The 120,667-nt window shown below is 43.0% G+C and overlaps 6 protein-coding genes across 6 annotated transcripts; 3 read left to right on the top strand and 3 right to left on the bottom strand.

Moving 5' to 3' along the window:
• The first annotated feature begins 4,261 nt into the window (after positions 1-4,261).
• Positions 4,262-11,704, top strand: GCM2 (glial cells missing transcription factor 2). The gene is made up of 5 exons (XM_038770584.1): positions 4,262-4,357; positions 6,704-6,956; positions 8,213-8,325; positions 9,576-9,698; positions 10,811-11,704. Exons 1-5 carry the CDS (start codon positions 4,316-4,318, stop codon positions 11,702-11,704), a joined length of 1,425 nt encoding a protein of 474 aa, XP_038626512.1. The 5' UTR covers positions 4,262-4,315.
• A 13,148-nt stretch (positions 11,705-24,852) lies between these two features.
• Positions 24,853-57,673, top strand: MAK (male germ cell associated kinase). Its single transcript, XM_038770776.1, has 15 exons — positions 24,853-24,902; positions 31,713-31,978; positions 34,007-34,061; positions 36,796-36,917; positions 38,141-38,220; positions 43,184-43,316; positions 44,326-44,497; positions 46,869-47,036; positions 47,627-47,938; positions 48,399-48,571; positions 49,718-49,866; positions 52,072-52,203; positions 53,695-53,817; positions 55,976-56,008; positions 57,289-57,673. The coding sequence occupies exons 2-15, from the start codon at positions 31,878-31,880 to the stop codon at positions 57,441-57,443; spliced, it is 1,908 nt and encodes a 635-aa protein (XP_038626704.1). The 5' UTR covers positions 24,853-24,902; positions 31,713-31,877; the 3' UTR covers positions 57,444-57,673.
• Positions 57,674-60,693: 3,020 nt separating this feature from the next.
• On the bottom strand, positions 60,694-70,311 carry LOC119949214 (transmembrane protein 14C-like). The gene is made up of 5 exons (XM_038770775.1): positions 70,213-70,311; positions 66,329-66,405; positions 64,697-64,798; positions 63,610-63,697; positions 60,694-61,240 (listed from the first exon to the last, which is right to left on the bottom strand). The coding sequence occupies exons 2-5, from the start codon at positions 66,402-66,404 to the stop codon at positions 61,183-61,185; spliced, it is 324 nt and encodes a 107-aa protein (XP_038626703.1). The 5' UTR covers position 66,405; positions 70,213-70,311; the 3' UTR covers positions 60,694-61,182.
• Positions 70,312-75,164: 4,853 nt separating this feature from the next.
• Positions 75,165-85,939, bottom strand: PAK1IP1 (PAK1 interacting protein 1). The gene is made up of 10 exons (XM_038770940.1): positions 85,862-85,939; positions 81,981-82,143; positions 80,441-80,561; positions 80,283-80,357; positions 79,161-79,213; positions 78,801-78,946; positions 78,603-78,700; positions 77,231-77,330; positions 76,429-76,552; positions 75,165-75,931 (listed from the first exon to the last, which is right to left on the bottom strand). The coding sequence occupies exons 1-10, from the start codon at positions 85,937-85,939 to the stop codon at positions 75,753-75,755; spliced, it is 1,137 nt and encodes a 378-aa protein (XP_038626868.1). The 3' UTR covers positions 75,165-75,752.
• A 134-nt stretch (positions 85,940-86,073) lies between these two features.
• On the top strand, positions 86,074-96,000 carry CX2H6orf52 (chromosome X2 C6orf52 homolog). The gene is made up of 4 exons (XM_038771540.1): positions 86,074-86,125; positions 92,269-92,458; positions 92,977-93,016; positions 95,686-96,000. Exons 2-4 carry the CDS (start codon positions 92,342-92,344, stop codon positions 95,829-95,831), a joined length of 303 nt encoding a protein of 100 aa, XP_038627468.1. The 5' UTR covers positions 86,074-86,125; positions 92,269-92,341; the 3' UTR covers positions 95,832-96,000.
• Positions 96,001-104,546: 8,546 nt separating this feature from the next.
• On the bottom strand, positions 104,547-120,144 carry LOC119949262 (N-acetyllactosaminide beta-1,6-N-acetylglucosaminyl-transferase-like). The gene is made up of 3 exons (XM_038770877.1): positions 119,175-120,144; positions 111,116-111,208; positions 104,547-107,424 (listed from the first exon to the last, which is right to left on the bottom strand). The coding sequence occupies exons 1-3, from the start codon at positions 120,091-120,093 to the stop codon at positions 107,234-107,236; spliced, it is 1,203 nt and encodes a 400-aa protein (XP_038626805.1). The 5' UTR covers positions 120,094-120,144; the 3' UTR covers positions 104,547-107,233.
• Between the last annotated feature and the right edge of the window lie 523 nt (positions 120,145-120,667).

Below are 120,667 nucleotides of genomic sequence, written 5' to 3'. Positions count from 1 at the left end.
GAAGCGAATCGTCGACCCAGCACCCGCGCCCCCCCCGGATCGTCCAGCCCCCCACATCCCGCACCCCTCAGCCGAAGGGAGAAGCAGTGTGGCTTAGTGGAAAGAGCAAGGTCTTGGGAGCCAGAGGTTATGGGTTCTAATCCCGCCTCTGCCATTTGTCAGATGTGTGACTTTGGGCAAGTCACTTAACTTCTCTATGCCTCAGTTACCTCATCTGTAAAATGGGGATGAAGACTGTGAGCCCCACGTTGGACAACCTGATTACCTTATATCTACCCCAGCGCTTAGAGCAGTGGTTGACACATAGTAAGCCGCCAAGCTAGCTCTCTTCCTCCCTTCAAGGCCCCGCTGAGAGCTCACCTCCTCCAGGAGGCCTTCCCAGACTGAGCCCCTTCCTTCCTCTCCCCCTCGTCCCCCTCTCCATCCCCCCCATCTTACCTCCTTCCCTTCCCCACAGCACCTGTATATACGTATATATGTTTGTACATATTTATTACTCTATTTATTTTACTTGTACATATCTATTCTATTTATTTTATTTTGTTAGTATGTTTGGTTTTGTTCTCTGTCTCCCCCTTTTAGCCTGTGAGCCCACTGTTGGGTAGGGACTGTCTCTATATGTTGCCAATTTGTACTTCCCAAGCGCTTAGTACAGTGCTCTGCACATAGTAAGCGCTCAATAAATACGATTGATGATGATGATGATGAGTAAGCGCTTAACAAATGCCATCATTATTGTATTATTACGGGACAGCCAGGAGCCTCTGAGCCCCGGTCCTAGTCCTTATCCCCCTCCCCCGACCCCGACCCCGTCTCTCCCAACTTCAAAAGAAAATTTTTGAAAAGATAAAAGAAAGCTTTTTGGAAAGTACCCGACCCAGCATATGACTGCCGAAGGCAGACGGTCTTGTCATTTTGTTCAAATCTGTCCGAAAGCCATGGTCACAGTAAGATTTCGGATTTGTGGATAGATCTCTGCATTAAAAAAAAATAAAACCAAAAAACTTTATGTCTTTTTCGGCTACAAAGTGCCTATTCGAATTATATCCCTGTGTTTAGTTGCTTTTCTCTACCCCAGCGCTTAGTACAGTGTCTGGCACATAGTAAGCGCTTAACAAATACTACAATACTACATTTATTATTATTATTAGTTCAAATTAACGTAATTGAAAGAAACAGACTCTAACATAATACAGTATATCTAGTAGAGTAAAACTTCAAATAGCTGATGCTAACTTATTCAAAACACTGTATAAATCGAAGTACCTGCTATTTCTTTACTAACAGCTAACTGCTCATTAACAATCAGAACTCCTTAAATTCAAAGCGAGTTCTTTTCCCACACCTTTACTTTTAAATACTGTAATGTGGTTTGTTATTGGATAGAGAGCAAGCAAAAGCAGGAATAACTCCTGGACTTATAAACTGCGATGATATTGGCAAGACGAAATTTTGTTCCCTGCCCACAGAGAGTTTACATCTAGAGGGAGAACACGTATTGCATCCCCATTTTACAGATGAACTAAGTGAGGCACAGAGAAGTTAAGTGACTTTCCCAAGGTCACACAGCAGATTGGGTCTAAACTGTTACACAGAGAGTGCAAAACTCGAAATGGAAACACTATTATTATCTTCTATTGGTCCCAAAGGTGTTTTAGAGGGGAGAGAAATGGCAAGAAAGAACAGGGACGGGGAGCGTTCCTCCTCTCCCTGGCCAAATAGCTTACCTTTGGGTCAGGTAAATTCGCCGCTCTTATTCAAGTGCTGACAGATCCGAAGCTTTTTCCGTCATTGGGAGGACACGATTGCAAAGAAGTAGCATCGCTTAGTGCAGTGCCCAGCGCTTAGTACAGTGTCTGGCACACAGTAAGCGCTTACCAAATACCATTATTATTATTCTTCCTTCCTCGGCTTTCCGTGGGGATCTGCTTTCCGTGCCACCTGCCGCATCCTTTAGTGGAATTCTGCGCACAGTAAGCGCTCAATAAATACGATTGAATGAATGAATGCATGGTGGGTTTTTCCCCCCTCGGGAATCTGCCGCCAGAGCCAAAGCCCGGGAAGAAAGCCTGATTTGGGCTCCCAGTGCCCCCTCTTTCCTTCATTACTCCTTTCGTCAAATATTTGTACGTCTGTCTTCCCAATTAGAGAGGAAGGCGTGAGGGGGGAGCGCGGATTTCACTTTTCAGTTTGGTGCTTTCCATGGAAACAGAGAATTTTGAACAGTGAATTGCAAAAATTCATTGAATTCATTCATTCAGTGAAAATTCATTTTGAACAGTGAATTGCACCAAGTAGGCGCTCAATAAATATTACCACTGCTACTACTACAATACTCGCCCCCCCCTCCACCTCCTCCTCCTTCCCCTCCTTTTCCTTCTCTTCTCGTCTCCCAAGTCTCTCCTTGTTCTCTTCCTCCCCGTCGACCCCTTTCCCAACGATTCCCCCCTCCCTGTCGACTCATTCCCTGTCGGCCCATCCCTTCCCTGTCGTCTGATTCCTTACCCACTCCCTCCATGTCGACTCATTCCCTATCGACTCCCTCCCTGTGGATTCGTTCCCCGTCGGCTCCCTCCCTGTCGACTCATCTTGGACTAGTGGCAAGAGTCAGAGGTTGTGGGTTCTAATCCTGACTCTGCCACTTGTCTGCTGTGTGACCGTGGGCAAGTCACTTAACTTCTCTGTGCCTCAGTTGCTTCATCTGTAAAATGGGGACTGAGACTGCGAGTCCCACATGAGACAACCCGATTACCTTGTATTTACCCCAGCACTTCCAACAGTGCTTGGAACATAGTAAGTACTTAAGTACCATCATCATTATTATTCATCATCAATCGTATTTATTGAGCGCTTACTATGTGCAGAGCACTGTACTAAGCGCTTGGGAAGTACAAATTGGCAACACATAGAGACAGTCCCTACCCAACAGTGGGCTCACAGTCTTATTATTCCCTGTCAGCTCTCTCTCTCTCTGCCGACCCATTCCCTGTCGATTCCCTCCCTGTAGACTCATTCCCTGCCGACTCCCTCCCCGTCGATTGATTCCCTATCGACTCCCTCCCTGTCGATTCATTCCCTGTGGACTCCCTCCGCACCCCCCTTCCCCTCCCCAAGTCAGTTTGGCGCCTTCTATATGTATCATTCGACAATAATTTATGGGCCAACTGAGCAGCGATTCCGTAGGAAATGTCCCCCTCCTTCTACCACCACGACCGCTATTAATAACGATGGCATTTGTTAAGCGTTTACTATGTGCCAAGCCTTGCTCTAAGCGCTGGGGTAGATACAGGGTAATCAGGTTGTGCCACGTGGGACTCACAGTCTTCATCCCCGTTTTACAGATGAGGTAACTGAGGCGCAGAGAATAATCATAATAATGCTGTCATTTGTTAATCAATCAATCAATCAATCAATCATATTTATTGAGCGCTATGTGCAGAGCACTGTACTAAGCGCTTGGGAAGTACAAATTGGCAACATATAGAGACAGTCCCTACCCAACATTGGGCTCACAGGCTAAAAAGCGCTCACTATGTGCCAAGCACTGTTCTCAGCGCTGGGGTAGATACACTTGGGGCTCACAGTCTCCATCCCCATTTTACAGATGAGGTCACTGAGGCCCAGAGAAGTGAACTGACTTGCCCCAAGTCACACAGCCGACAAGTGGCGGAGCAGGGATTGGAACCCACGACCTGTGACTCCCAAGGCCGGGTTCTTTCTACTGGGCCGCGCTAATTCCCCCTTCTCCCCCTCTTATACAGGGGCAATTGGCTGAAGAGCACCATGGGGCGGGGGCTGTTGGTTCCTCTGCCCTCCCCGTGCCCACCCCTAGGTGCCAAGCCTCCTCTCCGGGGGATGGGGCCGGAGGCGGGGATGGGGAGGGGCACAGAAGCACCCCCTTTTCTTCTCCCCCCTCCCGCACCCCCCGTCCCTCGGGTGCCTATATAAACCGGGAGGACCCCCGACCACCGGTACCGCAGCAGCGGACAGAGGCGCAGCCCCACTGGTCCCCGGAGTCCCCAGATCCCAGCTTCTCCCCAGTGCCCGGGGACCCCGCCAATTTGGGATTTGAAAGTCGATTTCCCGGGGCCTACGGTCCCTCATTCGTTCATTTGTTGAGTGCTTACTGCGTGCAGAGCACTGGATTAAGCGCTTGGGAAGAGCATTTAACCCCCAACCCACTGAGCCCTCGGCCTGCCCACTCCCCAGGACCCCCGAGGGGGTCCCGGGAGGGAGGAAGGGGGGAGCAGGGACAATTTCCAAGAGCCCCGCCGGAGCCTACGAGGAGCCGGACTGCTGCCCCTGTCCCCGAGGGATGAAGCTCACCTGGGACATCAACGATCCCAAACTGCCGCAAGTACGGGGAAAGGAAGTGCGGGCGAGTGTGTGTCTATTTGTCAGTGTTTGTGTGTTCATCCTCAAGTGTGTGAGCCCACTGGATGAAGCCGTGCATGTTCCAAAGTCAAAACAATAATCATCATCATTCTTAAGCGCTTACTATGTGCCATGCAATATATTAAGCGCTGGGTTAGATACAATTCTTGTCCCACCAGGAGCTTGCTTTCAAAAAGAGGTTTGATTTCTTCCTAGGGATCCCAAATGCTAACCCAAAAAGAAACTTTTCTTTTCAGGCCCTTCCTTCCCTCGATCTCATTTTCCATCTTCCCCATCCCACTACCCTACGCCCTAATGCAGTCAAACGTTTCTGAGTGAAATTAAAGTGTCACCCCATCTTCACAGCTGTCTGAGATCGCTGACCTCACAACCCTCAAAAAAAGGTTGGCTCTCACAGATTTCTGTTATATTCTCTGCCTGTCTTACACACACTCACTCTCTTTAGATATATGTAGATATCTAGATAGATAGATGGAGATACACACATTTTGATTTCCCAGCTGGACCTGGAACCTCTAAGTTTATTACCTTTATCATGGAAAACACTCCCTACTTAAAAGTGGAGAGCAGGTGCTGCTTTCCCTACCTCCTTTAAACTTGCAGGAAATTCATTCTATTGAAAATTAAAAGCATATACTGATATGGTGCAAGCAAGCACTTTCTACCCTGGATCAATAAAAACCATTTTAATAGAAGATCCTAATAGCTTTGACTCAGTCTAATCCGCCCTGATTTCTGATCACTTTTTTATGGCATTTATTAAGCACTTATGCATCAAGCACCGTTCTAAGCTTCATCAAAACAACCTAAAGTTACAGTTGGCAATCCAAGGAGTATGGAGGGAGTTGTGTTGCTTATTGTCTACTCAGTCCATAAATAAATAAATACGATTATTGAGCCTTTTGTCCAATTGAATAAAGCTGGTTTTGATTTGACCATTTCCTTGAGTCTCCTTGGAGAATTGGTCAGTAGGCTCCCAATAAAAACTCCTCCATATATTCAAGAAAGTTTAATTATCCTTTAGTCTTCTCTCCCTAGTCCTCTCTCCTCCAGCTTGATACCCCAATTGCTTTCACCTTTCCTCATAAATGCTATTTCCAGCCTTTAGTAACTTTTGTTACTCTTCTCCCTAATTGCTCTTCGTCTTTTTCAGGAGGTTGGGCCAATGGTCTATGGTTGGGCAAGCATGGGTGACATCCAAAGCATTTAAAAATTCTGAGCTCTGGGGAAGGTAATTACTGAACTACTACCACTGGGAACCATGGGAATCCATGCAGCTTTCTCAAATGAGGTGTTGGGCTTTTAAATTATAAACTTTTGAGTCTGCAAAGAAGTAAGGCAACTAGGTCATCATTGACTTTAAGCTCATCATGGGCAGGGAACATGTCTACCAATTCCATTATATTGTACTCTCCCAAGTGCTTAGTACAGTGCTCCGCACAAAGGAAGCACTCAATAAATATGACTGATTGATTCATCTCCTCCATTGATGAGAAAACCAGAGAGTAAAGTGATTTCATGTCACAAGAGGGACAGAAATGAAACCTAGACTTCCTGACCCTAGATTTGGGGCTCTGACTGTGGCATGGGATCCTGCCCTTCATACAATGGGTGATGTATGGACTGATGGATAAACAGGAGGGTTGGGAAGGTTGTTGCAATCTGGTGTCTATGGACCTGTTTCTGTGGTTTATGCTGAAAGGAGCCTCCGAGGTAAAAACAATTGTTATAAAGGTGTTCAAGTTCAACTGAGGAGAGACCCCCTAGAAATGCGAAGGTAAATTCATTTTCAGTAAAGGAATTGTTGTTATACAATGTTTTTGGCAAGAGAATTTCCTTTCGGGAATGGGGCGGAGAGATTTTAGAGCATCATTTCTATTGGCAGCATACTTAATAATTACGGTACTTGTTATGGGGCCTATTATGTACCAAGCATTGTACTAAATGCTGGGGCCGACACCAGATAATCAGGGTGGACAAAGCCCCTGTCCCATGTGGTGCTCAGAGTCTAGCAGGGAGAAGGATTTAATCCCCATTTTACAGATGAGGAATCTGAGCCACAGAGAAGTTAAGTGATTTACCCAAGGTCACAGAACAGACAAGAGGCAGAGCTGAGATTAGAATCAAAATCCTCTGACACCCAGGCCCTTGCTCATTCCACTAGGCTATACTGCTTCTATTGGAGAAGATTTTTTTTTTTAAAAAAAGAGTGAAGTCACTGTTCATTATGCCTGTTCGTTCAGTTATCGAATCATTCTATCTTCAGTCTTCCTCTCCTGCTTCCCATTTTCCTCTGTCTGTGCCGTAGGAGCCCAAACACTTCGACAGCTTCAAGGAGTGGGCCGACGGCTATGTGCGCTTCATCTACCGCGGCGAGGAGAAGAACGCTCAACGCCATCTCAGCGGCTGGGCCATGCGTAACACCAACAACCACAACTGCCAGATCCTTAAGAAGTCCTGTCTCGGGGTGGTGGTATGTGCCAGCAACTGCGTCCTTCCCGATGGCACCAAGATGCAGCTCCGGCCAGCCATTTGCGACAAGGCTCGACAGAAGCAGCAGAGTGAGACAGGGCGGGGAAGAGAAGGATCGCTAGTGGTCTGAAAATATTCCTCCTAAAGTGCTTAAGTTACTACCAGAAAACTAGGTCCTGCTTTAGTGTCTGCATCTTTCCCAAGAGCCTCTCACTCTGAGGCAAAGACAAATCCACTTTTGAATTGCCTTGAAAGGATTCAAAAAGGTCAAAGGATTCTAATTCTGGTTATTTAGGAGTCATAATAAGGAAAGACTTTGATTCAGTGGGGAAAAAATAAGGAGCCTGGGCTTCCTGGTATTTTTTTTCCTTTGATATCATTTTAGGACTTTAAAAAAAAATTGTAAAACTATCCCTGAATAATCAATCTTCAAAACTTCCATAAAAAAAAGAGATCTCTGGGACTTTTATTTTTTTAAAAGCCCATTCTAAAATGACAAAACTGCCCTTTTGGGAAAAATAAACTCTAATGATAATTAAGCAGAAACCTGAAAAATGTGTATGTGAAAAAAAACAATGTTCAGTTAAATTTAGCATCATATATTCTGTTTTGAAAAAGCATAACATAAATTATAAATTTGTCACATGGCAATACCTTTTGGAGAACTTTTAGATTATACAATACTAAGATTATATTTTGAAAATATATAAATTGCTTCATTAGAAAATGTATATATGTTGAATGTGGACTATTAGTAAGAGTAGACTGTATTTATTGACCCTTTTCCAGAAAACTCTAGCCAATGAAATACATGATGATGACTGTTATAGGAATCTGTTCTAAACCCTGATTTACTCCTTTATCACTTTCTTAGTTATTTTCCTAGTGAGCTAAAACTCCTCATGCTTCCTTAGAAGTTCTGATGAAAATCCACTCAGTTATTTTAAAGTTGAATGAGATGGGAAAAGTGTATTTCATTAAGAGCCTTCTGGGAAGCAAATATCTCAAAAGTAACCAGGCACTAGCCAGTCAAATTTAACTCAGATATTGTTTTACTACACTTGAACGAGTTCATCATTTCATTCTTTAATGAAAATAAGAAATTCCTGCACATAGATTTAGGATTAAAAAGAATAGAATTATCAAAATAATTACCCACTTCTTGCTCATGTGGAACGTAAACTGCATTATCTTTTTCCCTGATTATATCTGACTCTGGTGTCATCTAGATTGTGGTGGGGCCTCTAAAGTCATTCATTCATTCATTCAATTGTATTTATTGAGCGCTTACTGTGTGTAGAGCACTACACAGAACGCTAAATGTGTTCACCTGTGAATTTTGCAGAGAAAGTGTGCCCCAACTGCCACTCAGCTTTAGAGTTGATCCCCTGCAGAGGTCACAGTGGTTACCCAGTCACCAACTTCTGGCGGCTTGATGGCACGGCAATATTTTTTCAGGTATGACATATCCACTTTTGGAAATGGAGGTACAGTCCACGCTTCTTAAGCAAAATCAACAAGAGAGTTGAACAGTTATTTGCTGACCTAGCTGAATTCCAGGAAACAGATTTTTGTGTTTTCAGGTGTCTCTGGTTTCTTCCCTCTTTTTCTCTTCCTCTCTCCTAACATTTGGGCCCCCCTGTTTTTCCTCATCCCCGGCCCCCACCATTCTCCCTTGGGATTTTCATGTTTGGACTCCCTTCCCAGTCTTTTCCCACCGTCCTTCAGGGCTCTGCCCCACCCTTTTCCCTGTGGGCCTCCAGCCCCAATTTCCAACCAGCCTCACTCTCTTCCTGTGCCCGGGTTCCCTTCTTCTCTTGACTCTGGACTCCTCGGCAGCTCCACATACCCACTTGCCTTCCCAGCCTCAGGCTTCTGGGTCCACACTACTTCAAAGTGCACTCTTCTGAGAAATTCCAACACCACTCCACTCCTCCTGCCTCTTCCGTCCCGCTCCACTGAGTACTGCTCCTCCTCCCAGGAGCTGTGATGTTACTGGGTCCTCTGTCTGCTGCTCCTCAGCCTCCCAGTGCAGCTCTGGTTACATTGGCTACTTCTCCTTATTCTGAACTCCGGCTTCAGACACTCACATCCAGTCAACCTCCTTCACCTTTACCTAACCGAAGTAGCATGTTCTAGTGGATAGAGCAAGGACCTGGGAGTTACAAGGACCTGGGTTCTAATCCTACCACCACTTTGCTGCATGACCTTGAGCAAGTCACTTGACTTTTCTGAGCCTCATTTACCTCATTTATAAAATGGGGATTAAGACTGTGTGCCCCATATGGGACAGGGACTGTGTCCAACCTGATTAGTTTGTATCTACCCCAGTGCACAGAACAGCACTTGACACAGAGTAAGCGCTTAACAAATACCATTATTATTATTATTTATCCTGCCCCCTGCCCCCCCCCCCCAATGCCTGTGCAGTTGTGGGTGTATTAGGATCTCCCTTCTACTACTATATCTGATTCTGGGGAGAGCAAATAGACACTCTGAATAATCCAGACCCCTTAAAATTAACTTTATAAATATCATCTTAATGCGCTTCCAAAAGTGTCTAACTCACTCTTTAATCTTACAGACCGGGAGAATCTGGCTCGACAAGGTTTAGAGGACAGTGAACCAACATATAGAGTTAATGGAAAGAAAAAGAAATAATCTGATTCTTGGGATTGGGAAATGACCAATGTTTTACAATCATATAGGCCAAAGGAGTTCATGATCATCCGAGACCAGAAAGTAAATCAGAGACAGAAGCAAGAAGAAGTGCCATTAAGAGACAAACATCTTCTTACCATCCCCAGAAAAAGAGGTTCCTAGAATCAGAGGTATCTGAAGCTATGTTTTCACCCAGTTGTCTAGTTTACTCTTGATGAAGAAAACCCAAGAAGAACAGACCCTTCAAAATAGAATCATCCAATTTCCCCTTTACATAAGGCAGATGGTAATAACTAGTTCATCTATCTATAGTTGTCCTTCATACTCGAAGAAGGCACCACAGACAATTAAATTTACCTGTGAGTGCATTTGTGACTGAAAGGACAACACAGGACGCACAGTTCGCAACCATGTTGCATTCCCAAAAAGGATATCCCTTGTGTGTTGTCATGTTTGATATTTGCAATGCCTGCACTGTTTTCACTTTTGCCTCCTTGTCTCTCTTTTTCAGGGAACTCTGTTATATTGTACTCTCCCAAGCACTTAGTACAGTATTCTGCACACAGTAAGCGCTCAGTAAATACAATTGATAGATTGATGGAACTTTGTTTCAAAAAGACCTGCTCCTTTCTTGCTAGCAATATGCTAGGCTGGCCTCGACTTGGCAAGAAATTCCAAATTTCAGATGGAGTGCAGCATAATCTGAGGAAACTAACTAGTGATAAATTTTAGTATTAATACTGCCGCAATGTAGACAGTGAAAGTCTCAGGTATCCTCTGCAGCTCTTGAGAAATCATTCTAACTTTCTCACCTAAATACAAGCATATTTTTTAGTTATCAAAATTGCTACATTCTTCAGTAGAATGCTATATTGAAGTCTAATGTAAAAGGGAGCACTTGGCAGAATAGTTATTTTTACCTAAAATGGAAAAATTGGTTAGAGTTGATTTAATGTCTTTTCCTGAGAGATACCAACTTTTCTAAAGTTTGTCTTCTTTCTAAGGTATAGCTTAGTCAAATAATAGACTGAAGCAATTGGACATAATTGCAAGCTCCCAAAGTCTGTATGTGAAGTTTTTCAGGGTCTCCCTGAATGTGTTAAACCTAGAGAGAACAGTGAGCTTAATGTTTCGGGTTTTTAGAGTTTAAAAGTCTAGTTTAGACTCACCATTGACCATTCAGTGTGATTACTTCCAAACCTCCTTCCCATCAGTTACAACAGGCTGTGAGAGTGAACAGCATTTCTTGGTCACACAAACCTCTTTTCATGTTCTTTTACAGGGAGGAAGACATCAAGAGAGTAGTGGTCCCTACAGCAACATCCACCACTTTCCCTGCTTGGAAAGCCCAGAACGATTCAGTATAACAACAGAGCCTAGTTTCCCTATTCCAACTCAGCCTTATCCCGCCTTTCAAAATGCTGATTCTTACAAAATTCCCTGTGACTCAACCAGCTTTCAGGGGGACTCCATGTCACCCTTTCCAAAATGTCCAAATCCGAGAATCTATACGCCCAGGCCACCTTGTAGCTATGAATTTTCAGTTCCCAGTTACCTAGGATCCGGCCCTTACCCCACATTTTATAGAGACTCCAACAGTTGCTTTCCGGATGCCGACCGGATTAATTGGACCGGGCCGCAATATAACAGCAATTCATTGACTGCCCGTGATAGGAATTTCGAAGCCAACAGTAAACATCACGGGTGGAAACAGGTCCTTGGGAAAGCAGGGTGTGGAGAGAAGAATGACTGTGGACAGTTCCAGAGTAATCCCACTCACTCATACTACAGTGGGGAATTCCCCTGCAGGTATGGGAGTTCTTCTCCCTCCACCAGCCCCCCGGGCCTACAGACGGTGATCACAACTACTACCAAAGTCTCCTACCAGGCCTACAAGCCCCCCGTCGTGAGGTACAGTGACAACATGCATGACGTTAAGAACCTTCAGAGCTGTAACTATTTAGCAGATGGAAGTCCGGGGGCCTTCTATTCCGAGGTAAAGACCCAAGAAGATTGCGGGACAGCCAAATCCTCCTTGGTTTACCCCCCAGAGCCAAACCCCTTTAAGACAGAACGAGGAGAGACCTGGGACGTGTATCGATGTGGACCGTTCCCAGGAAATAATTATTCTGATCGAGTGGGTCAGCTCTTTAGGTATGAGGATGAGGAATTCTGAATTATAATAAGTACAGAACATCTGTTTCTGAAATTTTAAGATGCTGTGCCTCTAGACAAATACAGACAAATATATTTTGGTCCCACAAAATCCAATGGACAAGCCAAATCTTAATGTTTGGGTAAATTAACAATATAATCCAGTAATTTGTGGAAATGCCACATAAAGAGATGATTACTTGCAACATTTTGTCCAAGAGTCTCTGGCTTCTTGAATAACATATGTGGGAAAGCACCTCATGAAAGATAATACTACTTCAATGGCATTCAATGATGAAAGAATTTCGTGTATGTGAATGTGTTCTCTAAATTTCCTTATAGAGCACTTCAGGGTGTAAACTGATTAATGTGGTCATTTCATCACTTCAACAGTTGTCAAGTTACCTTCCTAAAAATAATCATATTTGGACAGTTGCAGGTGGTTATTTTAGTTATGAGGTTGGCTGATTAATGAGCTTCCTAAAACCTTTTTTTAAAAAAACTTTTCTATTTTTAATCTTTTATTTTAACTTTACTATCATAATGTTGGTAGACTGTTATACTAGAGATTTACCTTGCATGAATATTTAAAAACATATCTCAATATTTGTTTTGTTTTCCAGCTATTAAAACAGTTCCACCCCTCTCACTCTTCTAATGAACAAAATCAAATAAGAATGTATTAAATGTAATCGATGTATAAGGGATCTTCATCACAACATGACTAAATTAGAAATAAATGCTAATCACCCTAGGAATTAGGCAATGGTTTAGATTTCATTCTTAATAGGTTTGAAAAGGAACCCCGGCAATATACTCTCCACCAAGAAAACCTTCTAAAATTCCCATATCTTCCAAAGCAATTACTTTGACTGAGACCAACTCAACTTGACTCAACTCAACACTCAAATTATACAGAAAACCTTAGAGAAAAAAAAGTAGAAATTATATCATCAGAGTCTACAAATATTTACTTAATGCCATTAATTACATAGCACTCCAGTAAGCATTGTGTGGGCTTTTTAGAGAATGAAGTGGGCATGGTCCTTTCTCTCAAGGAGCTTACATTTAAAGTGGAAGCAGGACACACATACTGCCAAAATGAAGTGGCTGGGTGCATGATCAGCTCTAAAATATAAATCTATTTAAAAAGGACACAGAGGCATGCATCACAAAATACAATGATGCAAATAATCACTCCTAGAGGAGTGCATTAGGTGAAGGTTAAATGGGAAGCTCTTTATTATATTTGTTAAATATTTATTTTGCGCAAAGCATTGTGCTGTACTGAGTAAAGGTGTTTTATAAGGATGTTCAGACCTTGTCCCTAGCCCAAAGTGGGGCTTGCAATTTAATAAGAAGGGCTGACAAGGAAGAAAATAATGTAATAAATGCAGCAGAAATAATAAGTCAACAACAGTAGCTATATAGCCAGGACTGTCTTCAGAGCATTTGGAGACCAGAGGTAGGGAAAAGGTTGCTGATCCTTCCATCCTGTGTAGTGTCATCTTGGTTTGCTATGCACATATGTTGCTTTCTCTTATAATGTCACCACATGCACCCAATGCATTCCATATGATGCTGTTATGTCATACTGGGTGCATACACACAGTTTAACTGAATTTCGCCCTGCAGAAGCCCAATAAAATTTCTGGACCTAGAGGGTTTCTCCGGAGGGACCCCTGACACACCTTTATTACCCTAAAGCCATTAAGTTAAGTTATCACCGTGTTTTCTGTTAAGTGCTAGGTGCCAAGTACTGTACTAAGCACTAGAGTAGAAACAGTATAAGCAGATCAGACACAGTCTGTCCCACAAGGAACTCATAGTCTAAGGGGGAAAGAGGACAGGTATCTTATCTTCATTTTTACAGGTGGACACATATCTTATTTCCATTGTACTTTTTCTAGAGCTTAGCACAATGCTTCACACTCATAAGATGCTCAATGAAGGTCGCTGATTGATTTATTGATCCTGAAAAACCTGCAGTGGCTATTTTCCTCCATGCTCTCCAACAACCCTCTCCTCACTTATCTGCTCTCTTCCTCCTATTCCCCCAGCTTGGGATCTGTAACCTTCTTATGGTGTCTCACTCTCAACTGTCCTGCTCCAACACTTGCTTACACCCTCCCCATGACTGGAACTCTATACCCACTTCAAATCCACCAGACCAAAGTTCTCCCAATCTTCAAAACCCTCATAAAATCCCACCTCTTCCAGGGAGCTTCCCATGATTACTTTCCTCTACTCCAAGTCATATGAACCCAACAATTAGCCTTTGCATTTTTGTATAAAAGTACGTTAATCTACGTATGCGACGTGATTTTTTCATGTTTCCTAAGTCTTGCTATTACCAGTTGTATGCCTGTTTTACCTCCTATTCCCATTAAATAAAGTCTACCTGCCTCTCTCCGCCATTCGTCTATAAACTTCTTGAGAGAAATGACTGCGTCTTTTACTTTCACTGGACTTCTCAAACAGGGCCATCTTCAGATGGGGAGAGTTAAGCAACCACCTCAGGCAGCAGGGGTGGTAAGGTAACCCCCATAAAGATAGCAACTGCTCCACCCTTCTCAAAGAGGGCAGCCACACAGATCCTGTCAAGAGTAGTGGCACTACTGCCTTTCTCAAGGATGACAGTGGGATGGAAGTGATCCATCAGTGGGGTGTTATTCAGGGCCTTAGAATCAAGATACCTAAGGTGTTTGGTTGAGGAGAGGCCGGTAGTGAAAATAGTTTATGCGAAATTTTGTGTACAACATCATTATGCTATGTTGTATACTTATACAGGGTGACAAAATGATGTCATATTGAACCAGAAAGGGATGGGGCAAAGGCATTTTCGAAGCTGGTCCTGCTCCCAAGTGGCTAATATAGTACTCTGTATTCTGTAGGTGCTCAATAAATGCTATTGACTGATTGACTTTCAGACCGCGAGCCCACTGTTGGGTAGGGACTGTCTCTATATGTTGCCAACTTGTACTTCCCAAGCACTTAGTACAGTGCTCTGCACACAGTAAGTGCTCAATAAATACGATTGATTGATTGATTGATTGAATGAATAGATTTTGGCTGATGGTCAGGGTAGAAGACCATAATTCTGATTCCTCAGTGTACTTCACCTTTATGACTCTCTTTTATCTCCTCAGTTATTCTTTTCATTGTTTGAATGAGGAGAAGCTAGTTTAAATCGTTTGCCTAGTATGGCTTTCTTTTAGTAGGCTGGGGCATAGTTCTTTATTAGTGTAAAGGCGGAAACCTTTCCCTCAGGTTTTGAAATTTTTGATGTCTGAATAGAAGTGTTCAAATAAAAAATGGTATTCTGAGCTTTAGTTCTTCAGAGAATACACCATTCTCTGTGCTTGTTCTGCCTCATGATCCTTTAGACCTAAATTCTTCCAGAAAATGTGGTCTGAGAAGTTATATAGTTACCATTCCCCAGAGTTGTCTACATGCACTACATATTGGTGAAAAAAAATTCCAATTGTTCGGTTGTAATAGGACACCCCCACCACCACTACCACACACACACACACACACACACACACACACACACACTCACAGAGAAACATACAGTCATGGAGAGACTTTTCATCCTTCTATAAGTGAATATCGGTAAAATAATGTTTTCATCAAAGAATAGATGAATCCCTGCTAAGTGAACATTGCTTTCTAAAATGGTCTCTGCAAAGCCCATGAAAGCCCAAACTCTCCCTTTCTGCACCACTTGTTTTAAAAGCATTTAGCTAGGAAAGTCACCATCCCCAGAAGAAGCTTCTGTTCTTCTTCCATTCTTGTATCAATGGTCACTTTCCCAATAATGATCGCAGCAGGGCTTGGTTTCTGGATTTCCTCAAAGAATTGAGCGGGCTGCTCACATGCATTTTGTTAGCGTTTGGCTTTCTTCCACCAACCTCGATGATTGGAATAGGTTCCTTGGAGAGCAGGACTCTCAAACCCCAGCCACCTGTGACACTAATTTCACTTTGCCCAGAAGGGCACTACTAAGTGAAAATGTCACCTGTCTATCTCCCTGACAAGGCCACCCTCTGTATCTAAGAGGGAATACCGTAGTGCCTTTCAATGGCAAAGTTTTAAAAGCTCCATTTAAAACGGATTCCGATCGGAGGTAGCCCGGTCATTTATATTACAATTCTTTGTGAGTTGTCATAAGCCACCTGGGTTCTTTTGCTAGCTAAGTTGTTTATCCTACCTCAAAAGGACCACTTTTCTAAAGCTTTGTAAAAATTCTTCCTGGTGGTTGACAAGCCAGAGCAATAAAATAGAAATAAAGACTTAGCTGCAATTCAACTTGAATCAAGGGGCACAAAGGGAAAAACAACCACTTAGTCCAACCCTATGCCTCAATCACTCAATCAATCAATCAGTTGTATTTATTGAGCACTTACTATGTGCAGAGCACTGTACTAAGTGCTTGGGAGAGTGCAAAATAACAATATAACAGAGTTGGTACACACGTTCCCTGCCTCCAGGTGGGCTTTCCCCTTTCACATCCCAGATGTGTGAGTATCTTTACTATTCTGGAAAAAAACGTTTTTCATGTCCGTGAAAACAGAGCAGTGTAGCTCTTCTGACGCCTTCACACTGTGCTGCACTTAGATACCCCATTGGTTAGGAAGGGTAAAGAGTAACAAAACAGGACGTGCCTTTGATTTGTTTGTGCAGTAGTCGTGATGGTTTGCACTGAACCATTCACTCACACTTATCCTATCCCTCCACGCCTAGCATTACACATTGTGTAAGATGAATGGGTGCAGATCATGATCACAGAATGTCATATCTCCGAGACCCCATAGCAGCAGACACACTGTGCCTTCAGCCCCTTCGTAAACCACCTTTGCAAATGATACGTCGAGTGGCTTTGTAAGTGTCAGAGTAGTCTTTTCCACTTCCTTGCAAGAGCCAGAAAATTAAGAAAAACAAAAAGAAAGGTTAACAGCTGCGACCACCAAAAAAGTAAGAGTAGAAAAGTCTAAAGTGCAGAAATCTGTACTAAGCACAGGGGAGAAGCACAGGGATCTGATCCAACGTCAACCACAGCAGGGAGAGAGAGAGCGTGACAGACACACTGGGAAAGAAAAACAGATCCAGTCTCCTGAAGGCAGGGTCACACAAACATTATTTATTAAGCGCTTACTGTGTGCAGTGCACTAAGGACTCTTCACTACTCTGCTGGTCCCCCAAACTACCTCAAGCCCCATGCTGTCTGCATCATCTCAATTTCTCCAAGAACTAATAATAATATTTGTGGTGTTTGTTAAGCACTTACTATGTGCCAAGCACTGTTTAAGTGCTAGGGTAGATACAAGTTAATCAGGTCAGACACTGTCCTTGTCCTACATAGGGCTCACCGTCTTAATCCCCATTTTACAGATGAGGTAACTGAAGCCCAGAGAAGTGAAGTGACTTGCCCAAGGTCACACAGCAGACAAGTGGTGGAACCAGCATCAGAACCCAGGTCCTTCCGACTCCTAAACCCATGCTCCATCCACTAGGCCAATTTGCCTCTCAACTAGACTCTGTCCCATAGACATCAGTCAGACAATCACAAGGACACACTAAAACTTAGGAATATTAAATACGCTCATGTATTTTTCATCCTCTCTTTCTCCGATTCAGCTGCCTCAAACAATCTCATCTTAGCGCTCTTGGCTACAGTACCTAATATTTGGCAGTTGTGGTTATTATTCTTTCCTTTCCCCATTAGGGGGGAGGGGGGGAAATAAATGCCTAGTTAACTGACATGGGAAATAAGTCCAATGACCAGAAAAATGGGCCAGGGCCTGTGTAATGTTACACTCAGCATTTGCTGAATGAGGAGTGAGTATGTGGCAGTGGCTGAACAACAAAAGCTATCAGTTACCTGCATCTGCAGGGCACATTTCAAGGTCACAAAAATCATTTCAAGGTCACTGCCCAAGTATTTAAGTTAAGAAATGGATCATCAATCAAAAATTGCAGCTGTACATCGACTGCCCACAATGCCGTATTGCATTTCGAGAGGGTACCTGAATGGTGCTACATAACCACGTTAATTTAAATGACAAAACTGCATTTTATTTGGAAATTATTAAATTCTGCAACCTGGTTGGAGAGCTTTCAATTTCCCTTATGGGCCTACAACCTACTCATGAGTGTTTCTGAAGTGGAGTGGGAAGTCAACTCTCCACTGGCACAGATAATCCACTTTATCACATGCCTGAATTTATCACAGGCCTGGATTTACAACAGCCTCTAAATAATAACCAATCCATCAGTGGCATTTACTGAGCACTTAGGATGTACAGAGCACTGGACTAAGCACCTGGAAAAGTATGATGTAACAGTAGATACAATAACAGTAGATACAATCCCTGCCCTTGTGGCATTTACAATCTGAAATACAACTGATCATAAACTAAGAACTTAGTCTTAATGATTTCCATAATGCCTGTTCCATGTGCTAGAGAAGAGTCATGCCAAACTATCTTAACTGGCACTTTATCATTTAACTTTGAGGCCTTCCCAAACTAAGCTGTCATCGCCCTCACCCTATTTTCTCTTCTTACTGCCTCTCCCATGCACTCAGTCCCATCCTCTTAATATTTAGCTTCTCCTCTCCCACTCCCCCGCACTTACGTACATACACTGTTGCTTCCCTTACCTATAATTTATTTTAATGTCTATCCCCCCCACAATTTTACTGTCAGCTCCTTGGGAGGAGGGTTCATGTATCCCAGCTGTATTGTACCCTGTTAAGTGCTGAGTACAGTGCTCTGCTCAGTGTGAGCAAACAAAAACCTACCACTGACTGTACTGTACTTTCCCAAGTGCTTAGTACAGTGCTCTGCACACAGTAAGTGCTTAATAAATACAATTGAATGAATGAGTAAATGATAGCTGGTACTTTTTCTGTGGCTTAAGTTTTAGGTTCAGCTTTTCTGCACTTTGTTGCTCAGACCTAGACCTAGCCCTTGTCCTCTACCTGGCCCAGAGGAAATTAGAACCTGGCATATTGTGCAGATAAGTGTAGAGTTAGGGAGAGACCTGGGTTCTAATCCCGACTCTGCCAGGTTCACTGGGTGACCTTGGGCCAGTCACTTCACTTCTTTGGGTCTCATTTGTAAAATGGAAATTGAGACTGGGAGCCCCTTTGGGACAGGGACTGTGTCCAATCTGATTTTCTTGTATCTACCCCAGAGCTTAATACAGTACTTGGCACATAGAAAATACTTAACAAATACCATAATCATTATTACTATTATATTACAGATTACTTATTTATTCATGTTAAAATCTGTGTCCCCCTCTAGCCTGTAAGCTTATTATGGGCAGGGAACATGTCTGCTAATTCTGTTGTACTGTACTTTCCCAAGTGCTTAGTCAGTCAGCCAGTCAATCATATTTATTGAGCACTTACTGTGTGCAGAGCACTATACTAAGTGCCTGGGAGAGTACACTATAACAACATATTCCCTGCTCACAATGAGCTTATAGTCTACAGATGAGCTTACAGTTTACTAAGCTCATCTCTTACAGCTTAGTACAGTGCTTTGCACATAGTAAGCACTCAATAAATACCACCGATTGATTATCATAGATTTGAAGGGTAGATTGTTTTTCAGCCGAACCCAGATGTTAATATCATTAAGTCCCCCAAATTTCATTTTTTTCACACATTTCAATTTTCTCTGTTTTTCCTGGACACGCCGCAATTCTGAAGCTCTGAACCAAATCCTGTGGACAGACACTCTGGACCCTCAACCCCTTACCGGTAGAGGATGTGGAATGATATCTTTCTATGAGAACTGTTATCTGTCTTGGGAATCCAAGGTTGAAAAGTCCAGTCTTCTTCAAGAAGCATGAAGCTGCTGGGTCAGCTATCATCTCTGATAATAATCATGCAGTCAGGAGTACAGTGCACGCTGCTGATAAGCAATCTGCTAGTTAGGTTGTTTTTTATTGTTATTATTATTATACACTTCACACATTCACACCATTTTCTTGATCTTAAAAATAAATTTCTGCTAAGGCATAATCACCAAAATAGCCTTTATTTGGGATTAAAACAATATGGGCAAAACTCAATGACAGAAAAAAGTTAAGAAAGGCCTCATGTCTTAAAGGTCCTGCATTCCCTCTTCCACTTTGCCAATTTACAATGCTTTCTAATCCTTCTCCTGAGGTCCATTAAAAAAACCCTATCAAATTGGAGATCCAATTTAAACCCTGAAACACACTCAGGGTGTCCACTGGGTTGTCGCCTCAGTTCTTAAAGTTGAAATCAAATCCTTTTTCTCCATTAATTGGACCCTCCTAGAGGATAAGGATTATGTTGCTTTAACTTGATTTGTACCAACTCACGACAGCACCATGCAAAAAATACAACTCGATGAATGGGATCGGCTTTGACAATGATGAAAACATGCAGGCTGAAGGCAGAAATGAAATCAAACAAATCAATCAATTTAGTCCTATCTGAAAACATCAGTTGTTTTAACTGTGGGAAACCAGCAAGCAATCTAGTTCGGTCAGGTAAGAGCCAGTTATTTATTTATAATGTACGATGAATTCTTCAGAATTATCTACTGTACTGCAGAAATACTTACATTATTTCAAAGCCTAAAAATCACAAATATGATCCCAAGTACTTAGTAGAGTGCTCTGCACACAGTAAGTGCTCAATAAATATGACTGATTTTGTGGCAAATAACATTTCAAAATGCTCATTCTTCACACACACTATTTACTGGACATACTTATTTTGCAATTTAGACATCCTCGAAGCCAACAGAAGCAACTTAGAATTGGTTCTCTGAATCCAAAAAAAAAATGCTTCAAAGTCTAAAATGTTTTAACTCTAGGCACACCAAAAACGCTTGAAAAAAAAATGTGTTTCTGAAAGCAACAGAGCTCTCACTTCCCTCATAATCTTTAAAGAAAGGTGAGTATGACACCTCCAAGCTGCCCTTTTAGGAATAGAATTAAATTATCTCCCAAATAAGCAATGTATTCCTCTTGACATACTTTTGTCAATCCTTTTGTGTTTATTAAAAGTATGTGCAAACTGTTTACAGAGCTGGTCTGATGTTTCATCAAAATATAGAAACGTACTGGCCATATACAATTTGTAATTAATGACTTCTATCTTAAAGGAGACCCAATCTAGAGTGAAGATTAAGTTTTTAAATATAAACAAACTGAAATTGTCTTTTTTAAAATTTGAATATGAAAACATTTAGAACTTCTCTAGCTGGAGAATAAACAATTAAACAATTAATGGTATTTATCAAGTGCTTACTGTATGTAGAGCACTGATTTACCATCACTCACTATTTTTAGTAGCTCTATAAATTTTGTGGACTCTGCAGAAATTACCACCTTTGTTTTGAAATCAATCATGTCTCATTCCTAATTAAAGAAAAGCATTTTTACAAAACTTGAAAGGCTGAAATTAAGAATGGCTACTATACTTGCTAGGTAGGTGAAAAATCAGAGGGAGTGTTAAAATTATTCCAGTTTGGAGCAAACATTTCTTGAATTCTGATGTCAGGTATGGACATGATGAAATATCACATTACTGTAGTTTTTTTTCCCAAGTCAGTGAATGAAACCTATAAACAAAGTTGTTGGACTTGGAGAAATGCTGATAAAGATCAAATCCACACTTTGGTGTTGACAGACACAAGCAGAATTCAGGTAGCTTAATGCATTACTTCCTTCCAAGCAGGACATATTTATGACAGGACTAGAGTAAACTGGTGTTTTCCAACTTCATCCAGAATGAGTTCAAAGTCACCTAGTAGCCTAAGGTCACATATATTTCACATGGAATTTTTTAATGGTGTTTGTTAAAGCGCTTACTATGTTTCAATTAATCGATTTATTGAGTGCTTACTAAGTGTGGAGTACTGTACTAAGTGCTTGGGAGAGTACAATATAACAGAGTTGGTAGTCATGTTCCCTGGCACTGTACTAAGTGCTGGAGTAGATAATCAGGTTGGACAAGTCCATGTCCCCCATGAGGCTCACAGTCTTAATCCCCACTTTACAGATGAGGTAATTGAGGCACAGAGAAGGTAAGTGACTTACCCGCAGTCACAGAGCAGTCAAGTGCCAGAGCTGAGATTAGATCCCAGGTCCTTTGTCTCCCAACCCTGTTCTCTTTCCACTTGGTCATGCTGCTTCTTGCTGGTTCTGGCTGATTTTCTTAGGGGATGAACAGTTTTCTACTAGCCTAAACTGGAAGTTGGAGTAATTGCTGAAATATCAATATTGGAGTATTGAAATATTGGAGTAATTACTGATATTTCAGCTCAATTCCTGTGTTACAATAACCTCAGTTCAGGTTCAGTTTAAGGTCGCTTTCAATTTGGTAGGCTGGCCCAAACTCATGTCCTCCATAATCACGTAAGCCCACTCAAACCTCATCCTCTCCATTCATTCAATCGTATTTATTGAGCGCTTACTGTGTGCAGAGCACTGCACTAAGCTCCATCCCCAAAGCTCTTAAAACTTCCCCTTTCTTCCGCTTTTAAAATTGTTTTGCCATTCCCCCAGAGTTCCAGTGTACACTCCAGCTCCCTCCATCCCCTCAGGCCTCTTTCAACTCCCTGCATGTAATTGTTTTTTCCAAGCCAGTTTTCACAGCTGCAGTTGTGCCTCTCCTGGCTACAGCCATGATAATTGGGCCTGGCTAGCACCACTCTGGTCTCTCCAGATGTGATGTTCCCAAAGGTGGCAACTGGGGTAGGATGACACAAAGACTTTATTTCCGGTGAAGCAGACATCAATTTCATTGTCAAGGAACCAAACATCCATCAGCAATACTATCTACAGAAATATATACGTAACATACACATAAATGCGTATGCACGTGAGAGGCTACAGCTATACTTACCTAATGCTTATATACTGCTATTTTAGACCATGAGCCCATATAGAACAGGGCCTGAATCTGATCTATTACATTGTATATACTCCAACGCTTAGCTCTGTGCTTGGCAGTACTATGAACTTAACAAATAAAATTATTAGTAGCATTTTATTAAAACTAGACTAATTTGAAAAATTAAAATACATTATCGGTATATCGCTAACGTGTCACAGCTCTCTGAAAAGGAAATTTGTGTAGCTTTTATTTATGTTTTCGGTCAAAATATCTAAATCTGTGGAAGTTTTCCTCAAATTTAAAAGTGACAGGGCAGAGAGGCAGTGCTGTTTTTCTTAGTCTCTTCTGATTATTAAATTTTTTACTAGTATTTTTTGTCGTCGCACCAGAAATAAGAGTCACTGGATCGATCAATTAATGGTATTTACTGAGTGCTTACTGTGGGCAGAGCACTGTACCAAGAGTTTGGGAGAGTACAATGCAATAAAGTGGGTAAACACAATCCTCACTTGCAATGATCTTACAGTCTAGATGGGGGGGACAGACATTAAAATAAGTTACAGATAGGGAAAATGGCAAAGAATAAGAAGGTTACATAAGTGCTGCGGGGCTGGGATGAGTACCAAAGTGGATCATTAGTAAATGTTCTTTGATTGACTGATTAAAAAACTGCAAGAGCATCAAGCATTAGTACCAGAGACTTGATGTCTTGATGCCTGTTGTATTTAAGTCTGTCTCCTGCTGCTCTAGTCTGTGAGCTCCTTGTGGGCAGGGATCGTCTCTATTGCTGTACTGCCCTTTCCCGAGCGCTTAGCATAGCAGCGTGGCTCAGTGGAAAGAGCACGTGCTTGGGAGTCAGAAGTCGTGGGTTCTAATCCCGGCTCCGCCACTTGTCAGCTGTGCGACTTTGGGTAAGTCACTTCACTTCTCTGGGCCTCCGTTCCCTCATCTGTAAAATGGGGATGAAGACTGTGAGCCCCATGTGGGCCAACCTGATCACCTCGTATTCCCCCAGCGCTTAGAACAGTGCTTTGCACAGAGTAATCGCTTAACAAATTCCATCTTCATTATTATTATTATTACAGTGCTCTGCACACAGAGAGCGCTCAATAAATACGATTGAATGAAAGGAGCACTAGGAAATTTAGGGTGCCCCTATCCCAAATTCATAGTCACACGCACTCATACTCACACGTTGCACGAAGCACTGGGCTCCAGGGGAGGGGATCCGGAGAAGCAGCGTGGCTCAGTGGAAAGAGCCTGGGCTTTGGAGTCAGAGGTCATGGGTTCGAATCCCGGCTCTGCCAACTGTCAGCTGGGTGAATTTGGGCAAGTCACTTAACTTCTCTACGCCTCAGTTCCCTCATCTGTAAAATGGGGATTAAGACTGTGAGCCCCCCGTGGGACAACCCAATCACCTTGTAACCGCCCCAGTGCTTAGAACAGTGCTTTGCACATAGTAAGCGCTTAATAAATGCCATTATTATTATTATTATTATCTCTGCCCTCTCTGCATTGAGAGAAATTGGGGGGGGCGGGTGTGGTGTGCAGCGAAGATGATGGAAAAAAGATGAGAAGCATTGTGGCTCAGTGGGAAAAGCCCGGGCTTGGGAGTCAGAGGTCATGGGTTCTAATCCCAGCTCTACCACTTGTCAGCTGTGTGACTTTGGGCAAGTCACTTCACTTCTCTGGGCCTCAGTTCCCTCATCTGTAAAGTGGGGGTGAAGACTTTGAGCCCCACGTGGGATAACCTGATCACCTCGTATCCTCCCCAGAGCTGAGAACAGTGCTTGGCACACAGTAAGCACTTAACTTTTAGACTGTGAGCCCACAGTTGGGTAGGGGCTGTCTCTATATGTTGCCAATTTGTACTTCCCAAGCGCTTAGTACAGTGCTCTGCACACAGTAAGCGCTCAGTAAATACGATTGATGATGATGATGAACAAATACTAGTAGTAGTAGTAGTAGTGTAGTAGTAGTAGTAGTAGTAGTAGTAGTAGTAGTAGTAGTAGTAGTAGTATTAAAAACGGAACGGTGGTGTCAGGTCGGGTACCAAGAGAGCCGCCCCTCTCTGCAAGAGCGCATGCGCCGCAGCTCCCCGTCCTCGCCTTGAGCCCTCCGAGAGATGCCGCGGTTTCGTCCGGGTTTTGAAATCCTTCCTGCGATTGGCTGGTGGCTAACGCTCCTAAAGAGACGCGCTCTGCCATTGGTGGGTCCTGGGAGGGAGGGGGGAGCGCTCAGGTCCTGTGTGTTCGGCCTGCGGTTGCCGTAGCAACCAAATGCCTCCTCTTGGTCTTCTCCCTCTCCGGACTCGCCTGGAGGGGGGCAGGTAGGAAAAGGTCCCAGAGGCTGGGGGACCCAATCTGGGGTGCGGGGAGGAGGAGGAGGAGGAAGAGGAGGAGGAGGAGGAGGAGGAGGAGGAGGAGGAGGAGGAGAAGAAGGGACCCTCCCCGCCTTTGAGCCAAGGGAGGCACCTTAATCTCATCGGCTCCGGTCCAAGCGAGGTACGTTGATGGACCTCGCTGAATCCTGAGAGCTCAAGGTGGCGAGGAACTTCCTCATTAGAAATGACAGGAGCCTGAGATGTGATGTGATTCAGCAGAGATTGACGCTGGGGATGTGACTGTTACTACTTTATACTTTCATCTTACCTTTATGCTTCCTGGCAGTCAACGCAGATCAGGCAATGTTCCAATTGCACGGAAAAAAAAAACCGGTTACTTTCCATTTCAAGTGTCATCTTGCTTTCCTAAAAAAATCAGTAATTATTTTTCTGAAAATATTTTCAAGCATGCCCCACTTATTCTTATCGTTTGCTTTCGGTACCCTTTCTTTTTTAACTTGTTACTTTTTTTAATTGCAAAACAGTAAGCCCTCTTTAAATGAAAACAAGATGAAATATACAATGAAGTGTCTGGTTGAAACCTGAATGATTAGACCTTTCAAAGCCTTTTACCTTCTATTTGCCCTCCGGTGTAATCTCTCCCTAATCCTGTGTATAGACAGTATTAACAGTAAAGTGCTCAGAGTACAAATCTCTGATTACCATATGATTTTCCTCTGGGCAATCCCAAAGACACCGCTGAAATAAATTAGAAAAGGAAGGAAGACGGAAAGGAATGGACTATCAGAAGGTCCCGTATAAACAAAGGAATCAGTAAATCTGAACTTTGTTTGACTACCGGTAAGGGAAATATCAGAGGTGTTAACATATTCATTCTGCGTACATTTGTGACTGAGAAGTGCTCCGATTGAGTTCAATGCGGCGCATAGTCAAACAATAGGCATATGAGATGTGAAATATGGGTAATTTACATGACCTTATACTACTTAGAAAAATATTTCCCTAGTAAAAGATGAGACTTCAAGCATCGCATTATGGATCATTGAAATATGCCTCATTTTCTTTTTGTTGTGGTAAAGTCTAAAATTTTACATCTCTGCAGCAGCGATAGGGATAGCTTATTTTTTTATTTAAGCAAATTTTCTGGGCAAACTGCGTGTCCTAATTAAGGTTTAAATTGGGTAATTATCATGTTCACTCATTTTTTCTTTGTTTGCATTGCTTTTTCTGGTAAGTGCAGAGGGAAGTGGGGGGAAAATGCCTTGTTAACTATGTGGGGGGAAAGGAATGTGGAGTTCTTTAAAGCAAACATGAAACCCTACTAAATCTGTGAATCTAGAGAAGACCCTGGACTAAAATTAGTCATAACTTTTCTGTGGTTTAATTTCGCCATTTGTCAAATGGGAATGAAATGATCCAGCTTATGCTAATACCCAGATAAAAGGATTAAATAGTCATCTTTTACATAGCCTCTTCTCTGTGCTCACCAGAAAAAGCAACATATACGAAGAATAACGTTAAACCTGAGAGTAACCCATGTAAGCTTTAATTAGGTTAATATCCTACATGTAAAGATTAAATAGTCATCTGTGGTTTTTGAGATTCATGGGAAAAACCATTATAGAAATGCATAAGGTATTATAGGGGTGGGGGGAGGGGGTGGCAAATACAAAGGTCAGAGTAAATTTTAATTTCCACATACAGTGAAATCTAAAATGAGTTAATGCTTGTCAGATATGATTTAAACATAAATCAAGCCAGTGAGACCTTTGGTTAGATCAAGTATTACATGCACATCAGTTGCAAAACTTTTTTTATGTTGTGCAATTATTAGCAGCTGTACATTATAGGATATTAGCCTTGGGATTTCAAGACATTATTAAGAAGACATAGGATAAGGTTCCCTTTAGTCATTAAAAATACAGAACTAGTATCTTTGGCTATAAATATATTTACAGCATTTGTGTCTTTGGGCTTCAACTTCATGAGGCTGTTAGAGGTGAAAGATTGTGTGGAAGAATATGCAATTTGGTCCCCACTAATAATGAGTGTCACCCACTGAATGCCCCAAACAGCTTAAATGCAGTGATTGATTGAGTGTTTGCTTTTAATTTTGGGACTGGGGAATTTATGACTCCCTGGGATCTGCGTATATCCTCCATTCCTTGGGGTGTTGTTTTTTTTTGGGGGGGGGGGGGGTTAAACCAAAATTTGCTTAATATTTTGTTGTTTTTTAAATCACCAGGTGATTGTCGGCTATAAAACGACACATGTCTGTGCACCTTGGCTCAAAATGAATAGTTGTCATTTATCTGTATGCTCTTTCTAGAGTGCTGTCACTGAAGCCCCCAAGTAATTTGAAAAGCAGGCTACTATCCCTTAAGCTAAGAGTCTCCTTTGACCTAAATTTCATTCTCCTCATTTACTTAGCCAGATCACTCATTCAATAATGCATTTAATGGAGTAGCAACCTTGAGATCTTATAATACAAAAAAAAAAAAAAGAAATAGGTCAGAGACAGCGAGATAAAACCTGAAGCAGCAAACCCTGAAAACCTCTTATGGGAAAGTTTGGCAGGCATTAATCTTGACAATAACTTGTTTTATAGTTTGGGGAAAGTTGTTAAAATCTGTCTAGCAATTCTTTCAACAGGAAAATAATGGTAGTGTTTAGAGATGGAGAAGAAAATCTTGAAATTTCTAAAATTTCTTGAAGATACTGCATGCCCCATGAATTCCAGAACTTCATAAGGAATTGCTGAACTGTCCTTCATTATGGTATAGTTATGATAAAATCAGTTGTCAATCATCCAGAAGCAGAACTAGGGAAATCAGAGTGTCCAGACCTTTCATTAGGAAAAATTAGGAGAGGAGATTAGGAGAAAATTAGAAATTTACTTATTACTAGTACAATTGGTAAATTACTAGTGAGCTTAGTAAATTTCTAGGAATAGATTAATTACTAGTAAATTAGTAAATTGGGAATAAATTGGGAGTTTATCATAAACTTCATTGCTTTAGAGGATTTAATGAGACCGTGTTCAACAATTAAGGACAGTGCTTGGCACATAGCGCTTAACAAATACCATAATAATAATAATAATTAAGGTACTAATTGGACATAATATCTTTGTTTCACTTCCTTCACATTCTTAAATTTTTTGAAAAATCCTTATCCCTATAGCTATTCTAATGAAATAGTCAACCATGGTTACTGTGCATATAGAACTGATATTAGGTGGTGCTCTGTTGCTTTAAACTTGTACTAATCACTTATACAGTTCTATATTCCCACAGCTCACTGACTGACATCAATGCTGACGCTAATTCACAATCAAGAACGTAAGCAAAATAGAAAGTCAGGTTAATTTTAGGTCCACTGGAGGCAAGTTAAATGAGAAATCAGTGTTTGTTAAATAAGCAATCCAAAACTGACTGGAGAAAAAATATTGCCACCAAACGGGAGAGAGGTGCAGGGTACAAAGGAAGGAATTTGACATTCATATTGATGAAAATATAAATATATACAGTTATACTTTTTATTTGAAGAAGACACCACTGATGGTGAAATTCACTTATGGGTGTATGTTTGACTGAAAAGGCCAATGTGGGACCTCAATTCTGGTCACATTGTACACACAAAAAGGCCCACCCTTCTTGTGTTTTTATGTTTGATATTTGCAACACCAAGCACAGGCATAAAGAACTATTGAATCCAAGAGGAATTCAGTTATGAGTGAATGAAGTTTTGGGGAAAATGTTCAATTTTGATAGGTTCCTGATTAGTATTGGTTAAAGAGCAATATAGAAAACAGTTAAACTATTTTTTAAATGATTAAGGAGTCTTTGGAACTTCCCAAGCGCTTAGTACAGTGCTCTGCACACAGTAAGCACTCAATAAATATGAATGAATGAATGGTTAGGGATTTCGCATGTCTGTTGAATGTAGTTCTTTTCTAGAGATGTCATCTGAAATTTTATACCCGCTATTTCTAGGTTCTTTCTGGAATGCCTTTGACAGCCAGAAAATTGTTAAGTTTGGAAAAGATTATCCTTTGCATGCATTAGAAGCACTTTAATTTTTTTTTCATTTTGGGGGGAGTTCAGTTTATATAATAATACTCAATTCTTCTATAGCACAGAGATTGAAAGTCTTGACAAGCTCCTTGTTAATAAAATCCTCACAATAGTGCTTGGCGCATAGTCAGCGCTTAACAAATGCCATAATTAGTATTACTACTATTATTATCCCTGGGATTTAGGGAGAAATAAGCATTATTATTATTCCCATTTTACAGACGAGGTAACTGAGACCCAGAGGGGTTCCGTAATTTCCTCAGAGCTGAAACTAGAATCCAGGACTCTTGACTCTCACTAGACAATCCTTCCAAGTATCAATCAAACAACCAGTAGCATTGATTGAATGCCTGCTGTATACAGAGCACTGTATTTAAGTGCTTGGGAGGGTATGGGACAGGGACTGTGTCCAACCTGATTAACTTGTATCTACTCCAGTGCTTAGAACAGTGCTTGGCACATAGTAAGTGCTTAACAAGTACTATTATTTTTTTTACAATAGATGCACTAGACATGATCCCTGACAAAGAGGAAGTTTGCATTCTGGTGGGGAAGATACACATTAAATAAATTACAGATAGCCATACAAAGGAACATATATATAAGTTAGAGCTTTAATAGGGTATGCAGTATATGCACATAAGTGCTATGGGAGGTTGTGAATACTCTTGGGTGGTGCAGAAGTCCTGAAGTGGTAGTTGGCAGGAGGATGTAATCTGGAAGATTAGAATTTAATCGCAGGAGACCTCCTGGGGTAGATGTGATTTCAGAAGGGCTTTTAAGATGGGGAAAACTGTGGCCTTATGAACGTAAAGCAGGAGGGAGTTCCAGGGCTGGAAGGGATTGTGGGAGAAGATGATGGTGGGTGAGGAAGCAGTGAGGCAAAGTGAGTACGTTATCTAGAGAGGAACAAAGATTGTGCTCTGAAATATAGAGGGAAGCAAAGTGGCTAGGTAGGGAGGAGAAATCTGATTGAGCACATTTAATCCCATGTTCAAAGATTTCTACTAATGTTGAGAGGAATGGGTCATCATCAGAGGCTTTTTTGAGGAAAGGGGAGAGGTGCGCAAAATGACATTTTAGAAAGATGAGCCAAGCAGAAACGTGAAGTCTGGACTGGAGAGAGAAGGGGTGAAGGGAGGGAGACCAGTGAGGAGTCTGGTAGTAGTCAAGCTGGGATATGCCAAGGGCCTGGAGCAATGTGATGCCACTCTAACAGAGAGGAAAGGGTGGATCCTGAAAATGTTGTGGAGAAGAAATTGGTAGGATTTAGTGACAGCCTGAATATGGGGATGAAAGAGTGGAGGAGTCATGGAAAAGTCCTTACCATCTACGGAGATTTGATGGTAAACCATAAGGCTGAAAAATATCCAGCTATGTTGGGCAAATAGTGATTGGTTTTCTGGCTTCAAAAATTCACTGGCCCTCTTTTTCTTCTCATCACTTTGTCTTCCAAGCTTCCTCTGAAAAAGAGCCCCTCCTTTCTTGATTGCCCTGCTGATCCATCTGCTACAGGTGTTTGCCAGTTTTCCCTTGAGATGTTGGAGGCTGTTTTACCTTACCCTTAAAATGTTTCCTCTGCCCCTTATATTTTTTATTATCCTTTTCTATCTCACTATTTAGCAGCTAACCTGTATTAAGGAAAGCAGAATTTCCATGCTAAGGGTTGGACTTGGTCCTGGGACTTTTTTGTTTGTGATCCTGGGAGTCCGGGGACCTGGGTTTTAATCCCAGCTCTGCCCCTTGCCCACTGTCTGACACTGAGCAAGTCTCTTAGCTTCTCTGTACCTCAGTCGCCTCACCTGTAAAATGGGAATTAAATCTTCACTTCTCCTTCTTCGACTGTGAGCCCCATTTGGGACAGGGACTGTGCCCAACCTGATTGTCTTGAATCTACCCCAGTGCTTAGTACAATGCTTGGCACCTAGGAAGCATTTAATACCATATTATTATTACTATCCTGCCTTGCCACTCTATGCTGCCTGTGGTCTGAAAGTGATGCAGTTGGAACTGTTCGAGGACATGAGTGCAGCATCTATAGGGGAATCCAGGTCTTAAAATTTTAGAGAAGGTTTGTTGCTCTGGAGACCTTCCACTTGTCCGAAAACTAATTTGACATTCTCTCGTTGTAAAAATCAAACAAATGGCCACACTAGTTATGTCAACAAGACTATTTCTTAGTGATGGTTACATAATAATTATTTAGGCAACTGGTACTTAGGAAATGTTAGGAAACTCTAGCTGAAATCTCAAGTAATTTTTGCCACCCAAGATATAGTGTCTTTTTTCAAGGTCTTATGGGGTATGTTACAAAAGGGAGAGAAAGTACTGATCGAAATGTAGTTTCAACCTCTTAGGTTGTTTATTATTTTTATGATTCTTGATGAAACTATCTATCTTAGATTTGACTTAATTTCACCTCACACAAGTGGGGATTTTAACAGTGGGTTTCAATTTATTCTTTATCTTTTACAAGTAAAATTGGTAGACCCTAACAATTACCCTAATAAAGAAAATTAGGAATAGAAATTCTAGAACAAAGAAAAATTCTACGGAAATATATGTAGCTCTTTGTTCATATAAATAGCTTCCACTTCATTTATTATTCAGATGTACTCCAGACTAGCAGTAGATTTTATGAAAGGTCATAGAGATTTATTTTTACGTAGAAATCTGTAATGAAAACTCATCTTGTTGCTGCTTTGCATTGTTTTTGAAGGATGAACATGAGAACAGCAGCATTGTTTCCTTGCTGGGGTCTTTATTCCTGGATCTCAAGGCTATAATTTTGGGGAAGAAGACTGTCCCTTGAATGATGACAAACCAGTCATTAATCTAACCACTTTTTGAGAATAAAAGAAAAAGAAACAAAGAAATTTCCAAAATGAACCGCTATACAACTATGATGCAATTGGGAGATGGCACCTATGGGAGTGTACTTATGGGGAAGAGCAATGAATCTGGAGAGTTGGTGGCTATCAAAAGGTACTGTACATGTTTCATTGTTTCATTTTGAAACACGGGTTTGTTATGCTTTGTTTGAAAAATGAAGATAATACCAGTACTCTTCTGGAAATCATTTTTAAAATGTCAGGTTTCATTTTCCATTTTTAAATTATTATAATGATGGCATTTGTTAAGCGCTTACTATATGTGAAGCACTGTTCTAAGCGCTGGTGGGGGATACAAGGTGATCAGGTTGCCCCACTTGGGGCTCACAGTCGTAATCCCCATTTTACAGATGAGGTAACTGAGGCACAGAGAAGTTAAGTGACTTACCAAAGTCACACAGAAGGTCCGGAAAGGGAGGCCGTGCTTCATAATTCCAAGCATGGCTCCAGAACAGATGATTCACAATTTCAAGTAGGATTAGTCACAGCATTTTTTGAGCATACACTTAGTGTGGTACACTGTACTAGATGCTTAAGAAGTACAGCATAATGAATTGACACATTCCTTGCCCACGGGGAGTTTAAACTCAAACGGGGAAGGCATGTAAAAAGATTAAGACTGTGAGCCCCATGTGGAACAGAGACCATGTCCAACCTGATTACCTTGATTATCTGATTACCCTGTTGCTTAGAATGGTGCTTGGCACAAGGTAAGTGCATAACAAATAGCACAGTTATTATTATTATTATTTTTATTTGCAACTCTGTTAGAAAAAAATAAATTGAGGCTCTAAACTCTCAGTCCCACAGCACTTAAGTACATAACTGTAATTTATTTTATTGTCTGTCTCCCCTTCTAAACTCTTAAGTTCCTTGTGGGCAGGAAACATGTCTGTCAACTCTGTTGTGTTGTATTCACCTAAGCGCTTAGATCAGTGCTCTGAGATGGATAAATGCCATTGATTGATTTATAAATGCCATTGATATATGGGTGCTAGAGGAGGAATAAATAAATGTATACAGTTAGAATAAGTTCAAGGTGGGAGTACAACTGTGCCAAGCATAGGGGTGTCAGACATGTTTTATTTCTTTCCCTGGACAAGGAGGAGATCATGCAGGAGCCCTCCATCCGCAGCCTCTTCCACCCATATCCCACCCCAAATTAGCCACTACCCAGCTAGGTAGCAGGGATAAAATGAAGCCCAGCTAGATGGGGGGGGGGAGTTGGGCAATACCTTGTTCATGCCAGCCCCTCTCCCATCTCCCCAGGGCAGAGTGGGCATTTGCCCAGTTGAGCAACACAGCATTGAAAACCCTACTGCCTTATGTGCCTATGTGATACGTCAGTGTGTATGGGTCTGGGTGTGTGGATGCAGTGAGGGGGAGATCAATTCTTAGTGAAGGAGCATGCTGCCAGGCATGCATTAGAAGGCAGCTCCTGCATGGGGGTGTAGGAGAAGGAGGTTGCTGGGCCCATCCCTATGGAAATAATCCTGGCGGGTGAATTATTGTCCTCTAGACTGTAAGCTCATCATGGGCAGGGAATGTGTCTGTTTATTGTTATATTGTACTCTCCCAAGTGCTTAGTACAGTGCTCTGCACACAATAAGTGCTCAATAAATACGATTGAATTGAATTAGTAATAATAAGAATGGTATTTGTTAAGCGCTTACTGTGTGCTAAGCACTGTTCTAAGTGCTAGAGGGGCATACAAGGTAATCAGGTTGTTCCACGTGGGGCTCACAGTCTTAATCCCCATTTTACAGATGAGGTAACTCAGGCACAGAGAAGTTGAGTGACTTGCCCAAAGTCACACAACTGACGAGTGGCGGAGCTGGGATTAGAACCCACGACTTCTGACTCCAAGCCCGGGCTCTTTTTACTGAGCCACGCTGCTTCTCATCGAATTGAAATTAAATTGAAATTGTCCATGAATGTTCAGCAACAGGGAATGCTGGGTCCCTCATAGCATCAGGGGCCCAAGAATTTTGGAAATAACGGGACCCAAGCATGTGGTAGAATTGACCGAACAGAGAGCTTACTTGTGAAGCGGAATAATGGGGAAGTCAGAGTTCTTCCGACTAATTCTAGTGGGAACTAAACTTTCCCTTTGTCATTTCAGGATGAAAAGGAAATTCTATTCTTGGGACGAGTGCATGAACTTGAGAGAAGTTAAGGTAAGATTGATCAGAGAACCCAGAATTCTCTAGGTGAAAGGTCCACCTCTTGTGTCCTTAGGCAGAATTAATTCACATAAAAAAAATAATATTTGTTTAGCGCTTACTATGTGCCAAGCACTATACTAAGAAAACTCCGAGTTAAGATACAAAATAACAGATGAGATTCAGCCCCTGTCCCATATGGGTCTCACAGTCTATGTGGGGAAGAAGAAGAGGTATCTTTAACCTTATTTTACAGAGACTGTAAGTTCCTTGTATCTTCAAACTCCCAAGTGTTTAGTACAGTGCTCTGCATACAGTAAGTGCTCAATAAATACCACTGATTGACTGAAGAGGAAACCAAGGCCCAGAGAAGTTTAGGCACTTGCCCAAGATCACAGAGCAAGCAAGTGGTAGAGCTGAAATTAGAACCCAGGTCCTCCCGTACTGAGTGAAGTTCTTTGGGCGAGTCATTCAGGAACCCCCCCACCCCCAGCCTTTATTGTATTGCAATAGTTTGCTAAACCAAAGCTTTGCCAACCATCTAGTGGGGGTATTTTATGAAGTGTTTACTATGTCCCAATCACATTTACTGCATTGAAGTAGTGTGCTAAAGGAAAGCATTGCAAATTATCTAATGAGGGTATTTACGAAGTGCTTACTCTTTGTCAAGCACTGCTTTAAGCACTGGGATGGATACAAAACAATCAGATCTACTTCAAGGCAGAGGGAAAACCCTCCCTCCTTTATGGTCTACCCATTGTCCCCCTTAATGATACCTCCATAATCATTGTCTTGTTCTGCAGCTGCTTCTCAGCTGACTTGCTGCCGCTCATATCCATCCTACTGGTTGATCAGTGATGGGTGGTAGAGAGTAGCTCACTGGCAGCTGTAGAACAAGATGAAACTCTCAAATCCAGTCCCCCTCCTCTGCGATTGCCCCCCTCCCCAACCAACCAATCTTATTTATTGAACGCTTGCTGTACTAAGCTCTTGGGAGAGTACAATCTTCCAGGAAAATTAATGGTGAGATAGGTGTCGGAGGGTGGGTCTGACAAGGGAGAGAATTTAGATAATCCCAGGAAAAAAGAGGCATGAAGGGCAGAGAAGAGACAGAAGGAAAAGGGAAGTGAGCACTATCATTTTCCCATGCTCCCATAGCATCCCCCCATCCCTGTATCTAAACCCAACCAAGTCTCCCAGGGCTCATGTCTCCCCACTCCTCAAACACTTCCAAGTGTTTCCTATTCCTCTGTGCATCGAGCAGAAACTCATGACCATTGACTTCCTGCTTATCCACTGTCTTCTTCCACCACCACCTTCTTGCTCACATCTCCCCTGCTCCCTGGAACTCGCTCCCTCTTCAAATCCAACAGACCAAGGCTCTCTCCACCTTCAAAACTCTTCTGAAATCACATCAGGCCCAAGAGGCCCTCCCTGATTACACCCCTCTCCCCACTGACACTTCAGAAGTTCCCCCTACCCTAACCATTTAAGTACTCACGATAGCTTGGCATTTATGTACCTATCTTTCCACTTCACTACTTCTTCTTGTCTGTAATGTACTTTAGTCTGTCTTCCCATTATGTTGTAAACTCCCTGAGGCCAGAGCTTATGTCTTCTAATTATATGGTACTCTCCCAAGCACTTAGTACAGTGCTTTGAATACACTGAGTGTTCAGTAAATGCTACTGATTGATCGATTGACTGATTGGGACATATGACCTGGAACAAGTATTTTATCCTCATTTTTACAGATGAGAAAAATGAGGCACAGGGAAATGGTGACTTACTCAAGGTCACCCAGTAGGCGAGTGGTGGAGACAGGATTAGAACTCAGGTCTCCTGACTCCCAGGCTTGTGATCTTTCCATTAGATCACGCTGGAGGAGGAAAGGAGATCAAATATCAGCGAGCAGCCAGAGAAATTTGAACTGAAGTTCCATTTCTCTTTCCCAAAAGGTAGCGGGTCGGCCTTACTGGTAGGTGGAGGCTTACAGTGGCACTTGGTGATCCCAATGGGTGTTGCCACAGTCAGGGAAATCTTTCATTATAAAGTTGGGTAGTTCATTGGAAAAATGTTAAAGTTAACGGAGGATGACTGTGGCTAAAGAAGATAGTAGTTACACTCAATCACATTCCGAACTAAGCACATGGGATAGAGTAATAAAAGCAAAATGCATGATCTTGTCCATCAATCAATCGTATTTATTTGAGCACTTACTATGTGCATAGTACTGAACTAAGCACTTGGGAAAGTCCTGTCCTCATTTTTTTCCACAGTATTTGTTAAGTGCTTACTATGTGCCAGGCACTATACTAAGTTTTGTGGGTAGATACGAGTTAATCAGGTTGTAAACAGTCCCTGTCCCACATGGGGCTCACGGTCTTAATCCCCATTTTACAGATGAGGGAACTGAGGCACAGAGAAGGTAAGTGACTTGGCCACAGTCACAAAGCGGACAAGTAGCGGAGCCAGGATTAGATCCCAGGTCCATCCGACTTCCAGGACCGATGCTCCACCCACTAGGCCATACTGCTCCTCAAGGAGTTTACAATCTACAGGTACAAGTCAATGATTTGAGATAACATTCTGTCCTAATGAGATTGTACCTAAAAACTCTTGTCCTGTGGTTATTATCAATTATGACCCAGATGGAAAGTCTGTAAAGTTCTGTGGCACTTTTCTTATTTAAACTCTCTGAGAGTAATCACTTTGTCGAGTGTGGTAATGCATATTTGCTGTATTGCAGTCTCTGAAGAAACTTAATCATGCCAATGTGATTAAACTGAAAGAAGTTATCAGAGAAAATGACCATCTTTATTTTGTGTTTGAATATATGAAGGAGAATCTCTATCAGTTAATGAAGGACAGGTAGGTCCATTTTAAGGTGTAATATTTGAAAAGGAATTTACTTCCCTCCCACAAAATCCACTAAGCCACCATCATGCAACAGTTTTCCAGGACATAATTTTCTAGATGCTCATATTTTCAACATTTTAAAAATGGGACATGGAAAAACTTTTAAAAATAGTACCTTAAGGTAATTTTACATTTTACACAGGGAATGTGTCTGTTGTACTGTTGTGTTGAACTCTTCTAAGCACTTAGTACCATTCTCCTCACACAGTAAGTGCTCAGTAAATACCATCGATCAATTGATTTTTACCCCTTACATTTTATATTCAGTGAACTTTGTCATGTTAATTGAGCACTTTATTACACTGGGTGAGTATTCGTTCTACTTATGGGCAAATTAAAAATGGTCTATGGGGAGATTTATTAAAAGCAAAATTCAAGTTTGCCCACTTACACGCTTTCTCTCTCTGTTTTGATCTGTTTCTTTCTGACTCTCTCTCTCTGACACACGTACGTGCATGCATGCACACACATGCATACTTACCCCTGTTGTCAGAGACCGCTACTGGTGGACTTATCATTGAGTCCGTCATTCGTATGTATTGAGCGCTTACTCTGTACCAGTGCTTTCTCATATTAATGTGTACAACACCCTGTACTAAGTGCTTGGGAGAGTGCAATATAACAATATAAGACACATAGAAATAAGCAGTTGGAGGACAGAAGGGTCTGGGGTCTCCACCTTGTGGGGTTTACCCCCGTGTCCTGCTGTAGAAGGAGGAGTCTCCATTTTAAATCCTGCCCTGCTCAGCGGAGGGACTGTGGTGGTTGGGTCTCAGAAGAAGAGGCAGCAGCAATTACCTCACTTCCCTCTTCTTAATTCTGTCAGCCTCCTGCACTTAACAAATGTGGCAGAAGTTCTCAGCCACAGCGCAAACATCTGCAGATGTCCCTAGGATAATCAGAGAGTAGACGTTCGGGATAGACTTGGGTTCTCATCGTTAACGGCAATGATGTCAGTAATAAAATAAAGACAAATTTTTCCCATTTCTCAATTGAGATTAGGAAGACATTTTTTGGTGACCTGAGACTTTACCACCATAAATCTAAATAACACTTCTCACTAAAGTGGAACCAGTGCTTTCTCATATTGCAAAAAAAATGGGGGAAAATGTCCGCTGTTACAGTTGAGTTTTTTAAAAAAATGATTTGAAATTGTTCACTTCTTTTCTTCACAGAAACAAGTTGTTCCCTGAGTCAGTCATCAGAAACATCATGTATCAAATATTGCAGGGGTTAGCTTTCATCCATAAACACGGTAGGTTTCTTCTGAATGTCACTGCAGTGTCCCCTCTGAATATTATACGCTGGAGTCAGACCCAATTATTTATTTATTTAATAGTAATTGTGGCATTTGTTAAGTACTTACTATATGTCAGGCACTACTGAGCACTGGGATAGATACAAGATAATCTGGTTGGACACAGTCCCTGTCCCACAGAGGGCTCCAAGTCTCAATCCCCATTTTACGGATATGGTAACTGAGGCACAGAGAAGTTAAGTGACTTGCCCAAGGTCACACAGCAGACAAATGGCAGAGCATGGATTAGAATCCAGGTCTTTCTGACTCCCAGGCCCACAGTCTATCCACTAGGCCACACTATTTCTCTGGCTTCTCTTTGGCACATAGTTAGCACTTAACAAATACCATTTAAAAAAGATAGTACCAGCATGAACCAATCTACAGGCACAAATAAATATACAAACGAACACTCAAGTGCATGCAGAGTAACATTCACTTGTTTCTATGCTGCTTCTGATCTCTGGGCAACTTTCTGATAGGGCTTTGGTACCCACAGCCAACTCCAGCCCCATCAGTGATCTGACTCTGCTTGTTGTTACCAACTTGTACTTCCCAAGCACTTAGTACAGTGCTCTGCACACAGTAAGCACTCAATAAATACGATTGATGATGATGATGTTGACTGGGAAACAGATTGAGCCCAGTCAGATGCCAGAGTGCAGTCCCAACCCTGGATTGGTTTTCGATCAGACAGGGCCCAAGCCCAGAATTTCAGCCTGTTCAAGGGTCCAGTACAGAGCAAGCTCACCACTGGCTCAGGTGGATGGATCGGGAAATAGGACTCTGACCTGCAGCCAACTGGGAAAGGAAGGAAGTGGGGAAACTCTGAGCTTGGCTTTGCCAGCAGCTCTTAACTATATTCAATCAGTCAGTCATATTTACTGAGCATTTACTGTGTGCAGAGGACTGTACTAAGTGCTTGGGAGAGTACAATATAACAGAGTTGGTAGACACGTTCCCTGCCTACAATGTGGAGGGGGAGCTTCAGGCCACAAGATATCAAACTTACATAATTGGGACAGATAATTCTGAGAGTCCTATCGAAGATAGGAGGCCCCAAATTCTTCAAATTCCTGCTCCTGCTTTTTTTTTGGGGGGGGGGGGGTATTTATTAAGCACCAGGGAAAGCTGGGAAAGATAATAATAATAATGATGATGGCATTTATTAAGCGCTTACTATCTGCAAAAGCGCTGGGGAGGTTACAAGGTGATCAGGTTGTCCCACTTGGGGCTCACAGTCTTAATCCCTATTTTACAGATGAGGTAACTGAGGCACAAAGAAATTAAGTGACTTTTAGACTGTGAGCCCACTGTTGGGTAGGGACTGTCTCTTTATGTTGCCAATTTGTACTTCCCAAGCGCTTAGTACAGTGCTCTGCACATAGTAAGCGCTCAATAAATACGATTTATGAAGTGATTTGCCCAAAGTCACACAGCTGACAAGTGGCGGAGCTGGGATTTGAACCCATGACCTCTGACTCCAAAGCCCCGTGCTCTTTCCACTGAGCCACGCTAATCAGGCTGGACACAGTCTTTGTCCCACACTAGGTTCGCAGTCTTAATCCCTATTTTACAGATGAGGTAACTAAGGCCTAGAGAAGTTAAGTGACTTGCCCAGGGTCATGCAGCCAACTAGGGGCAGGGTCGGTATTAGACCCCAGATCCTTCTGATTCCAGGCTCGTGTTACCTCCACTAGGCCACAGTGCTTCTCAAATGTAGGTGTCAAAACTAGGCGTTTAGCTGAGGAGGGAAGTTCCAGCGGAACTGAGGAACAGTGATGGTTTTCCCAGACGTGCTGGATTCCAGTACTCTAACCTTGTTTTTCCTAAACTAGCCACAAGAGGGGGCAGCGAGTACTGCTATACTCCAGTTAATACTGTTGTTTTTCCTAAACTAGCCACAAGAGGGGGCAACGAGTACTGCTATACTCCAGTTAATACTGTTGTCTTTCCTAAACCAACCAGTCAATCAATCGTATTTATTGATCTTACCCCCCATCTTACCTCCTTCCCTTCCCCACAGCACCTGTATATATGTATATATGTTTGTACATATTTATTACTCTATTTATTTATTTTACTTGTACATATCTATTCTATTTATTTTATTTTGTTAGTATGTTTGGTTTTTTTTTTTTTCTCTGTCTCCCCCTTTTAGACTGTGAGCCCAATGTTGGGTAGGGACTGTCTCTATATGTTGCCAATTTGTACTTCCCAAGTGCTTAGTACAGTGCTGTGCACATAGTAAGCGCTCAATAAATATGATTGATTGATTGATTGAGTGCTTACTGTGTGCAGAGCACTGTACTAAGCGCTTGGGAAGTACAAGTTGGCAACATATAGAGACAGTCCCTACCCAGCAGTGGGCTCACAGTCTAAAAGGGGGGGACAGAGAACAAAACCAAACATACTAACAAAATAAAATAAATAGAATAGATATGTACAAGTAAAATAAATAAATAAATAAATAGAGTAATAAATATGTACAAGCATATATACATATGTACAGGTGCTGTGGGGAAGGGAAGGAGGTAAGATGGGGGGATGGGGAGGGGGACGAGGGGGAGAGGAAGGAAGGGGCTCAGTCTGGGAAGGCCTCCTGGAGGAGGTGAGCTCTCAGCAGGGCCTTGAAGGGAGGAAGAGAGCTAGCTTGGCGGATGGGCAGAGGGAGAGAATTCCAGGCCCGGGGGATGACGTGGGCCAGGGGTCGATGGCGGGACAGGCGAGAACGAGGTACGGTGAGGAGATTAGTGGCGGAGGAGCGGAGGGTGCAGGTTGGGCTGTAGAAGGAGAGAAGGGAGGTGAGGTAGGAGGGGGCGAGGTTATGGACAGCCTTGAAGCCCAGGGTGAGGAGTTTCTGCCTCAAGAGTGGGCAACGAGTACTGCTATACTCCAGTTAATAGTCTTCAATAAGTCTATGAAAACCAAAAGTCAGTGAAAGAGAGCAAAATGAAATACAGTTTCCATTAGGAAATAACACTCTGACCCCCTGTTCCCCTAGCACTTTGATCTGTACCCCTGAAGCACTTGATAGTCCCCCCACGCCCAGCTACCCAGCCCTTTGCTACACATCCATTTCCCTTACCTGTAATTTACTAACGTCAGTCTCCCCTTCTAGACTGTAAGCTCCTTGTGGGAAGGGATCGTGTCCACCACTTATACTGCACTGTACTCTCCCAAGTGCCCAGTACAGTGATCAGCCCACAATAAGAGCTCAATAAAGCACTCAATCACCTTGCCCCCGCCTAATAATAATAATGGTGATGGTATTTGTTCAGCGCTTCCTATGTGCAAAGCACTGTTCTAAGCGCTAGGGGGGATACAAAGTGATCAGGATGTTCCACGTGGGGCTCCCAGTCTTAATCCCCATTTTACAGATGAGGGAACTGAGGCCCAGAGAAGTGAAGTGACTTGCCCAAAGTCACACAGCTGACAAGTGGTGGGGTCCGGGGATTAGAACCCCTGACCTCTGACTCCCAGCCCGGGCTCTTTCCACTGAGCCCCGCTGCTTCTCACCTCACCTCGCTCTTCTCCTATTACAACACCGCCTGCACACTTCACTCCTCTAATGCCAGCCTACTTACTGAACGTTGCTCTTGTCTGTCTCATCGCCAGCCTCTCACCCACATCCTGCCTCTGGCCTGGAACACTGGCCCTCTTCATATCCGATAGACAATCATTCTCCCCACCTTCAAAGTCTTAATCTGCTCCAAGAGGCTTTCCATGACTAAGCCTCATTTCCTCTTCTTCCACTCCCTTCTGCGTTGTCCTGATTCGCACCTCAGCCCCACAGCACTTATGTACATATCCATAATTTATTTATTTATAGTAATGTCTGTCTCCCCCTCTAGACTGTAAGCTCGTTTTGGGCCGGGAATGTGTCTACCAACTCTGTTATATTGTTGTATTGTACTTTCCCAAGTGCTTAGTACAGTGCACTTTACACGTTAAGCACTCAATAAATACCATTGATTGAATAATTGACTGATTACATTAATGTGCTCCCCAGATTTAGGACATTGGCCAAAACAATTAAAAAGTGGTGATAAATTCACTCATTTGAATGAATAAACGTATTGACAAGTGCTGAAAAAAAATCACTCAGTCATATTTATTGAGCCCTTACTGTGTACAGAGCACAGTATTAAGTGCTTGGGAGAGTACAGCACACAATATAGCAGACACATTCCCTGCCCACAATGAAATTACAGTTTAAAAACCCCACAAACGTAATAACCTGATTAAATTGCAGTGTAAATGTGAATCGACAGTCAAAGATTTTTAAATGGATGTTTGCGTATATAGGTAAATACTTAATTTTTAAATGTTATCTTTCACATCCTATTCAGCAAAAAGTACCTTGTGCTATTAATGCTATAGAGATCACAATTATCCAAGGTTAAAGTGAAATGGAATTAAATCAGCCGATTCAAGTTAATCAGAATATTTCAAAGGCTGAAGAGGAGGGGAAAGGAAGTGTCCACACCAAGAGAAACATTGCACTTGAAATGAGAATATTGCAAAAATACCATCAAAGAAATTTAAAAGCTGTTACAAAGAAAGCCTAAAGTATATTATAATGGGAGAAATGCATCACATAGTAAGAAAAGAGAGCAATTAAATGTAAGGAAGAAAGGAAAAAAAGAACTGAATGCACTGAATCTTACTTTGTGTTTTTCTGGGCATAGAAGTCAAAGCATCTCACCTTCTTTATAAAAGAGAATTATAAAAGTCCGTCTTGTTTTTTAACCAACTATAGCCTTTAGATTCTCCTAATATATCAGTAACTCTGAAATGTGCTTCTTAAACCCAATTTCACATTTCTTATCAATGCAAGTTTTATTCCCTTAAGGAATTTATGATCAAGACAATTAAAATTATACCGATTCACTGGATTTTCCTTTCTGAACTCCTAAAGGTTTCTTCCATCGTGACATGAAGCCTGAAAATCTGCTTTGTATGGGTCCAGAACTTGTAAAAATTGCTGATTTTGGGCTAGCGAGAGAATTACGGTCCCAGCCACCATATACGGATTACGTATCTACCAGATGGTGAGTGATCCGCAATGGCAAGAGAACTGGATGTGCGGTATAATTAAAATTCTCTTAATATTTTCGTCAAAACCTTCTGAAGGTTTAATTGAGGATAATGTGAAACCCAGAAAACTGCCTCTATGATAGGCTAGGGAAGGGATGTTTAAAAGAATGACTCATTTGGCCTCTATACCCAACCAACCTTCTCTTCATGAACCTTCTCTTCATATCCAAAGACAATCACTCACCCCACCTTCAAAACCTTATTAAAAGCTCATCTCCTCCAGGAAGCCTTCCCTGATTAAGCCTTCATTTCCTCTTCTCCCACTCCTTCTGCATTGCAAAGTAAAGGTTTGGAAGCAATCCTGGATTTCTGAGGCTTGGGCGGGTTGGGAAAGAGGGGGGAATGAATAAGGAAATTAGAGAGGCAAGTCCAGATAAAGAAACCTCAGGTGAAATTCCCCACCTCACCTTCGTTAGCCTTTGCAAACCTCAGGAAGCTCATCGGTGTCCTTGTCCAGACTTCTTGTACTGCCATGGATGATGTTCCAAAAGTGGAGTCCTAGTTCACAAGCAACTAGCTGGCATCCTCCTGCCTCGGCTTATCCTTCTGCTTGAGCCACTATTTGGAAATAATAATAATTGTGGTATTTATTAAGGATTTACTACTATGCAAAGCACTATACTAAGCACTGTGGGAGAAGCAGGATAAGCAGGTTGGACACAAATCCCTATCTCACCTGAGGCCTCACAGCCCAAGGGGAAGGAAGAACAGGTATCCTAGCCCCATTTTTACAAATGAGGAAACTGAGGCACCAAGAAGTTAAATGACTTACCCAAGGTCACAGAGCAGGCAAGTGGAGGACTTAGGATTGGAACCCAGTTCTCCTGATCCAGGCCTGTGCTCTTTCCCCTAGGCCACACCGCAACTCACAATTCAAATGTGTGGGGGGAGTCCTAATAGTAAAAATCTTTGAAAACGCGTGGAATGCTCCAAAAACCACGGACCTTCTTTTCACTTTCACAGGTACCGCGCCCCTGAAGTTTTGTTGAGATCGTCGGTTTATAGCTCTCCCATTGATGTGTGGGCTGTAGGAAGCATTATGGCTGAGCTATACACGTTAAGACCACTTTTCCCAGGGACAAGTGAGGTAGATGAAATCTTCAAAATTTGCCAAGTGTTAGGGACTCCCAAGAAGGTAAGCAACTTGGCCCCTTGGGCATAGAAATGGAGCCAGCCTCTCATTTCTCTCCACCCTGAATTGGTCTTCTAAACCCATGAGCAGCCTCAATTTCGGAAGGACCCACTGAGTGTGCAAGCCATAGGAAGCTGACTCATTACAAAGGATCAAATGATCACTTAAAGGAACTTTAAGAATATTTTAATAGACTTTATGGTTAAAGAAAACTTTGTCTTTGTGGGGCAACTTGACAGAGAGTTGAAAAAAGTTAATAACCCACCTGGATCATAATAACAGTAATGGCATTTATTAAGCGCTTACTATGTGCAAAGCACTGTTCTAAGCGCTGGGGAGGTTACAAGGTGATCAGTTTGTCCCACGGGGGGCTCACGGTCTTCATCCCCATTTTACAGATGAGGGAACTGAGGCCCAGGGAATCAATCAATCAATCGTATTTATTGAGCGCTTACTGTGTGCAGACCACTGTACTAAGCACTTAGGAAGTACAAGTTGGCAACATATAGAGACAGTCCCTACCCAACAGTGGGCTCACAGTCTAAAAGGGGGAGACAGAGAACAAAACCAAACATACTAACAAAATAAAATAAATAGAATAGATATGTACAAGTAAAATAAAACTTGTACATTGTAAAACTTGTACAGGGAAGTTAAGTGACTTGCCCACAGTCACACAGCTGACAAGCGGTGGAGCAGGGATTTGAACCCATGACCTCTGACTCCAAAGCCCGTGCTCTTTCCACTGAGCCACACTGCTTCTCGAGTCTTAATGAAATAACAATGAATCTTAATGAAATAACAATTCACCTAGTTCTACAATGCAAAACTTGGGAATGGCAGAATCGCTGTGTTGCATATGCACAACCATTTCATTCTTCAATCTAACCTCACACTGTTTCCACATAGATATGTGTTTTCGGGAAAAAAATCAAGCAAGCAAGCAATGGTATTTATTGAATGCTTATAATGTGCAGAGCACTGTACTAAGCACTTGAGAGAGTACAATAAAGCAGAATTAGCAGGCACATTCCCTGCCCATAACGATCCCATTATTAGTAGTACCTTCATTTACAAGTGGATTTTCTTCTCTTTAGGATGTGATTTTCTCTAATTTGTTTTATAATCTTTTATTGATTGCTTAAGGGTTCATTAGCATGAAAGTGTGGGCAGGGAATATGTCTGTTTATTGTAAGTGTTCTCTCCCAAGAGCTTAGTACAGTCCTCTGCACACAGTAAGTGCTCAATAAATGCCATTGAATGAATGAGTGATTGTAGTTATCTCACAGATACAAGATTGGAGCCCACTGAATGGATCTTGCAGGAGAAAAGATAAAAAAGAAGCAAATTCTATTTACCTACAAGCCATTTCTATAGTTGGCAGGGAAAGAGGACATCATTTGTTTTTTTAAATGTATTTTTAGAAAAAAATTATCGTAGCAATACAGTAAATATTTTTGGTATTTTGATCTACAAGATATGTATATGTTATTGTCAAGAAAAATGATTTTGGTATTTTGCGGATTTCCTAAAATTTCCCTTCCTTTCCTTTTGAAAGGAGGGAGGTGGCTGCTTTTGTCAGCTCAGCTCTATACTGTTGGTGTTTAACTGATGGTCTGTATTTTTTCCAGCAGATTTGGAATCACACTATTATGATACGAAATTCAAAAGATTAGGCTCTAGGATTTTTTCAAATAGAAGCGGAGACCTGACACATTCCAAACTCTATAATCAGTCAGAGGCATTTTTGAGCCCTTACTGTGTGCCAAGCACTGGACTAAGTATTTGGGAGACTACAACATAACAGAGTTGGTAGACACTTTCCATGCCCTCAAGGAGCTTACAATCTAGAGGGCGAGGTAATATTGGCAACATTTAAAAAAGAAGATAGAAACTGAAGTCCCTAAGTGTTAGGATGTCTGGGCAGAATTGGGATCAGGTCATAGCAAGCTAATAAATAATATTACCGCCCCTGTAATGCTTTTCTCTAGCACTATTGTTTTAAGAATCTTCGCTGCATTTGCAAACTGTATCTGATGGCAAATTCTATTCTTGCTGTTCAGCTGGGGATTTTAAATTGAATTCTGAGGTTAAATGGCCTGCCAAATATCACAGAGTTTCAGTGCTAATATTAAGGCTAGAATCCAAATCTTTAAGTTCCCAAGTCCTAAACTATGACCTCTTAAGTGGAACTCAGTCCTTTTGAGGTGTGAATATTGTGTGGGAATGCATTAAAGCAAAATTTGGAGATCCTCTTTGCATTAACAAGTAGGTTTCAAATAAATTTGCCATTTCTAAATGGATTATTAATGCCTTGAGGGACAAAATGAACCGTTTCCTCCTCCTTTCTTTTCAAAACAAAACAAATCAACAGAGTGATTGGCCAGAGGGATACCAACTTGCTTCCTCCATGAATTTCCGCTTTCCACAATGTGTTCCCATAAACTTGAAAACTCTTATTCCCAATGCCAGTAGTGACGGATTACATCTTATGAGCGACATGCTGCATTGGAATCCAAAGAAACGACCGACTGCAAGCCAGGTACACTGAAAATTCTTGTTATGAAAAGCATAAATTTCCTCTATCTTTCCTTACTCTGTGTCAAGCATTATTCTAGGCTCTGGGGTAGATACAGGATTTATCAGGGTGGACACAGACCCTGTCCCTCGTTGGTCTCACAGTCTTAATCCCCATTTTACTACTACTAATAATTATAATGGTATTTGTTAAATGCTTACTACGTGCCAGACACTCTGCTGAGCGCTGGGGTGGATACAAGCTAATGGGGCTCACAGTCTCAATCCCCATTTTCCAAATGAGGTCACTGAGGCCCAGAGAAGTGAAGTGATTTGCCCAGGGTCACAGAGCAGACAAGTGGAGGAGCTGGGTTTAGAGCCCATGACCTTCTGACTCCCAAGCTTATGCTCTGTCCACTATGCCATGCTGCTTTGGGGCCAACGAGAAGTGAAGTGACTTGCGCCAAGTCAAACAGCAGCAAGTGGCAGAGCGGGTCTGGAACCCAGGTCCTCTGATTCCCAGGCCCCTGCTTTTTCCACTAGGCTATGCTGCTTCCCCTTTCTGTGTTTTAGCTGTGAATGGCCTACTCTAATATTTCTCCTTTGCTTTTTCAGGCTTTGAAGTACCCCTTTTTTCAAGTTGGTCAAATACTAGGATCTCCTCCGCAATATACAGAAAAGAAGCAGTCTCTTCATAAACAATTTCAGCTAACAGAGCCTAAACCTTCATTGTCTGAGTTTGAAATTCAGCACCCCCTAAATGCACTGGACAAGAATCAACTACAAGTCCAATCAAGACTTAACCATCAACAACTACAGCCAATTCAGCTGCTAAAGAACATGATCGTCCCCCAGATTCCAAAACAACAGCCTCAGCAAAAGCAATCACAGACATTATTTCCAAGTATCAGCAAAAACCCATCTCCCGTAAGTTTTTGTCAGTTAAAAGCGAATTCATGGAACGAATGAGGTGTTGGGACATATCTAAGAAAATCTCTGAAGACCCACGCAACTTGCATTTTGAGGCCTTTGCTCAAGGGTCTGAGCTCTAACTCTGTAATATATGTATCTTTGGACAAGAAAAACATTTAGTTTCGAAGAAATGCAATTCACTTAAAAATGCATTTTGAAATATAAAGTAGTAGAATTGTAAAGTTAGCTTTGCGAATGCTTCAGAATTTCAAAAAAAAACCCAAAACAAAACAGTAACTTAGAACTAAAATGAAGATTTTAAACCAAGGCAGAATGTCAAATAAACTGCTTCTCTAGGCCGCCCCTAAAATTTTGAAAATGTTAATATTTAACTGGGAGCCAGAGATAAACAGTGGATTAAAAGAGGGATGCTGTACTAGGTGATAATATAAAAATGTGATTTTTTCCACTACAGAAGCAAAATGGTGCTGTTGGCTATAAAAATGGTAGGAGGCGTTGGGGTCAAAATGTGTTTAAAACTGATGATAGCTGGGAAGATTTTGACAACTCTGATCTTGGAGCTGTACATTCCAAGAAGCCCAGCATGTCTGTTCTAAAAGAAAAGAAAACAAAAGATTCTTCATTTAGGTAAGGCCTGCAGTTTGATAAGAAAACAAGATTTTATCTTCTGTCAACTCTGTAAAGATTTTGGTATATTTTAAAAACAAAGCAGTTACATACTGTTTGTTTTTCAAAGCTTACATTGACGTAAGGGGAACTGAAATCATGACTTCTATACTGTGTAAAGAATCCAGTACATTATGGATCCTCAGCAAGTACCACTGATGTTTATAATGATAACATAATTTGGCACGTCACATTCTGCCTTGGTTTAAAATCTTCATTTTAGTTCTAAGTTACTGTTTTGTTTTGTTTTTTTTTAATTCTGAAGCATTCGCAAAGCTAACTTTACAATTCTACTACTTTATATTTCAAAGTGCATTTCTAAGTGAATGTGCTTTTTGCTTGAAAGGAGGTTTTTAAGGTTCTTGGATAGATAATTTAGCTAGATCTCTAACTACGGACTCAGTTGGAATTTGCTTTGGAGCAAAGGGAAAAGTCCTCTGAAGCAACTGTCGTGAAGTCGGCTCTTTGACTCCCTTTTCTCCCCGGTTTCACTGCTGTCCAACTTGGAGACAATGGGGCCTTGGAGGACGGAAAGGCAATGTAGGCACTCACACTGTGAACAGTGTGAACAGGCACCCAAACGCTTTGTAGGAATGGCAATGATTCTTCACCTAGTCATGCCTCTTTCTATCTTCAGGCCAAGTATTAACTCATAATCCCCTTAATTTTGAAAACTTGGTTCTCCGGAAAGATGAAAAAAACACCAGAGGTAATTTTCTAGCTTACAGTGGTTACCCTGTTTCCCCCGTCTTGTAGTTGGAAAGCTTCAGTCGAAGATAGAAGTCAGGCAGTCATTAGTTGATGAAGTCCACAATCTACCCTAAGCTATTCAGAGCTGATGGAACTGGTTCATTTGTATCACATTTATGGTTTTTGAAAAGATTTATGGAGATTTGATGAGTACAAAGGAGCTTAATATTATTTTATTTGGGTATACATTTCACAGATTGTAAGCAGTGAAATTGTAAATTCCCTGAGGACAGGCATTGTGTCTTCTACTTTTTTTTTTGTTCTCCAAGGTACAAGTATAATGCCCTACATGCAGAAGATGCTTAATAACTATGAATGATACTGATAATGAACACTATTTTACATATTGATTTTCAGTGATCTAGAACCAGGGCCCGCAAGCTGCAACCAGGTCAGAGGGGAAAACAAGAGTTTGCCGGCTGGGGCTTTGTTAAAAAATGACAGTGGGTTATCAACTGCTTCGGCTGCCAAACAATATTACCTGAGACAATCAAGATACCTTCCAGGTGAGGGACAACAATAATAATAATCAGAATTGTGGTATTTGTTATGCGCTTACTACGTGCCAGACACTGTACAAAGCTCTGGGTGAGGTCACTGAGGCACCGAGAAGAGAAGTGACTTGCCCAAGGTCACACAACAGACAAGTGGCAGATCAGGGATTAGAACTCAAGTCCTTCTGACTCCCAGGACTATACTCTATCCACTAGGCCACACTACTTCTGCTATCCCTGCTTCCCTCTACTCTCTTTTCGAACAAAGCTCTTCTGTGTTTTTGTCTCTACCTCCGTTTTCTTCTGGTAGCTTGAATGAATGAATGAATGAATAGTAGTAACAGTAGTAATAGTAGTAACAGTAGGAGAAGCAGCGTGGCTCAGTGGAAAGAGCTCGGGCTTTGGAGTCAGAGGTCATGGGTTCAAATCCCGGCTCCGCCACTTGTCAGCTGTGTGACTTTGGGCAAGTCACTTAACTTCTCTGCACCTCAGTTGCCTCATCTGTAAAATGGGGATTAAGACTGTAAGCCCCCCCGAGGGACAACCTGATCACCTTGTAACCTCCCCAGGGCTTAGAACAGTGCTTTGCATATAGTAAGCACTTCATAAATGCTATCATTATTAGTAATAAAGATATTTATTGAGCATCCATTGGGTGCAATATATAAATGGAATCTTAGACATGTTCCTAGCCCAAAAGGAGCTTACACTCTAAAGCTCCCATTCCACCAACTCACCTCTCAAGTCATTTTTTAAAATAGTACTTTTAAAGCACTTACTATATGCCAAATACTGTACTAAGCACAAGGGTAGAAACAAGGTAATCAGGCTTGCCCAGTGCTTAGAACAGTGCTTTGCACATAGTAAGCGCTTAACAAATACCATAAATAAAAAAGTTGGACACAGTCCCTGTCTTACGTGGGGCTTTGACTAAATAGGATTAATAATTTACAAATGAGGAAACTGTGACACAGAGAAGTTAAGTGGCTTGCCCAAGGTGACATACCAGACAAATGGCAGAGTTGGGATTAGAACACAGGTCATCTAACTCCCAGGCCCCTGCTTTTTCCATTCAGCCACGCTACTGTAGTTTGATTAGAGTGACTGCTTCTTTTTACACTTTATTACAATTCAGCTGCACTGAAATCTAGTCTTGGGGACGCATTTTGGGTCCAAGGTGAAGCTTTTCTTAAAAAAAAAAAGATCAGCGTTCTTATTCCATTCAAAAGTCAACTGCCTATTTAATACTGCTTTTCTCTTCTAAGAAAGGGTCCCAGAAGTGCCCATTCCCAGTTTAGGCCTTGGCTGTAAGCCAGGGGTGAGATGGGAGAATCAATACCTTGCAAAGCCAGTCCAGAAAAGTTGGGGCTGGGAGTCTCTACACAACATTTTGATGGAGTTAAGGAAAGTGTAAGCTCCTTGTGGGCAGGGAGTGTGTTGTGTGCTTTAGCTATATCTCCTAACCAGTTAATTTTTATGATTCTTGTTGTTAACAATAATAAAATGGTCAAATTGTTGGAGTAAATACAAGATAATCAGGTTGGACACCATCCTTGTCCTTCATGAGCGTTTAGCACCTGCAATTTAGTGGTGCTCAATAAATACCATTCTGATTTGTACTACTACTATTACTCTTACTTTTTCTAGCTCAGATGTTTGCACTCGATGTCTGTTGATATTTATCAACACCTCTACCGTGTTTCTACTAGAAAAAAAAGCCAACAACAACAAAAAACAACTCTCTGCTTTTTTGAGCTATGACTCCACCTAGGTGTATACTATCAGAGTGACACTGAGGTTCCTGGTCATTCTAGGACATGTTTTTATTAAACTATAAAATAGAACCCTTGGATCTCTTCATCCTTTTGTATGGGTTAGAATGAGCTGGGGTTTTTATTATTAATTTTAGTTTACTAGAGTAGCAGTGACAAGCAAAAACTTTCTAAAATGCATTCATCAGGGTCTGTGGGTGGGTTTTTACCATTTGTAGCTATTACCTCTCTTTATATGTCCATCCTTTTTTATTTAACTTAAGGAACCGAAGCAGTGTGCAGTAGTTTTCACAATAAATTGAATAGTGCATATAAATCTTTTGTTCACTATAAAGCGAGAAAGGGTACCCTATTTCTCTCAGCTAAAACGTTCTCACAGTGTTTTTCTTGCTTGCCTCGATACTTCTGTTCACTCTCTAACCTTTTAAATGGTTGTTTTTACAAGGTGTAAATCCCAAGAACGTGTCTTTACTAGCCCCTGGTAAAGAAGGAAACCCATATGTTTGGAATAATCAAATGTTTCCCAAGCCTTTAGGATCAATTGGTGCAGGACTGTCCTTCAACAAAACTAATAAAGGTAATGACTTTGAAAAACCACTACCTGGGAATAATTAATGTAGACATTTTTTCTATAAGAGTTTCAAGGGTTAGAAATTCTTCCATTGACCACTTTGCTTCTCTTTTGGTCTAGTGTTCATTCATTTACCCAAAGAGAGCCTACACCTGTAGAATTCCTAATAATAGTGTTCAAAAAGTCAAAGCAAGCAGAACTCACTAACAAGGCATCACATGCTCAGACAGAAAAATCTTTGTAATGGTTCACATAAGTTTCTGCTTGCATGCTAGTGGAGACACTGTGAAGTTACCGAAGACAAGCTCCAGTTTCCAAATGCCTACCCCGGCTGTGGAGATGACCCCACCACCAGACTTTTTTGTTAAGTGGTTACTATGTGGCAAGCACTGTTTTAAATTCTAGGGTAGAAGTAAGTTAACAAGGGGAGTTTACGTCCAAGCAGCAGGGCTTCTTCACTAGAGTACTAATGAGCTATCTGAATAAATAATTTGCTAGCTGGTGGCTACTCTACCAGTTTATGGCAATTTTTAGTCTGAGTTTTTAAATAATATTCAGACAAACTTTTTGCTTTATATGTTCTAGCACAGATTTTCTAGATTTTTGACTTACTGGCAGGAGAGGCTGCTCTTTATCAACTTCTTTCTGGAAGTCAGTCATCTCTTTGCTTTTTCTAAAGCAGTTTCCATTCTTTGTATCCTTTCCTTTCATCTGCCTTCTGAGTAGAAGAAAGTATAATTAAACCAATTGAAAAGCTCTCATGCAAAGCAAAATTAGAGGAACCCGAAAGTACTGTATCTCCTGGTCATTGTAGATTAGTACATTCTTTTGGTTCAGTTTTCTTGTCTGATGTTTATGTTGCCAACTTGTACTTCCCAAGCGCTTAGTACAGTGCTCTGCACACAGTAAGCGCTCAATAAATACAATTGAATGAATTAATGATGATGGTGTTTATTAACCACCTACTAGGGGTCAAGCGCTGGGGTAGATACAAGTTTATAAGATCCAACACAGTCATTAAGTCACACGGACTCACCATCTAGCGTATCTCCATCAGACAGAAGAACTACTGAGGCCCAGAGAGGTTAAGTGACTTGCCCAAGCTCACACAGCAGGCCAGTGGCAGAGCTGGGACTAGAACCCAGGTTTCTGGACTCTCCACCCTGTGGGTTTTCCACTAGGCCATGCTGCCCTCCATTAGATATTTAAAGGTTCCCTGTCCTCTATCCACTGGACTGCTTGGGTAGACTGAGTCTCAGATAAGGCATTCTAGTGCTGTTCCTGCACTCCTTGGCAGCTGTTTCAGTTCCAGTCAGGAACTCCTGCCAATGTGTGATAAACAATATGCAAATTAAAGACTCCGGATTAGTGGGAAAAAACTCCAGAAGCCTCAGTGAAATGTTATGTGCAGAATGTATCGAAAAGATATGGCCTAATGGACAGAGCAAAGGTCTTTAATTTGATGAACATTTGTACAACATCATCATCTGTCCACAGGAACCCATGAAGGCTATGCAAGTTATAACCACCATGGAGGATATGTCCCTTCATTTCACAAAAAGGAAGTTGGCTCAGCTGGACAAAGGCTACATTTAGCACCTATTGGTGCCACCAATTCAGGTAAGAAGTTTCTGCTGCTCCCTTAGTGAAGCACATTTACTGGCCTTGAAGATTGAATATTCAGTCCTATACTAGGGAGAGCTAAGTCGATTGGTTTGTGTTTAAACATTCACACACACTTGCTTCTCCCATAATGTATGATTTTTCTGGGTGTTTCGGGGAGAACGCTGTTGGGGAACTAGGGAACACTCTCCCAACAATGCAGGTCTGACTAAACAGTGACAGAGTTGGAAGATTTGTGTATTATGATGTGTTTCTTAATGCAGGATTCTTTAGAGCTTGGATTCTTTAGAGCTCCATCTCCATGTTGTGGGAGAACTGAGTAATTGTTTTCTCTCAAGTAGCTACTTTTCAGATAGTCTCTTCCTACCTGGCACAGTTCTATAGAGTTAATCAATAACACTTATTGAGTGCTGACTGTGTGCAGAGCGCTGTACTAAGCGCTTGGGGAAGTAACAATACAAAAAACTACTCAATCAGGCAAAAACTCCTCACCCGGCTTCAAGGCTCTCTCCATCATCACCTCGCCCCCTTCTACCTCACCTCCCTTCTCTCCTTCTCCAGCCCAGCCCGCACCCTCCGCTCCTCGGCCGCTAATCTCCTCACTGTGCCTCGTTCTCGCCTATCCCACTGTCGACCCCCGGCCCACGTCATCCCCCTGGCCTGGAATGCCTTCCCGCCACACATCCGCCAAGCTAGCTCTCTTCCTCCCTTCAAAGCCCTACTGCGAGCTCACCTCTTCCAGGAGGCCTTCCCAGACTGAGCCTCCTCCTTCCTCTCCCCATCCTTACCTCCTTCCCTTCCCCACAGCACCTGTATATATGTATATATATTTGTACGCATTTATTACTCTATTTTACTTGTACATATTTATTCTATTTTATTTTAACATGTTTTGTTTTGTTGTCTGTCTCCCCCTTCTAGACAGTGAGCCCGCTGTTGGGTAGGGACCATCTCTATATGTTGCCAACTTGTACTTCCCAAGCGCTTAGTACAGTGCTCTGCACACAGTAAGCACTCAATAAATACGATTGAATGAATAGAATCGGTAGACACCTTTCCTCTCCACAAGTAATGAATTGCTCATTTCCTGGGTAACCAAACTTGCCTTGGGCTCTTGTGTGAACTCCTAAATAGATTTCTCCATGGCTTGCTCCCTCTGGGTTCACATATTTAAAATATGCCAAAATCTAATATTATGGGTTTAAAAAAATATATAAAGATAGCTAGTGGCTTTGTCATCTATAAAAACGGAGATTCAGTACCCATCTGTTCTCCTTCCTAGACTGTGAGACTCCCGTGGGACAGATTTATCTTGCATTTACTCCAGTGCTTAGTATAGTGTTTGGCACATAGTAAGCACTTAAATACCACAACTATTATTATTATTTTCTGTAGAAATAATACCTTATAGTACAATGTTTAGCTTCCTCATCTAAGACACTCCATTGAAATCTCTTGGCAAAATTAAATTAGGAGAAAAATAAATCCTTTCTGTGCAGTCAGCAATGGGTCTTTGGCAATCGATTAGTTATTTGCCTAGGCGGAGTAGCAGCATTTGGTATGTGGTAGAAAGTCATTTGTACTTCCCAAGCGCTTAGTACAGTGCTCTGCACACAGTAAGCACTCAATAAATACGATTGAATGAATGAATTTGTTTTCATATATGCTTCTGTGCCCCAAGGAGAGTGGCTGATAAACCACTTTTGAACACTTTTGCAAAACTGTAATTTAATATCAATCAGATTTATCGAGCACTTACTCTAGGCAGAGCCCTGGGCTAAGTGTTTGAGAGAGGACAGCAGATTTAGTGGACTCGATCCCTGTCCTCAAGGAACTTACAGTCCAGTGAGGGAGGCTGCTACTAAAATAAATTTGTCTAGATTGCAAGCTCTTTGTGGGCAGGGAACATGTCTCCCAACTTTGTTGTACTGTACTCTCCCAAGCATTTAGTACAGTACCCTGCACACAGTAAACGCTCAATAAATACCATTGGTGAATAAATTACAGGCAGCGGGAAGCAACAGAATTTAAGGATATGTATTTGTGTTACATCATCACAAGCACCATATACATTGTATCAAGCTACGTTCTTGTTTCTGTTCATTTCTCCAACATTGTCATCTCACATTTTTTTTTCATTTATTCTGCTCATCAGATCATTGCTCTACAGACAGTGATAGGAAGAAAGGTAAAAACAGAAGTAAAAATAACTTACTTTCCAGTGATAAATGAAAATATTTAGAAAAATGTTATCCATTTGTGGTGTCTTCCATTGCCTCGACTTGGATGAGTCTCCCATGAGAAAAGTAAAACCAGGTCATTCTAACTGTTGTTATGCAAAAACCCTCCCTTTGCCTTGCTAAATCTGTTGGGATTTAATCTCGAGATGACAGGCACTACACAAGGTGAAAACAATCACTCATTTGATAAGGTGTCTTCACCATTAAATGAGAAGCACAGAACTACCTACCTCTTATGGGTACACAAAATCCACTTTAGTTTTTCCAACTATCATTCAATTTGTGGTGGGGCTTTGGGTTGTAGGAAACCCATTATAAGTAATGTTCCTATTTATGTTTGGTCTCTAATGAGAAGTTTAAACAGTCCGGGGAGAGTGAGCTCGTTGTGGGCAGGGAATGTGTCTGCTAATTTCGTTGAATTGTACTCTCCCAAGTGCTTAGTACAGTGCTCTGCAAATACTAGAAGCTCAATATGACTGACTGATAAGAAACTGACAGTTCAGATGGGAATTAGTAAAGACACCCAAATTATGCAAAGTCATCAGTCAATCAGTTGTATTTGAGAGCTGTGTGCAAAGCACTGTACTAAGCGCTTTGGAGAATACAACAGTTGGTAGAAACCGTTCTCTGCTTACAGTCTAGAAGTCTACTAGAAATACAAATATTAGGCTTGTAAAACATTTCCCAAAAATGTGTGTATCCCTCATTTAATTACACACAGTGCCAAAGAAAATTATTTTCATCATCCTAATTTTAGAAGACACTCAATTGAAAACAGTTTTAGTTGCCGAACTTCGTGATTCCACAAATACGCCCAACGAACATAAAACATTAACAAATACTTAACAATATTCTGGAAACTAAATCATTTTATAGACTCAATTGAAGCCACACTTGGATACAGTTACCTCTTATAGACAGTGGAACATAGTGGAATTGTAAACCAATCATACAGGCAATCTGGCCTGGAGAATTGATTTCTTATGTAATTTGATACCTGAAGGCAGCTAATCTGGATAAATCTTTTTTAGCCTTAGTTAACTGCCTCAACTCTTATTTTCACTTGGTCTCTTTTGACCCAGTTTTAGTCCCCGTGTCTATTTCCATAAAATGAAGATCTTGGGATGCCGCCATTTGATATCATTGACATTTACAAAATAATTTCCCTGAAATTAACAAGATTAATGCCTTTCTTTGAATCCTAATTTCTAATTTTGGTTTCTTTCAGATTATGCCTGGAAAACACAAACAGGTCGGGCCCAATTTCCAGGTCCCGCTTACAATTCAACAGCAAAAGACATAAATATTTTAAACCGCCCCCATCCAATTCATTCAGTGCATGGAAGAACAGACTGGGTGGCCAAATATGGAGGCCATCGATAGATTTTCATAATGCACTAAGTACTCATAATACAGTGACAATGCATCCAGGCTCCTTTCTCTGAGAAGTATCTACAGATGTTTATTTCCACTGATTTCTGTGAGAAATATGGAGTAAAAAATAATCTAACCTTTTATTAGAAATGTATCATCCAACACGTTGGTTTAAGAGTAGGATTGTTCAAAGTATTGAATAAAAGTTTGCCAAAATATCAAGTATTTTATCATATTGAGACAAGTGGTAAACTGACAAATTTTTTTTGTAAAACCTTTCAGGTTTTTGTTTTGTTTTTTTAATATATACTTTGCATAATAGAGTCAGGCTTCTCAGGATAACTCAGTATATGCCTCAGAGATTTCTTATTTGGGAGAAACTTTGGAGGCGGGTAGTCAGGGTTGCTCGAGGCTTTAAGCAAATCTTTTCCTACCAGTTAATGGGTGAATACAGAAAATAAATGTATTTAGCTTTTAGCTCTAGGAAATTTCCGGAGGGTAAATACAGAAACCTTCTGCAGGTTCTGTTAATGACAAGAATTGTAGAACCTGGCTAGCAGTCAGAGAATATTACAGTTCTGTTACTTGAACAGATTGGAGTACGATTGGGTACGCTTTGCAACTTCTGCTGTTTTTCAAACATTGCTTTTACTCAATCCCTGGTGACTGGAGGATAATATCCAAACCATTCAGAAGGACTTCCAGACTGAGTATTAAGCTTCCTTCCATGAGAAATATCCAATTTTGACTACTGTGTCCTGACTGAAACTCATACAAGACCAATGATCTTTCCACTGAAAGCACATTATCATCCCAGTTAAATGGCTCCCCTCTGACCTCTTCATTTACAATAAATGCATTAAGTTGCAAAGCAGTGATGGGATTATTACATATTTTTCCATTTATGCACTTTGAACACTGCATTTAAGGGAGATATTTTAAACAGGCAACCTGCCATTTTATTGACTGAAAACAAGTACGTGTTCTTTTGAAAGATACTATTGATGACTGATATTTTTATGAATTTTATAACTCTGGAGAAAATAGAACTCAATTACCATTATCTTATATTTTTGTAGCAGTTTGAGAACTTTATCCAGTGACCCATAGGCAAAAAGGTAAAACTGCTCTTTATAATACTGAAAAATGTTTAATTCAGAGAGCAAGGAAGAATCTGGTAATTTATCTTATTAGCAATGTGCCACAAGGTTAAGTTAACTTTATTGCTGCACGTTTCTTTGTACTGTTTAATCTTTCAAATCTAATAAAACTTTATTACAAAGAATGGTCTGTAGAGATACTTATGGAAAAATGATGCTGGTATTAACATTTTCCCACACATTGCCACAATCTGTCTTGGAGAAGGTAGAGACAACCTGTAAAAAGTTACAAACCACCAGCTAGTGATAATTGATTCCAGGACATTAGAAAATAACATTGACTTTGATCTATTATTTGCAATCTGCCTGGTAAAATGTATATATATGTATATGTGTGTTTGTGTATATATTATTTATGTATATATGTGTATATATATAGATATATAATATATAATAGGACAGCTTGGCAAATAAATACAGAAACCATTTCCAGACCATATGTGTGTGTGTTTGTGTGTTTATTATATAACACATATAATAAGCACATACATATAATACACACATACATATATTATATATAATAAACACACACACACACAAACATACGGCCTAGAAATGGTTTCTGTATTTACCAAGCTGTCCTATTTCCTATTTAGTTGGAAAGTTACGGTAAATAATACAGCTATAACGAAAAAAAACAGTCTTCAGTGTCATGAGGGAAATTCACTTGTGTGAGCTATTAGGAAACCTTCTGTCACCCCCCCATCATATGGCCTTGTAGACTGATCAGATAACACTCAGAAAGCTTATTTATCAATGCACATGCTTATTTATCAGTGCACATCACAGCAGAAAGTCTAGTCACCATGAATCATAACTTGTTTTGCTATCATTCTCTGGAGTTAATTTGTTCAAATTATTTTTCAAACAAAGGCTGTTATGCAATAATTAAGACTGCTGTTTAAAATGTGTATGTATGTGTACGTATATACACACAGACACACACGTACCTCTAAGACCACTGAGGTTGTTGCTACATTTGATCCAAGAGTTTGCAAAAAGTCCAGCTCTAACCTTGCCCTCCTATGAATTTCTGTTTCTCCACTGAAGGCTGGAAGCCCTGCGTCCTCCTGGAGCTGAGGCAGGGATCTACAGATCCCTGTTCGTAAAAGTGGAACTTCACAAATGCTACCCAAGACCAAAGGCTTTTGAGGAAAGAACTGAGGGCGAGCAGGTATCTTTTATCCTTATTTTACAAGTGAGAAAACCCAAGTACAGAGAAGTAAAGTGACTTGCTCAAGGCTGGTGAAGGAGCTGAGATTAGAACCTGGGTCTACTGACTCCCAGACATTTGGTAAAAGCCAATACTCTCCCAAGCACGTAGTAGCATTCTGCCCACAGTAAGTGCTCAATAAATAGCATTAACTGATTGATTAGCAGAGTTCCATGCCCCAGTTCCTATCTTTGTGCCCAACCCAGGACCCCTGTGACCGACAGAGAACATTTTAAGGCTTCTGCCCCTCATCACCGTTGCTAGCCTGGGTGGTTTCAGGGAATACTCCGACTGGGCTGAACATGTCTACCAACTCTGTTGTACTTTCCTCTCTCGAGTGCCTAATACAGTGCTCTGCACCCAATAAGCCTTCAATAAATACCACTGATTGATTGGATAGCAATATGGAAAAGAGGAGAGGGAGCAAAGGAATGGGTGAAACAGAGGGCAGAGCCACACACAAGGGTGTGATCCTACAAAATAGCTGCATCATCTCCACAAGCCGGTGCAAGTGTTTGTCTCAGTTGACAGGCGGGATGCCTGGGGAAAAAAACTGTTTACTTCGGCTAAAACGGTGTGGCAACAATAGCTCCACTGTGGAAAGGACAATTTCTGTTAACTTTCTCTTTCCCAACTTACCTTTTGGCTTAGGTCATGCAAGTCTGCCTTTTTTGACACTCGCTTTAAAACCATAACGATATATTACCGTACAGATGAGCCTCCCCACAGCCCTAGCCTTTAAAACCAAAACATTCAGGCTAACACTGCAGAAATGCCTTTAAGGAAAAGATGAATTTAGGAAAACCTCACAGGAGATTTTAAAAGGAAAACAGCTACAACCACTCCACACAAAGACTTCAGAAGAATACTAAACATCAGTGTACTGTGGTCAATAATGATTTAACATAAAATGTTTATTTCATCTGCATTAAAATTTTTTCTCCTCACTTAAAGGACATTTTACTAACCTAATTTCACAAAGATGTTTTAGAGAGTTCAGAGGCAGGTATTTGCTTTTCTGGCAATAGGGGAGCAGGCAACCTAAATCACTTTGAGATCTGCAATGTTTGATATTTTGCTTTCATACCAGGCCTTCAGCTGACACACAACACCATTCTATCCCCAAAGTGTTGACTGCTCTCCTTTCATATAAGATTTCTCTTGCAAGCATCCAAAGAGGGGACTGATCTGAGACAAAGTCATGAGCAGTCACTACTCACTGAGGGAATAATTCTATTTTGAATATTAAAACCAAAACATTCAGGCTAACAATGCAGAAGTGCTCAGGTCTTTTTCTCATTTCACTTTACATCCAAGTGTCGAGTTTCTGGGCACACGGCAGTCATTGTAGAGCCCTGTAGTTGTAGATCTGTGACTATGACTGGTTGGGTTTATCCAACAGCCTTAGTCCGAGTCTTCCGACCATTAGGAAACTGTTCAGAGAAATAGAAAAGAAAATCCAATTAGCCAAAATGTTGAGCCAGCCCATTTGTAATAATCGTAATAATGACTGTGGTATTTGTTAAGTGCTTGCTGAGTGCTAAGCACTGGAGTACATTCAACATAATGAGGTTGGACACAGTCCCTGACCCACATGGGACTCACAGTCTGAGAAGGAGTAAGAACAGGTATTAAATCCTCATTTTACAGATGAGGAAACTGAGGCACAGAGAGTATAAGTGCTTGCTCAAGGTGACACAGCAGACAAGAAACGGAGCCAGGATTAGAACCCAGGTCCGCTCACTCCCAAGCCCATGTTCTTTCCACTAGGTCACACTGCTTCCTTTCTTTCAAACATATTTTGCAGCTCTAGACTGTGAGCTTGTTATGGGCAGGAATGTGTCTGTTGTTATAGTGAACTCTCCCAAGCATTTAGTACAGTGCTTTGCACACAGTAAGTGCTCAATAAATGATTGAATGAGTGAATGAATGAATGCAGCTACTTACGTTTTAGTGATGGATTAAGTTTGGAGCAAAGAATTAAAATACTTTATGAGGTACTGCACCTCCACAGTAGGAGGAAAAGCTGTGGAAATGCTACCTCCCTCAATGGTGGCCAACTCATTTTTCAGCCACTCGAGGCTTCTGATATAAGGAATGCAGCCAGGTTTTTAGGTTTAGTCTGTTGTGGTCACACAACACGACTTCATCATCATCATCAGTCATCATCAATCGTATTTATTGAGCGCTTACTGTGTGCAGAGCACTGTACTAAGCGCTTGGGAAGTACAAGTTGGCAACATGTAGAGACAGTCCCTACCCAACAGTGGGCTCACAGTCTAAAAGGGGGAGACAGAGAACAAAACCAAACATACTAACAAAATAAAATAGAATAGCTATGTACAAGTAAAATAAATAGAGTAACAAATATGTACAAACATATATACATATATACAGGTGCAGTGGGGAAGGGAAGGAGGTAAGATGGGGGGGATGGAGAGGGGGACGTGGGGGAGAGGAAGGAAGGGGCTCAGTCTTCTGCTGTGCACCCAAATGCTTAGCACATGAAGCCCCGCAATAATGTGAAAGAAGCTTGCAGGGTGAGGGGGGCGGGAGAGGGAGGCAGACTGTGAAGCAGTGGGGAAACCTGTGGACCCCCACAACTCCAAGATCTAGTCTTTATCTGTCTTGACATTGTCCTCTTGGTTTGTTGTGCGTTGCTATCCATTATCTATATTGTAAACCTCCACCTAGAATGACAGCCCCATGTGGGAGGACTGTCTCACCTGGGAAATCTGTAGCTAGCCCAGTGCTTACCTCTAGACTGTAAGCTCGCCGTGGGCGGGGAATGTATCTGTTTATTGTTGCATTGTACTTTCCCAAGCACTTAGTACAGTACTCTGCACACAGTAAGGGCTCAATAAATATGGTTGAATGAATGAATGCTTAGGACAGTGCTTGGCACACAGTGAGCATTCTTTGGCTAAGTAATCTGGTGGTAGGGAAAGGGCTACCTTTCCCAGTACACCTCCACTCACCCTGTTGGAAGGTGAGGAACAACGATTCGGGATTGGCCATTTCCATACTCTTCACGCTTTTCCCTGTTGTCGGCCCAGCCTGAAGATATTTTCTTATCCTAGAAAAGCTCCTTCATTCCCCTGATCATCTTGCTGACCTGTTCTCCTCTTCCTCCAGAAGCATTTCTGTCTCTCCTAAGACTTGGCAGCCACATCGGCACCCAGAACCCAGCTGTGGATATACAATAACTCTGTCTTGGGGTTAAAAACAAAAATCTTGTCTGCCACATTCTATTGCATATAGGTTCAGAAATCAGTAACAAATATTTTCAGCTGTCCCCAAAAAAGCCCCTAATAGCAGATTGGAGATTCTTGGCATTTGTGGCTTAGAGGCTGGTTTGGTACCAATAACTGTGGTACTTGTTAAGTATTTATTATGGGCCAAGCACTGTTTTTAACAGAGGGATGGATCCAGTCGCTGTCCTCCATGGGGCTTGGGGTCTGATGAATAAATAATTCTCCTAAGTGCATTCCCACTTGCTAAAATAACAGTAGTAAGAAGATTGGGAACGGCGTTTGCAGTTTGAGCTCGGTGGAAAAGAGCCCGGGCTTTGGAGTCAGAGGTCATGGGTTCAAATCCCAGCTCCGCCAATTGTCAGCTGTGTGACTTTGGGCAAGTCATTAACTTCTCTGTACCTCAGTTCCCTCACCTGTAAAATGGGGATTAAGACTGTGAGCCCCCCATGGGACAACCTGATTACCTCATAACCTCCCCAGCGCTTAGAACAGTGCTTTGCACATAGTAAGCACTTAATAAATGCCATTATTATTATTATTATTATTACCTGGCGCCAGCAATTAACCCAGCGGGCATGAATTTTCCAGAGTTGTAGAACCTCATCCCCATGATTCCAGCCAAGGTCCCAGATGCAGCTGGGGGAAAAGACCAAACGATCGATCAATCAATGGTATTTACTGAGCACTTACTGAGGGCAGAGTACTGTATTAAGCACTTGGGAAGGTACACCACACCAAACCCGGTAGACACAATCCCTTGCCCACAAGGAGTTTAGAGTCTCCAGACTGGGCAAACAATCAGAATTATAGCATGGAAATTGCTTGGGAAGTCATACATCAAGCTAGGTAGGAAAGAAGGATAGTGACCACTGTGAATTATAACAACCACTGTGAATTATAACAACGACAATAACAATAATAGGATTTAAGCACTTAGTAGGTGCCAAGCACTACACTAAACACTGGGGTAGCTACAGTATTCACAGATTGAACACAGCCCCTGTCCCATATGGGGCTCACAGAGAAAAGAGAATGGGGATCTAATCTTCATTTTACAGATGAGTAAATGGAGGCAGAGATAAGATAAGGGACTTGCCCAGGGTCACAGAGCCCGCAGTAGCAGAGTCAGGATTAGAAGCCAGGTTCTTAAGGCCCAGGTTCATGCTGCTTCTCCTATAAGAATGTGGGCAATTAATCCCCACTGCATTAAGCTCCAGCAATTTAGATGCTTTCCAAGATAAATTCTGGCCTGAAGAAGCTTAATATACACAAAGGAAACTCAGATTGTTCTAAGTAACAACAATACTGACCATTTCCACAATTGACAAACAAGTCAATGATTAGTTTTGCTTACAGTAAGTGCTCAATAAATATGATTGAATTGATAGTTTTTCAACACAGAAAGGCTTTAATCATTAGGACTCTGTGCAACCTTTGCCTCACATTGACCTTTTTTTAAAAAAAAAAATTCAGGAACTCCCCTACTTTTAACTATTTTCCAGGATGGCAAAATCAGCAGTTATCTGTTCAAAACAGTTCTATTCAGGGTTGGCTGGGTTATATAACTTGCATAGGTGGAGTTATCCATTCTACAGCACTGTTTATCAATTTGGAAGAAGCTGAAAGCAAACTTACCCAGAGAAACCCACACATTCTTCGGGTCCTGCGATAAATGATATGCGCCAAGTCCTGCTAAACCTCCAAAAAAGAGTCCAGCAGCAAGAGACGGGACGCTACCTAGAGGGAATCAAATACACGCTCCTTTCATTCCCTGGCCATGAGCTCGGTCAATTCAAGCCACCATTTGGTGAAACCATAATGACAGTTAACTATTTCCGATCCACCAAAATCTATATATCTTCATGATGGCTTGGTTCTTCTAACAGTAGCTGTAGCAAAGGTATATATCCAGTGCCACTGAGTGCAATGCACTGTACTAAGCAATTGAGAAGGTACAAAAAAACCCAAGACACTCTCTTTACCCACAAGAGCCTTATGTTCTAAGTAACAGTAGTGATGTTTATTTGGGCTTACTTATATTAATGTCTATCTCCCCTTCTAGACTTTAAGATCTTTGTGAACATGGAACATGTCTACCAACTCTGTTACACTGTACTCTGTCAAGCGCTTAGTACAATGCTCTGCATACAGTAAGCGCTCAGTAAATACAATTGATTGAGGATGGTGGTATTGAGATGTACCAAGGGTTGGGGCAGACACAAGACCATCAGATTAGACACAAATCCTGTCCCACATGGGACTCACAGCCTAAGACGGAAGGAAGAGAGGGGTGTTATTTTCACCGGACTGTGTGCAACCTGATTAGCTTGTAGCTCAACTGGCACATAGTAAGTGCTTAACAAATACCACAAAAAAACCCAATGGTATTTATTGAGCGCTTACTGTGTGTACAGTGTACTAAGTGCTTGGGAAAGTACAATACAGTTGATAGACACAAAGCATGGGGCTAGGAGTCAGGAAATCCAGGGTTCTATGCTGGGTTCTGCCCTTGGCCTGTTGTGTGACCTTGGACAAATCACAAACTCTCTGAGCCTCAATTTCCTCATCTGTAAAATACAGATAATATCCCTGTCCCTCTCTTACCTTGCACAGAAGTTTGGAGGATAAAATAAGGTAAATAGAGTGAAAGCACTTTGGGAAAATATGAGCACTTAACAAAAAAGTTATTATCATTACTATTTCTATTATTATCCCTCTTCAATCAAGCCTGGAACTCCAGGTGGCATAACACTCCAAAGCCCCAAAGTTGAAATGGCTTGAAAAGTGCAATATTTTCAAATCCCTGTGGTAACAAAGAGCCTAAATACATCTCAAAACGCATAGCAGGTATTCAAGGATGAAAGAGGAAGGGTGGAGAGAGGACATGCACGCTCGGAACTTAATAAAGTTTGCAGGAATTTTTTGAGAAATTCCCTTCCCTGGGGTTAAGGGAAAAGAAACACACTCATCAGTCGGGGAAGTGTTAGATACCCTGCTTGTTGGGCGGATCCTTCCCCCCGGAGGATAATAAAATTACACTACAATTTGGGGCCGCCTCAGAGCATGGCTTTCTATTAGCCAGGGGCTGGGACGGACAACTGCAAAGTCACCCAAAGAGAAGCAAGCTTTCATTGGTTCCCCAGAGGGCCTGAGAAGGAGAGAGAAGCTGGAGCTTATAATTGAGCCCAAATGTAGTCTGATCAAAAGGAGAAAACAAGCCCCACTCCTACCCCGGGTCCCCAAAAGAGAGGTGGCTCGGTACTCTACCTGCTTTTGCGTAGCCAATTATTCCGCCGGAAGCCACCAATGCTGCATAGCCAAAGCCGACCCAGTCCAGAGCCATCCTGAAAATAACGAAACAGGATGGAGTCGGACGATGATTCTTTGAAAACTATGGTGAAAATAGTTTACTTCGAAACTCCCTTTACTGCCAGAGAAATGGCAGGCACACAGCAGACGTGGTGGGGGCGGGATTAGAACCCATGACCTTCTGACTCCCAAGCCATGCTGCTTCTCTACTAGTGAGAGTGAACCCCACACATGCACTTCTCCATGTGCTTCATCCTTGCCTGCCTTCTTGCCCGCTGCACTCTGCCCTGGGAGGAACATGAAGGACAGGGACAAGAGAGTGTGAGTGACGCCGCGCCAGCCACTAGCAGGGGAATCAATTCCTCCATGCAGGTTCTTCGTCTGGAAGTCTCATCTATCTTTCCTGACAGGAATGACATTCCATCCATATTCCATTATTATTCCATTATTCCATCCATAATGTCCTGGGTCACACATCTTTTGACTCCTGCTTTTCCCTACTTGTAATTTAGTAGAACAGTGCTTTGCACATAGTAAGTGCTTAACAAATGCCATTATTATTATTAATTTACCACCTTCCTTCACTAGATTATAAAATTCTTGAGGGCAGGAATTGTGTCTACTATCTCTACTGTACTCTCTGCAGAGTAAGTGCTCAATAAAGCCTATTCATTCATTAAGATGGTACTTTCCCTAAAGTTCAGTACAGGGTCAGTGCTCAATAAATACTATGAATTGGATGATGTCGTCAGCAGTGTCCTCAGCAGCGTTAGGAAACCCCAAAAGCAAACAGATCAGCCGGGGAAGGGTGACAACTCTAAGGAGTGTTGTTCTCCATCAAAGGCTTCAGGAATATAAACCAAGGAACAATTCTGAGAACAGTACCATACACTGCAAATAACTTGAACTATCACTAAGGTAAAGGAACTTTCCATGGACTGCGTTCCCATTGTTGGGTAGGGATCTGTGGCCGATTTGTACTTTCCAAGTGCTTAATACAGTGCTCTGCACACAGTAAGCGCTCAATAAATACGACTACATGAATGTAGTGTGAACCGAATGAAGAGTCATTCTAGAATATGGTGGCAGCTATGCCCTATAATTATTGAGCACTTTCTGTGTGCTGAGAACCATACTTAGAGGACAATAAAATAGAATCGGTAGAAACAATTCCTACCCGCAAGGATTTTGGACTACACTTTATGCACACATTTACACATTTTATCTTAAGATTTCTTACTCTTCATAAATTCTTCTGACAAGTAGGTATTAATCCAATGTTTCTGGGTAAAGAACTCAAATACTAGGATTACTCTGACAGCCATAAGCTTAACCACTTGCTACTTCTCTTGCAGCTTTTATTCACCCCACCCTCAGCCCCAGGGCATTTATGTACATACCCATAATTTATTTAATGCCCGTCTCCCCAGACTGTAAGCTCCTGCGGCAAGGGAACATACCAACCAACTCAGACTGTACTGTCCCAAGTACTGGGTATATAGCAGACACTCAATAAATCAGATTATTATTGGGCACAATAACGGCAGAGCAAACCGTTAAGAGATAAGAGATGGCTGCATGAAGTGCTTATTCTAAAGATAATAATAATGGCATTTATTAAGCGCTTACTATGTGCAAAGTACTGTTTTAAGCGCTGGAGAGGTTACAGGGTGATCAGGTTGTCCCACGGGAGGCTCACAGTCTTAATCCCCATTTTACAGATGAGGTAACTGAGGCACAGAGAAGTTATGTGACTTTCCAAGTCACAGAGCTAAGTGGCGGAGCCGGGATTTGAACCCATGACCTCTGACTCCAAAGCCCATGCTCCTTCCACTGAGCCACGCTGCTTCTCATGCCTGACACTCCCTTAAACACTCTATCCATTGCTGCACTTGCCCTTCCCAGGCATTTTCTCAGACGGTCCAAACCTAGATGATGATGATGATGGTATTTGCTAAGCACTTACTATGTGCCAAGTACTGTTCTAAATGAGCACAGGAATTAAAAAGGAAGCAAAAACAGGTGAGAAAAGGGCTGAGATCATTACAGTCCGGTATGTCCAGTGTTCTTTTCTCTTGCATTATTCTCTGCTGTTGCACCTGGGGGTGGATTGCAAACGTTTGTCACCACCCATCATAACCCTTCCACGGGGAAGTGACTGAGCACTTGCTGTGTGAAAAGCACTGTTCTAAGCGCTAGGGGCAAGGCAAACAACACTCAGGCCTGGGCTCCGCACCCTGCCACCTCAGGCTCGGTCCAAAGGCAGAGATGGAGAAGGGGATTAGGAACATGGGACAGAGACCCACTCGTCACCCTGCGGGCAGCGGCTCACCTGTACCTCCTAGACCTAGGCTAGGGGAAAGAGCACGGGCATGGGAGTCAGAGAACCTGGGATCTAATCCCGCCTCTGCAAATTGCCGGCTGTGTGACCTTGGACAAGTCATTTCACTTTTTTGTGCCTCAGTTCTCCCTCCTATTTGAAAGGCAGCGTGGTCTGGTGGATAGAGCCCAGGCCTAGGAGTCGGAAGGACCTAGGTTCTAATCCCGACTCCACCACTTGTCTGCTACGTGACCCTGGGCAAGTCACTTCACTTCTCTGGGCCTCATCTATAAAATGGGGATGGAGCCTCTGAGCCCCATGCAGGACAGGGGCTGTGTCCAAACCGATTTGCTTGCATCCACCCCAGCGCTCAGTACAGTACCTGGTACATAGTAAGCGCTTAACAAATACCACAACTATTACTTAGACTGGGAGCCCCAGGAGGGCCAGGATTTGGGTCCAACCTAATTTGCCTGCATCTACCCTCTAGACTATGAGCTCGTTGTGGGCCCACAAAATAAATAATGATGGTTTTTTTTAGAGAAGCAGCATGGCTCAATGGAAAGAGCACGGGCTTGGGAGTCAGAGGTCATGGGTTCAAATCCCTGCTCCACCAATTGTCAGCTGGGTGACTTTGAGTAAGTCACTTCACTTCTCTGCGCCTGTTACCTCATCTGTACAATGGGGATTAAGACTGTGAGTCCCATGTGGGACAACCTGATCACCTTGTATTCCCCCTCCAGCGCTTAGAACAGTGTTTTGCAGAGAAGCAGCGTGGCTCAGTGGAAAGAGCACGGGCTTTGGAGTTAGAGGTCATGGGTTCAAATCCCACTCCACCAAATAATAATAACAATAATAATAATGGCATTTATTAAGCGCTTACTATGTGCAAAGCACTGTTCTAAGCACCAGGGAGGTTACAAGGTGATCAGGTTGTCCCACGGGGGGCTCACAGTCTTAATCCCCATTTTACAGATGAGGGAACTGAGGCCCAGTGAAGTTAAGTGACTAGCCCAGAGTCACACAGCTGACACTTGGTGGAGCCGGGATTTGAACCCACAACCTCTGACTCCAAAGCCCGTGCTCTTTCCACTGAGCCACGCTGCTTCGCTAATGTCAGCTGTGTGATTTTGGGCAAGTCACTTCACTTCTCTGGGCCTCAGTTCCCTCATCTGTCAAATGGGGATGAAGACTGGGAGCCCCCCGTGGGACAACCTGATCACCTCGTAACCTCCCCAGCGCTTAGGACAGTGCTTTGCACATAGTAAGCGCTTAACAAATACCATTATCATTATTATTTGCATATAGTAAGCGCTTAATAAACGCCACTATTATTATTATTACCTACCCCAGGGCTTAGAGCAGTGTTTAATAACGATGGCATTTGTTAAGCGCTTACTATGTGCCCAGCCACGTTTGACACGCTTAGCATGGGGCCTGGCCCACAGTAAGCGCTTAACAAATGCCATTTTTTAAAAGCCATAGTAAATGTTTAAGAAATATCTTTAAAAAAAGCACCGACCTGAGGGCAGGGGCGAGCAAGGAGAGGCGAGCCGAGCCGAGCCGAGCGCGGACAGTTGGGACGCGCAGGCCAGGCCGCGGTCACGTGGCCCCGCGGCCGCCCGCTCCCGTAATACCTCAATCCGCCGCACCCGCTTTCCGGCCGCCAACCGCAAGGGCCGCGGGCGCCCGCTGCTCGTGCTTTAGGGAGAATGCGGTAGCTGGGCTTGGCAGGCCTTTTTGTTCCCACCCAAATAATAACGGCATTTATTAAGCGCTTACTCTGTGCAAAGCACTGTTCTAAGCGCTGGGGAGGTTGTAAAGTGAACAGGTTGGCCCACGGGGGGGGCTCACAGTCTTAATCCCCGTTTTACAGACGAGGAACCTGAGGCACAGAGAAGTCAAGTGACTTACTCAAGGTCACCCAGCTGCCAATTGGTGGAGCAGGGATTGGAACCCATGACCAAGCCATGCTGCTTCTCTACAAAACCATCATCCTCTCTAACAGTGGTGGAGTGGGATCAGAACTCAGATCCTCTGACTCCCGGGCTTGGGCTCCTACCGTTAAGCTAAGCTAGAGAAGCAGCGTGGCTCAGTGGAAAGAGCACGGGCTTGGGAGCCAGAGGTCGTGGGTTCTAATCCCGGCTCCCCCACTTGTCAGCTGTGTGACTTTGGGCAAGTCACTTCACTTCTCTTCACTTCTTTTAGGCTGTGAGCCCACTGTTGGGTAGGGACTGTCTCTATGTGTTGCCAATTTGTACTTCCCAAGCACTTAGTACAGTGCTTTGCACATAGTAAGCGCTCAATAAATACGATTGATTGATTGATTCTCTGGGCCTCAGTTACCTCATCTGTAAAATGGGGATAAGACTGTGAGCCCCCCGTGGGACAACCTGATCACCTTGGAACCTCCCCAGTGCTTAGAACAGTACTTTGCACATAGTAAGCGCTTAACAAATACCATCATTATTTTTTCAGCGCTTTGCACATAGTAAGTGCTTAATAAATGCTATCATTAACTATTATTTTCCTTTATTAAAATACAGATAGTAAGCCATTTAGTGATGTCACAGTTAAGGTTTTCAATTGTACTGAAACTAAGGGTGAAAGTGGCCTAGCAAATAAAGCAACGGCCATTGGTCAGAATCTACCCATTTGAAAATATTTCACTTTATCAAAAACACTGTATGCATATATGGCCACTTTGTGTTTATTTATTCATTTTTCCATATTCTTGCTATCAATGGTTTTTATTGATTACAACACCTAAGTGGTTAAAACAGTACTCTGCCCACAGTAAGGGCTTAATGCATGCCATAGATGGATGGATTAAAAATCGGAACTCTTCTTAAAAACTTTAAAATGAGCAGACGACTTTTCCCTTGTATCCCCGTTTTCTGATAAAGTAAAAGGAACTTGTTTGGGTTTAGGTGGAGAGAACAAAGGCTGTTTTGTTTTGAGGAAGCCTCAGTTTGTTCCATCTGTTGTCACCAAAGAACCCTGAACTAGCAGAACCTCTAGAGTGACTAGTTGGGGTTTCTGACATGCTCCCAGCCCTGAGGCTCTTTGCCTGCTGCCTCTGATCTGAGTGATGACTATCTAATCATTTCACCCCTGAAATTTGAGGTGGGGTAACTGCTGAGATGAGGGTTGACACTACGCCTGGTGTGCACAATGATAAGAGGTAGCCAACACCCTGTTCCCTTTTCAGTTTAAGCCATAGTTGCTGGTAAAATCAGGAGGAGACTTTTTTCTGATGTGGTATACTCCTCACATTCCTGGTCGGGCCTGGCCAGTCAGGATAATTAATAATTATATTTTATTTTTGACTTTTATTTCTGTATATTTTTGTTAAGCCCTTACTATGTCAGGCACTGTACTAAGTGCTGGGGGAAATAGAAGTTAAACAAGTTGGACACTCTCATTGTCCCACATGGGACTCACAGTCTTAATCCCCATTTTACAGATGAGGTAACTGAGGCACAGAGAAGTGATGTGATTTGCCCAAGGTCACACAGCAGACAAGTGGCAGAGCTGGGATTAGAACCCAGGTCCTTCTACCTTCCAGGCTTATGCTCTACCCATTAGACCACTGTGCTCCAATTGAACATGTTATTGTCTCCATTGCTTACTCGGGTCATTTACCATTGGCATCTACTCTTGTGCTCTTTCCTGGTATATAGAAATATATATTGCCATTTTGTGTTTGCCAGCCTCCCTCATTTTATAGTGAGCTCTCTTATGGCCTTCGGAGAGCACCATCTTCCAGATGCATTTTTAAAACAGGCTTCATTAAAAGCCACCGTGCTTATTTGGGTCCATATTTACAATGCAATTATCATCTGAGATATCTTCCTCTAGATGCCCAGTAGATTCCTAATGGCTCCATTAAACTTATTACCTACTAAGGATCCTTTCCTAACAAGATTTGCAATTTGTTGGTTTCCAGCTGATGAGCTGCTTTGCTATTACTAGGAAGGAAGTCAGAGGTTGACCACATGTCGCCCCTAATCACGCAAGGAGGGGGTGGAACAGCTGCCTTCATTTAACTAATCATAGAATGAAATGGAATAGGAAATCAGCTACAATGGGGCTTGGCTGGTAACCTCCTGAACAGAAAGGCAAAACAAATGACTGAGCACTGGCATGGCCTAGTATAAAGAGCCAGGGGACCTGATAATTAGGCAATCAATTATATTCATTGTGCACTGTACCAAGTGCTTCAGAGAGCACAATACAGCAGACACACTCCCTGCTCACAAGCTTCTTCTGATTCATGAGAAGCAGTGTGGCTCAATGGAAAGAGCACAGGCTTGGGAGTCAAAGGTCATGGGTTCCATTTCCAGCTCTGCCACTTGTCAGTTGTGACACTTTGGTCAAGTCACTTAACCTCTCTATGCCTCAGTTACCTCATCTGTAAAACAGGGATTAAGACTGTGAGCCCCACATGGGACAACCTGATGGTCCCCCAGGGTTTAGAACAGCACTTGGCACATAGTAGGGGCTTAAATGCCATCATTATTATTATTTTTCTGCCACTGTCTTTTGAGTGGCCTTGGGCAAGTCACCCTGACTTATCTGTGCCTCAATTAGCTCACCTGGAAGATGGATAAAATAACTGTTCTCCCTCTCCATTAGAGCAGGTCATACAGCCCCTTTCCCCAGTTTAGCTTAGTATCTCAGGACATTTAGCCAGTGCTGAGGATCCTGCCAAGCAACCCCAAGGAAGAGGGGAGGTTTTCAGAGTCCCTGGAGCTGCTCCAGACATGGTCAGGGCAGTATTCGAGTTCTGCTCCGTCCCAAAGCCGGAGGGAGTGGCAGCTCAACTCTGAGCCCCCTCACTAACATGGAGAGATGAAAGTCTTTGGGACCCAGGGGGTTGGGGGGTGGTGGGGAAAGACAGAGAGAGAGAGAATATGTTTGTGTTTAGGGAAGAGGAAGGGGGTGACAAGGGGGACGTAATGTCCTAAGTAATCCTGGCTGTGTCAATATCCACACTCCCCCAGCCCTTGCTCCAGATGACTAACATATTAGTTGGGGAATTTTCAGACTAGTCAGTTATGAAAATACATGCTTTTGAATGAACAGGAGCCTGCCAACCCCCATCCTCATTAAACAAGTTAGCAAGATACTTGAAATTCCATTGCTTTTTCTCTACTTGATTCCTAACATTCTGTACATGGAAATGCTTGTCTCCAATGGTGCCTAATATATAAATATTTTCATATTCATTATCTATCTATTCCCATGAAAGCTTATAAATGCATTTTCCAAAAATTTAGTGAAAAATATCAGGCTGCCATGATGATCTTTCATGTTTCTTAAAGTTTAGTGAGAATCAGTTATTTGGACAGCAGAAAAATCTGTAACTGAGCAGACCCGCATTCTCTCCCAACTGCTTTGTACAGTGCTCTGCACACAGTAAGTACTCAATAAATACGATTGAATAAATGAATGAATGACATCCCATCTTTTGATAAAGGAATCACATTGATTGGGAGGGAAAGGTCCAGAGTCCTCTGCCTCTCCAGAGCTCCATACAACTGGCAGGGCTAGCCAGTCCAGAAAACAGCAGGAGGGGAGACAGAGGAACAGAGAAGGGAAGGTGGATGCTCTGCTATTTTGTACTTTGCCTCTATTTCTCATTTCCACCAGAACTGGGCCTTTTTCTGTCTCGGTCTGTTTTTCTCTCTTCCTTTTTTTCTTCTCTCCACCCCCATCCACCTTCCAACCCCATTTTTACTGCTCCTCTAACAGTCTGGATGGTTTTCTACCAATGGTGATTTCTTGCTCTCCAACAGTCCCTCTCAGCCCAAGCCCCATGGGGAAGAGGACGGAAGAGCCTGGCTTCTAGCAGAATGATGACGACGATGTCACAGACCACCAAACACCATTAACTTCTCCGTGCCCAGTGGGGGACTGGGAGGAAAGTGGATAAGGGATGTGCTGGGAACTTGGACCGACTGGCAGCACCAGAGTGCTACAGGGCTCTTCTTGGGACCCATCTTACTGAGTGGGGGCTTTCAGCCGATGGTAGACACGGACGCCCACAGCAGCCATCTGGGCCAGTGTGTACCCCCCAAATCCCACACTCCAGCAATATGAAAAATCTTGCCTGCAGCATGTGCTTAACCTCTGTCTGCCTACTGGCTTGTGTGCCCACTGGGGCAAATAATTCAACAACTGGCAGGGACCCCACTTGACTATAAGCTCTCTGAGGTCAGGGATCATGCCTATCAACTCCACAGTATTGTACACTCCCAAGTGCTTATTATAGTGCTCGGCCCAGGTTGATTAAATGGGGAAAAGAGAGTGTGGGGGATGCTGAACAAGTGCCATTACTATAACCCCTTCGTGTACAAGTTTCTCGATCCTGTAAATCTCTGGGACGTGACCGAGGCTCATCCGCCGCCATTTGTGACGGGAGATTCCATCCCCACGCTTCTGTGGGAATAAAAAGCACAGCACAGATAGAAAGGTAACACACTTTACTGTATGCAACTTATCAAACGTAGCTCTTCCAAGAGGACATAAATAGAAGTTGAGCTACAGTAGCTAGAACCTTATATGCATTTACATTTTTTTTTTTGAGCACTGGGGTGCTTTTCACTTTTGAACAAGATTTCTTTCCGAGGGATATCATACTTGACCCTGCAAAAATAATGTGGCCAGTTGCTTCATGTTTGAAGTCTGGTTCTTTAAGGAAACCTTACTCAATGGCTGGATATCTGTTTAAAAAATATTGCACGTCAGGCATACCCCTACGCGATCCCGCTGCCACCAATTTCAATGTTAATAGTTTAAGCTGAATATTTACGGAGGTGAGCATCTTCATGACATAATACGCGTGGCCTCATCCTGGCTGTCACCAGGCTACAGTACACTCTTGGGCAAGCTGCTGAACCTCTTTGGGCCCCGGTTTCCTCATCTGGAAAATGGGGACAATACAAGAAAATACCTATGGAAAATCCAGATATCTAGCAATGGAAAAATTCCTTTCATTTATCTGACCGAAAAACTAAGTTCACTCAATAGGACGGTTCCAGTAGACGAATCTCAGACTCATTCTGAATTTCGCCCTTTCTTTTTTTTCTTCTTTTCCTGAGTACTCTCCAATTTTCTTTTCTTGGGTGACTTTTGGCTCTTTTTTGAGACACTATCTTCCTTTTCTCGTCCAACATTCTCAACAGGGTGACCGAGGTTCTTACTGCTTGTTGTGGATTGCTGTTCTTCTTCGCTCCCTGAAACACCGGAAGTGACTGATTATAACTGGGTTTTTTTTTTTCCCTCACATATAAATCTGGTGACAATTCCGCAAGGCAATAGGACTCCAGAACATTTGAGCAATACAATTACCCCAAAGGAAGTGGACTTTTTCCCACTGTAACCCAACAGAAAGACAGGACTGTTAAGACACGGTCCCCCGGGGTCTGACAGATGAAGCCGTTATGGCTTTGCCTCCTCCCGCCTCCAATCATAGCCGGGGGTGTACAAAAGGACAGAGGTCATGGGGCTGAGAGTCAGAAGGACCTGGGTTTTAATCCTGCCTCTGCCACTTGCCTGCTGAGGGACCTTGGGCAGGCAAAGACTCACCTTAAAGTCCTCTTGCTTTCCCTTTTACCTCGTGAGCCCCAGAACTTGATCTCTTCAAATGCTTCCCTCAGCAATTAGCACAGGGTCTTGCACAAAATGAGCACTCAAAGAACACAATAATGGAACAGCAAATAATGTCGCTTACCCTGCACCGCTGCCCCAGCAGCAGGGAGCCCTGCTTTGGTGTCCGGGACGTTACCGAGCCATACGCCAAGGCACGTTAATCTGGCCTTCGTGGTCATTTCACACAGTAAAGATAGGGGAGTTTTCTACACCAGAAGAAAAATATGAGCATATGGTGATTAATGTGGAATGATTAAAATTATTGACTCAATTTTTAAAAATGATGCTTTCCAGCTTTTCATTAAAATGGGCTTCCTTTTGAGACTTCTTTCTTCAGGCACAATAACTTCATTGCTCTTTTCTGGCCATGCCCTGGTTGCTGAATATTTCTAGAATCAAATTTGCAAGGCGATGGCATGTAAGAAAACCTTGCTAACCTGACACAGATTTAATGAAAGTAACATCACTGTTATTCCTCAGATGGTCGGATGTTCTATTGGTTGATCTCTGTTCAACTTTCCTGCAATTCAAGTTTAGGTATAAAAACACTATGCTTGTAAAGGAATAGGTATAAACCAAATCCTTAAGCAATCAATAGAACTTTGCATCAGCAATCAATAGAACTTTGCATAACACCATGCTTGTAAAATAACAGGTATAAACCAAATCCTTAAGCAATCAATAACTTCGTATTGCTTCCAAAATAACAAAAAATAATTCAAATTCCCTGAGCAACATCCAGGATGAGATGGGCCACAAACATGTTTGGCTTTGCCCTGTCCTGTTTTCTTCCTCGCCCATTCAATTCTAACCCCCAAAAAGGCATCGTGTGATACTGGACTATTTATGTTCTTATTTTAGCTCTTTAACTCTAGCCCCCTGACCTTTTTCTGCTGAAACTGCCACATTTTGATGAATCCATCACTTGATGCTGTGACGAGAACGGGATGCTCGGGGACCTCAAAACTGCACATGTCTTTTACTCTAGGATTTAAAAAAGTAGTAATATAACCTCGGTTGGAAGTGATGACACCACTGAAAAACATAGTATCGTCTCTGCAATGTTGTTTATGCCCTTATATATGCCACTTTTTATTTTAAACTTCTGGTACTTGGGTTTTCTGCCTGCCGCTGAAAACAGTTGTAATGCTGCTATTTCTCCCACTTCCACTATGTACAATAATTAGGATCTCAACACCTTGAAGGCAGGGACCATGTCACTCAACTCTATTGAACTGAACTCTCCCAAGTACTTAGTACAGTGCACTGCACACGGTAAGTGCTCAACAAATACCATCAATCAATGGATCAGCTTGCAAACATACTTGAGCCTGACAAGAATTCACATATCGACTGGTGGTGATGTCAAGAGACGTCCTGGTCCTCTGCTGGTGTGTTGAACTCAGTCCTTTTGCTCTCCCCAGGATCACCAAAAGCCCCAGGGACGCAGGGGTAAGGCACGAGCCATACCCCGAGCAGCAGAAACCAAGGCAGTTGGAGATGAGTTATGAGTGGACTCATGAGTAGAACTCAGGCCTAAAAACTGGCATCTTGGATGGTTTCCTTGGCACCCACTAGCTAGAACCTGACCAGTGCCAATGCAGAGCTTTTTAAGAATCCCAAGGAACATAACATTTTCACTGGCCTACACGTTACGGTGCATGTAGGAAACCAGCAGCTCCTTCTACCCACCCTGGATGCTGCCTAGGGTGGTTAGCCCGGGAGCCCTCACTCCTCATACTGACCACTTCCTTTCTGATCTGGAGGATTTCATTGATGTCCAGAGTCCACACATTGTTTTTCACCCTGGCCCACTAAATTCTCACCCGAACTTCCCACTGCTAAGTCTCATGGAAACGGTTATCTGATATGGGGGTCAATAACTGAAATAATAAAAAAAAACCCGAGGAGATATTTGGGACCTCATTACTTGCCCACAGGATGATTTCTGTTAGGTCTGAGCCTAAGGGCCTGTACTCACTTGCATGGCTACATCAGATCCAAGGCGGGGCTAGGATAAATGGGTACAGTGCACTACGAACAGCTTTGTGTAAATCTATGACTCCAGGCAATGACCAGGAGCATTTGAGCTAATATAAAAACCACCATTTTGCATATACCAGAAGTATTTTTGTTGGGAAAGGCCCCCAGACAAGTAAATGTGGCAAAAACATATCCCTCAGCTCAAGAGTCTCAAGTCAGGGTGCGCTTTAAGACAAGGGGAAAGAAAAGCCTTTCTGGGTGAGAAATAAATACCTGTTTTCATGAGCCTTAAATTCATGGAGACACTTTTGGGTAGTGCAACTGAACAATCTTACAATTTCTTCATCTCCAGCCACAGCCAAGACAGACTCCTAAGAGAGAAAAATCAGTAGGAAAGTTCAGTTAAAACCACGCCTAGATGGCAGGATATATTCTAGTGCCAGCTCCCTCCTTCTCTCCTTGCCCACTTACTGAAATAAACGCAACCGAGGAAATCCTCTTTTCATTCGTGATGCTGCCGCTGACGGACGCCGTCTCAAGTTCGTATATGTCGATTTTGTTCGGGAAGACAACTACGTACTTCTCTCCGCCAGGTGACCACTCAACTATATGAGCATCTACAGGTTAAAAAAAATGAAAAGACTACATTCTCAGTCTGTTGTATGTGGCCTTTGGTTTCAGAAATAACATCAAAAGTCAAAGAACTTTTACGCCACAAACTAGGAGAAAGTAAAAGCAGAGCCAAACACACCCAGATCATCTCCAAAGACAGCAATCACACAGAGGTAACGAGACCTCTTAGAGAACAAATTCCAAGGTCAGAAAACTCACTTTGCTTTATATTTTTTATAAATGCAGATCTGCCTTCTATAAGATTCCATGTTCTGGGAAATAAAAAGAGAGAGGAAGAGGAAAAAACCCACTATTAGCATTATTATCGTCAACAGTTAATATTTATACAGAACCAGAGTGCTAGAATCTAGACTGACAATCAGGCGTTACCCAAAAATCAAGGAAAGGAAACAATCCATAGTACTAAATATACATTTTTAACTGACCACACAGATCATCGGCAGTTTCCCTCGGAACAATACCTGGGAAATTTATAATTCAGAAGCACGGACTTTAATTCCCAACCCAAGCATCTACAGAGCAACAGACTCACCAGGCAGATTATAGGCAGGGAGAAAGTAGTTCCTATTCACTTTAAATGTTCACACATACACCTCGCCTTCTAGGAGAGCCTATATTTGGTCTCAGAGTTTTTCTGAAGCCTGGTTTGTTGAGACAGGGCACTGACCGGAAACCTTCCCTAACTCTGACAGCCAACTCAAAAATAATAAAATGAAATACAGGATAAGGGACTGCTGCTTTGTATGAAGAACGGGACGATGGCTGACAATCAGTCCATAGTACTTACCGAGGACTTCCTCTCGGAATATCTCTGTAATGTTCAATGGGGAGAAGACAATACAATAGAGTTGTGTTGTCTAGACTGTGAGCCCACTGTTGGGTAGGGACCATCTCTATGTGTTGCCAACTTGTTCTTCCCAAGCGCTTAATACAGTGCTCTGCACACAGTACGCGCTCAATAAATACGATTGAATGAATGAGTTGACAGACATAGACTGTGAGCCCACTGTTGGGTAGGGACTGTCTCTATATGTTGCCAATTTGTACTTCCCAAGCGCTTAGTACAGTGCTCTGCACATAGTAAGCGCTCAATAAATACGATTGATGATGATGATGAAAGAGAAAGAGGAGGCAGACACTATAAAAAAACAACCAGCAGAGGGAAGCCACTTAATTTAGACAAAAGGAGGGAAGGGGTGGGGAGGAGGGAGTGTGAATTAAGCAGGTGTTTAGGCCACAAGGAAATGCTTGAAGAGTCCAGTAGGTGCTAATTACAGTCCTGACTACTATCAAAAAATGCTCTTGCTATCAAAGACTCACCTTAATGTTCTGTCTGTTCCCACTGACAGGGCTAATTTTCCAGATGGATGAATAGAAAGGGAGGTCACACAGCCCCTAAAATAGGAACGCGGAAGTTAAGTCTCAGCTTCTTGGTCCCAATGAAGAACTTTAACAACAGAAAGTGGCGCCTAACTCACTTGTGTGCCTTGATCGTTTTCAGGCACTCCCACCTCTTGGCATCCCAAACACAAATTAACCCATCTTCTGCGCCGCTGATTAAGTGTCCGCTGCCGTGGAATTTCAGACAGGTTATCGTGCCTGCCGACAAGAGAGAACAGTATGGACCAATGTCACTGTCGCTGGGTCATTTTCTTAAATGCAGTTACTTTAGATTGTGAGCCCCCTAAGGAACCTGGACCAGATCTAATTCCCACCTTGGTATTCTCTCCCAGTACTCAGTACAGTGTTCTGCACATAATAAACGCTGAATGCTACTACTATACTATATATCATATACGAAAATTAAAGGGACAAAATCAAAGGTTAATTATGTACCCACCACTTCAAACAGTTGCTGTGAATTCTCCATTAGCCTCTTCAGAGGGAAAGGGGGATGAAGAGAGGGGGTGGAGCACAAGAGTCCCCTTTGGTGTCCCAGAGAGAATGCCATTCTGTCGTCTATGCAGCTCAGCTGCAGCTATTACAACCAAGTAGCTGCTGCTGGGAGCCACAGCCCTTGTTGTACAGGTCCCACTGGATCCAAGGGAAAGGAACATCTTCCTTGGAGATGCTACAGCCCAATGGGTAGAGCACGGCTGACAAATGTATCCTTCCCAGCTTTGTCACTGACTTTCCATGCTACCGGACAACTTCAGCTTTACTGAGCTCCTATCAACACCTGTATGTTTGCATACTCATTCATTCACTGCTGATAAACTGTCTGTCTCCCCCCATTAGAATGCAAACCCCTAGTAGGCAAGAGAGGTGTCTGGTGCAGCTGCTGTAATTATTTTAGTACCACTGCTGCTTCTATTAGTTGGTTAAAGGGTAAACTCCCAAAGGGCAAAGAGGCTGGGTCTTAACTTGAATAACGACAATAATAATAGTATTTGTTAAGCGCTTACTATGTTCCAAGCACTGTTCTAAACACTGTGGTAGATACAAGGTAATCAGGTTGTCCCACATGGGGCTCACAGTCATTAGTCCCCATTTTACAGATGAGGTAACTGGGGCCCAGAGAAGTGAAGTGACTTGCCCAAGGTCACGAAACAGACATGTGGGGGAGCTGAGATTAGAATCCATGACCTTCAGACTCCTAGGCCCGGGCTTTTTCCACTAAGCCACACTGCTTCTCAATAGCACCCAACCCAAGCCTCTGCAAATGTGGACCCTCAAAACTATTCAATCAATCAATCAGTGGTAATTACTGAGTGCTTATTGCGTGCAGAGCACTATACTAAGCGCTTGGGAGAGTATGATTCAACAGAGATGACAGACATGTTCCCTGCCCACAAGGAGCTTCCAGCCTAGACGAGCCTTCCATGTCTTCGAATCGACAGCAGGAAGTTAATGCTTACGTCTTCCCGAACGCAAAGCTGTTCTGAAAATGGGTTAAAGAAATCAGGACCATGAAGTGTTTCAGACTCCTTTCTGACAGGTGGGATGACACCCACCCCCACCCCACGTCTGATCGTCTCATTCACGTCAATGTCGTTTTCCCGGAGGGGATTTCCTCACCATTATGATGGAGTAGGGCCCCGTGTTCCACTTTCTTTTTCATATCGTAGATGTGGATTGTCTCATCCTTACTCCCAGTGACCACGAAACGGTTGTTGACGGCAACCGCGGACAAGGAGGCCGTGTGAGCATGGTGAGTGAAGTCCGCTACTGGGGTCCAGGTCTGAAAAACGAGCACAGGTCAAGGAGCACTTTTTTAGAGCACATTCAACACCACGTTCCGGATCTCTTCCTCCTCCAATGGTGGGGCCAAGACTACAGTAGTATTCGTTAAGCACTGGGGTAGATGTGAGATAATCAGATCCCACATGGGGCTCGCAGTCTAAATAGGAGGGAGAACAGGAACTGAATCCCCATTCTGCAGGATGAGGGAACTGAGACTCAGAGATGTTAAGTGATTTGCCCAAGGCCACAAAGCATGGAAGTGGCAGAGCTGGGATTAGAAGCCAGGTCCTCTGACGCTCAGGTCTGGGCCCTTCCCACTGGGCCATACTGCTAAGTTGAGAGAGAGAGCACAGGCTAGGCTGGTTGGGAATTAGACCTGAATTCATTCAATCGTATTTATTGAGCGCTTACTGCGTGCAAGAGCACTGTACTAAGCGCTTGGGAAGTACAAGTCGGCAACATATGTCCCTACCCAACAACAGGCTCACAGTCTAGAAGGGGGAGACAGACAACAAAACAAAACATGTAGACAGGTGTCAAAATCATCAGAAGAAATGGAATTCTAGCTATATGCACATCATTAACAAAATAAATAGAATAGTAAATACGTACAAGAATGTACTTTGAGAACTTTCCTGGGATTGAAAGCCTATGGTAAAACGCGATTCGTAATAATAACGATGATGGTGTTTCTTAAATGTTTACGATGTACTAAACACTATATTAAGCACTGGGACAGATACGAGATAGTTAGGTTGGACCTATTCCCCGTCCCACATGGGGAGGGGAGCATCTGAATGCTTAGGTGAAACGTATGAGTTGACTTGGAACAAAGCAACATGGCCTAGTGGCAATAGCAGGGCTTGGGAGTCAGAGGATGTGGGTTCTAATCCCAGCTCCGTGACTTGTCTGCTGTGTGACCTTGGGCAAGGCACACAACTTCTCTGTGCCTCAGTTCCCTCATCTGGAAAATGAGGATTAAGATGATAAGCCCCAAAGTGGGATGGGGACTGTGTCCAACCTGATTAACTTGTATCTACCCTAAGCTTAGAACAGTGTTTGGCACTTAGTGCTTAACACCATTATTTTTATTATTATTGTTATTATTAGACTATAAAGTGGTTGTGGGCAGAGAACATGCCCGCTAACACAGTTGTTACGTCCTCTCCCAGGCGTTTAATACAGTGCTCTGCACACAGTAAGCGCTCAATAAGCAGCACTGTTTGAACGGAACAGGGAGAGGCTAGAGGCAGGGAGGTTAGTAGGAGGCATGGCATAGTGGACAGAGCTCGGGCGTCGGAGTCCGAAGATTATGGATTCTAATCCCCGGTCTGCCACTTGTCTGCCATGTGACCTTGGGCAAGTCACTTTAGTTCGGCTCCCTCATCTGTAAAATGTGAGACCGTGAGCCCCACGTGGGACAGAGACTGTATCCACCCCGATTTACTTGTATCTATCCCAATGCTTAGTACAGTGGCTGGCACATAGTAAGCACTTAACAAGGCTACTATTATTATTATTCTCTGGCCCTCATTTGTAAAATGAGGATTGAGGCCATGAGCCTCACATAGGACAAGGACGGTCTCCAACCCGCTTGGTACAGTGCCTGGCACGTAATGAGTGCTTAACAAATGCCATTATTATTCTCTGGGCATCAGTACCCTCATCTTTAAAATGGGCATTGAGACAATCAGCTTCACATGGGACAAGGTCTGTGTCCAATCCGATTTGCTTGAATCTACCCCAGCGCTTAGTACAGTGCCTGGCACATAATAAGCGCTTAACAAAATCCCGTTATTATTATTATTATTATCTGGGCATCAGTACCCTCATCCTTAAAATGGGGATTGAAACCATGAGCCTCACATGGGACAAGGTCTGTGTCCAAACCAGTTTGCTCATATCTACCTCGGCGCTTAGTACAGTGCCCGAGACATAGTAAGCCCTTATAATAATAATAAAAAAAGTTCGTATTTGTTAAGTACTTACTATGTGCCAAGCACTTTTCTAAGCACTGAGGTAGATACAAGGTAATCAGGTTGCCCCACATGGGGCTCACAGTCTTCATCCACTTAGAGAAGCAGCGTGGCTCAGTGGAAAGAGCCCGGGCTTGGGAGTCAGAAGTCATGGGTTCTAATCCCAACTCCATCACTTGTCAGCTGGATGACTTTGGGCAAGTCACTTGACTTCTCTGTGCCTCAGTTCCCCCATCTGTAAAATGGGGATTAAGACTGGGAGCCCCATGTGGGACAACCTGATTACCTTGTATCCCCCCAGTGCTTAGACCAGTGCTTGGCACATAGTAAGTGCTTAACAAAAGGTATTATCATTACTACTATTATGATTATGATTAGTATTACTAAGAGAAGCAGGGTGGCTTAATGGCAAGAGCACAGCCTTTGGGGTCAGATGTCGCGGGTTCAAATCCTGGCTCCGCCGATTGTCAGCTATGTGACTTTGGGCAAGTCACTTCACTTCCCTGGGCCTCAGTTCCCTCATCTGTAAAATGGGGATGAAGATTGTGAGCTCCCCGTGGGCCAACCTGATCTTGTTACCTTCCCAGTGCTTAGAACAGTGCTTTGCACATAGTACGCGCTTAATAAATGCCACCATTATTATTATTACTACTAAGGGCCGGGGTAGATACAAGCAAGCCGGGGCTCACAGTCTTCATCCCCACTTTACAGAAGAGGTAACTGAGGCCCAGAGAAGTGAAGTGGCTTGTCTGAAGTCACACAGCTGGTAAGTGGCAGAGTCGAAATTAGAACCCATGACCTCTGGGGGAAGCAGCGTGGCTCAGTGGAAAGGGCCCGGGATCTGGGGTCAGAGGTCATGGGTTCTAATCCCGCCTCCACCACTTAATAATAACAATAATGGCATTTATTAGGCGCTTACTATGTGCAAAGCACTGTTCTAAGCGCTGGGGAGGTTAGAAGGTGATCAGGTTGTCCCACGGGGGGCTCACAGTCTTCATCCCCATTTTACCGATGAGGGAACTGAGGCACAGAGAAGTTAGAAGCAGCGTGGCTCAGTGGAAAGAGCCCGGGCTTTGGAGCCAGAGGTCATGGGTTCGAATCCTGGCTCCGCCACGTGTCTGCTGTGTGACCTTGGGCAAGTCACTTCACTTCTCTGAGCCTCAGTTCCCTCATCTGTAAAACGGGGATTAAGATTGTGAGCCCCCCGTGGGACAACCTGATCACCTTGTATCCCCCCCCCCCAGCGCTTAGAACAGTGCTTTGCACATAGTAAGCGCTTAACAAATGCCATCATTATTTATTATTATTAAGCGGCTTGCTCAAAATCACACAGCTAATTGGTGGAGTCGGGATTTGAACCCATGACCTCTGATTCCAAAGCCCGGGCTCTTTCCACCGAGTCACGCTGCTTCTCACTTGTCAGCTGTGCGACTTTGGGCAAGCCACAACTTCTCTGGGCCTCAGTTCTCTCATCTGTAAAATGGGGATGAAGACCGTGAGCCCCCCGTGGGACAACCTGATTACCTTGTCACCTCCCCAGCGCTTAGAACAGTGTTTTGCACATAGTAAGTGCTTAATTAATGTCATCGTTACTATTACCATTATTATGACCTCTGGCTCCCATGCCCGTGCTCAGTAAGCGTCTGGCAAATGCCATAATAATAATAATGATGATGATAATGATAATAATAATAATAATTAATAATAACGAGTGATCCGGGGTGGGTGGAGGAGACGCACCTGAGCGGCGGGTCCGGGCTCGGTGCGCACGGCGAACCCGAAAAGAATCTGCTCGTAGCAGCCGGCCACCACCTCCATCGCGCACGCGCCTTCCCGCCTGCGCCGCGCCGAGGGGAGGAGAGGAGAGGGGTCCTCCTTCCCCCCTCGGCGCGCCAATTGGACGTCAGGAACGGTCTGCGGCTGCCCCTCTCCCTGCCTGTGCCAGACGGTCGCCATCGCCGCCCTAAGCCCGGCGCGGGATTTCTCCGCGAGCCGCCTTCTCCGGTGAATAAGGAAAAGGGGCAAGCGGCGGTGAGGCTGCCGGGGTCTCCGGTCGGGAAGGAGGGGCAGTTGTGTCCGGAACAGGCTCCAGCCAGGACGGCCCTCAGGGGCGTCTGACGTAAGACGCTGAGGGGCGGTGGCCCTGGGGGCGTGGCCTGGGGCGGAGCGAGAGCCCGGGTGGTTGCTAGGGGCGACGCCCGCGGCCTTTTGAACAGCGACGACCAAGACGTGTGGGCTGGCGCGGAGAGCTCCAGCCCGCCCCTTTCTCACAGTTCAAAGAATTATTATCATTCACGAGTCGGTAATGGGAACGTTACTCATCATTCATTTTCTTTCTTTCTTTCTTTCTTTCTTTCTTTCTTTCTTTCTTTCTTTCTTCCCTTCCTTCTTTCTTTCTTCCCTTCCTTCTTTCTTTCCTCCTTCCTTTCTTTCTTTCCTCCTTCCTTTCTTTCTTTCCTCCTTCCTTTCTTTCTTTCCTCCTTTCTTTCTTTCTTTCCTCCTTTCTTTCTTTCTTTCCTTCTTTCTTTCTTCCCTTCCTTCTTTCTTTCTTCCCTTCCTTCTTTCTTTCTTCCCTTCCTTCTTTCTTCCCTTCCTTCTTTCTTCCCTTCCTTCTTTCTTCCCTTCCTTCTTTCTTCCCTTCCTTTCCTTCCCTTCTTTCCTTCCCTTCCCTTCTTTCCTTCCCTTCCCTCCTTTCCTTCCCTTCCCTCCTTTCCTTCCCTTCCTTCCTTTCCTTCCCTTCCCTCCTTTCCTTCCCTTCCCTCCTTTCCTTCCCTTCCCTCCTTTCCTTCCTTTCCTTCCTTTCCCTTCTTTCCTTCCTTTCTTCCATATTTACTGAGCGCTCACCGTGTGCAGAGCACTGGACTAAGCGCTTGGGAACTCCTCGAATTTTCTAGTGTTCCACAGCGATAACAGAAAGTGGGTGCCATTGGGCTGGATCCTTATGAGGCCCCTCTTTAACAATAATGACACATCGTTATTATGGTACTTGTTAAGTCCTTACTATGTGCCAAGTACTGCTCTAAACACGGGTAGATAGTCATTCAATCATATTTACTTCCCAAGCGCTTAGTACAGTGCTCTGCACATAGTAAGCGCTCAATAAATATGATTGAATTAATTTACTGAGAGCTTACAGTGTGCAGAGGATTGTACTAAGCGCTTGGAAAGTACAATTCGGCAACAAATAGAGACAATCCCTACCCAACAACCGGCTCACAGTCTAGATGATAATTATGGTATTTGTTAAGTGCTTACTATGTGCCAGGCACTGTAATAAGTTTTGGGGTAGACACAAGAAAATCAGGTTGGACATGGTCCCTGACCCCAGTTCACAGTCTAAATCCCCATTTTACATCATCATCATCAATCGTATTTATTGAGCGCTTACTATGTGCAGAGCACTGTACTAAGCGCTTGGGAAGTACAAATTGGCAACATCTGGAGACAGTCCCTACCCAACAGTGGGCTCACAGTCTAAAAGGGGGAGACAGAGAACAAAACCAAACATACTAACAAAATAAAAAAATAGAATAGATATGTACAAATAAAATAAATAAATAAATAAATACAGATGAGGGAACTGAGGCACAGAGAAGTAAAGTGACTTGCCCAAGGCCACACAGCAGACAAGTGGCAGAGCCGGAACTAGAACCCATGATGCCCTGTCTCCCAGGCCCGTGCTCTATCCACTAGGCCACACTGCTCCTTGCAGGATTTCCCCAGATCTGGGCCTGCTCGGTAGACAGTGAAATCCCCGAATTCATTCAGTTGTATTTATTGAGCACTCATTGGGTGCAGACCACTGTAGTAAGCACTTGCAGTAGCACGCTCCAACTGTTTCCCACACAGAACTTTATCCCCAGGATACCCATTTATTAATTCAATTGTATTTACTGAGCAGTTCCTGTGTGCAGACCGTACATCATAACAATAAACAGACACATTCCCTGCCCACAATGAGCTACTTGCCCGTTTTCCCAGACAAGGTGCCTGTATTCTTTGGGAAACTCTCTGTTTTATAGTTTTGGAACACCACACGAAGAACCCTTGTATTTTTAGCACAGGGACAAACATGGAGTTGCGCTCCCAAGGGAAAGAGATGGAGAGAAAAATAATGCCTTTGCTTTTCTATTACTTTTTTTTTCCAAAATCCTCTCACATCAATTATTATGGTTATCCTATTTTATCCTCATGAAATCTCTGGGAGGTAGGGAGAGCAGATATTATTATCCCCCATTTACAGACGAGGAAACAGGTCCAGAGAGGTTGATTGGTTCAAGATCACATAGCAGGCATTCATTCATTCAGTCATTCAATCATATTTATTGAGCACTTACTGTGTGCACAGCACTGTACTAAGCACTTGGGAGAGTATAACATAACAATAAACGGACACATTCCCTTCCCACAGTGAGCTTACAGTCTAGAGGGGGAGACAGACATGAATATAAATAAATAAATTACAGATGGGCACATAAGTGCTGTGGGGGCAGGAGGGGGGGTTGAATAAAGCAAGCAAGTTAAGGTGACACAAAAGGGTGGGATAAGATGAAAGAAGGTTTTAGCCAGGGAAGGCCTCTTGGAGGAGATGTGTAATAAGGCTCTGAAGGTGGGGAGAGTAATTCATATGCATATCCATTTTTCCTTCTTCCTCCCATCTGGAATTTATCTTAGGGACTGTCTCTCCTGCTAGACTGCAATATCCCTCATGTCTTCTAATCATTCCATACTCTCCCAAATGCTTAGGACAGTGCTCCTCATACACGCTTAATACTCAATAAATACTACTGATTGACTGACTGATCGCCTAACTGAAGAAAAGCCAAAGCAGACCTCTAAGCACCAGGCCTTCTACTTGTTTAAGAAGATTTCTGTAGGCACGTCATCAGATGTGAACACTTTTTTTGTGATTTTGAATGGGGGTAGTTACTGCCTTAATCTGGAGCACATGCCAGCCAAGCTTTCTTATTTCACTTTTGTGGCTTCTTAAGAGTCTCAACCTCAAATATGGAAAGTGGGTTCCGAAAATCATTGATGTGGTCTTGGCACCCGGGCCGGATTCCCTCCTTATCTTTAATGAGGGAAAAGGCGTCAGCACCTTTGCTGGTCCTGCCTGTAAGTGTTGCAGAGCTTCATCAGGGATGAGGAAAGATTCATGATTTGATGGTGATATCCTTGAATACAAAGGGCAACCATATATGTGTATATATACGTACATAAAAACATATGTGTGTGTGGTGTATGTGTGAAGAAAAGGTTTAACACTTGCGTGTCGCTGTCAGAACAGGTAACTACTACAGCAAGAGTTTTCCTGAATGCAGGGCTTTGTAAGAATGTGGCCCTAGCACAACAATAAATAATGATCACTGTGGTATTCATTCAGTGCTTACTAGGTGCCAAGCACTGTACTAAGCCCTGGGGTATATACAAGATAATCAGATCGGAAACAGTCCCTGTTCCACACAGGGCTCACAGTCTAAGGGGGAGGGAGAACAAGAATTCAACCTCCACTTTACAGATGAGGCCCAGGGAAGTGAAGTGACTTGCCCAAGGCTTAGAGCCCAGGTCCTCTGACTCACAGGCCTGGGCTCTTTCCTCTAGATCTTGAGCTGAAGGAACACCCATGCATTGTTCATAAGAACGACACTCCCCTTGACCGGGGAACTGTGACATCGAAGTGCTCTATGTCACAAACAATAGCATGAATTAGAGAACTCAACGGACAATATGTTGACCCTAGTAATTTGTCATTCCTCATGAGAATCCTAAAAATAGTGTGGTTGTACCTGCAGGGGAAAATAAAATACCTTAACTGTGACATTTCTCCCCTTCACCTTGATTTCCTGCTCTTCGCTCTAGTATCTTCTTTCCGTGGGTTTTCCTTTGACCAGAAATGCCTATTTGGCAAAAGAAGTTGAAACCGTTTTGTCTTGGTTTGTTAGTTACCACCAGTTTCTTAAGTGTCGTTTCTCTCAATTTCCCATTGTTGGAGTGAAGCCTGAATGAACAAATACAAAAAGACTCTCTTTTTAAGCCGGGTGGCAGCGCTTAATCAGGTATTTTTTCAGAGAACCCTGTTCCTGTAACTCCTGAACGCCACCTGTGAGGGCCTCTTAAATCATCACCATTATTATTAAAACAAGGATTGTCAAGAAACCAACAACCAAACAGAACTATTCATCACCCTTGGAAGAATAAATATTAAATAGACCTTTTAAAAATTTGTTTTAAGAATGTTTATTCAACAGTTTTGCTCATTTTGAGACTACTGAATTTAGAGAGGTTTTGTCAATGAAACATCACTCAGTCGCCTCCTTTCCCTTTAATGTATTTTAAAATCTGTCTCCCCATTAGACTGTAAGCTCTCTGAGGGAAGGCACTGTGTCTACCAACTGTATTGTACTCTCCGGAGTGCTTAGTACAGAACTCTGTAAAGCATGAACACTCAATAAATAGCAGTGATTGACTGATTGGTAAATGAGTGGGTATGGTCAGAATTTGCAGAAAAGTGAATTCAGTTTGGGGTGGATTTTCTTGTTCTCACTGTTCTGCTGCTGCCTCTTCCCTCTAGACTGAAAGCTCATTGCGGGCAGGAAACATTCTGCTTTACTGCCTCCTCCCTCTAGACTGTAAGCTCACTGTGGGCAGGAAACATGTCTACCAACTCTGTGGTATTGAACTTCCCCAAGTGCTTCGTACAATACTCTGCACACCGTAATCGCTCAATAAATACCACTGACTGTTGCTGCAACAACATGCTATTCTCACATTATCCCTTCTTCCAGTGTGACACACTTTCACCCCAAACTATTATTCCCAATAGTACATAATTTTACCCTTTAAATGTGCAAGGGTTTTAAATGTCTGCCAAATTCCTTGTCATTAGATAAGTGACCTCAATTTCATCCTCATCAACGGGTTTTATTTATTATTTTATGGTATTTGTTAAGCACTTACTGTATGTCAGGCACTTTTCTAAGCGCTGGGGAAGATACAAAGTAATCAGGTTGGACACAGTCCCTGTCTCACACGAGGCTCCCAGTCTTAAGTCCCATTTTACAGATGAGGTAACTGAGGCACAGAGAAGTTAACTGATTTGCCCAGGTCACACAGCAGACATGTGGTGGTATTTACTGAGTTCTTACAGTTTCTGCATTGTTTTGCAAATGTCCTCAATGTTTTTTTTTTATTATTTTGTCTTTCCCTCTGTGTCTGTTGCAAAAAAACCCACACACCATTATGTGCCATTCATGGAAACACTCTTTCCTTCCATAGCATCACCTTTCTAAATGGTGGACAACCTTTTATAGCCACAGTTCTATTGTTAGCAGGAAGCACTTCAGAAATTAATTAGGCAGAAAGGTAGAAAACCCTTTGTGTATACCAAACAAATGGCATCAACAGTATTATGTTCTTTCCAAGTAAAATCAGGTGGTGATCAGAGAAACCAGAAACCGGGGACAATTAGGTGGAAAGGTAGAAAACCACCTGCAAATAGCAAACAAGTGGTATTAAAGTTTCTTCCAAAAGAAATAGGAGGATCAGACAAAACAGAAAAGGGGCGCTTTTCTTCAGGCTTCAGTTTCTAGAAAAACTATGTAATTTTCTGTCCAGAGCACTATTGCTAGGGTTTAGCAATTAACTAGAGGGAAGACAGCTTTGTTTAATTAGTTGCTACCAGGGTCTAAGCTGGGATTGATCACCATTCGGCAAGAACTACTCAGTAAAGCAGAAAGTTTGGCTATAAGAGCCAAGTTGGGAATGGAAGTTTAGCTTTGTGTGTGTGTGTTTCTAAATGGCTGCACATCAGAATACAAGAGGTTTTGATATGCCCACCAAAAGCACTTGTTATGGGGACTGGCAACGGTGAGATGGAATTTTTTTCACTGTCATTCTGGGGGAAGGGTTGCTGTTTTCTGATATCCATGATTCCTCTTATATCATCTGAAATGGTTATCCTCTAAAAGTTGGATAAAACTGGAACATCTGAACAGATAAGACTTAAGTCATCTTCAACTCAAGTTTCTTACTTTTAAAATGTGAGGCTTAAAGTTTTAAGAAAGGAACTCTCCCACTTGGTTATTCTTAAATTAGCTTCCTTGATCTAAATATTTCTTATTTATTTTCTCCTCTCAACTAAATATTAGGGTGAAGTTTGAATTGCAGCCAAACCGAAATTACCTTTATAGCTCCTACTATCATCACTGCCAGAATATCCAGATGGCTAGTGAATACTCTACTGTTCATAACTGTGATGACAATGCTTCTAATAACCAGAACAGCTGCCCGGTTGAGTTTTCTGCTGAAAATCAAGCTGACTTTCCAGTTGTATCAGAGGTATGAATCCTCAATGGTATTTATTGGGCAGTTACTGTGGGCAGAAGCACTATATTAAGCGCTTGGGGAACGTACAACAGAGTTGGTAGACATGTTCCCTGTTAACAGTGAGCTTATAGTTTAGAGGGTATAACTGTATTCTTAATTCTCTAACCTGTTTATTTCCCCAACCCACTTTTCCAAGTGGATTCACTTGTCTACTAAAGAATAGTATTTAACGAGCAAAACCTGAGGTTTATTTGGTGAATTCCTGTCTTCTGATCTTCTGTAATTCAACTTTTTAACTTTTACTGACATCAGGTTTTGGTTATATGATGTTTATCTGCCTAATACAGCTATCTTTTAACATTTCCATTCTTATGGAAGTAAGACTAATGTCCAGTAATATTTTGATTTTATGTATAACACACCTATCAAAAAGTGTGAGTTGGATGAAGTTTAAGGCCTTTGACATTAAGAAAGTAAGTTAACTTTATGTGACTTTTAAAGAAAACTAATCTAACAATATGATGTTTCAGGAGGCTACAACTGAAGATCAGGGTGAAGAGCAACTCGAGGGTAATGAAAGCTTTTTTTTTCCCCTTCTGGATAAATTCCTTTCTATAAATGTGCCTTACATGAACTTACATGCCTTAGAGAAGCAGCGTGGCTCAGTGGAAAGAGCCTGGGCTTGGGAGTCAGAGGTCATGGGTTCTAATCCCAGCTCTGCTGCATGTCTGCTGTGTGACCCTGGGCAAGTCACTTAACTTCTCTGAGCCTCAGTCCCCTCATCTGTAAAATGGGGATTAAGACTGTGAGCCCCATGTGGGACAACTTGATCACCTTGTATCCCCCCAGTGCTTAGAACAGTGCTTTGCACATAGTAAGTGCATAACAAATGCCATTATTATTATGAACTCTATCACAGTCTATTAATGAGTAATAATAGTGGTACTTGATAAGCAATCAATTAATGGCATTTATTGAGTGCTTACTATGTGCAGAGCACTGTACTAAGTGCTTGGGAGAGTACAGTGCAATAGAAATTAGCAGACATGTTCCCTGCCCAAAACAAGTTTAAAGTCTAGAGTGGGAGAAGCACGTATTCTGTGCCAAGCATTATGCTAAGCTCTGGGGGTGGATCTGATTGGAAAATGGCCCTATCCCACAAGGGACATATAATGGTAATAACTGCAGTATTTTAAAATGTTTACTATGCACCAAGCGGTCTGCTAAGCACTGGGGTAGATACAATGCAATCAGATCAGACACAGTCTCTGACCCACATGGCTCACAGATTAACAGGGCATCAGAACAGGTCTCTTACATCTACTTTTCTAATGAAGAAACTGAGGCCCAAAGAGGTTAAGCAACTTAACCCAGGTTACACAGCAGGAACCTGGTGAAGATGGGTTTAGAATCCAGGTTTTGTTTTCAACTTTTTTAATGGTATCTGTTAAACATTTACTATAATAATAATGATAATGATGGCATTTGTTAAGCGCTTACTATGTGCAGAGCACAGTTCTAAGCGCTGGGGGGGATACAAGGTGATCAAGTTGTCCCACTTGGGGCTCACAGTCCTAATCCCCATTTTACAGATGAGGTAACTGAGGCTCAGAGAAGTTAAGTGACTTGCCCAAGGTCACACAGCAGACATGTGGCAGAGCCGGGATTCAAACCCATGACCTCTGACCCCCAAGCCCAGGCTCTTTCCACTGAGCCACGCTGCTTCTCTATATACAGTACAGTACGATGTGCCAGGTACTGTACTAAGCACTGTTAGATACAACCCAGTCAGGTTGGACATAATCCCTGTCCCACGTGGGGCTCACAGTCTTCATCCCCACTTTACAGATGAGGTAACCGAGGCACAGAGAAGTGAAGTGGGATTGCCCAAGGTCACATGGGAGACAAGTGGCAGACCCAGGATTAAAACCCAGGTCCTTTGGACCCCCAGGCCAGGGCTCTATCCACTAGGCCACACGTAAGTGACTTGCCTCAGGCCACAAAGCAGGCAAGTGGCAGAGCCGGGAGTAGAACCCAGCTCTTCTGCCTTCCAGGCCAGTGATCTTCCCACTAGGCCTCGCTGCTACCTGCTCTGTCCCTGGCTCTGCTACAATGGGGGGGTGCCCTGAACCCAGTGCCCAAACTGCCTCTTTGGAGCAGCAGGGCTGGGGGATGGCTGTCTTCTATTAAGCACGGTGTGAGATGGGGGGCATAAAGAAGTGTGACTTTGGGCAAGTCACTTAACTTCTCTGTGCCTGTTACCTCATCTGTAAAATGGGGATTAAAACTGTGAGCCCCCTGTGGGACAGCCTGATCACCTTGTAACTTCCCCAGCGCTTAGAACAGTGCTTTGCACATAGTAAGCACTTAACAAATACCATCATTATTATTATTATTTAAAAAAGGCTTACAAAGAGGTAAACTGCCTGCAACGGGGAGATTCTGTGCCGCTGCTTGCAAATACAGACCCCCCTCTATGGAAAGATAAACTTTTCCAAGTCCCTTGCTTCCAATAGTAATAATAATAATGATGATGGTATTTGTTAAGCGCTTACTATGTGCCAAGCACTGTTCTAAGCGCTGCGGTAGATACAAGATTATCAGGTTGTCCCATGTGGGGCTCACAATTTTAATCCCCATTTTACAGATAACTGAGGCACAGAGAAGTTAAGTGACTTGCCCAAGGTCATACAGCTAAGTGGAGGAGTCAGGATTAGAACCCTTGACCTCTGACTTCCAAGCCCGTGCTCTTTGCACTAAACCACACTGCTTCTCTACCAATAGTAGCTCTTACAGCAGGAATCTGCAGTTGTGAGGATGGAGGAGGGGAGTGAGGGAGGCATTACTCCCCTGAGGGGGAGGAGTCTGGAAAATGGGGATCAGGACTGTAAGCCTTCCCATTCCTGCATTAGCTGAAGGAAGGAAGGGCTGTTAGAACAGTTGACCTTCCTGTCTATCTTGACAATCAGTTAACAGTATTCCTTGGGGGCTTATCTTGTGTAAAACACTGTACTAAGCCCTTGGAAGACTACAACGCAATAGAGTTGGTAGATATGCCCCGGGCTCACAAGGAGTTTGGGTTAAACTTTCACTAAATCTTTGGGAGTTTAAGTAGCTCCTATTACAGCCTGAAGGCCACTGGCTATGCCTCTCTGTGGAAGGATGGCAAACATCTGTGTAAAAGCTTTGGAACAGGAGTAAAATTGGTCCAACTTTGCTTCACTTTCTGGCTTTTGTAGATCCGCAACTTGACCCGGATGTTGAAGAACTAAACAAAAAGTTTATGGTGGCAAGCGAAGAGCTATATGACTCGCTCATGAATTGTCACTGGCAACCTCTAGATACGGTCAACTCGAAAATCCCAAATGACTTCCAAAGTGTTTAACCGAAATGCACAATTTTGCTCAGTCTTTGACTTTTTTTGGAAGCATGCATGTCACTACTCCCTGATATATTGGGATGTACCAGCCTTCTGGGATTTCATAGACACATTTTTTTCTTTTGAAATTTAAACAGGATGCTAAAGAATTAAACAAGCTGTTTAATAAAATATTTTGAGCAAATCTGTTTCTTTATATGGTATTTTGACCACATTGTTTTAGTTATTGGCCTCTTGCTTTAAAGAACACACTGCATCTGCACGGCAGAAAGCTCTTCTTTGCTGGGAGCTTGCCTGCCTGATTTATCTTGCCTAAATTCTGTAAAATGAATATGATGACCCAACTTAACTGGGACACACACATACCAGGTGCATATGCCATCATATATGTACCAGCATGTTGCATAGTGAGGTGCTGTCATACAGTCACGATTTCTGCAGACATCCACCTAAGCTTAAAATATTTCTCCTAGATACCCTGCTGGTCATACACCACTTTTTCTCTCTGCTCTTCTTTTTCTCCTCCTCACCCCAGGGGTTCCTTTTCACTTCTGGAAGGCAGGCGCCTGGGGCAAGGGAAACTTGGGTTGAAAATAAATGCTATCGATTTATCAAGTGCTTACTATGTGCAGAACACTGTATTAAGAACTTGGAAGAGCACAATACAACAGAGTTGGTAGACCTATTCCCTCCCCATAGCAAGCTTATAGTTTAGACCTAAATTTGCCTTACACTATCCTAACTATAGGAGTATATTTGCATGTAGTTTCTTCCCCTACTTGTAAAATCTTTTCATGTCTGTCTCCCCTTCTAGATGGTACTTTCCCAAGTGCTCCTCACATATCAATAAATATGACTGATTGAATGAATGAGTGCAGGGATTGTGCCAATTGTACTCTCCCAAGTATTTAGTATAGTGCCCTGCTCAGATTAAGTTTCCAGTAAATGCCACTGATTTGAGGTAGGTTTCAAAGGAATTAAAAACTGTTAACCTTAGAGATTTAAACTCTTACCTGCAGACAGTTGATTCATTAAACCTGTTCATTTTCAACCCCTCTCAACTGTTTCCCTGGTTAAAATAAAGAACTAAGGAGGAATAGCCTAACAATCTGCCTGAGGAGTGTGAATCAGAGCTCTACTTCTGTCAGGTGAGGTCTTGAAGCATCAGTCAATGATGGCTTTAGCATGGACGGACGGACTTTTGGCTTAAAGGCAAGTCTTCCATCCCGTTTGTTAGCCCGGTCTGGAGAAGCGGGCTTCAAGTGCCAGCTCGCAGAGCTCATGTACAGTTTGAGTTTGTAATGGGGAGTGGGATAGCCACATTTTTGCCTTGTGGGGAAACTGGTCACTTGCTCTTCCCTGAGACTCACTTGAATTATTCTAAAGGAAGGACAACCAGAATGCCGACAGTTGGGAGTTAGAGCTGGGTGTAGCCCCCAGGCCTGCAACGCCCCCTGAACCTCGACCTTCCACCTTGGAAGGTGGGGATATTCTTCCCTATAATAATAATAGTATTAAGTGCTTACTATGTGCAAAGCACTATTCTAAGTGCTGGGGGGATACAAGGTGATCAGGTTGTCCCATGTGGGGCTCACAGTCTTAATTCCCGTTTTATAGATGAGGGAACTGAGGCACAGAGAAGTCAAGTGACTTGCCCAAAGTCACACTGCAGAGGCAGTGGCAGAGCTGGGATTAGAAACCATAACCTCTGACTCCCAAGCCTGTGCTCTTTCCACTGAGCCAAGCTGCTTCTCTAGACTGTATGCTTGTTGTGGACAGGGAGTGTGTCTTTATTGTTACATTGTATTCTCCCAAGCGTTTAGTACAGTGCTCTGCACAGTAAGCACTCAATGAACACGATAGACTGACTTCCCCTTGGACTCTTTCTTGTTGGCAACAGTTTGCTGGGGTTGAGGGGTGGGGAGGGGAGTGTAGCCATATAAAATCACAGCCTCCTTTCCCCGCTTCAGGGATGGGTCTTGTTTTGGGAAATTCAACCCAGTTGGTCTCTGTCGAGATGAAAAGGAAAGCTGTTTCAAAAGGAGTAGCCTGCTGTCTGGTTTACAATAAGGTTGGGTCAATGATCGCCAGAGCCGGCAGGACTTAAATGAGAAGATTTGGGTGAGTAACTGAGCAATCAATCAATCAATCAATCAATTTTCTTAAATCCCTAAAATCTCCCCTGCTCCTCTCCAATCTCCCTCCCCTCCACCCTCTTCAAGTCTCCCTAAGTTCCCTGCAGTAACTTAAAATGCAATCTCTTGACTCCTTCTAAATCTACCCTCACCACCTGTGCTTGACTTTCCTTCATACCTTTTTTAAAACATTCTCCCTTTCCTGTTTTCCCTCCTTGACTGTCATCTTCAACTGTTCACTTTCTAATGGCTTCTTCCCTTCTCCTTTCAAATATGCTTATGTATCCCCTATTCTTAAAAAAAATCCTCCCGTGACCCCAGTTATCACCTCATCTAGCTCCTACCATTTCCCTCCAAACTTCTTGAGAGAGTTGCTTACACTCGCTGTCTCCACTTCCTCTCCTCCGATTCTCTCCTTGATGCCCTCCAATCTGGCTTCCGCCCTCTACACTCCATAGAAACAGCCCTCTCTAAGGTAACGAGTGACCTTCTCTCCAAATCTGATGGCCTCTATTCCATTCTAATCCTTCTAGGCCCCTCAGCTGCCTTTGATACTGTAGACCACCCTCTTCTTGAAACTTTATCCAACCTTGGATTCACTGACACTGTCCACTCTTGGTTCTCCCCTCCTATCTCCCTGACGGCTCCTTCTCGGTCTCTTTTGCTGACTCCTCCCCTGCCTCCTATCCCCTCACAGGAGGAGTTCCTCAAGGCTCAGTTCTAGGTCCCCTTCTATTCTCCCTTTACGCCCACTCCCCCCAGCTGGAGAAGCAGGGGCTGATGAGAGTCCCGAAGGTTATCACTGCTGATATTTAATTCAATTTATCCTGAATAAAGGTCATTTTTCATGTGATGAAATGACAGTAAAGTTCTGTATCTCTGGCTGTGTGCCAAACCTGTGACAGAGCTTGAATGAGCAGGGCGTAACCATTTCTTTCTCTCGCCACTCAACCCACTTCTAAAGAGGAAGAATCATTTTCGAAACCCAAGATTTGACCCTTCCATTTCCCTTTCTTCAAAGTACTTTGGACGTATCTGCTATGTGCCTCCTTTGCCCAGGCTCATTATCCCCTGAGAAAAGATGGAGTGCTGAAGTTGCATTATCACAGAAGCTTCTCTGGCAAGAGCTGGTGTTACTTTAGCCAGAGCATTTCGGGGGGCTGAGGCTGTAAAGAGCATTGTCATCTGATTCAAGAGCACTCATTGCGTGCCAGGGTCGTGGAGGTTTGGAAGGGGGGAGAGAGGGATGTAGTCCTAGGTGCTAAGATTGCATTTCGCAAATTGAATAAACTGAAATTAACAAGGGCTGTTCCAATTCCCCATTTAGTCCCATCTGTTTCCTTTTGAAGGGCTTTTTTCTGGGAGTGGAAAGGGAGATAATAATCATATTTTAAATGCTCACTGTGTGCCAAGCTTCTTCCTTGATAGCTTCATAGTCCAAGAGCATCCAGACATCCTAGGATCCTCACCTTCCATTCCCTCTCTCCGGGCTGTCTAGCCCAGCCAGGATCCAAAAGCAGCGAATTGCAGCAGCTTTTGATACTAGATAATTAGGCCAGGCACAGTCTCCGCCCCACATGGGACTCACAGACTAAGTAGGAGGGAGAACAGGTATTTGATCCCCATTTTACTGATAAGGAAACTGAGGCACAGACAAGTTAAGTGACTTGCCCAAGGTCACTTAGGCAAGCGGAAGAGATGGGATTGGAACCTAGGTCCTCTGACTCTCAAGCCGATGCTCTTTCCACCAGGCCACGCTATCTTTTTAAACATTCTATATATGGGATGAGGTTTGTGTCTGATTTAATTATCACTCATCCACCCCATCACTTAGCACAGTGCTGGCACATAGTACATACTTAACAAATATCGTATTATTATTAGAACTTGGCAATACATGAGACACTTCAGAGAAATAATTCAACATAGATGGGCAAACTGTGTTGTGTTGCACCCCTGCACGATTTTTCTGCAAAATTAAAATATAGCGTCTTCCTATTCTACCTCAAGCAACAACACCTGCTTATTCTATTGCAAAACTATTTCAGGATTCCGAAAATCAAAGTGTCAGAATTCTATCTGGGCACTAAAATACCTATAAAATGCCAAAATAAAAAAAGAACCCTGGAAAATGTGATTTTCAGCAGTAAAACAGAGGATTCGTCAACAAGGAACTGTTTGTCGCTTCTATAAATTGCCCGTCTGGGAAGTTTGCGCCTTAACTTAGCTGTAAGCAGCGTGTCTTAGTGGAAAGAGCATGGGCCTGGGAGTCAGAGGACCTGAGTTCTAATCCTGCCTCCTTCATTTATCTGCTGTGTGACCTTGGGCAAGTCAGTTAACTTCTGGTGTCTCAGTGCTCTTATCTGTAAAAAAGGGATTTCAATCAGTAGCTGTTCTCCTTCCTAGTTAGACTGTGAACCCCAAGTGAGACCTGGTTATCTCATATCTATCAAAGCACTTAATAATAATAATAATGATTATGGTATTTGTTAAGCGCTTACTATGTTCTAAGCGCTTAGGTAGATATAAGGTAATCGGGTTGTTGCACGTGAGGCTCACAGTCTTAATCCCCATTTTACAGATGAGGTAACAGGCCCAGAGAAGTTAAGTGACTTGCCCAAAGTCCCACACCTGACAAATGGCGGAGCCGGGATTAGAACCCACGACCTCTGACTCCCAAGCCTGGGCTCTTTCCACTAAGCCAAGAGAGTAAGTGCTTAGCAAATACCATTTTAAAAAAAAGTCCTTGTATTTTTAGCTCCTCCCTGACATTCAATACATTTGGAATAAACTTACAAAGAGTAAAGCAAAAAGCATTGAGCCTCCTCAGACCAACAGATTGGGTGGGAGAAAGTACATTTTTGTTAGGAGTGATAGTAGTAGCAGTAGTCAGTCAGTTGATTGTATTTATTCATTCATTCATTCAATCGTATTTATTGAGCGCTTACTGTGTGCAGAGCACTGGACTAAGCACTTGGGAAGTACAATTCAGTAACAGAGACAAACCCTGGCCAACAACAGGCTCATTCATTTATTCATTCATTCCATCGTATTGTTTGAGCACTTACTGTGTGCAGAGCACTGTACTAAGTGCTTGGAAAGTCCAATTTGGCAACAAGTAGAGACAATCCCTGCCCAACAACGAGCTCACAGTCTAGAAGTGGGGAGGGGGAGGTTGGGGGGAGATCAAGTTGGGTGGAAGGGGTGGAAAATCATTCATTCCGTCATATTTATTGGGCGTTTACTGTGTGCAGAGCACTGTACTAAGCATTTGGAAAGTACAATTCGGCAACAGAGACGAACCCTGCCCAACAAGGGGCTCATTCATTCATTCAATCGTATTTATTGAGCGCTTACTGTGTGCAGAGCACTGTACTAAGCACTTGGGGAGTACAAGTCGGCAACAGATAGAGGTAAACCCTGTCCAACCAGGGGTTCATTCATTCATTCATTCCATCGTATTTATTGAGCACTTACTGTGTGCAGAGCACTGTACTAAGCGCTTGGAAAGTACAATTAGTCAACAGAGACGAACCCTGCCCAACAAGGGGCTCATTCATTCATTCATTCAATCGTATTTATTGAGCGCTTACTGTGTACAGAGCACTGTACTAAGCACTTGGGTAGTACAAGTCGGCAACAGACAGAGGTAAACCCTGTCCAACAACGGGTTCATTCATTCATTCCATCGTATTGATTGAGCACTTACTGTGTGCAGAGCACTGTACTAAGCGCTTGGAAAGTCCAATTCAGCAACAGAGATTAAACCCTGCCCAACAACGGGCTCCCAGTCCAGAAGCAGCGTGGCTCAGTGGAAAGAGCCCGGGCTTGGGAGTCGGAGGTCGTGGGTTCCAATCCTGCCTCCACCACTTAACAGCTGTGTGACTTTGGGCAAGTCACTTAACCTGTCTGGGCCTCAGCTCCCCCATCTGCAAAACGGGGATGAAGACCGTGAGCCCCACGTGGGACAACCTGATTACCTTCTATCTCAGTGCTTAGAATAGTGCTTGGCACATAGTAAGCGCTTAAATACCAGCATTATTATTTTTATTACATCATGTGCTCGGTGCATAGTAAGCGCTTAACAAACCACTCGTCAGCTGTGTGACTTTGGGCAAGTCACTTAACTTCTCTGGGCTTCAGTTCCCTCATCTGTAAAATGGGGATGAAGACTGTGAGCCCCACGTGGGACAACCTGATTACCTTGTAGCTATCTCAGTGCTTAGAACAGTGCTTAGCACATAGTAAGCGCTTAACAAATACCAACATTATTATTATTATGTCATATGCTCAGCACATAGTAAGCGCTTAACAAACCACTCGTCAGCTGTGTGACTTTGGGCAAGTCACTTAACTTCTCTGAGCCTTAGTTCCCTCATCCATAAAATGGGGATGAAGATTGCACTTACTGTGTTCACAGTGCTATACTAGGCACTTGGGAGAGTACAATATAACTATATAACAGACATATTCCCTACCCATAATAAGCTTACAGTCCAGAGGGGGAGACAGACATAATAATAATAACAATGGAATTTATTAAGCACTTACTATGTGCAAAGCACTGTTCTAAGCACTGGGGAGGTTACAAGGTGATCAGGTTGTCCCATGGGGGGCTCACAGTCTTAATCCCCATTTTACAGATGAGGTAACTGAGGTACAGAGAAGTTGATTGGCCCAAAGTCACACAGCTGACAGTTGGCAGAGGCGGGATTTGAACCCATGACCTCTGACTCCAAAACCCGTGCTCTTTCCACTGAGCCACACTGCTTCTCCATGAAGAAGGGGGGCACTCCAGGCCAGGGCAGAATGTGGGTGAGAGGTTGGCTGTGAGATAGACAAGACTGAGATACAGTGAGGTAAGTATTAGAGGAGCTAAGTGTGTGGGCTGCCTTGTAGTAGGCGAGTAGCCAGGTGAGGTAGGAGGGGGCAAGGTGACATGTGGGACACTTGGTTACCTTATCTATGTGTGCAGGTAGGCCTCAGATATAAAACCAACTGGTTCCTGAAAACTCTATGTTGGGACCAATTTTTTCATGGGAACGATATTATAAATGGGGAATTGGGTCCTGACCTTGGCTCCTAGATCCAAATCTGCTCATAACATTGTTATAATAGCTCATTAATGTATTTATATTGTGTCAGAGGGGTTCCACAATAAGGTAGCCAAATTTTACCTCACTTGTAAATAAAATTAAGGGGTTGATCCTCTCTGGTGAGTTTGGCTGGTGATCAGAGAACTACCTGTCCTCCCTGTCCCCCCCAACCGCTGAGCTCCACCCTTCTCATCCTCTTTAAATTCCTATCCCTCCCATCACCGTTTTTTAAAGTTGCTTCCCCATCCCCCACAGCTCCTGTTTCCTGCTCCCACCCCACATTTCTTTTTTTATGGTATTTGTTATGTGCTTACTACATGTCAAGCACTGTTCTAAATGCTGGGGTAGTTAGAAATGAATTGGGTTGGACACGGTCCCTGTCCCACAAGGCGATCACGGTCTAAGTGATCACAGAGAAGTTAAGTGACTCGCCCCAGGTCTCACTGCAAACCAGTGGCAGAGCCGGGATTAGAACCCAGGTCCTTCTGAATCCCAGGCCCGGGCTCTAGCCACTAAGCCATGCTGCTTCTCTGAGGAGGTCAAGCAGGAGGAGGAGGAGGGACACGTGATAATTTATTAGTGTTAATAAAATAGTTTGGGACATTTTTAAATTAAATTAATAATACTACAAATAATAATGGTATTTGTTAAGCACTTAATATGTGCCAAGCACTGTACTAAATGCTGGGATAGACACAAGGTAATCAGGTTGGACACAGTCCCTGTCCCATATGGGGCTCACAGCCTAAGGGGGAGGGAGAACAGGTACTGATGCCCCATTTTATAGATAAGAAGGTTAAGTAATTTGCTCATGGTCACACCACAGGCAAATGAGAGGGCTGAGATTAGAACCCAGATCTTTTGTCTGCTAGGTTTAGGAACTTTCCACTAGGCCACAAGTGGCAGAGCCTGTTTTCCAGCCTAGTACAGTTAAAAATGAAAGGAAAATAGTACTCGGTGAGTAAGAATAACTACCTATTTCATTCACAAGTATGGTACTGCATTTCACACTGTTTTAAGTATATTCATCCCTCCACCCCCGAAATTAAGGGAAAATGTGTAAACTAGCTACCAATTTCTAATGTTCTCAGCTGGGAGAATTTTCATTTTTGGTCCTTCATTCTTGGATTGTGGATCCTGTGAGGGACAGGGAGTACATCTGAACTGATAACCTCGTATCTACCCCAGAACATAGCACAGTGCTTTGACACATATTAAGCGTTTACCAATAAATCCCATTATAATGATCTTTTTAATGAATAATAATCCCTATCAAAAATCCAATTGCTGGATTTTCAGTTTCTCTGCAATAAATCTGTTGTGAGGGTGAAACCCTCTGTCAGCTTCTTTAAAGATTTATTTTCAGCTCCTCTTAAAACACATTTACTTTCCCTGTGGGAACCACTTTCTTGTTCATCTTCCCTCCTGGAAAGGGATTCAACCATCCAACAACCTCAGAAATTCACACAGCTCAGGAGGTGGAAAATATTATATTAATTTATTCCAAGAAAACAGAACACAGAACATCATTAACAAAGACATTTGCAGTACTTTCAGGGCAGGCTGCAGAATGGTCACGAATCAGCAGCTCTTCCCCTATCCACAGAAGGGTGTGCAAACCTCTAACTCAGCATGTAAACACGTAATATGTAGACACGTAAACATCTTCTAGACCTGAAAGGGTTCTCCCAACTGCTAGGGGAGAGCAGTCCAGTGGCTTTAGTCACTGATGGATTTACATTTTCTGCCCCTACGGGTGCTACTTCTTGGTTTGATGTGGTTCTGCCTAGTTGGCTATACTGCCTTGGTTTTTCGCTAGCAAGAAAACCTCTGCTTTTCCCTTCGTATGTGGTACAAATACCACTGATCAAATGAACACACTGAAGAAAAAGGTAAACATTTAGGAGAAAAAAGAAAATACTTGGAATTCCGGAAGATTAATGGGACAGATACTACAGCAGACTAGAAATGTACCATTATCATTTACACAACATTATCAAACTTTTCTGACTACATTCCACGCCGGAACTACCTCAGAATAGACTGCTGAGTAAATGTGTTTTAGCCCACCCAATTAGAAGGCTCTGGCTCAGGAAGTAAACTGAGCCAGCCCCTCAATATGTGACAACTCAAAGCACAGTAGCTAATTAGCCCCTGGCTAATTGTAGGTATTTTGCTTGTACCAAAGGGCTACTTCTTTTATGATCTCCTCAATCCTTGGCTGGATGTAAGTCTACCTCCATCACATTCCAGGACCTAGAACTGCAGGAGTGTCTTGAAATATTATCACACCAGGATTCCCCAGGGGAGTAATTCCAGATGCTGAGGTAATTGCCTTGGTTTCCAGTGTCTTTCAAGACCCCGCAACCATATTTTGACTTCCCAGTGCTGAAGTGCCTGCAGTCTACATAGCCAGTTACACCTGAACCCTTTGTAAGAGCCCCTTAACCCTGTTGGTTTGAATTGGTTTGGTCAGCAAGGAAACTGGGCCATCCCTGGGCTTGATGAAATGTGGAATGAAGGCATTTTAATAAGAGCCTTTCTGTTGACCTGCTCTCTCCTTGTTTCTTTCCAACTCGTGGTCTCTTCAGGGGGTCAGAGCAGCAGCGACACTGACACACTCCAACTACTATAGGCATGTTCTCAGCACCGAAGTTTCCACCTGTTAGGCAAACTTAAAACTTTACTGCATAACACATAAAACCACCTCTCCAAGTTCCCCTCACGACAGCATCGGAAGGGGCCACAGAACTGAGTTCTGAGGGCCTAGAAAACTAGTATTGTACTTAATTTAAAAAAAAACCACACACACACACACACACACACACACACACAAATCACATTTAAAACTGAACGGTCCTCACAAGCATTCAGAAACACTCATTTCGGTCCTGGCTGGAAGCATAGGGGCTAGTGGTGACAGTTGTGTTGATCCCATTTTTCGGAGTGGTTATTTTCCCCAGTGGAAATAACTTTCACACCTAAACCAATCAGGGGCGAAAACCCTCCAGCACCAAACATTCACAGGAATAGCACTGTGAAGAATGAGAAATAGCTGGGGGTTGGATTTGACTAGCCTCACTTCTGAGTACATCTGGGGGGTCCAAAAATCAGCTATTTTGCCTGATTCACATGTAATGTTTTGTCCTCTTCCAAACCCCAAAAGGCTGCTCCCACTGCCCTGCTGCCTTGCTCTAGGTTTTTCTTGACATTTCCAAAATGCACAAATACCCAGCATAATATTGAATGGGAGTTTGTGGATCCTTTTGCCAAAAGAAACTCATGGAATCTGATGCAAAAGGACCCCTCTAGGTCCAGGCAGATTCAACCATCAGATCTCCAAAACAACGAATGGAGATACCATACTCTCTCAATCTCACAGCTGCTATCAGGCAGACTTGTCACATCTCATCTCCCTTCCTGCAAGAAGTCTCCAGGGATGGTGGTGGGAATGGGGAAGAGGGGTTTAAAGAGAAAAGCCCGATAATGACAGTGGAGAGACTGCTCTCCCCTGTATTTCCCAAATGGCCCAGCTGTCCACGCCTGCTTCAAGGCAAAATTCAGTGCTTTTCCCAGAATGTTCCATGACTATTTTTCAGAATACAATGACTAAACAACCCAGAACACGTAATGCTCATTCTCAAAATCCACAGATACTCTTAAAGTTCACTAGCACAGATTTAGAGAGAAGATGGTGGAATGTCTAGAGTTCTATCTCCTCAGCTGCCCAATGTGGCTTAGAGGAAACAACGGAATTTGTAGATAGGTGGCTTTGAGCCTATAACCACATATTCACCTTTGTAACCATTCTGGTTTTCAAAAAAAATTCAAATTAGGAGAATTCTCCTATCCCCTAGTACACTGTGTGGAGAGGACTACAACAAGGGTTGACATACAACTGTGATGTAAGTATCTATGACAATATAGCCAGGCTAAACCTGGAGACAGAAGTAGCCATAGATGGACAAAGTACAAGTACAACAGAATATGCTTCACAATATAACCAGTGGATAATGGAAACTTTCAGTGCTGGAGGTGCAGACAACCTGTTAGGTGAGACGTGTAACAAAAGGCAATGTTTAGATAGAAAGGAGGGCTCTCTTCCAAAACAACAGCCATTGGCTATTCTGAATTTTTCTTTCTGCACCATTTCCCTTGAGTTGGGAGGAGCTGTGAATTAAAAGTGCCAGCTAATCTCTACTGGAGCCTCGCTTTGGTTCAGAGCTCTCTCTCGAAGTCTCAGTTCCAAGCATTCCAAAGTAAGCGGGTAGGACTTAAGCTCAAATTTGTTGGCAAACATGCTGGAGGAATCAAAAAGCCACTTTAAGTCACCAGTTCCGTAGATGCAAATGCCCCGTATGTAATGGCCTGCAAGAGAGAAAGAGGAAGAGAATCACAATCAAGACCCATTACATTCTCCAAACTGTAGGATCAAAACTCATTTTGTCAATCAAAATATAAATGTAGGGTCCCTACAATGGGTGCATTTCTTGGGTCATCTACATTCTTTAATATGTTTTAAAAATAAAGATAAAACAACGTATAAAATGCAGGAGTTCCGTTTGTTTTCAAAGCCAACTGATGCAAACTTGAAGAATCGGGGGGGAAAGGAAGAAAAATGTTGCAGTGATAAAATTTAAACTTTTCTCTTTCTAAATGCCAATTTTGTGGTTTATCAAACAAGTTCCTTCTCCTAGATTAGCCTAGTGGAAAGAGCACAGGTCTGGGACTCAGAGGACCTGGGTTCCAAACCCAAGTCTACCACATGCCTGCTGTGTGATTTTGGGCAAGGCACTTAACTTCTCTGGGTTTCAGTTTCCTCGATGGTAAAATGAGGATGAACTACCTGTTCTCCCTCCTACTCAGACTGACTGAAGGAGAGGGACCTATCTTATTTCCACCCCAGCCTTTACAACAGGGCTGGACACATAATAAGCTCTTAAATACCATTACTATTATTATTATTTAACAACTCCAATCTAGTTGTCAGAGATTAACAGTCCAATATGGTCCACTACTAGTCTGTGGCCGTAGATCAGAAAAGTACTGTGCCCTGCTAGCTGTGGTCCCACAGTGCAGTATTTTTTTTTTGGCTGGTTCCGCATTAGAGTGTAAGCTCTCTGTGGACAGGGAATATGCCTCTTTTTTTTCTTTCGCACTTTCCCAAGTGCTTAATACAGTGCACTGCACCAGCCGGAGCTCAGTAAATACTATTATTATCACTACCATTATTATTCATTCAATTGTATTTATTGAGCGCTTACTGTGTGCAGAGCACTGTACTATTATTATTGTTCTAACTGTAGTTGTTAAGTGTTTATTGTGCGTCAAGCGCTGGGGTAGATACAAGATAATCAGCTGTTCCACCTGAGGTTCGCAGTCTAAGTAGAAGGGAGAGCAGGGATTCAATTCCCATTTTACAGGTCAGGAAAACTAGGCACTGAGCAGTTAAGTGATTTCCTCAAGGTCACACAGCAACTGGCAGAGCTGGGATTAGAACCCAGGTCCTCTCACTTCCCAGCCCATGCTCTTTCCATTGAGCCATGCTACTCCTTCTCTAATACTACTATTAGTTTGCCTCCTCCTCTGGTATTGAGTCTCTAAATCCTTTGGGATTCCGCTTCCAAGATCTTGCAGTCTCTGGCTCTAGATTGACGATAATTATTCTGCAGAGCGGCAGACTAGGGTGTTTTTTGTACAACTTCAGTGCCTCCCATTCAGCTCTATTCAGCTTAGCTCAGCTCAGGCAGGGCAAGCGGTGTAGCACGATCTCAGGAATGCACTCCGCACTGCCTGACCCGACTACTGCACAAATCAGAGCCGCCCGCTCCCTGCCTGCTTCTACGAACAATTTTCCTCTGGAAAGTTGGCTTCCACAAGAAAAGGTGGATACCCTGGAGACTACTGCTCAGGTCATGAGGTGAGCAGAGAGGCAGAGCCGGGCAATAAATTTCCCTACGCCTGGTAGCGTATTGGAGAGCAAAATCACGCCATTTTTTAATGGTATTTGTTACTTACTATGTGCCAAACACTGTTCTGAGCACTGGGGTGGATACAAGTTAATTAGGTTGGACACCGTCCCTTTCCTGCATGGGGCTCACAGTCTAAGTAGGAGAGAGGCAAAGAGAACTGAGGCGTAGTAAGCTCCCCTTCTAGACTGTAAGCTCACTGTGGGCAGGGAATGTGTCTGTTATATTGTTGTATTGTACTCTTCCAAGAGCTTAGTACAGCGCTCTGCATACAGTAAGCGCTCAAGAAATGCAATTGTCTGACTCACTGACAGAGCAGTGAGGTGCAAGCATAACAAACTGGGGCAGAACAAAGCAGTCTTAATAATTGGATGATAATAATAATAATTGTGGTACTTCTTAAGCACTTACTGTGTGCCAAGCACTGTTCTAAGCACTAAGGTAGATACACTTTAATCAGGTTGGACACAGTCCCTGTCCCATATTGGGCCCATACTCTTAATTCCTATTTTTTTTTTTTACAGTTGAGAAAGCTGAGGCACAGAAAGTTAAGTGACTTGGCCAAGGTCACACAGCAAGCAATTGGCAGAGTCAGGATTAGAACCCAGGTCCTTCTGACTCCCAGGCTTGATCCATTACACCATGCTGCTTCTCAGTAACAGCGTGGTCTAGTGGAAAGAGCATGGGCTTGAGAGTCCGAAGGACCTGGGTTCTAATCCTGACTCTGCCAATTGCTTGCTGTGTGACCTTGGCCAAGTCACAACTTTCTGTACCTCAGTTTTCTCAACTGTAAAATGGGGATTAGATACCTGCTCTCTCTCCTGCTTAGACTGTGGGCCCCCATGTGGAACAGGGACTGTGTCCAACCTAATTAACTTGTACCTAAACCAGCCATTAGAACAGTGTTTGACACACAGTAAGTGCTTAACGAAAATTATTTTAAAAAATACAGCTTGATTCTGAGCCACCTAAAACATAGTGCTTCTTCCAGTTGATACACAGGCCTTCAGGGGCCCCAGAGAGATGTCTGGAGCCCAGTTTCTGATTTGGCAGTGGATCTGGGTTAGAAAATGGTACACTGCAACTTCGGATTATGAGGAGGGAGGTGAACTTAAATAGTCTCCACAATCTGAAGTTGCAGGGTAAAATTTTCTAACCCAGAAAATGGTACCCTGCAACTTCAGATTGTGAAGGGGGAGGTGAACTAAAATAGTCTCCTCTAGCTCAGAGATCAGAGGTATAAGAGACTAGATAAACATCTCTTTCCCCTCTCCTGTCCCTTCTCTCTTGTCCCTCTCCAGGGTCAGAAAGGGGATTTGGTGTTCCTTGCAATACTGCAGCCTCAGTCTCCAGAGGAGGCAGGTTTTAAATAAGTTTCATTCTGGGGCTTTAAAATTCCCACATCGAGGACTAATTATAACTATAAATACTGCCATTGCTACTACTAATAATCTTCAAATATATCCACACCCAAGGCAAGAGCAATTTGTAATAGGCAGTTGGAATATAATCTTACCTATTTCATTGCATATCAGCCTCCTAAGGCAGGTTGGTCTCTCTGACGTGATGGTTTCTGCCTTTTTTCTCTGCTACTAATGGACCACACTATCCCTACCCTCAGAGAAACCCTCCTCTCTAAAAGACACAAATTCACCAATTCCATTGCCTTCTGTCCTCTTGATAACGATGTATCAGGTAGCTAAAGACTTTCCAAATTTTCAATAATTGCAAACATTCTGAAAGTGCAACCTGCTTATAAATGCCCAATTACCTAAGTGGCCCATCCACAAGGAGCTGGACATACCAGTCCTGTGAAGAGTTTAAACACTTATGCAATTTTTTTTAAAAAAACATTTATAAGATAGCACTGATCATCCAGGACCTCAAAGATTTTCACAAATTCTGAAACTGAGAATTGATGTATCTACAGTCACTGGCATGTACCCAGATCTTTCTGACCCCTGTGAATGCAGTTCCCACCCAGGCCTTCCAAAATATACCACTTTATGCCAAATACATCAATCTGTGGGATATCCTCGGTTTCATTTTATGACGAGGGAAATACATAGCGAAACAAATATTTGCATTACCGTGACAGCCTCCATGCTGCTGCTCCATATCATTCCATTTTATCGCTCGCAGATTCCCTTCCCAGGATGCATTTGGCATGGATCCCGGGACACCTGCCATTTTGAAGAAGGAGACAGACAATAATGAAACAGGCAGGAGTTGAAGATCATGAAAGGATTCTTTCGCCCTTCGTTGAACTTCGCTTATTCATTTTCATTATCTGTCATGATCTGTATCATCCATCAGGAGAGATGTCAGATAGTAAAATGGACTCAGAATGATTTGTGCAGTCACTGGTCTATAGTCTAGATCCTGGAATGGAATGAAATTGCCAGTCTGTTCCAACTTGGTCTAGGAAAATTTGGAGCCCCACTCAATCCCTTAAAAAAAAAGGACTGAAATAGGCTTAGGTATATTAAACCAGGGCTGGGCATAGCCCCCTCTATCTGTCTCCTCCATTAGGTTGTAAGCTCCTTGAGGGCAGGGATCATGTCTAACAACTCTATTATACTCTCTTAAGTGCTTAGTACTGTGATCTACACTCAGTAAGTGCTCAGTACATACTATGGATTAAGTGGGCTACTTCTAACAGCCCCTAATGTACCTCCACAACCTCCTCAAATCAAACCTGGCTTGGGATTCCTTCTAAGTAAGAAGGGAAATAACCAAAAGCTTTTTTTAAGACAGTGGACATTGCAATGTGAACCTTGAGTACCATGTGGGCCGATAAGCTCTCTTAGAGAGTGCATAGCGAAAAGTATAAGGTAACCAAAACGAATTCTGAGGGATAGCCACAGTTTGAGAATGAGATGCAGAAGCATCAGTGAATGAGATAGAAAAGGGATGGTCAGAGAGATAGGACAACCGCAGGCAAGCAGCAGTGTGCAGTGGCACAAGCAGCGTGGCTTAGTGGAAAGAGAACGGGCTTGGGAGTCAGAGGACATGGGTTCTAATCGCAGCTCTACCATGTGTCTGCTGTGAGACCTTGGGCAAGCCGCTTAACTTCTCTGGGCATCAGTTACTTCATCCGTAAAATGGGGATTAAGATTGTGAACCCCACGTGGGACAATCTGATTTACCTTGTATCTACCCCAGCACTTGGCACATAGTAAGTGCATAACAAATACCATCATCATGATTATTATTATTATGCATGCCCTTGAATCCAAGGTTGGATAGTGCTTCTAGAAGGAAGAACTTTTCAACAGTTTTAAAGCAGCCAAGTGGTCAAAGGGCGGGGTCAGGATAGACTAGAGCTAATAATGATTATCGTAATAAGAATAATAATACAAATTGTGGTATTTGTTAAGCACTAATTATATGCCAAGAACTGTACTAAGCACTGGGGTAGCCCCACACGGAACTCATCATCTAAGTAGGAGGGCGAACAGGTATTGAATCCCCATTTTGCATAGGAGGGAACTGAGGCACAAAGAAGCTAAGTGACTTGCACAAGGTCACACAGCAGGTAAGTGGCAGAGCCAGGATTAGAACCCAGGCCCATGCCCTTTCCACTAGGCAACACTGCTTCTCAGCCCATTATACCTAGCAAGGACCAGACAGACAAGATGGGGAACATTGATAAATGTAGTTTCAGTGGGGTGAAATGGGAGAAAACCAAATTGGATCGGAACAGGAATAAAGTTTGAGGGGAAGACATAATGATAATAATAATGCTTTTGGTTTATCCCTTCTTAGTACAGTGCCCTGTATCGGGTAAGCATTCATGATATAGTATTGGTGGAACAAAGAGGGTGGGAGCAAGGGATTTTAAAACGCGATGAAGTAGAAAGTAGATTTTGAGAGTAGTCCTTTTGAGAAATAGCTGGGAGGGAGAACACAGGAGAGTGTTTGAGGGGGAGAGTGGGGGACTTAAAGTTCACACCCGAAGGTTTCTATTTTATCCACCTTCTCATCGCACTTTGTCCTTATCTCTCCCACTCCCTCTCCCTTGCCCTTCTTCCTGCCTAAAACCTCTGCCCCCTCTCATTTTGCCCAACCACTGCAATCCCCATCTTCAAAGCCCTCCAGAAATCACATCTCCTCCAGGTAACTTTCACCAATTAAATTCCCTCATCCCAGGTTTGCTATTCCCCCCCCCCCCCAAAAAAAAACTTCAAGCTTTTATGCAGCCAACCCTAGGACTTTATGAAGGCAGCAATTTACGTCCCCATTTTACAATTATTCATGTTTTCATACTCTAGCCAGTTGTATCTCTCCATCTTCTCCGAGTTCCCTCTATTTGTGAATAATTTATGTCTATCTTTCTCCTCCTTTAAACTGTAAAAATAATAACTGTGGCATTGTTAAGTGTTACTATGTGCCCAGCACTGTATTAAGCACTGGAATAGATGCAAGATAATCTGGTCAGACACAGAGACCTTGTCTTTTTCTTCTATTGCCCTCCCTCAAGTACTTGATAACAGTGCTCTGCACATAGCAGGTGCTCAATAAATACCATTAATCATGAGAATGGTGAAGAGGATAGCAAGGGGAAAATGGCATACAAAAGACACAGATGAGGATTCCCAGTTACTAGAGAGCAGTGAGAATGGGCAGTAGAGGGAAAAATGTAGTCACCTGTCATTATGCCCTATAAAACCAACAGAATTTCATGGCATTGAATATGTGACTTGAATGAAGAGATGAGCTGAGGATAATTCCAAGGGTATGGGCTTGGGAGAGAGGGAGGATGATAGTCTACAGTGATAGGAAAGCTAGGAAATACTATTGCATGGGGAAAACTTTGAAATGATGATAGCAGTGACAGACTCTAGAAAATGATGAGACCAGGAAATGTCATGGGAAATAAAATGAAAACCTGACAGTTCCCCAAATGCCATGTACAGTTCTCTCTTTATGGTACACTCAGTGCCTACACACGCACAACTTTGAATGAATAAAAGTGTTGTGGTCTAGGGGTTGCTGTCAGTATCATTAGAGGTGTGGATGGACAGAAGTGGAGGTGAGACAGTTTGTCATCAGGGGAACAGTGAGCCATTCTTCAAGAAGGAAGTGGGCGGGATAAGGAGAGGGAAAAGGGGGAAGAGGCACGAAGTACTTTGTTTCTTGGGGATTTTTCCCTGCAGAGGCACTGCCTGAAGGAAAAGCTGTAGAAACAATCTTTGTCAGATCTGTGCTTCCTCCCTCTGGAGAATAAGTTTCCTGAGAGAAAGTACCAGATATGTTTTTAGTTTCTGTGCAGAATCTTGAGCAGTGTTAAATGTTAGATGCAGCACAGCCTATTGGAAAGGACACAGGACTGGGAGTCAAGACCAGCTTTCCAATCCTGGCTCTGCTAGTTGCCTGCTGTGTGATGCTGGGCAAGTCACTTAACTTCCCTGTGCTTCAGTTTCTTCACTTCTAAAATGGTGATTAAATTCCTGTTCTGCCTCCCCCTCACATTGTGTGCCTTGTATGGGACAGCAACTGATCTGATTGCATGGTCCCTACCCCTGGGTTTTGTAATCAATGGTACTTCCTGAATGCTTACTGTGTACAGTGCACTGTACTAAGCACTTGGGAGAGTACCATACAACAAAATTGTTGTACAGAGTAAGCACTTTATCAATACCACAGTTTTTATCATCACTATTATAGTGATGAGGCTAACTTTAGTGATAGTTTCATCAATCGTATTTTAGACTAAGATAGTTTCTTAGTCCTTCTAGACTGTGAGCCCATTGTTGGGTAGGGATTGTCTCTATCTGTTGCCAAATTGTACTTTCCAAGCGCTTGGTACAGTGCTCTGCACACAGTAAGTGCTCAATGAATACAACTGAATGAATGAAAGATGAATTTTTGCTTTTCATTGAAAAGCAGTGAGTCCTGCTAGGAGCATTCTAGATCTGTTATCTATCAAATGGCTGGTAGATGAGAGCTCTGGGCCTCCTTCCTCCATTCCACTGTTCACTTCTCGGGAAAACCGACTTCTATATTTCCTATGAAAACAGTGCGACTCTGGGAATCAGGAGTCCCAGATTCCAATCCCAGCTCTGCCACTTGCCTGCTACATGACTTAGTGTCAGTTACTTAACTTCTCAGTGCCCCAATTTCCTCATCTACAAAATGAGGATAAAATACCTATTCTCCCTCCTTCTTAGATTGTGAACCACAGTTAGGATAGGGACTGTTTCCAATCTGTCCATCTTGTTTCTACCCCAGTGCTTGGCACCTAGATTAATGCTAAATGAATACCACCATTATTATTATGAAGGGCAGAAACTCTTCAAATCTGGATAGGATGCTGGTGGCCAGCGATGTTTAATCACCTGGTTGCAAGTTGGTCTTGAATCCGTCTTTTTTTGTCCACCCTACGCTTCAATGACGAACAAAACTGTTAGGGTATTTCTCAAGCTGCATTGTGACCCAATGGATCATTCGAAATCAAGGCTGAACTTATTTTAATCCTAAAAATGAACCTGACTTTGGAAACAGTCTCCATGGAGTCTCCCTCTTGCCTCCTCACTTCTTGAGTGCAGCTTCACGTTTCTGTTACCAGTCAGTCACCCAACTCTGCCTGCTGGGACGGCTGACGAGGTGGCTTTTCGACGTGCTTGACATTGAGAGGAAAAAGGCAAAAAGGGGAAGTAACTAGGGTAGGATCCAGCAGTGGGGAGTGGGAGAAGCAGAGAGGACAGGCAGTCCAAGCTCCCAACTTTTCTCCCGGTACAGCCTGCAAGAGCAGAATTCCTCTTCCACAGCAAAATAAACACTAATAATTGTGATATTTGTTAAGTGCTTACTATGTGCCAAGCGCCGGGATAGACACAGCTCCTGTCCCACATGGGGTTCACATTCTAAAGTGGAGGGAGAAGAGGTATTTGAGGAAACAGAGGCACAGAATAGATAAGTGAAGACCCCAAATTCCCTCAGCAGGCAAGTGGCAGAGCCGGGATTCCCAGGTCTCCTAACTTGCACTCCTGGACTCTTTCCACTAAAGCACACTGCTTCTCATGCTTTAATCCCACTGGTTCCTTGTTCTTCCTGACTGGCATTCCTGTTTTTTCTCCCCACCGGCATCCCCATCCCGCCAGCAGGTTAACCTGTCTTACCGGCTTTCCTCCCTCTTCTAACCACTTCTTCCCAGCATTCTCTTATCTCTTCTCATCCTCACTCCAGAATTTGCCTTCAGGATTGCTCGAGATAAAAACCGTATATGACTCATTTCCTGCTAGGGTTTGTTGAGTGTACCATCGTCTGATCTAGTCCCTGATGAGATGACCGCTGACAGCTCATGGTTTGGTAAGGCAACTCCCCCACTGTCAGCCCACTTCTCAGTCCCTGACTTCCCTGGACATTCTGAGAAGTCAAGAACAGCCCGTGTCTTGGTATACTGCTTTTCCAAGGTCCAAAATACCAAAAGCCTCTCTTCAGATTTCGAAGAAAACTTCATATAGTCCTCAAGAGAAGTAGTGTGGCCTACCGGATAGAGAACAGGCCTGGGAGTAGGAAGGACTTTGGGCAAGTCACTTAACTTCTCTATGCCTCAGTTACCTCATCTGTAAAATGGGGCTTAATCAATCAATCAATCGTATTTATTGAGCGCTTACTATGTGCAGAGCACTGTACTAAGTGCTTGGGAAGTACAAATTGGCAACACATAGAGACAGTCCCTACCCAACAGTGGGCTCACAGTCTAAAAGGGGGAGACAGAGAACAGAACCAAACATACCAACAAAACAAAATAAATAGGATAGAAATGTACAAGTAAAATAAATAAATAAATAAATAAATAGAGTAATAAATATGTACAACCATATATACATATATACAGGTGCTGTGGGGAAGGGAAGGAGGTAAGATGGGGGGATGGAGAGGGGGACGAGGGGGAGAGGAGGGAAGGGGCTCAGTCTGGGAAGGCCTCCTGGAGGAGGTGAGCTCTCAGCAGGGCCTTGAAGGGAGGAAGAGAGCTAGCTTGGCGGAGGGGCACAGGGAGGGCATTCCAGGCCCGGGGGATGACGTGGGCCGGGGGTCGACGGCGGGACAGGCGAGAACGAGGTACAGTGAGGAGATTAGCGGTGGAGGAGCGGAGGTTGCGGGCTGGGCAGTAGAAGGAGAGAAGGGAGGTGAGGTAGGAGGGGGCGAGGTGATGGAGAGCCTTGAAGCCCAGGGTGAGGAGTTTCTGCCTGATGTGCAGATTGATTGGTAGCCACTGGAGATTTTTGAGGAGGGGAGTAATATGCCCAGAGCGTTTCTGGACAAAGATAATCCGGGCAGCAGCATGAAGTATGGATTGAAGTGGAGAGAGACACGAGGATGGGAGATCAGAGAGAAGGCTGGTGCAGTAGTCCAGACGGGATAGGATGAGAGCTTGAATGAGCAGGGTAGCAGTTTGGATGGAGAGGAAAGGGCGGATCTTGGCAATGTTGCGGAGCTGAGACTGGCAGGTTTTGGTGACGGCTTGGATGTGAGCCCCCCATGGGACAACCTGATCACCTTGTAACCTCCCCAGCGCTTAGAACAGTGCTTTGCACGTAGTAAGCACTTAATAAAAGCCATTATTATTATTATTATTAAGGATGTGAATTCTAATCCTGATTCTGCCACTTATCTGCTGTATAATCCTGGACAAGTCACTTAACTTCTCTGGGCCTCAGCTACCTCATTTGTAAAATGGGGATTAATACTGTGAGCCCTATGCATGGACTGTGTCCAACCTGATTAACTTGTATCTACCCCAATGCTCAGTACAGTGCCCGGTACGTAGTAAGTGCTAATGGTAAAAAATACCATTTTTTTTTTTTAAAGTGTCACTGTGATACTGAACATGGAAGCAGGAGGAACTGTTGTTTATAAACTATGACAGTAATGTACGTTTAAATCACTCAATCCTGCTCGCAAAGAGAGGCTTCCACATCAGTGCAAGTACAGTGAGTGGTGGATAAAGGTGTGTTGGCACGGCAACTCCCAGGAACAGAGAAGCAATGAGTCACGCAGGTTACTACAGGTTATCCCTAGGAAGAGGCGGAGACTTTCCAAAACACATGCCATCACATACACTGGAGTTCCAGGATTTGGAAAAATGACTAGTGCCATTATGAAGGTAAGTTAGTCTGCTTTTTCCTTGTTTGTAGAGTTGCTGGTAGCAACTGGAGCCCAGGGTCGAATCACTTATAATCAAATGAAAAGTCTCTAACCTATATAGAAACAAATTCTGCCAACCAAGGATTTCAAAAACGGAAGATTCTTGCCATTTGATTATCCACTGCCTTGAACTGAGATGGGACTAAAAGTCACTTAGCATTTTGGGGTTTCAAATAGCTGCTAGTGGACTCCGCTATACTCCAAGCTCTGCCACTGGCCTGCCGTGTGAATTTGGATGTCACTAAATCTCTCTGGGTCTGTTTCCTCATCTTAACAAATCAGGATAGGATATCTGTTTTCTGTACTTCTTAGACTGTGATCCTTGTGTGGGACAGGGATTGTATGTCTGCCTTTATTCACCCCAGCGGGTTAGGCAGCTTTTAAATGTTTAAAAATATAAATCATAAAATCCACGTTATTATTACTAACCCCATTCGAACTGCAAAATATCAGACTACATTTATCACCCACAGCCCGAGGTTTGGGTTACAGCTACCAACTTTTGTAATGGACAGCCTTAAACTGAGTTTTCAATATGGAAAGAGTAGTGAAACAATATTTAGTCACAGCCTTTTTTCTGATTTTTGAATATAAGAAGCCACCTAATGGATATGCTTCTTACAAATATTTGGATATATTTCTCCGGCCGCTAAAGTTGAAGAACAACTTAAAATCTTAATGAAAACCATATTTTCTACAAGAATCAAGACTGAGACTTTCAGTCTCTAGTCTACTAATGCATTTGTCCCCCTCCCCGTCACCCCCCCCCCCCCACACACACAGTCACACAAGTGTGTTGCTTATTTGCTCATATTTGTACATTCAAATCCATCATGTACTTTGAGAGGGTATTTTCAGGGTTTTTCCACAAACTTATTTTCTTTGAGCGTTCTGAAAATTATTTTCACTGTCTACCAATGTAACTAGTGTGGCAGAGAAGCACAGAAACAGAACTGGCCTAGCTGAGAAATAAAAAAAGAAGGTCGTACAAACCCGGAATCCTGTTGAGGGTCACCCAGAAATGCTCATCTGGGCTATAGGTGTCCTTGGACCACAGAAGCAAGTCAATGGCCCGGGGGTCTTGGAGAACAAAGTTGGTAAACTCTCTCGTGACAGCCACGTAGGCGGAGCCGAAGTAGATGGTCATGCTGTGCGGAGGGGACGTTTTCAAAAGCTGGGTCTTCAGCATAAAAGACATCTCACTGCTTATATGCTCCCTGTGAACATATCTGGTCCGTCCCACAGCGTGGGCAGGAGGCAGCACCCCTGGGGTGATGTTCTTGCCCTTAAACCCTTTCAGATGTTGAATGATCTCCCTGTTGGTCTTCAGGGGGAAATCTTGCCCACAGGTGTTGATGAGGTACTTCCACTGTGTCTCGGAGGCAACGAGGTCCCTCATGCAGTTCAAATCGGCCTGCAGCCGGGATATTCCGGCGTACACAACTGACTCCAGCTTGGAGGCCAGGAAGGCATTGGGGAAGCAGTCCAGTAATTTCTCCACAGCAGTTTTAAACTCGACCGGGGCCTTCCCGTCGACATGAACACAGTACACGTTCTGGGGCATATAAATGGCCCTGAAGAGTCTCTCGAAGGTCTCAAAGTCCTTGTGGATGGCCATCATGTAAGCCAGGGGAAATGCAGCTTCTTCTTCGGACAGAGGCTTGGTTATATAGTGATTTTTAATTAGATATTCTTTGCAAGAGACTCGTCCAAATGGTGATTTTAATATCATTTCCCACAGCGAATCTCTTTTTCCGACCAAGGCTTCATTACAGGCTTGGGCTAAGATATAGTGTTCACGAGAGATATTCAGCCTTTGGTAACTTCCCAGGTGTAATTGGCCGGTGTACAGTATCACAAAAATGACAACACTCAACAGAGTAATAGCAAAGAGGTACTTCCAAGAGATCATTATTTTACTTCCTTCAAAACAAATCCTCCTTCAGCTACTGAAATCATCAAGGCTCCCAACTTACTTCATCAGATCTTGGACTATTCCAGATTTTCAGATGTCTTCTTTTCCAGAGTCCAGGGAAGAAGGCCTACAGTTCAGTCGGTCGATTTCCGAATCTGTTTACCTTCTGTCCCCTCCTTTAGGATTCGACAGCAATGCTTGTCTCTCAAGGTCGTCCACCCGCTGTGAATTCAGCTCTCCTTTTCATCTGAATCCCTCCTCCTCCTAGCAGGTGCTTCAGCCCAGCCCTCTATTAGTTGTCTATTTGCATAAGAAAAGCATGTGGTTTATCCTAGTAAATTACATTATGAAAACATATGATTGGATCTATTTACCAAGAGCTTTGTTTCTCTTGCTTCACACTACCTCCTACCCTGTCACTGCATATTTATTCTGTGCTCTCTCTTTCAACCTCTCTTTCCCTCCCTCCCTCTCTCTCCTCCCCGCCCACTTGCACACAAACAGCTCTCATCTCGTTCGCTGCTGAACAGCTTTGGAAAAAATGGTTTTGCTCATTCTTCTTCTGCTTATT

This window comes from Tachyglossus aculeatus, chromosome X2 (genome assembly GCF_015852505.1).
Source record: "Tachyglossus aculeatus isolate mTacAcu1 chromosome X2, mTacAcu1.pri, whole genome shotgun sequence".
Lineage (NCBI taxonomy): Eukaryota > Metazoa > Chordata > Mammalia > Monotremata > Tachyglossidae > Tachyglossus > Tachyglossus aculeatus.
Note: the sequence above shows the minus strand (reverse complement) of the source record. Positions and strands in the feature narration are given on the sequence as shown.

What these genes read in the sequence shown, in the direction of transcription:
- GCM2 (XM_038770584.1), top strand. Translation starts at nt 4,316, where the DNA reads ATGAAGCTCACCTGGGACATCAACGATCCCAAACTGCCGCAA. An exon ending in ACGATCCCAAACTGCCGCAA is followed by an intron (nt 4,358 to 6,703) that starts GTACGGGGAAAG and finishes TCTGTGCCGTAG; the next exon opens with GAGCCCAAACACTTCGACAG. An exon ending in GCACGGCAATATTTTTTCAG is followed by an intron (nt 8,326 to 9,575) that starts GTATGACATATC and finishes ACAATCATATAG; the next exon opens with GCCAAAGGAGTTCATGATCA.
- MAK (XM_038770776.1), top strand. Translation starts at nt 31,878, where the DNA reads ATGAACCGCTATACAACTATGATGCAATTGGGAGATGGCACCTATGGG. An exon ending in TGTTAGGGACTCCCAAGAAG is followed by an intron (nt 44,498 to 46,868) that starts GTAAGCAACTTG and finishes ACAAATCAACAG; the next exon opens with AGTGATTGGCCAGAGGGATA. An exon ending in ACAATCAAGATACCTTCCAG is followed by an intron (nt 49,867 to 52,071) that starts GTGAGGGACAAC and finishes TGTTTTTACAAG; the next exon opens with GTGTAAATCCCAAGAACGTG.
- LOC119949214 (XM_038770775.1), bottom strand. Translation starts at nt 66,404, where the DNA reads ATGGCTCTGGACTGGGTCGGCTTTGGCTATGCAGCATTGGTGGCTTCC. An exon ending in GAATGTGTGGGTTTCTCTGG is followed by an intron (nt 63,698 to 64,696) that starts GTAAGTTTGCTT and finishes CTTTTCCCCCAG; the next exon opens with CTGCATCTGGGACCTTGGCT. An exon ending in GGGTTAATTGCTGGCGCCAG is followed by an intron (nt 61,241 to 63,609) that starts GTAATAATAATA and finishes TTCTCTGAACAG; the next exon opens with TTTCCTAATGGTCGGAAGAC.
- PAK1IP1 (XM_038770940.1), bottom strand. Translation starts at nt 85,939, where the DNA reads ATGGAGGTGGTGGCCGGCTGCTACGAGCAGATTCTTTTCGGGTTCGCC. An exon ending in AGCCCGGACCCGCCGCTCAG is followed by an intron (nt 82,144 to 85,861) that starts GTGCGTCTCCTC and finishes CTCGTTTTTCAG; the next exon opens with ACCTGGACCCCAGTAGCGGA. An exon ending in TGCTGGGGCAGCGGTGCAGG is followed by an intron (nt 75,932 to 76,428) that starts GTAAGCGACATT and finishes CCGGTGTTTCAG; the next exon opens with GGAGCGAAGAAGAACAGCAA.
- CX2H6orf52 (XM_038771540.1), top strand. Translation starts at nt 92,342, where the DNA reads ATGGCTAGTGAATACTCTACTGTTCATAACTGTGATGACAATGCTTCT. An exon ending in ACTTTCCAGTTGTATCAGAG is followed by an intron (nt 92,459 to 92,976) that starts GTATGAATCCTC and finishes ATGATGTTTCAG; the next exon opens with GAGGCTACAACTGAAGATCA. An exon ending in GGGTGAAGAGCAACTCGAGG is followed by an intron (nt 93,017 to 95,685) that starts GTAATGAAAGCT and finishes TGGCTTTTGTAG; the next exon opens with ATCCGCAACTTGACCCGGAT.
- LOC119949262 (XM_038770877.1), bottom strand. Translation starts at nt 120,093, where the DNA reads ATGATCTCTTGGAAGTACCTCTTTGCTATTACTCTGTTGAGTGTTGTC. An exon ending in GACCCTCAACAGGATTCCGG is followed by an intron (nt 111,209 to 119,174) that starts GTTTGTACGACC and finishes TCAAAATGGCAG; the next exon opens with GTGTCCCGGGATCCATGCCA. An exon ending in GCAGCATGGAGGCTGTCACG is followed by an intron (nt 107,425 to 111,115) that starts GTAATGCAAATA and finishes TCTCTCTTGCAG; the next exon opens with GCCATTACATACGGGGCATT.